The sequence below is a fragment of the Labrus bergylta genome, chromosome 3 (genome assembly GCF_963930695.1).
Source record: "Labrus bergylta chromosome 3, fLabBer1.1, whole genome shotgun sequence".
Classification (NCBI taxonomy): Eukaryota; Metazoa; Chordata; class Actinopteri; order Labriformes; family Labridae; genus Labrus; species Labrus bergylta.
The window spans coordinates 5,127,399-5,265,520 of record NC_089197.1 but is presented as its reverse complement, the minus strand read 5'-3'; the positions used below and the strand labels follow the sequence as shown (position 1 = coordinate 5,265,520).

The 138,122-nt window shown below is 40.9% G+C and overlaps 3 protein-coding genes and 1 long non-coding RNA gene across 7 annotated transcripts; 1 reads left to right on the top strand and 3 right to left on the bottom strand.

Moving 5' to 3' along the window:
• Nucleotides 1-22,712: 22,712 nt before the first annotated feature.
• LOC114921299 (uncharacterized) lies at nt 22,713-25,707 on the bottom strand. Its single transcript, XR_010665942.1, has 3 exons — nt 25,569-25,707; nt 23,950-24,218; nt 22,713-23,738 (listed from the first exon to the last, which is right to left on the bottom strand). It is a non-coding gene; the product is annotated as an uncharacterized lncRNA (long non-coding RNA).
• Nucleotides 25,708-29,535: 3,828 nt separating this feature from the next.
• On the top strand, nt 29,536-33,957 carry LOC109998897 (high choriolytic enzyme 1). Its single transcript, XM_020653820.3, has 7 exons — nt 29,536-29,695; nt 29,870-30,025; nt 30,596-30,716; nt 31,978-32,156; nt 32,310-32,391; nt 33,556-33,680; nt 33,830-33,957. Coding segments are annotated over exons 1-7 (756 nt in total). The 5' UTR covers nt 29,536-29,604; the 3' UTR covers nt 33,832-33,957.
• A 1,332-nt stretch (nt 33,958-35,289) lies between these two features.
• On the bottom strand, nt 35,290-37,974 carry fadd (Fas (tnfrsf6)-associated via death domain). Its single transcript, XM_020653824.3, has 2 exons — nt 37,597-37,974; nt 35,290-35,836 (listed from the first exon to the last, which is right to left on the bottom strand). Exons 1-2 carry the CDS (start codon nt 37,895-37,897, stop codon nt 35,559-35,561), a joined length of 579 nt encoding a protein of 192 aa, XP_020509480.2. The 5' UTR covers nt 37,898-37,974; the 3' UTR covers nt 35,290-35,558.
• A 1,181-nt stretch (nt 37,975-39,155) lies between these two features.
• Nucleotides 39,156-123,123, bottom strand: ano1a (anoctamin 1, calcium activated chloride channel a). Of its 4 annotated transcripts, none has more exons than XR_010665940.1 (26): nt 120,742-121,156; nt 109,856-110,010; nt 94,057-94,401; nt 88,844-88,942; nt 87,862-88,013; nt 83,796-83,850; nt 81,421-81,472; nt 78,903-78,958; nt 78,532-78,573; nt 73,678-73,742; nt 72,572-72,706; nt 72,024-72,184; nt 70,458-70,543; nt 65,267-65,335; nt 63,594-63,668; nt 60,810-61,011; nt 58,347-58,458; nt 56,663-56,720; nt 56,084-56,184; nt 54,232-54,374; nt 49,109-49,261; nt 47,538-47,590; nt 47,155-47,339; nt 46,325-46,430; nt 40,251-44,828; nt 39,156-40,211 (listed from the first exon to the last, which is right to left on the bottom strand). XR_010665940.1 is itself a non-coding variant. In XM_065952517.1 (25 exons), exons 2-25 carry the CDS (start codon nt 109,952-109,954, stop codon nt 44,586-44,588), a joined length of 2,847 nt encoding a protein of 948 aa, XP_065808589.1. In that variant the 5' UTR covers nt 109,955-110,010; nt 123,004-123,123; the 3' UTR covers nt 39,156-44,585. The 4 variants fall into 4 exon arrangements, 2 of the variants coding, with proteins under 2 accessions (XP_065808589.1, XP_020509479.1); XR_010665941.1 differs by having other exon boundaries at nt 39,156-40,366; nt 40,562-44,828; XM_065952517.1 differs by lacking the exon at nt 120,742-121,156 and adding an exon at nt 123,004-123,123 and having other exon boundaries at nt 39,156-44,828.
• Nucleotides 123,124-138,122: the final 14,999 nt, after the last annotated feature.

Genomic DNA, 138,122 nt, shown 5'->3' with positions numbered 1-138,122 from the left:
ACATATTACATTATTATTGGAAAGTACTAACGCAGAATTAATATCCAAAGTTTATTTATAAATTTCGACATTTATGTTGAGTATAGCATTCATCATAACGTCAGATAATCATATTTAAAGTCTGTGGTTAACCACCGAGGTGAACCTTTAGCTTCACACAAACTCATTCTTTTCAACATCTTAACAACTAAAATTTCTAACTCTTCGGAATTACTTTTTTCCCCCAATTAAATAATGCTGGCTAGAGATGTTAACTTTAGCATCTTTGGCATGAATGGGAGATCGGCTAAACCACTGAGCGTAAATAATGGGCTACACTGAGGCCAATTGTACAGTTAGCCGGCTGGTTTACAAGCTAACGCTAAACAAGCTAGCCCCGCAAAAATAGACAGACACCGGACAGAGTATTCAATAAATATATAACACTACTATATCACTCACCGAAAAAACTGCAGAATCGACTTCTTGGATGGTCTGTTACTACAATTAACCGCACAGCAAGACATATTCGTTGTTAGATATTTGCTAAACAAACACTCCAAACGAAGAAAAAAAGATGAAGAAAGCTAACGGTTCAAGGTCGGGAACGTGCTGAAGCCGAATTAAGCTAGTGTTGAGTACATAGCTCCTGCTCCTGACGCGACCATGGACGCGTCAGACAGATGCGGCGCGCAGAGCTGTCAATCAAACTGTCACAATCCTAATATGGGCATAGTCGTTTTCCTTAATAAAAAACAATCCGATGAGTTATAAAAAAATTCACCCCCCCCACAGTGTGAGGAGAAGGGGCCGTCAACTTCTCAGATACATCTCGTTTTTTGAACCAGGCTGTAAACATGTTGATTCCTGTGGTAAAAACGGGCTTTTTTGGCTGTGGGCTTATGGCACTTCCGGCGCTTCTGCAGCCAGCCTCAAGCGGAACCTCGAGGAACTGCAGTTTTTTGTACTTCCGCATAGGCTTCATTTTTCGAGACCGGAGGTTGCCCCTTGGCTTCCCCCCAAGGCAAAAGGCTTAAAACCCGCCTCAGCTCCAGCTCTCATCCTGTGGGTGACATCACTCAGGCCATCCGGGGGAGACCTCCCTCACAGCAAGCTGTTGAAGAGAAGCAACTGAAGTCCACCCCAGAAGAACCAACAAATGCAGATGTTGTTGAGGCTCAGGTTTCTTCCTCTGTCTCTGCAGCTCTCTGGGCACCTCGACGGACCAGTCACCAATAATCCACACTGTGTCTATAGGAGAAATACAAAGGTGTTCAATTAATGCCTCAGACAAGACAAAATGTACAGTTAACTACATGTGACAGCTCAGGCTGTTTTTTTGTTATGAGCCACATCTGCAGGAATAATATTGAACAAGGTTGCAACTCCTAATAATAGATGCCAGTCTTAAACACTATTTTTTCTAATACTTCTTGTTTTTGGTGTGAAGCTGACACTGTCCACAGACTCCATGACTTCACGGGGTTCAATAGAAAACAAATATCTTATAAGAAATACTAAATAATTATTTTTCAGTTGTCATGTTCACCTCATCGCTGTTGACATCAGTAAATATAAAACACAGACATTCCTCTTTTTGTCAGAACAGTAACATGAACTGTATGCTTTGTAATATTGATTTCTTCTGGATGTCTCATATTTATTTACAGTTTATGGATAAAACTTTGTTAATGTATTGCTCTGCTAACACTGACACAACAAGTCTAACTGCTCTGACAAATAACTAATAACCATAGTTGTATATTTAACAAAGTGTAGTTTTAAGACTTTAATTAAATATTTGGGTTGAATATAATTAGTTTTAACTGTGTTGTAGAAAAGTGAAATGTTAACTTACTGTTTGTAGAGTTTTCTCAGGATGAGCAGGAATAGTTGATGATAGCAGCCTAGCTGTCAGCTATGCTGTCAAGTGGACTGCTGACGTCGAGCTGAATGGGCGGAGTTAAGTCCCGCCGGTCCCGCCTTACTGCTGTTGCTAGGTTGATCCGAAGTTAGGTTGAGACTGCAAATCCAATATGGATGCGGCCGTCGATTGGACTCATTTTCTGCCTATGTAACAGACGGGTCAGGGTTCATCCAGTAATATTTACAGTCTATGAGTGAGACGCTGAGCGAATGGTTTTCATGTTTTTTTTTCTTTAGTAATTTGATTTAATTTAATGTAGTTTATTGGTTGTCGTTTCACTTTAAGTTAATTGTTAGTGTGTGTTTGTGTTTGTGTTTTTTCTTTTTCTCTCCTGCCGGTGTCTCTCCGGTCGGCGTCTTCAGACGCCATGGTAAATGGAGTCACCTTCGGCCACCTCACGAGAAAGCATGGCATTAAAATCAATGCCAGCTTTCCGTGCAGCGTGGAGGAGATTGGGCTTGCTGTGGGAGAGAGGTCGAGCGAGGTCGGCCGCTCGGATGAACAGCGCCGTGGTCATCTTCCTGGATCAGGTGGAGAAGGTGAACCGAGTCGTTGAGACGGGCATCACGGTGAACCAAATGTTTATACAGGTGGCTCCACTGACACAGCCTTCCACCAGAGTCATCCTGTCCAATGTCCCTCCGTTCATAACCGACAAGTTTCTTAGCAGAGAGCTCTCCAGACATGGGAAGGTGGTGTCCCCCATAAAAAAGATTCTGTCTGGATGTAGATCTGCTGAAACACGTGGTGTCTCACCGGAGACAACTGTTTATGATACTTAACCTCAACCTCCGCTTCCATGTTAAAGTAGATGATTATGACTACGTGATATTTGCCACCTCGTCGGCTATGAAATGTTTTGGTTGTGGTGAGGAGGGACACACCGTGAAGGCCTGTCCGAGACAAGGGGATCCGGCTCCGCCTGGCCGTGGGGTGACGCCCGGCCCTGTGGCGGGGCTTTCCGCTGCTCCGCCGGTTGCAGGAGGGTATGTCAGAGGAGGAAGATGAAACACAGGCAGAGGAGGCAGGTGGTGGAACAATAAACTTACATGGGGGGAACAGGTGGAAGAGGCTGAGATGGAGGAGGAGGAAGAGGAGGCAGTGAAGGTCAAATCTGCTTCTAAACGCAGAAGGAAAACTAGGAGCACAAAGTATGAGGCAAAGTGGGGGAGGAGGAGGACAGACAGACAGTAAGGGGACAGGGACAGACAGAGGAAAGTGAAAGTGATGACTGTGTCTCTGATAGCAGTGATATATCTGGATTTAAAATAAGTAACAGTCAACAGAAAAAACTTTACTCTGCAGAAATGATTCAGTCGTTTTTAGCAAAAACCAAAAATGCTAAAGGTGTTAAAATTGAAGAGCATTTCCCAGTTTTAAGTTTGTTTTATACCTCGGCCAGACTCCACATGAGCCAAAAGGAGGAGTCTGGCCTCACTAACAAGGAGGTTTTTAGACTTGTTTTTAAACTTGCTTAAAGTTAAAAAACAACTGAACAATGATGACGGGAAGAGCTCCAATGTGTGTTTTAATTAATTTATTGATTTTTATTTTTGTTCTTAATTTCTCACTTATGGATAATTTTAGAGTGGGAAGTTTGAATATAAATGGAGCCAGAGAGTAAAAAAAAAGAGCAGCTATATATGAAACGGCCAAAATGAAACATATTGATGTTTTTTATTTACAGGAGACACATAGTGATAGCACCAATGAGGCAGACTGGAGGAGAGAGTGGGAGGGGGAAGTCATTTTAAGTCACAACTCTTAGTGGAGGAGTTGGCTTTCTCCTCTCCAAGTCTTTCACTCCGGTTTCACTGGAGGTCGAGCATTTTATCGAGGGGAGGTTGCTTTTAATTAAAGCACGGTTCGACCTTTTTACTGCAGTTTTTATCAATGTGTATGCTCCAACAATCGGTGCAGAGAGGAAGCTGTTTTTACAAAAAGTTAACCAGGTTTTAAATGGCTGTGCCTCGAAGGATTTTTTATTCTTGGGTGGGGATTTTAACTGTACAGAAAATGCATCTTTAGATCGCAACCATGCAGAGCCACATCCAGTTTCCTAACATGTTCTAAGCCAGCTGGTCTATTCTCATGGCCTGGTGGACGTGTGGAGAAGGATGCATGCAGACTGCCGACAGTACACATGGTCCCACCTCAGAGAGAGTAGGATCTCCTCAGCTAGACTAGACCGTATTTATTGTTTTAAGCATCATTTTAATATTTTTAAAATGTGCAGTATCGTTCCTGCTGGTTTTACTGACCATTCTTTACTTTTCTTTTTCTTTCAAATAGATAACTTTGGCCCATATGGTATTTTTTTTCGAGGCTGCGTAAACATAGTGAAATGAAAATGACAGATATGACAAAGGAGACACCAGACACAGTGTTGCTGAAGTTTGTGTAATGTTTTTATTCAAAATATTTTACCTAAAAGTGCTTATTGGCATTTTAATTCAGTCTTAACATTTGATAAACATTTTAAAGAGGTTCTTATTTATTTCTGGGATGTTTTTAGACAGAGGAAGGGTGAGTTTAACAGTCTTAGGCAGTGGTGGGACCATGGTAAGACTGAGATTAAACTTTTATGTCAACAGCACACCCTCAATGTCACCAGAGACATCACCAGATCTATGAAAGACCTGGAGACTGATATAGTGGAACTAGAAAGATTGAGCGAGTCCACAGCAGATGTTAAAGTACAGGGTGCACTGGTCAGGTCCCGGGTTCAAGCCATCACGGCGATGGATGCTTCCTCTAGTTTCTTCTTCGGCCTGGAGAAGAGGAGTGGGCAGAGGAGGGTAATCCACTCACTTTTAGCAGACACAGGGCAAACATTGACAGAGCCATGCCAGATAAGAAGGCGAGCTGTGAGTTTCTACTCAGCACTCTACTCAAGCGAGTATGAGGAGGAGGAAGCTCTGATGGAGGAGTTCTGTAATGGACTGCCTCAGGTCTCTGAGGAGACCAACACACAGCTCAACGGGCCGTTACAGATGCAGGAACTGAAGGCCGCTCTGCAGGGCATGCAAGGGCTGCGGGCTCCCGGCATAGACGGCCTGAGTGTGGAATTTTACAAAGCCTTCTGGGACATCTTTGCCAAAGATATTTTTAATGAAAGTCTGGCCACTGGCTCAATGCCCATGTCCTGCAGGAGAGCCGTAATCACCTTGCTCCCAAAAAAAGGTAACCTGCAGGACATTAAAAACTGGCGCCCTGTGTATTTGCTGTGTGTGGATTACAAGCTTCTGTCCAAACTCTTTGCCTCCAGGCTGGGGAAGGCTATGGAGCAGGTCATCCACCGGGACTAGACCTACTGTGTGCCTGGCAGGTCCATGGTGGACAATGTCTACCTCATTCGTGATGTTTTGGACGTCTCCAGCTCATCGGGTTGTTACACTGGTCTGATTTCTCTAGACCAGGAAAAGGCATTTGACCGCGTTGAACACAACTTCCTCTGGAAAGTTATGGAGAAGTTTGGGTTCAGCGCTGGTTTCATAGCCAAGATCAAAGCGTTGTACAGTGGGGTTGAGAGTGTGCTGAAGTTTAACGGCGGCCTGTGTGCCCCTTTCAGGGTGTGTAGAGGCGTCAGGCAGGGCTGTGCTCTGTCCGGCATGCTTTACACACTCTCCCTGGAACCCCTCCTTAACAATATACGCTACCACTCACAGGGCTTGGTTTTACCTGGTTTTAATAGCAACATTGTCTTAAGTGCTTATGCCGATGACATTGTTGTTTTTATTAAAGACCAGAGGGATGCAGATATTTTAACCAACATTATAAAACACTTTAGCGTAACATCGGCAGCGAGGGTGAATTGGATAAAAAGCGAAGCCCTCGCTGTCTGTGAGTGGCGTGATGGTCTCCCAGTTCTTCCCCAGAGCTTGGCCTGGAAAAAAGATGGCTTTAAGTACCTGGGGGTTTTCCTCGGGAAAGAACACATAGTCCAGAAGAACTGGGAGGGCGTCACAGAAAAAATTGAGGGGAAACTTTCCAAGTGGAAATGGCTGCTCCCTCAAATGTCTTTTAAAGGTAGAGTATTGGTTTTAAACAACCTTGTAGCATCCCAACTGTGGCATCGTTTAACCTGTGTAGACCCCCCTTCAGGCTTGCTTGCCCAGCTACAAAGGAAAATGGTAGATTTTTTTTGGGATGGTCTACACTGGGTGCCACAAGGGGTGCTGTTTTTAACCAGGGAGGAGGGGGGACAGGGCCTCGTCCACCTGGCCAGCCGGACAGCCACCTTCCGACTACAGTTCTTGCAAAAATATCTGACAGGTCCGGCTGATCTAGTGTGGAGAGATGTGGCCAGCTGCATTTTCAGACGTGCAGATTTCCTGGGGCTGGATGCGGCTCTGTTTTTAATTGATTCTAAACTTTTAAAATGAAGTGGGCTGCCTCCGTTTTATCAGGGTGTTTTTAAGTCTTGGGCCCTTTTTAACTGTAAAACGTGCCCAAAGTCTGACTCTCTGTACTGGTTGTTGAGAGAGCCATTGATTCACAGGGCCAAGCTGGACATCAGCAGCAGCGTCACCCCCGGCCTGACGGTGGCGCTGCTTCAAACAAAGACCCTGTGCCTGCAGCAGCTGGTGGATGCAGTGGGGCCGGCGCTGGGTGATGCCCGGGCCCTGGGCTCTGTTCTGGGCCTGCACTCTGTCCGGGTGGCGGGGAGGCTCCTGGAGCTATGGCGCCAGAAGCTTTCTGGGAAAGAGAGGAGCCTCCTCATGGACTATGGGAAAAGAAAGGCCAGACCGGACCCTGCAGACCCCTGACGTCTTCCTGAGCCCGGGCCTGGGGGAGCTCACCGGCCCCCTGCTGGCTATAGCACACCCAAAAAAGCTGACAATACACAAAGCTGACAAAAAAACGTGGTACATGAACTGTGTGAAGATGATCCACAAGGCCGGACTTTGCAACCGCCCCCCCACTGTGTGGTCAAACAGGCTGGGTGCAAATGGAGCCAGCCCACAGTGGAGGATTTTATATAAACCTCCCCTCAAAAAACAGACTGCCGACCTCCAGTGGAGGATTTTACATGGTGCTATTGCCTCCAATGTTTTTATTTCTGTTCTTAATCCTGCTGTTATTAACAACTGTCCTTTTTGTTGCCTTCCAGAGACTGAATGTTTTTATAGAGTGTAAGAGGCTCACAAGCTTCTTCTCTGTTTTAACATTGGTTTTTAGTTTTTTTGATGTGGTTTTTACTGAGAGAGTTTTTATTATGGGAGCTGCCTACAAAATAGTGGCAGCTCCTTAACTACCTTTCAGGTGAGGCAAAAATGGCCATCAGCAGGAAAAACAGTGGAAAACAGAGAAGGGCAGGAGGCCAAGGCAGTGTGGCTGGTAAACATTAGGGCAAGACTCTGGCTAGATTTTAGATTTTATAAACACATGGACTTGGACGCTTTTAAACAGCGCTGGTGTTTTAATGACATAGTTTGTTCAGTTGTTGATGAAGAGTTGGTTTTTGCACAAGTTTTTATAAGATAAACTATTTTGTTTTTAAACATACTCTAATGCATTAGCACTTTGTTGAATAGTTGAACTGTAAAAACTAAATTTATGTAAATAAAGTGTTTTGCAAAAATAAAAAAAAATCTCTCTCTCTCTCTCCCTCTCTCTGTCCCTCTCTCTCTGTCTCTCTCTCTTCTAGCTTGAAGGCTTCGATGATATTATTCATAATTATGTATGAAACAAACGTTATTCTACCTGTTGAAATCCATTTATCCACTAATCTGGAGTCAGAAAACAAAACCCAATACTTACGGTGCTCAGCTCACGTTTCCGTCGGGCTGAATCTCTGACAGATCTTTGTTTACTTCTGCCACCGGGAGCCGGGCTAGCTGCCCTTTTGTGTTGTATAACACATCAAATCAAACATTGACTTATTCTACAACCTTTATCAGACAATGTTAAGTGTTAATTTACAAAAAGATTTAACCTGCAATATGCTCTTTAAGTTTATAATGTGATGTGAAAAACAGAAAAATAATGCAAGTGATAGAGAGTAAAAATGAGAACCATGGACAGAGTCAGAAATGAAATAAAATGTGAGGCACAAATAAATATTTGAAATAATCTACATAAAAATGTACCTAATAAACAGAGATGATTCGTTTTTCATATTGATTATAATTTTTATTTCAATTTTTTTTTCAAATTTAATTTCCAAATTTGTAAATGTGGGAGGAAACCGAAGCGCTCGGAGTAAACCCACACCACCCAGGACTCCATGTGGGCTCACATGTCGTCCTGTGTGGCCCTGGTGGGACCTGAAGTCCTTCCTCATATCCAGGTTAGACCCTCTGAGCTAGGAGCCAATGAGAGGCTGATAACACAGAGAATAACCTGAACATGAGGTCTGACGTCAGGCCCCAGGAGACATTTCTCACAGCTGTCATAGCAGGAGCTGAAAGGCACGCTGCTACACAAAATGAAGGCTGTGAGAAAGGTCTGTCCCCCCCCCCCCCACACCTGAGGACCAGCGATGGTAACATGTCTTTAGCCACGTTTAAAGAGGCTAGTGAAAGAATTCCACTTGGATTTGAAGAATCCTTTGATGCCCCTGCTCTCTTTGGGTAAAAGGCGCTTTTTCAGAGTCTCAGTCACAAACTCGATGACTGAGGGAGTCTGTGACAGCAGGCTCCTCCAAAGCCACCCTTCACCAAGCTTCTGGCAAAGGTCTTTGTGCACCTTCTCACATATCTTCCTGATCTTCTGGTGTTGTAAATCAATTTCAATTCCAGAGGCTCTTACCTCTACCAAGATCATTTTTTTCAAAGTTTCTATAGTGGCTTTGTAGGCTTCATGGGACGCACTAATGGGCACGTCTTTCATTACTGTGTGTACCAGCTCTGACACCAGGATGTCACAGGCTACTTCATCCCACTTCCGGAGTGTAGGGACTACTTCTTCTTCATACTCAGCTTCATCTTCACACACAGCTTCCTCTGCTTCAAATTCTGGTGTGAAACTCTTTATTTCTGATTCCAGATGATCTGTATCCTCTGGCAGGGAGTCCACAACTTTCTCGATCTCCCTCAAAGCGTGGCTTACATTATCCCGCCTTCTCAGGTGCTGTTGTGCCTGCTGTTTCAGCCAGGTCCACATCCTCTTAATGAAAGAGTCCACCTCAGGCTGAATCTCTTCCTTCATTTCCTCATCTGTGCCTACAAAGACTTCTTCTCCTGCTGATTTCAGGTGCTCGCACAAAACATCACTCAGATCCTCAGCAAAGCTGCTGTGATGGCCGCTGGAAATGTCGCTGGCAATCCTCTCGTACAGGCATACCTCATCTGTACCCGAGTTTCTGTCTACATCTTCAGCCTCATAGATCATCTCTTCCACCAGGACTTCTGCCTTTACAATGAGCAGCTGCATTGAAGCTTTGTTTGTATTTCGTTGGCAGATTTTAAGTTTGCCCTTTAAAGTCGTCCTCATGTTCAGGATTGCTTCCCGAGCATATGTGCGGACATAGAGAGCCTTAATTTTGCTTGCGAGCCTCTTCCATATTGAAGTTTTGGGTGACTCCATCTCTGATTTGATCTCCCCATCAGGTGTAACATCCAGGTCCTGTTCAACTTCACTATTTACCATTTCCACAATCTCAAGTGCGAGTTTTTCAGATTCTCTGGAAGATCTGGATAGGTGCAAGCATAATTCTTCTTTAGACATGTTACCATTCACACATTGTGAAATATTGCTGGACACCTCCTCAAGGATCGACTGTACTGCATTGACAGATGAAATGGATTTGTTTTTTACAGAAAGAAGATACTCTCGTCTCTCTCCTTGTAGAGGAGTAACGGGGACCGGAGATGTTTTAATGACCTCTTCCTCTTGATCAGTTGGAGTCTGTTCCATGTCCTCGTCCTCATCAACCAGTATTGGTTCAACCTCCTCGTCCTCATCAACCAGTATTGGTTCATCCTCGACGTCCTCATCAACCAGTATTGGTTCAACCTCCTCGTCCTCATCAACCAGTATTGGTTCATCCTCGACGTCCTCATCAACCAGTATTGGTTCAACCTCCTCGTCCTCATCAACCAGTATTGGTTCATCCTCGACGTCCTCATCAACCAGTATTGGTTCAACCTCCTCATCCTCATCAACCAGTATTGGTTCATCCTCGACGTCCTCATCAATCAGAGTCAGTTCAACATCCTCATCCTCATCAACCAGAGTGGGTTCATCCTCCTCATCCTCATAAATTGGAAACAGTCTAATCCCAGTCTGTCTAAACTCCTCATCCTCATCAGTCAGAATGGGTTCAAACTCCTCATCCTCATCAGTCAGAGTGCATTCAAACTCCTCATCCTCATAAACCTGAGTCAGTCTAAACTCCTCAACCTCATCAGTCAGAGTGGGTTCAAACTCCTCATCCTCATCAATCGGAGTCAGTTCAACATCCTCATCCTCATCATCCAGTATTGGTTCATCCTCCTCATCCTCATCAATCGGAGTCAGTTCAACCTCCTCGTCCTCATCAACCAGTGTTGGTTCATCCTCGACGTCCTCATCAATCGAAGTCAGTTCAACCTCCTCATCCTCATCAGTCGGAGTGGGTTCAACCTCCTCGTCCTCATCAGTCGGAGTGGGTTCAACCTCCTCATCCTCATCAGTCGGAGTGGGTTCAACCTCCTCATCCTCATCAGTCGGAGTGGGTTCAACCTCCTCATCCTCATCAGTCGGAGTGGGTTCAACCTCCTCGTCCTCATTAATCGGAGTCGGTTCAACCTCCTCGTCCTGATCAATCAGAGGTATTTTTACTTCCTCCTCCTGCTCAGTATGCGTCTCTAAATTTGAAGGAGATTCAACTTGCTCTGCTGTGTTTTCAGCAGAACAGGACTTTGCCAAACATTTTTTCAGCATTTTTCCAACATGTTTTGCAATATTTCGCACTCTGGCAGAGAAGGTCTTGCATCCCTCAAATTTCTCTCCAATGCTGACACTCTCTTTGGACCCTTTGGAGAACTCAAAGTTAACTCTTTCGGTCAACTCTGTGACCATGAGCCCTGTCACCTGCTCTGCACTGGGGCAACAGATGTCACCCTGTACTCCCATCGTCTCAGCCAAAATCTGTGCAATGGTGACACCCAAGTCACCCAGACACTCATGCACCTGCTCTTCAGAAAGAACCAGGCTGTTCTGGGACCCTTTGGATCCAGAGGGTGATTTTGTTGGTCTGTCACTCTCCTCTGGTGATTTGGTTTTATAAATCTCATGGATGTATTTAGATATAGTATCGATTATATCTAAACACATAGCCATGAGAAGCTTTTTGGTCCGATTATCAAAAGATCCGGCCTTCACATTGGTCCATTGTACCTTTGTCATCTGTTCGAGGCACGATTGGATAATGGGGCGCAGAGAGTCTTTGTAGACCACTGAAAAGCTTTGTTCCATCTTGTCCATGCTGCTTGTGGAAGTCATCTTATCTGATGTTTGTGTTCGCTTTGTGTCTCCTGACAGTAAATGTGCTGAAGTGAAGATTCTCCTCCTGTTAGCTTTGTCCTGTTTGAGAGTGTTTGGGGGGTTCTATATATGAACTCTGTCTCAGAATGTTGGGCTTTGATCTATGACATCACATTCCGGATCAAAGGAGAGTCACCTGCCACTCAAATTTGACATTGTTTATTTTCAAAAACTTTATTTGAAACAGTAGCCTCACATTGATTCTGTCAAGTTCAAACAATAACACAACGTAATACATGAGAGCTGATCCAAATATAATAGAGAACAAACCAAATTACGTATTTTTGTAGGCCAACCTGGAAGCAGCATCGCCATGGGGTTTATTGAATATTCGTCTATGGATTTTTGCATTGGATTCTGAAAAACTAAAAAAGACTATAGCTTCCACACATGGGGTGTGCACTAGAGGTCTGCAACCCGACCCGAGGCCCGACCGAACCCGTGGTCGGGCCTCGGGCTAGGGCCGGGTAGGGCTTTGTTTACAATTACATAATTCGGGCTTGCGTCGGGCCGGGCTCTGTGTGTGTATTTCTTTCTATTTGAAGTGCTGACTGACCCAAGTCCCCCCCACCCCTCCTCACTCCTGAGCCTTCAATCCACGAACGTTATAAAACAGTGACGCGCGCATACACACACACACACACGCACACGCACACGCACACGCACACGCACACGCACACGCACACGCACACGCACACAGACACACGCACACACGCAGACACGCAGACACGCACACACACACACACACACACACACACACACACACACAGACACACACACACACACACACACACACACACACACAGACACACACACACAGACACACACACACACACAGACGCACACACGCACACACGCACACACGCACACACGCACACACGCACACACGCACACACGCACACACGCACACACACACACACACACACACACACACACACAGACACACAGACACACAGACACACACACAGACACACACACAGACACACACACACACAGACACACACGCACACACACACGCACACACACACGCACACACACACACACACACACACACACACAGACACATGCGCAGACAGACACACACGCAGACAGACAGACACACACACACACACACACAGACACACACACACACACACGATTGCGAAAGGTGAGCTTATTAAAATCCCAAACGAGAATGGGAAGGCTGATCTGTGGGAGTACTTTGATTTGATTGTGGAGAGCGAAACAAGAGAGGAAATGTACATTCTCGCCGTTGCAAGATCATTTTAAAATATGATAGCAAGAAGATCTGGTCATCCTCCCTCCTTCGGCATGTACAAGGCAGTGGCTGCAGTGGAGGCCGTTTTGGTGCTGCTAGTCAATCAAGACAATTGCCAGTGACAGCCTTCACTAAACCAGTACTGCCAGACAACAAAGTGCCAGCTGAGGTGAAATCTGGAGTTTTGGATAAGTGTGTCAACTACTGTTGTCAGGGTATCAGGTCTCTGTTGCAGCCACTAAAAGAGAAGATGCTGTCAGGGAAATATCAGAGGTCATGTCCAAAATAAATGTAGGAAGGACCACTGATATGTGGACCGACGATTACCGTAAGGTCAGTTACATGTGCATCACGTGCCATTATGTAACGCCTACATTCCAGCTTAGGAGCCACGTACTGACCACCGCGATGTTTCCCCCCGATGAAGCCAAAACGGGTGAAAATATGAGGAGAGAGCTACAGCAGCAGCTGGTGTCAGTACTGGGATTTGATGCTACTGTCTTCAATAAAGTGGTTTGGGTCACTGATCAGGGGGCAAACATCAAATCTGCGCTCAGGCCATATCGCCGTCTCGATGGTCAAGATCACGTTTATAACACTGTGCTTAAACACGCCCTGGACAACACCGAGCTCAGCGAAGTCACCCCAGAGATAGGAGAGACTTTGCGGGCAGTTAAGGCCCTTGTGAAATATACAGAAAAGCTGATGGTTTGCTCTTACTCACATTGTTCCCTTTTTTCTAGATCCTTGCTTGTGTTGATCTTACTCTCTGATGTTTTTTTTTTGTTGACGTTGGTCAGAAGAATATCCTTTAGTGTTTCCCCGCTTTATTGCAGTGACCTCCACTCTACCATCTCTCCTCTCAGACCTCCACCAGCTGCTTTGTTTTCGTTTACACTACACTCATCCATACGTTACCTCATGACTGATTTATGAGACTGACATCATTAAGAGTGTTTGAAGGGGCGCTGGTAGCGCAGTGTTTAGTGCGAGCGCCCCATGTACAGAGGCTGTAGTCCTCCAAGTGGACGGCCCAGGTTCAAATCCCACCTGTGGCTCCTTTCCCGCATCTCATTCCCTACTCTCTCTCTCTGATTTCTGACTCTACCTACTGTCATCTCTACATTAAAGTTACAAAAAGCCCCAAAAATAAACCTTTAAAAAAAAAAAAAAAACATTATTTTAAGTTTAGTTCCTAATGAATTCACTTCCTCCTTCCTTCACGTGTCCTACCTTCCTTTGTCACTGACTTTGAGCTCCATCGTGACAGCGGTATAAAATCATCCATCAGAGATTCACCACATCGACAGTCTCTGACTTATTTAAATGAGTACAGACCTTAAAGAAATATGAGAAAGGTTTCCTCTAAACAGAATAACCGCCAGGGGACAGAAGCAGGAGGAGAGAAAACAGGAAGCAGAGCGGGTTCAGAGCAAACCGTCATATCAATCCTGATTTACACACGGCGTCCTCTACCGTCTAAACGGCGCCCTAGCTTGACCCGTTTGATGGAGTGCATATTGTGTACGCAACAAGGAGGCCGGTGGATTTGATTCTCACCTTCTCCACTTAATGACATCTGAAGTAAGCTGATTCAACTCCTCGCCGCGTGCACAGGAGACGGACGCCGCTGAGAGATGCAGTGGACAGGAGGAGTGTGCACGCCGCGGTTAGACGGTTTGTTGATGTGAAACACGAGAGTCTACCTGTCGGAATGTAAAAAGGTAAATGTAGAAATGGTCCAATATGATGATGAAGACGTGCAAAATGACAGTAGGAAACCTCCCTAATGGGGCCCCATCTGACAACACTCTCATTGCCCTGCTTAGCATCTCATCTCTCATACTGTGAAAACCAGAAACACGGGTAGATATAAGAGTGGTTGGAGGGGCCCTTAGTTAATTTTTGGCCCCCAACAGAATCTTCACTGGACGGGACGCACTATTTTAGCTAGCTAACGTTACATGTCATTTATTAGCAATTAACAACGCCTGGCGTGACCCATCACACCGACCAGGTGACTGCATGGAGCCGCGTTCTCCTCTGAATTGGGGGGTAGGGTCAGCAGTGAGAAGAGTGGTAGTGCTGCTGCAGACTTTCATTGTAACCTTTGCTTGTTCCTGTCTGATCCAGGCTGCTCAAAGGAACAGCGTTCCACTGGGACTTAATGCTGACTGGATTCATCAACATCCTCATGTCCTGTCTGGGGTTACCATAGATGCACGCTGCCTTCCCACATTCCTCCCTACACGCCCGGCAGCTGGCCAAGGTGGAACAGCACGTCGAGAACGGACACGTCTACACGACGTGAGTCGAGTTCAAACACACCGAGCACTGAAAGAAAAAACTCTCCAGCCCTCAGATCAGATGACACGACTCCAAAACTATTCTGGAAGCTCAACTTCAAACTAAAGAAAATACATTTAGTTTACACTGTCTCAACCCAATTTACACTTTCTCTCAGGCTTTTTTCTTCTTCTTAATAATATATATATATATATATATATATATTTTAAATAAAGTAGATGTTTAAAGTATCCTGAATAAAAAGTGTTAGTGTTGATATAAAAATCGATGGTCACAATCCTGAGAAGTGAAATAATGTTTTAAGATAAAATAATCCTTTATTTATCCCACAACGGGGAAATTTACATTGTTACAGCAGCAAACAAAAAGTGAACACAGTACAATTTAAATTAAAAAATAAAAAAATGTACAAAAAAAAATACAAAAACATTTTCATCACATTAATGATAATATGATATTATAGATCGGTTTCTTCTACCACATTAAACTGCCTAAAGGAGATCACATTTTAAACGTCGGGAGGTTTGAACACTCCACACCATGGGAGAGCGGAGGTGCATCCCAATTACCAAGTACCTTCTCTATCTGTCGGTAGGCAGTACCTACTATCTGTGCTGTATACTGTTTAGTACCTACTGTTCAGTAGGCGCACACAGGAGGCAGATATTTGTTCCTAATTCGTCTGATTCATTCAGTAAGGAAGTGACGTCTTTTTTAGCTTTATTCAAGAGGAGTAATGAGCACATACAGTCAGTTTAAAAAAAACAATATCACAATGTAAAAGACAGACTAAATAACTAAATAACATACAGTACATAAAGAACAAATGTTAAAGAACAGTAATATACAGAATATAAAATAAACCAATAAAGACACATTTAAATAGTGAACTCATTATTTAAATAAATAGAGGGGGAAAGGTTTTATAATAATGCAGACATTTGTTATATTTTTTGTTGTTAACTAAAATAGTGATTTCAGTCGGGACTTTAAATTAAGATTAAATTAATCCGCGCTCGTTTGTTTTGATTTGGAGGCGGACGTGAAGTGACGATTTAGGTTTAATTTCGCACAGCATTGTGGGTAAAATACAATTCATTTCCTGAAAGGATGCATCTGATCCATACTGCATGAAACCAGGAAGTTAGTATCCATACTGAAATGTTCAGTATACTGAGGTGGACCCAAAAAATGACCACTGAATGACCACGAGAGTTCAGTCTACTGAAACTCCTACTGAAAAGTACTGCATACTGAACTGTGGATATTCAGAAAGGGCCCGGGCCCTCTGCTCCTCTGCTCCCAGTCTGTGTAACGCTCTCCCCGAGCAGCAGAGGGCGCCACAGCCTGCGGACGCTTTTAAAAAGGGCTCTAAAAACCTTTTTAACACAGCCTTCTGCTTGTGCTTTTAGTTTCCTTAGTTGCTTCATTTTTTTATTTATTTCTATCTCATGTTTTTCTGTAGCACTGTATGTATTATTATTGTTATTGTTATTGTTATTATTATTATTATTATTGTTATTATTATTATTATTATTATTATTGTTATTATTATTATTGTTATTATTATTATTATTATTATTATTGTTATTATTATTATTATTATTGTTATTATTATTATTGTTATTATTATTATTATTATTATTATTATTATTATTATTATTATTATTTGTTTGTTCACTTCATGCTCAATGTGACTCTCGGCGTTTGAATCTCCTGATCACAAGCAGTGCTAGATGTTAGGAGAACTTTTATTTCAGGTACTAAACACTAATAATCCTGTAAAGTTATAACCATGACACTTTGCTGTTGTTGGAAGTCGAGTATATTATAATTTGAAATGTTATCTAAGTTGAGATTTCTATTGAAAACATGAACAATGAATGAGAAGAGGTCTGTATCAACAACAAGAGCATGCTGGTGATCAAACAGATCAGTATGGAAACAGGGAATGCTAACGCTAACACTAGCTAAGTAGGAGGTGAGGTTTTGAATGGTAACTGTATTTGATCTGTCTAGACCTCGTATCCTCCCACACGCTACATCCGCCGTGTGCCTCATAGGAAGGTCCACTACTCCACGGGTCTGCAGATGATCCAGCTGATCGTCCTGTGTGCGTTTGGGATGTATCCTCTGCCCTACATGAAGATGGTCTTCCCTCTGTTGATGATCCTGCTCGTACCTATCAGGTGAGATTGTCAGAGGGGGAACCAACCTGAATGTTACAACGATGAAGGAACTGAAATGAGTAAAGTGGTCTGAACTTTCCCAGAGGAGCCGAGTGTTAGTATGAACATGTCCTCAGTAAGAGGCATGATGTGTAGATGATGTGTTCCTGCTCCTCCTGCACCTGAGAACATCTCTGAAAACATCTCTCTGAACCAAAGGGAGCCTTCCCCCTCTCTGACCGACACGTCTGGATTTCATGTGAAAAAACTCAGATTTTTACACAACGATCATTTTACTCTTTAGGAAAGTTTATTTATGTCGCACATTTCAACAACAAGGCAATTCAAAGTAAGACATCAAAAAGCATCAAGACAGAGGAAAGAAAAGAAACATTAAAATAGAACATTTAAAAATCACTGAAATTATTAAATCTGAAAATATGTTCCAATAAAAATAATTCAAATGAAATTGGTTGAAATAAATAAAGTAAAAATATAAAAAAAAGAGTTAAAAGTTACAGTGCAGAGTTAAAGTTTAAAATGGTTATTAAAGCTGTTTAATGAAAGGCAGCTGTAAACAGGTGAGTCTTCAACCTCCATTTAAAAGAGCTGAGAGTTTCAGCAGACCTGCAGTTTTCTGGGAGTTTGTTCCAGATATAGGGAGCATAGAAACTGAACGCCGCTTTACACCTTGTGTGGATATATTCAGACATCATCTTCTAGCGTCTGTGAAAACAATCTCAGTCTAGTCTGTGGAGTTCTAGAAAGACTTTTAAACTGTTGAATGGTCTAATGGTCTAAACCCAAAGTGCTCAGGTCTTACTGTGAAGAAGGATTACCTGTACAGTATCGCCTTCATCACATGTTTTCTCTCTCTCCCTCTCTCTTTATCTCAGGACCAGCCTGCTTCCCAGAATGATTCCTTGTTGTTTTTTGCATGCTGTAGGTCTGGTTGAAGTCCTCTCTGAATAGATATGTGTGTGCATGCTGTAGGTCTGGTTGAAGTCCTCTCTGTATAGATAGTTGTTCATGCTGTAGGTCTGGTTGAAGTCCTCTCTGAATAGATATATGTGTACATGCTGTAGGTCTGGTTGAAGTCCTCTCTGTATAGATATATGTGCATGCTGTAGGTCTGGTTGAAGTCCTCTCTGTATAGATAGTTGTTCATGCTGTAGGTCTGGTTGAAGTCCTCTCTGAATAGATATATGTGTACATGCTGTAGGTCTGGTTGAAGTCCTCTCTGTATAGATATGTGTACATGCTGTAGGTCTGGTTGAAGTCCTCTCTGATATATGTGTGCATGCTGTAGGTCTGGTTGAAAGGAAAACTATTGAGTTGAGTTTTCTGTACTGCTCAGAAGAGAAAATAATATTTAAATAAAACACTATACTATAAAATGCAGATTGTTTGACAAATGCTCATCTTCTCTCTCTAGATGTAATCAGAAACATTTAAATCCATCCCCTGCAGTCCCTGGGCCACCTGTGACCCCTTCTGCTCCCTAAACTGTTTGGTATTGTTTGTTCTGTTACACTGGTTATTTGTATTTATTTTATTTTGTATTTACTTATAAGAAATATTAGTGTTATGACCGTTTTATAAATGTTTGTCACTAAGTATTTTTTTATTATTTAAATAAAGACATTCTGTTAAATATAAAGCTGTAAGCCAGTTTTCTTAAGTGGATGAATATTGTCTTTGGTGGTCAAACTGTCTGCAATATAAGGGGTGTAGTGGAAAAATACTATCTGTCTGTTGCCTTCGTTTCACCTTAAAAGATTAGGATGTCCGTGCGTCATTTAGCAATTAAAAACAGTTTCTCTGTATGGCCTTGGTCTGTATCTCCAACAGGAACACTCCTCAGGATCAGGGTACAGCATGACCCTAAATCAGTGCCCTCCTGACAATGGAGTTTCTGTTGGTGTTCCTCCGTACCAGGTGCCTTATAGAAAGAAGCTTGCATAGATAAATCACCAGGCAAACTAGCAGAAGGCGTAGTCACTAGGGCAAGCTGAAACCATGACGATGTATCACTCATGTATATGCAAAATACCTACAAACTCATGTCTATGTAATATACCTACACCCTGTGAAAGTATAAATATGCTCTGCAACCGGGACTGCCCCGGGAATCTTTGATGCACTTGTGACTGATGTTACTTTTGTAGCTGAATCCCCCTTTTGCAAAATAACTTTTTATTATATGCAATAAAATACACAAAGACAAAAGACTTTGACTTGAGATCTTTCATTACCAACAGAAAAATCCACAACAGGGGCAACTGCTGAAATCTTGCCTAGGGCACCAAAATGGTTAGGGCCGGCTCTGCGTGTTTGTACCTTTAAGGTGACCAAAAAAAAGTGTTTAAATATGCTTTAATGACATGAGTGTGAGGTGAAAAACTTCTCTAAATCGTCCAGAAGACAATAAAATCCATTCATTAAATAAAACAATATTATTAAAAACGTCTAGAAAATGGCTGAGAACAGTCAACATATTGTCTGTGTGTTTGTCTCTCTCCTGTCTCTGTCCTGATGGTCAGGTTAGGCTCTGTCTTGAATTCCTGGTCGTGCTGATCTATAATCTCACTCCTAGAAGTAAAGCATGCATTGCTCAGGCAGAAGGGAGGGCAAATGGGCCTCCAGGAACAGTATTCATTAATTGGAATATAAAAGCATGCAATTCATGACTTGTGTGTTAGGTTGTTATAAAATAAAATAAAGATAAACTTTATTGATCCCCTGTGGGGGAAATTTGCATTACAGCAGCTCCAGAAAACAGGGGATGGGAATATAATTATTAAAAATAAAAATAGAAGTTAAAATCAAATCAAACAATATTTACATTAGTTAAATAAAAAAATACAATAATGGAAAATTACACAGTAACTACACAGGAAAGGGTTATTGTTATTTAAAAAAACACACAGTGTGTAGCATGAGGTGGTGATGTTGTTAAAGAGTCTGATTAAACAGTCTGACGGCAGATGGGATGAACGACCTGCAGTAGCGCTCTGTCTTGCAGGGTGGGTGTCTCAGTCTGCTGCTGAAGGAGCTGCTCAGACCCCCCACAGTGTCATGCAGGGGGTGAGAGGGGTTGTCCATGAGGGATGTCAGCTTCACTAACATCCTCCTCTCACCCACCTCCTCTACAGAGTCCAGAGGACAGTTCAAGACAGAACTGGCCCTCCCTCCTGTCTCTCTCTGTGCTCCCTCCTCCCCAACAGACCACTGCATAGAAAAGTGCAGACGCCACCACAGTGTCATAAAAAGTCCTGAACAGAGTCCTGCACACTCCAAAGGACCTCAGTCGCCTCAGCAGGTGCAGTCGACATTGGCCCTTCTTACAGGACGTCTGTGTTGTGTGACCAGCACAACATAAAATGTTCATATCCTAAGTTCAAGAGTTATGTCATGCATGCCAAATATTTAAAAAAATGTGCATTTCAGATGCGAAAACAACTGATCAATAAAACACAGGAGGTAAGTTGCTCTTTGTAAATAATAATAAGACATAAGGGATGTTAAAAGCTATCAGTAGGACATTATTTTCCAAATGTGTTGTAGGGATATTGACTATAGTCTATCAACTTTCTATGACAACAGAGGTTTTAATCTTAATATTATTATTTTTTTTACATTTTACGCTCAGGACAGAGCTTTACAGGACACTAGGCTCCTCGGTTTTTATCCTTCTGTAAGGTGGCTCATGGGATGGCAGTGTAAACTTTGTACATCTGTGTTATCATCAACGGGGGGACTTCTCAAACACTATCAACTGAAACACAGACTTTTAGGTCATGGACATTTTCTGCCCTGCATTCATTTGGACTGTCCATGTTCTTTTTGAACTTGGGGTGGTTTACGTACACACTTGTATAAAGCTCACAAATCAGAGGAAACTGAAAATCAGAAAGATGTGAAAGCTTTCAAATGTAAAATTTGTGACTCATGTTTTTCAAATACCAAGGATTTTCAACACATTAACTCTCATCTGAAAAGTTTAGAAACAATAGAGTGTGTGTTTGATGGTTGTGATTTCAAAACTAACATATATGGGACAAGTTCCTTATCCGTAGCCCATTACTTAAATAGTACATGTAATTCAAATGTGTAAAAAGAAAATCTATGTATTCACACTGCCTGCAGACGGTGTCCTTGTGTGTAAGAATGCTAACTGAGGTGCTCTTGAGTGTAAATGATTGATAAGGATAAAAGTTTTTGTTTTTGCCACTTAAAAGTTCAGATTGTTGTAAGTCTGACAACATTGTGGATAGCATTCCTAGAGAGAGATATATCTTTTGTTAAAAAGTAAACTGTTAACATTTCTTGGTGATACATACCACTTGGCTGACTACTGTATTGTGTGTTTCACCCAACATAAGCCGCAAGACAGTTAGAAATAATTGTCAGTGTTAAATGACAGTTGGTGATGGTTAAAGGATAAAAAGCACAATTGAACTCCCATTGGCCGTAGTGAGTGGTGGAGTTTGCTCCAGTTCTTTTAGAAACGTGGCCAAATTCTGAGATATTTGCAAAAAGTTCTTGTTTAAATGCACTGTTTTGGTTATTACTTGCACTATACTGTGTCAGTGATGTTTCTGCTGTGTTTTCACACGTGCATGCAGGTCTGAAATAAGCAGTTTTCATTTGAATACCTCAAATCTGATGCAGGAAAGTATTTTATGTGGAAAAAATGACTTACTGCTGGGGAAACTGTATTAAAATAAAACATTCATGTTTATTGAGATCTTGGTCATGCTTATTATTTTTTAGGTTTAAGTTTGACATCTTTAAGTAATATGCTCTTATAGAATGTAGTATTTTAAGTTTTTAAAAAACAAGTGCGCACAAGACATTTTTTAAATGAATACAATTTATTTTTTCAAGTAAATAACCGGGAAGTATTTAGTTATATCCTCCTAATGGTTTCACTTATATCTACTCATTTTCTTCAGTGCTTTCTGCTCATATTTTCTATACGTTTTATAGAGTATTTCAATTAAATTTACAAAAAATGTTTTTGTAATTTTACTAAATCAATTCATGCATTCATGATTGAAAATATTAAGTAAATCTACTCATTCATGGTTTCTTTTACTTGATTTCAAAGCTTTGAAATTTACTCAATATTTTTGTGAATGTCAATTGAAGTAACATGAAATAAATAAAAAATCTGAAACATTATATTCCTGCATATAGAGTTGTTTTCTGCAGCTGTAATTTGTTTTACAGTTAAGTTATTAAGATAAGATTGTCCCTCTTCTAACCTTTACACTCAAATGTTTTTACGGTGTCCGTTGTACAAAGACTAGAATATAAGTACCTATACACTGTAAAAAATTATCAAGGTGGTTCAACATAAAAACACGAGTTAACTCAACTTCAAGATAAACTTTGTTTCATTTCAATGTTAAGTTGTAGAAGTCGTTTGATTTATGAAAATATATTTTTTGAACTTGATACTCCGAGTTAAAACGACTAACTATCATACATAATCCATTCAAGAAGACTTGCTTTCTCTTGTCAAAGCAACATAGGATTTTTATTTCAACTCACAAAGTTAAGTTAATTAATAATAATTTAAAGTTAAAACAACTAACTATGACACTTAATCTGTACAGGAAAACTAGCTTTCTGTTGTCAAATCAATTGCATACTATTTTAACTCACATCTCCAAGTTAAGGTAACTTAACCATATTCATACCAATTGCCTTTTTCAGTTCTGTTAACTTGTGTTTTTAAAGCAACAATTGAACTTACGTTTTCAAACTAAGTAGACTAAAGTTTTAAATTTGTATCCCTTATCTTGACTTATAACTACAAGTTTACCAGTTTCACAATAAACATACAACTCATCTCTTCAGAAACATTCATTTCAACACTTGCCTCCGCTTACAGCCTTTTAAATCCTACCAATACACTTATTGCAGATGACATATTAAAACAAGGCTAAAAGCCACAGTAAAGCATTTCTCTAAAGAGAAACAGATGTGTGTGGAAGTGAGACCACATTAAGAAATTTAAAACAAAATAGTCACCGAAGCTGCCCTAAAAAAAAAAGGAGCAAAATTCTTGACAGGAACTCTTTCCAGATGAGAAACCGATGTTTCCGTTTGTACCTCAGGATTCTGTTTTTTAACCCGTGTACTCGGGCAGAGGCTTGTTCTGCTTCGATCTTCATCACCACTCTCTGTAGAAACTCAAAGGAATACTTCACGTCTTCTGTAAAATGATTGTGCGCATCATAAAATCAAACATTTTCCGAAAAAGATCCCAAAGCTTTGTTAAGTTGTCATATAACATTTTAATAACAGACAATTCTATACACAAAGTAAGCTTTACACATGCTGTAATTCCAGGTCTATTTACAGAGAAAAATTGAGAATTGATAATTTTGTATTTACAAAAAATTGATGAGAGAACTGATTGTAAACAAATATTCTCAAGTAATTAAAATAATTTACAAATTCTTTTTACGGAGAAAAAGATTTTAAAAACAGACTAAAATACTGTCTGAAATATAGATTAAAAACCCTGGATCTAAAAAGTCTCCAAGGGAACTGCTTCTCCTCTTCATCTATAGTGACCACTAAAGGTCACAAGGGGGCGCCAGATGACCATCACCTATAGAAACAAAACAACACATTTTCACTTTCACTGATCTCCAGAGTTTTGTTAGTGTAATCACTCATTTCATGTTTAGTAATTAGTAACTGCTGTTGTACCGGTTTCATCCTTACAAACCCAGTTATGACTTCGTTATCGTGTATATACTCTATACTTAGTCAAAGCTTGTCTAGCTCACAGCTCAAAAAGCATCTTACAGTGTGCTTACATGTACAGGTGGTTCTGCCAGCTGTGAATTGGCTCCTCACAGTGATGGCCTCTCTGCTGGCATTGTTGCTGCCAACCCTGGCAACATTTTGAATTGCAGCAGATGGTTCTGCAGGACCAGTCGGTGCTCCAGCTTCATCACCCAGAAAGTTATGAAGGATGCATGTTGCTTCGATGACTGTCTCGGCTACCTGTGGTGACACACCAAGCACCCTCCGGTAAATCCTCCACTGGGTTGCTAGAATGCCGAAGACACACTCTACCATTCTCCTGGCGTGAGAGAGACGGTAATTAAAGACACGCTTTTCCCCCACAGTGTTCCCAGGGTAGGAGTGGAGGAGGAGACTTCTCCTCAACGGGAATGCCTCGTCCGCCAGAAACACATGAGGAATGGGCCCCAGGTGCTCTGCTCCAGGTAGAGGGGCACCAATGTCAACCACCCTGAAGCGATACCGGGCATCCACCACAGCCAACAGCACAATGGAGAATGTCCCCTTATGATTGTAATAGAGGGAGCCGCTACGTGGAGGTGCCTCAATTACCACATGCTTTCCGTCCAGTGCACCAACGCAATTAGGGAAAGCCCACGTGGTCTTTAAGTCCTCCGCAATCTTCCTGCACTCTGCCTCAGTAGGAAAAGCCATGAACTCACAAGTATTTTTTTGACATGTGTTGCGATTATTTATGCATGATTTAATGATTTAAGTGCGGCTCTTCAAAGTGTGGGGGATGGGGGTTGCATCAACCCGGTCGGGATGTCACTAAGAGGGGGCTGTGTTCCCTAAAAAGGTAATGTTTTAAACAGCTGTTTTAAGACTAATAACAAGTGACGGTAGTTAATTGGCATCCAACTAGCCAGGTGGTTAAAAACAAAAGTTACAGTTTTTTTGTCCATCTACTGCAAAGGAACAGATGTATGTAGTTTATAAGATGTGTTATTATTTTAAAATGAGTTACATCCAAAGCATCCTGCATTTCGTTGTATTTATTGACATACTGTATGTGGTATATTAAATGTGTTAAAACAGTCCCTACATGACTGCCTGGCCTTGTCACAGTGGGTGTTACCCACAGTGGGTGTTTGTGAAAGTGTGTTGAATGTCCCACACTGATAAGAGCAGAGGAGAGTTTTTTTTCTCTCAGACAGAGTGACAGATGTTTCAAACTCAGAGTCGATGACAGCACACCAACACGATCTTAGAGTGTGAAAATGCTTCTGTGACACGCAGAACCATCGTAGTGCAGCAACTGGGAGGAAAATGCAATTTAATATTCTGTCATTTCTATCTTGGTCCTTTTTTTGTTAAATCATAAATCAGCTTCAGAGTCATGATAAAACTTCTGTTAAGAAAACTTTAGAGCTCTTGTGATTAAGTTTGATCAGCATGGGTCGTTTGATAAAACTTGTGTAACCTCCTCTTTGGCAGGTTTTTATCTAACACTGAGGACACTGAGGTCATGTTCTGTTTCTTTTCTTTCTTTTTTTAATCTTGGCATTTGGCCATCCTAGGAGGTGACACAATATAATAAATAATAATAATAGTAAATATAAAACATACAGAAAACAAGGTACTCTACATGATGTTTCCAATATATTGACAATCTTTGTATTTTACTTACTTTTTTTTCCAGTTAACACCTTGCATTAAAATCCATCAGAGTAATCTGATAAAAGTGGATAGAACTTAAGAATACGTGTTAACACTTTGCATTAACAATGCGTCGTCTTTGAGCACTTGAATTCTGATCTCACTTGCCAGCCTCGCATGTATATAAGTGCCTTTCCGTTTAAGACTGAATGAATTATTGTGTACACCCAGCAGGAGGCAGCATTGCTCCCCCAGTTGATGGGTTGGTCCTTAACACTGCACAGGATGCATGAGTGTCTCCAATACTAAGTCAGTCTGGATAGATGGGTGCCAGATCACCTCTGAATGTGGTCTGAGCTGTCTGGTCTCAATCCGTCCACAGTATGCATTAAGCTCTTTGCATTATTGCTATTAACTTTTTATCAGATCACCCAATCTGGATGTTAATGTAATGTATAAACGGGTATTAATTGGTGTTCAACAATCACCAGCATAAAACTTCCTAAAGCGTTGCATAGTGAACACACACTGTTACCCATATTCTCTCTCTCTCTCTCTCTCTCTCTCTCTCACACACACACACACACACACACATATACAGTGGTGACAGATGCCGTGTTTCACACATGTTGCAACTTTCCATTTACAGTGATAAAGGCGGCTGTTTGCACATTTTGATATAACGTTGTTTGCTTGTTCTTGGACGATATAAAAAGTCTCACTGGGATGCAGTAAGATGATCATTCTCTCTTCAGGCTCTCAGGTAAGAACTCTGTCCTACTCTGGCACTAAGCACTTCATCCCTAACAAACACGTCATTGTTTGAGGTGATATATCAAGCCCTAGTTTGGCATGTCTCATCGACATTTTGCATGTGTCGATATAAACACTCGTATTTCTCTCTTCTTGATGCAGGTCTGTTGCAGCCATGTTGGTGTTTTCTCTTTTGGCTCTGCTGCTGGTGTCCTCGTCCTGGGCTGAGGTAAAATCTCCAGAATTAGGCTCGTTTCCACTTTAAAAAAGTAGTTTCAAAGCTTGATTAAACAGCACGACGCAAGAGGTCATCTCGCAAGAAGTGCATACAGCTTTAAGGCATTAGTTCACACACAAGCCTTCAGTTATAAAAAGAAGCCAGTTAGCCCCTCTCAGTGCGTTTTGATGCAACCTTAGGCTGTATCGTTATCGGTGTCACAGTTGTCAGCCGCTTTACCGGGTGCAGAAAGTCAACGAGCCCAAGTTATGTCTCAGGTTTGCATAGAAATAAATAAATGAATACGTCACATGCCAAAAAGTTGTCTCTTTCCTTGCAAATCTTCAAGTTAGCTTGGAGGTTGGGACCAATTTAGCCCTTTAGTCACAGCCCATAGATATCTTGGCAAAAGTTGAATACACATGCAAACAGTTTGCAAACAACGGGATGAAGACAATTGCAGAGTCATATTTGAGCATAATCAGATAAAATGACTGAACCTTCTCTGCTGACATGTCTCGGCTTCACACCCTCTGCTTGTAAACAAATGCACGTTATCTAAGAGGCCTAACAGCACTGTGTTTCTTATGACAGTGCTGTTGCACTCAGAGACCTTTACTGGGTGCCAGAGCGCACAAAACCAAATTTCCATTATTGTTGCTTTAATCACATTTTTATTGTTACTACAATGAAAGCATTTGTAATAAACACAACCCAGAACTCTTAATTTTAAGAGTTCTGTAAGAGTTTAATTTTAACGCAATAAATTTGATCAATCCAGCCGAGGTTTCTCAATAAAAGGGCCGAGCTGATCGATATCTCATGTGGCTAATACACTGACTTTACATAAACAAATACCTTACAAATATAACTTTAAAAATCAACTATCCCTTTTAATCTTTGAAATCTCAAATGTATGTCAGAATGAGAAGATATCAAAAGCTTTGCTTGGAATGAAGCTTGAAACTTTTAATTGATTGGAGTTTGAGCTGTAGAGAGCCCCAGAGAACATTTAGGAAATGTTAATTACATCCTCAAAACAGCTATGAAGGGAATACAATTAGATTTTTTTTCATACCACTTTCTGCTGCCTCTAGATACTCATTAGTACATCACATCACTCCCATACTTAAATCCTTTCACTGGCCCCCAGTTAAAATGATAATTTTCATGTACAGATCCCTACATGGTCAGGCCCCATTATGTGGCTGTCATCATTCAACCCTGTCAGGCAATCCAAAACCCCTTCGGTCAAACACACCACAGTTTCTTTCTGTTCCTCATACACATCTGAAAACCTGTGGCGATAGAGCTTATCAGGCCGTAGCTCCTAAAACTCATACTCTTGCAATCTACTGAATCTGTAGATGATTTAAAAATCACTTAAAGACTAACCTGTTTGGTAATTATGCCTCAACTTGTTGATACTCTGCTTACTTTACTGTTTCTGTGAACTGTGTTTTGAATGTTTCATGATTTCTCTTGGGATGTTAAATCTTTTAATTTAATTATTTATTTCAAAGTTGGTTAAACACAAGTTCAATTCAGTTTAACTGTCAAGTCTAAAGTAAAGAAACCCCTCAGGAAGCCGCCAGCATTGAGCACAATTTATTTAACACTGCTAATAACAGATCCACAGAGTCTGCAGGTAAACAATGTCTTATTGGTTTGCAGAGTGTGGTTAGCATTAGCACTGCAGCCTTCAATCTTCCCTGCAAGTTAACGTAGGGTGACCATGAGTCCCGATTGGACGGGAACCATCCCGTTTTCAAGCTCCATGTCCCGAGTCCCCACAAATATTTATAAAACATTAATATGTCCCGGTACCCAGTATGTCGATGACAACTAACTTAAACAAGCTGCTGAGGAGGGCACCTTTGCCTACCACCTCGTGTGAGCAGTGCAGGTCACCGATCCAGTAATACATAAAGGAACATGTTGTGTTATATATCAACATTTTTTCTAATTAAGTTGTGGTTGATCTTGGGAGACATGATTGTTTAATCTTCTGAGGTACTCTCCATGGTGTTGAAAGATTTACTGATAAAACGTCCAACTGTTCCATGAGCTCATATGTGGGTTTGTGGTAAAATTAAAGTGTCCTTATTTTGAGTTTGACAATAATGGTCACCCTAGGTTAACATGCAGATGCCTATGCTAAATGTGGTAAAACATTTATTTGGTCAATATGCCAGTTTACCTTGACAGCCCACATACGACTTTATCTCCATTTTCTAGATCAAAATACCGACAATCCCTGAAGCTCCCACGAGATCTGTCCACTGTGCTTGTTCACAGAAGAGCATTGTGGCTGTCTGGTGTTAGCCATTGCCCTGAACTAAAGTCCAGACTAGTACTAGGCTTCAGTTTGGACATAGCATTTGACCGGCTTGAAGTCATGAAAATATTGATGATTAGTTTATAAGACTAGTAATTCTGGTGCCGACTGGCAAGGGTTCATTTTAACCCTCTAAACCACAAATCGCGCACATCCCTACTTTTATCTGTGTCTGGTTATGTAACGGACTGTGATCTAAACAAATGCCTTTACAACAAATGACTAGATTCATTGTTTCTGTATTTTAGTTTTTATCAGCCTGTAACCAAAGTTTGGTTGTAGGTGCCAGACAAGAGGTTTTACAGCATGTGGAAAAAAATCATTTTTTTTCAACACAGTATAATTATTCAACAGTTGACTCTTACACCAAAGCACAATGATATTTTTTTGTCAGAAAACAGAACTTAAATATGTTCAGGAGAAGCTAGATGCACTTGGTTTGCAGGAGGCGCCAAAATGGACACAAACTGAAAGTTCCTTGCAGGTTTTTAAAACTGAGCTTGAAGTCATCCAGTGCTTGTTTATATTCTGTTCATAACATTTTGCTGTTTTTTTTCCCCATGTCACTGTGGACGAATACAGGAAGGTAAGACCAAAATGTTATATCCCCTCTTTATACAACATGAAATATAATCTCTCAGTTAAGATAAAAACAATATAGCCTATGTATTTCCCAAAAGAATTAAGCGTCTCTGTTTACTGAGAATGACTGACTGACTGTATGCGAGAACATTAAACTCAAAGTGTGCACTTCACTCAATGTGTTTCACAGATGTTGCCACCATTGAGGAGGACACATCCAGGGAGCTTTCTGTTGGTGAACTGCTCGAGAGAGCCAACAGAGACCGCCGTGAGTCGAGCTCTCCTAACTTTATCAAGATTATTCATCCACTAACCAATCCTGAGCTGTCGGGGTCAAACCTGATCGTATGATGATGTCTTTGCACCAACAATAATTCCTAAACGACACACAGTTCTATTATAGCTGTTGTTTGAACTCAGCCCACCTGTGCTGGTGTTGCAGATCCTGGTCCTGATGAGCCCACCCTGATCGGAGGAGACATCGCCATCAAGCCTGGCGCTGACAGAAACGCCGACCCCTGCACCTCCAGAGGCTGCCTGTGGCAGAAGTACACCGATGGGAAGGTTTACATCCCTTACTACATCGCCAACCACTACTGTAAGCATTCAGTTTCATTTTTGTGTCTGTTTTATCTGAATAGAGACATTTCGCTCAGGTTTGTTTTCAATGTGTTGATTGGATTTCTAAATATTTAGATATAATTCACAGTTTAATTAACTCAACATCACTCAGCCTGCAGAACAGACAACACTTCAACCTTAACTGCAGGGACTTTTAGAGAGGCATTTTTACCTCAGGGTCTAAATAAATAAAGTGGAGGTTGTCAATTCATTATTAAAGCTCCTGTGAGGAACTTTCAGGTGGTCTTGATTTTGGAGCCATCTCTGGATAAATGAGAAGATTCATATCTTTCCAGATCTTGTATTTTCACTCTCGGGTTCCTACATTATCCACTGTTCTCTCTACATAAGCCCAAAAAGTATCTTTAAAAAGAAAGAAAGAGTTTAATGCTGAACTGCAGGTCAAGCATTATTAAAATAAACAACTCTTGTTCTGACTCAAAGTATAAAACTGCAGTGCATAGTGTAATTCCACCGTGAGCTAAGGTTACAATGCTGTTTGAAAAAGCAGCACTGCTACTGATTCTCTCTCTTTTTTTTATTCCAGCCTCCAGAGAGATTTCCATCATCAAGCGTGGACTGGAGTCCTTCTCTGCAGTTTCCTGCATTCGCCTCAGACCCTACCAGAATGGAGATTATGAGTGGCTGAGCATCGAGTCCAGGGACGGGTAAGGCTCTGGCCGAGGGTTCACAACTCACAGGAAAGATTTGAGCAAAGTTTCATGGATTACTCAGTCATTTTTATGCCTTTACCTGAGAGACGACAGTGGACAGAGTCGGCAATCAGGGAGAGGGAGAGAGCAGGGGAACATGCCACAGGCTTGACTTGAACCGGGCCGCTCGCCTGAGGTCAACAAGCCACCAGGCCACCGAGACTTGTCAGCACACATTGTACTGGGGGGTGGGGGTGGGGGGTTGATTTTCTGAAAACTCATCTGTTTTGATTTTTTAAGGATAAGAGTTGTTAACAGTGAGACGCATTAGCTGACCTGATTGACAGTTTGTCAAGAAGCTTAAAACCCAGCTCAGCTCCAGCTCTCAGGGCACACTCACACTAGGCAATCCATACCGTGCCTAAGCGCGCTCCACCCCTAAATTCCAGTTTGTTTGACTGGTGTGAGTGCTCCGACCCATGCCTCAGGCTTGGAAGATGTGTGTTTCAACACGGTACAGTTAATGCACGAACACAAGCATGGTTACACAGCATGGACCGCCTTCATTATCGTGAAATCCAGGAGTGTTATGACTCTATCTGACAAAAATCAGTAAAGTAGCTGTCATATTCTCTGTGATGTTCTCCGATGTGCGGACGCAGACTCAGCAGCACGCCCCTTTTATTTTTATTATTATATTTTTTGAGCCCTGTCTTGTAAACTAAGCACGCTTCATAACTACATAAAGCCGTGCTATGTGTTGTTCTACGACATTATGTAACCGTGGTAGCAGATAAAGTTACCGTGCTCAGGCCCGGTTAGTTCTGCAGCAGTGTGAGTGCAGGCCAGCAGGGGAGTGCTTGAGCACGGTATGGGACAACTTATCCTTGTGTGAGCGCATTCTTAGTCTGACGTAAAATTGACTGTAAATTAGGTTGAGACAGCATTTCCAACCTGGCGAGCGTCATCGACGGGCTTCTAAAGCCCCCTGCAGTAACAGATGGGTGACGTCACTCAGGCTTCGTCCATTAATATTTACAATCTTTGGTACAGAAAAGGTGAAAACAAGTGAGGATTTTGACTTCAATTTAATTTCATGATGAAAACTGTGATGAACTCAGTATTGTGATGTATAGTATCTTGAGTAGAGTCTATCGTTACATTATTATCTCTTATGCTTTAATTAAATAAATAACTAATAAAATCTAAGGGATGGAAAACGAAACTTCTCTTTTTAATAGTGATATCTAATATATTCTTCTTGATGTGTGAACAGCTGCTACTCCTACGTGGGCCGTCAGGGTGGCGGTCAGACTGTGTCTCTGAGCCGTCAGGGCTGTCTGTACCACAGCACCGTCCAGCACGAGCTGCTCCACGCCCTCGGCTTCAACCACGAGCAGACCAGATCTGACAGAGACAGCCACATCAAGGTGTACTGGGAGAACATCATCGATGGTTCGACACGCTCACTAAGTTGTTACATGAATGTAGAGGTTGTAAAAAAAACAGTATGAGTGCTGCTGGCTCTTTTCTTTTCTCTGTCTTTTCTTCTCACTTGGCTCTGAACTGAACACTTGGTGGTTTGTGCATTTTCTCTTATCTCTGCAGGCATGGCGTACAACTTCGACAAGATCAACACTCTGAACCAGGGAACTCCTTATGACTACAACTCTGTCATGCAGTATGAGAAGTATGGATGTTTTTATTTTTGTATTTTTACTCATATTTCCCCTCCTAAATCATTCAGTGTTTCTGTAGAAGTATCTGATGACCATCACAGAAGAGTACATCTTCTACTTCTACTACTAGCAGGCCGAACTCCAGGCTCAGATGTAGACTGTGAACAGGAAGTGGACTGAGCCTTTTTGTTTTGAATAGTAAAGTCAGTAGAAGCCACCACAAAGTCTGTATGGAAGACTTCCACAGAATGAGCCTACTTCTCTGTAGATTTCAAACATTAGACAAACTATTGTTTCAACTTGTTTTTGTGGTCTTAAATGTTTGTTTGTTACCATGGATACCTGTTGACCAAAACAAGAAAAAGGAATGTATGTTTACGCTGTAATCTAAATAGTGTAACTACTTGATAAAAAAATAATAATCAGGATGGCTAGAATTTTTTAACTCAAGGCTTTGGACAGTATAAAACACAACAATGAGTGATATCAGGATGACTAAGTGCCCCTCTTATTTACAGTCTAATAGATCAGCAAAATCAGAGCTAACAAATTCATTATCTGACCTTTAGAAGAGTTTTTATGTGACTCTTGTGAAGTATCATTACTAACCTAAATCCACTTTTAAACGCTTATTTTTTTAGCTTTTTTTTATGCCTTTATTTAGAGATAGGTAGGATATACAGAGTCAGAGACCAGGCCTTGAGGACCACAGCCTCTGTACATTGGGCATGCAAACTAACCACCAGGCTACCGGCGCCCCCTAAATCGACTTTCAATCCTGATCCATCAGCGGTGGTAGAAGCTCAGTCTGTAGGGACTTGGGTTGGGAACTGGAGGGTTGCTTGTTCAAGTCCCGATGCCGAAGTTGGTCTGGTATCTGGAGAAGTGCCAGGTCACTTCCTGAGTACTGCCGAGGCACTGAACCCTGCACGCTCCCTCTGTAGCAGTGTGTAGCAGCCCCACTCTGACATCTCTCCATAAGTGCATGTCCACAAGTCCTGTTTGTGCATGTGTGTATTTCGAGCCTTTAAGTGTGAAAAACATGTCTCTTAATATCAGTGAATTTCCCTCAGGGATTAATAAAGTATATAAAAATAAATAAATCAGGGATAGTTTCCATCCCGGTTATCAAACTTAAACTCATCTCTGTGCATTGTGGTGTCTGATTCACTCAGGTACGCCTTCTCCAAGAACAACCGTCCCACCATGCTGCCCATTCCAAACAACAATGTGGCCTTCGGCACAGCCACCCAGATGAGCCAGAACGACATTGACAGGCTGAACAGGCTGTACAAGTGCTGTATGTATTGTTGGGGATGTCATGCCACTCTGTTGTCATTGCCATAGTAGTCATAGATAAACATTCAAAGACATATTTGCAGAGAAAAAAGACTGTGAATGTTGTCCCTCTGTCCCTCTGTCTCTTCAATGATTTTTCTCTTTCTGCAGAAACAGCACGTGACCTTTGACCTGCCTGCCTGATGATGTCATCGTCGGCTGATGACGGAGACGATGAGTTTTTTCGGGTGGATGGCAGTTTGTGTTGTCCTTTCAAAATAAAGCTGCAAACTTCAAAAGCTGCCTGCCTGTTTTATGACGGACGTAATGAGAAACATCATTTTTAATTCGTTAGGTTGATTTTCACATCACAAAAAACAACCATGAATGGAAATAACTTTGATTACTTGATTAAACTTGAAAAATAAGAAAGATTTTTTGATTTTCTGGCTGAAAGTTAGATGTGAGGATTAATACCTTTTAAAAAAATAAAAATGCTCTGTAAAAAAAGAACTCAGAATCAGCAGCCAATTAGCTGTATTTGGAAGTGAAGCCAGCCGCTCTGTCCAAAGCTCAGTATTGATGTATTTGTCCAAGAAAAATATAATATTTGCTGTTGTTTATGCCTGATATAGTAAACATTAAATACATTTCACTCTCCACCACATAGCAAATACCTGATTTCCCAGAAATAATCACTGCAATACATACTTTCATGTTTCCACTGATTGAATAAAAACCTCCGGACCTTTGAGTTGTGGTATTGTAAGGAGCACCTGAAGTCCCAAAAAGTAACTTGTTCGCTCAAGTAGTTAACACTCAGCATTTTTTGGATTTCAGGGGATCCGTAGTGTTGCATACAGAAATACAGAAACACTACTCAGCATCAAAACACATTCATGTACCACTTCACTTGAAAACTTGAACCACAGCAGTGAAGTAATGGCTCTGATGACATTAAAGGGAGATGCCAGCTAACTCCGCCCCTAAAACCGTCTCGCTTCAGACGGGGTCGTTTGCACCAGTTTGGAAAAAACAACCTCAATAACAACGTCAGAGTAAGAGTTTAGAGAAAATCCTCAGTGCTTCACTTTTCTGTTAGAAATCCACTTTTTGTTTCAGCACAACTTCCAGACGCGACACACACGTCCTCCAGGGGGCGACTTTAACATCGGGAAGGTTGCTGCTGTAACCGGGGGGATAAATATTAAATCATGAAAAGAATAGAAGTTATTTGTTCTTTTTGAAAGAGGTGTTTTATTTCTAATCACAAAAAAAACAGCCTGTCAGTGGTCTTGACCGGTCTCAGTTTAAAATCTGGAGTTCGCCCAGTCTGAGACCGAGACAAGAATGCTTTCGATTCAGAGTGGAGGACGAGACCTTCAGAAAGCGGTCTGGAGACCAACACTGCTGCTCAGCTGTTCTGATCTAAAGTGTGAGTCGATTTCATTTTGCCTTGTAAAATCAGTTATATTGTGAATTTTGAAATCACTGCACCCATTTTTGAGATTAATTTAAGCAACAAATGATGACTTGAATAAAAAAGTATGAACCCAGAAGCCCATTTTACAAATCAATATTAAAGAGGTCAAAGGTGAGGTGTTGATAAAATATCACAAACCTGTCTGTAATGCTTGTTCCACTTGAAAAAGGCTCTTTGGTTTCTTTTTCATTTTTAATCAACAGAATTCAAGTTCATTCCCTTATTTTTCATCTTCAAACAAAAACATCAAAACATTTTTTTAGATCAGTTCATTCAACACTCGCTCTCACTGTCATACTTGTGCAGCTCTACAATCAGGAAGTTGATTTATCCACAACATTTTTTTGGCATTATTTGAAAGATCTGAATACAACTCTGTTGTAGCTGAATTATTAAAATCCCAGCTCACATCATCCTTCACTGACATGTCAGTTTGAGTTTCTCCTCGATTTTATCGGCAGTTAGGTTCAACCCGCAGGCTCTCAGAGCTTTTATAAGATCGTCTGTTCGGGCCTTGGCTCCTTGACTCTTCCTCCATTCCTTCAGCATCTCCACCGTCGTCTCCTCCAGGTCTGTGGGATGCCTCAGGGAGATGGAATCCAACTTTGTTTCTTTCAGTCCCAGTTTGCGGCCCAGTTTGCGCCAACCTCTTCCCAGACTCTCTGAGATAAACTCCGTGGCAATGCCCAGTTTTTCTGCAGGAAGAGGAGGAGAAAATGTGGGTTCAGAAAATGTAAGAATAATCAGATAACCAATTACAGTTAATACAACATTTCTTTATTAGAAACACAACTATTCAAACAGCCTCATAAGGCCAGGAGAGACATTTATAAGGCTCAATAATGTTTCTTCTGCTTGTTGTTTATAATCCAGCTGTTCTCTTTGACTTGTCTGTCCCCGAGTTATGCAGCATCATATGTTTAAGGTTCCTAACCAAACAAATCTGTCCTCGAACATTTACGCCTTTTTCCAAAGTAATAATGTTGCTTGTTGTGTATTTAATCCACACAGTTCTGTTCCAGTTAGACAACTCCAGGTTCCTGTAGTGCATCATTTCAGCATGGAAAAACACCCGCTTTATTAAATACCATCACTCCTCAGGTTGGCTGTTCCCAGAGAGAACATGCCACGACATGTTCAGAGATGCTGGTTTCTCAAAATACAGTTCAGTGTGTGCTAATTAAAAGTCATCAAGACTCAGGAAAACAGGATTCTCAGGAAGGACTGATGGACTGTGACATCTCTTCATGAGGCGTTCAGCTGCAGCTGTTAAAAAAAAAACTGTACGATATCCTGGGGGACTCCAAAAGGAGCTTAATGTAGTTTTAGAAAATAACGTTCATGATGTCATAATGATGTCATCTGTCTCAAGCTGACAATTTGAGTTGCATGATGGGAAAAATATGACAAAACCTATGGACTACAAATAGCACTCAGCATATCTGATATTGGTTGTTTGAGTGACCCTTAACTTTTTCTTAAAAGTCTTTTTGGGGAGAATTTTGTCTTGAGCCCCAACTTCATCAAAGCCCACCCTTTAAAGACGGCGAAATCCAGTACACTTCTGATTAAACTATAAATTTCTCTCTCTCTCTCTCTCTCTCTCTCTCTCTCTCTCTCTCTCTCTCTCTCTCTCTCTCTCTCTCTCTATATATATATATATGGTATTGGTACAGGAGATGCCTTTCATAACTAAAAATTTTGTTTTTTAATGACTTAAAATTGCATATTTTGCCCATTATTCTGAAAATAAATACAAAAAGTTGTTAAAATTACAAGTGTAGTCGTTAAGTAAGAGTTATGCTGAAATTATTTTTTATTTTTTTTATTTTATTATTATTGTATTTTTTCTCCCTTTATTTAACTGATGTACATGTGTTTGAGTTTTAACTTCTTGTTATTTTTGATAATTATATTCCTGTTTCTTGAGCTGTTGTGACAAAAAAAAATTCCCCCATGGGGGATCAATAAAGTTTATCTTTATCTTTAATTTAGCACATAACCGCGTTAATGTAGCGTTGCTTTCTAAAATATAACACACTGACATCTCCTGTGTCAATTAAATGTTGTATGTCCATTCAGTCCCACAGATAACATAGCCTTTCAAGTCAATAAACAATTAAATATTATAGAAATACAGAGGGACAGCAGGGGTCCCACAGTTCTTTGGGGGTCCCGAGCAAAAAGTAATCTGTTAAAAAGTATCTATTGGTCAGTCTGTGTTCACACTACTGGACACATTCACTGTAGGCAGGTATCATGTGAAGGCTGCAATTTGTGGTGTTTTTATTAATAAATTATGAGCTTAGGCTTATTCCTTATTTAAATAACATATATAGTGTTTGATTTTGTTTTACAGTGGTGGTTGCGTTGCTTCTGAAACACTGATCTAAATAAGCAGCGCCGCCTGGTGGCCTAACAGCGCTACATGCTCATATATATTAACACTTCATACCTCTCTCCGGCTCAGGCGGCTGGTTCTCGCTGTTTTCACGCTCACAGTCAAAGTTTTGGAGTTTCTCGGAGAGGTCGGGTCGTTGAATAGTCCGGAGAAGCCCGCAGACATGCTCCGTGTTGTCTGCTCCCAGTTTGTTTCTCTGAGTCAGAAACTGAAACAGTTTCAACCCGCTGTCGATCTTCTCCAGGTCTCTCTTCCCGATATCATCCTTACACAAATACTTGATTTGTTCCAGCTCCGAGGCCGACAGGCTGTTAGAAATGTCGAGTAAAACGGCGTTAAACTGCAAAGAGCTCATTTCTTCAGACACAGAGAGGAACCTGCACCGACACGACGATCCGCCCCGACAGACCAGTCCAGGAAATACTTTTTACTTTCACTTCCGTGTGTTTGTCTCAGTTTGCTGACAGGTCTATGTGAGATTCCTGAGGAGGTAGTGGCCAACATTCTGACTCGGGGCTTATTGCGAGGAGCTGGTGAAGTGAATCCGCAATTTAAACTAAAACTAATGAGAACCCTTTTTTTGTGTGTTGCCTGAACCAAAGTCAATGATCTGACATCTGGGACTGTGCTCAGTAGGGGAGACCGGGGTAACAAGAGCCACAAGATTTTACCTAAAAAATAAAAGTTTAGGCAATTTATTTTGTCTATGTGTTGGTACTTTTTTCTTAAAGTGTTGAGATTGTTAATTTATTTTTTTATTTTTATTTTTTTAAGTGGTTAACTTAAAATTCTTGGCCCTGTGCATCGCCATTATTTATTATTGCTTTCACGCTTGCTGAAAATTCCTTAAAACTTCCTAAAGTTTTTGGGGCAAGCTGCATGTGTGAACACAAACAGCCACATTTTTCACTCTGAATTTAACCAGACCTTTTCTTTCCAGTCCCCGAGTACATTTTCAGTATGAAATCTGGGCGCCGTGAAAATTCACTGCGAGCAAGCTTAGGGTCATACATATCCTGTGATTGGCCCTTGACCATAGACTGTATGCACATGACCAAAGTGAACTTAGCATAGATATAAAGACAAAACATTCTTTTCAGGGGTGCATTTGAGAACAGCTTCAGAAGGTTACAGAAGCACTTAGTGGACATGCATCAAAACATTTTATTTACCCCATTTTCCTCCGATAATTAATGAGTTCTTGTTATTTGGCGGCTGGTCAGCGGGGCACAATTTCTCTGGTTCATTGCTTTTAAATATCCTTTCAATGCTTTTCTATGACCGTGCTACTTTGAATCAGCTCGGTTTCAAAAGTGCTTAATAAGGTTTCCTCACCTTACCTGTACTTAAAAGTCAGCGTGTCCTCATAACTGACCTGCTGCTAAAAACTGAACAGATGTCTCAGAGCGTCTTCAAGGCAGAATTACTCATGCCAGATTTGTTTTTCTTTGTTTGTGTCATGCAATCTCTGCATGTGTTCAAGCTTCCAGCACAAACAAAAAGAACCAGCAGATTATCAAAAGGTGTGATTTGACAACAACAAACACCAACCTCATGTATCTTGCACTTCAGTTGTTTAAATGTACAAATGTTCAATGAATGCATCAACATCGGGCAGTCCATCTCTAGTTTATTTGCAGTAGATTCAAACCAAAACAAAAATAGACTCAAAATATCAGACAGACAAATCGCTTATACATGCATATACACACACACACACATTGTGAAATGTGCTAAGACATACATTAAAAATTAGCATGTCACAACTTGTATTGTTTTATTGATTGCTGCAGATGCAACATGGAATCAGACGGCAGGAGAAGGACATCTCATCAAGACGATCAAGTGACGGTCTTCATCATGTGACATCAGGTTATAAGAGGCAAAAGATCTTCTAGCTAAAACAGGCTCTTGAAGCCCCGCGGCAGCTTGTAATCTATCACTGAAAACCAACACTAACCCTACTAACATACACATCAGTAACAGAATTAAAGAAAAAACTAAATGTGCAGTTTTTGCGAGAAAAAAAAAAAAAGAAGAAAAAATTATGGGTTATGTCATTTCCCAGAAAGAAGTACCTCTTTTGTGTAAAATGTCTTTAGAGGCTGTCACTCAAAGGTTTTATTTTCCAGGCATCCTTAAAGATACAGCAAAATAGGTCCATAGTAATAGTTTCTTATACATTAAATAAGGATTTAAAATCAAAGCAATCATAGAGTGTTATTGATAGATCCCCTGAATATAAAACCCGTTCAACACACCAGACTAACACTTGTAATGCCTTGTAATAAAAGAACAAAAACACACATATATATATATATATATATATATATGCCAGAACAACCCCCCTCCCCACCGGATTGTTGATGGGTGGCTTGCCTCCCCCCACCCCCTTGCTCCCTATCCCTCTTCCTGCATCTTATCCCATCTCTCCTCCTATCCCCTTCCAAGCCCGGCGCAGTCTAGGCCTGTGAAGGCTGTTTCGTCATGAGCCGGGGATCCAGCCGAAGATTTCTGCCTTTTAATGAGGCAGTTTTTTTCTTACCACTGTAACTTTTGCTGCTTTGCTAAAGTGCTCATGATGGATAGGCCAGGTCTTTGTAACATAACAATGAGTAAGGTCTTTTTACCTGCTCTTTTGTAACATAACAATGAGTAAGGTCTTTTACCTGCTCTTTTGTAACATAACAATGAGTGAGGTCTTTTACCTGCTTTTTGTAACATAACAATAAGTAAGGTATTTTACCTGCTCTTTTGTAACATAACAATAAGTAAGGTATTTTACCTGTTCTTTTGTAACATAACAATGAGTATGGTCTTTTACCTGCTCTTTTGTAACATAACAATGAGTGAGGTCTTTTACCTGCTCTTTTGTAACATAACAATGAGTAAGGTATTTTACCTGCTCTTTTGTAACATAACAATAAGTAAGGTATTTTACCTGTTCTTTTGTAACATAACAATGAGTAAGGTCTTTTACCTGCTCTTTTGTAACATAACAATGAGTAAGGTCTTTTACCTGCTCTTTGTAAAGTGTCTCGAGATAATGAGTTGACGCTATACAAATAAAAATTGATTGATTGATTGATATACAACTTGATCTCAAGTGATAAAACGTCACTGAAACTTTAAATGTAAGGATACATTCCATCAGTCTGGGTGCGGGGCTTCAACGCGGGGTCGTTTGATGTATTTACAGCAAGGGCGTAGGATGGGACACGTCGACGAGCGTAGACTGTACACATGACTCCACACCTCAGTCCACAGTACATTTACATTCCTCAAAGTGATACCCAGTGACTCCCACAAGTGTTTTTGCAGTTTCATACATAAAATACAAAAAAAACAAAGTATTTGTCAGTCTTTGTGCTTGAGTATAGCTTCAGAATTCAGCCTGGTAATCCTGGTAATCAAATATAAGGCAATATAATATTAACACAGTGCGGCCTTTCCGTTTTGGCGCCCTTTGTACGAAAAACTGCAGAAAAGGAAATCTCAAATGAGCCGTTGTTGGTTTCACAAAGGTGAGGGTTTGAATTTCTCTGTGAGCTGGAAAATAGCAAGGCAGGTAAACAGAGTCAGTATTGTGTCTCCTCTCCCATCAACTCCCACCTTTGTGTCCTTGAGCAACATTTTGTACCGCTTGCATGAGACAGACATCGTGTTTAAAATACTTACACCGAAACTAAATGCATCCTCACCTTAAAACAGCGTATTCAATTAAGTCGAACCGTCTAAGCTAACTAGATAGCTTGCATTGCGAATTGCTGCATGATTAAAAATATTTTTACTTTTAACAATGAAGCTGAGTAACAACATGACCAAGTGTTTAAAGCTCCCCTGAGGTTTGGGTTGATTTTGGCGCCCCCTGTAGACAAAGTGGTACATTGTATAAAGTTTTAGTTTTTGTCCTGTATTTGGGTAAATAGTGTTAAAAGACAAAAAATCTCCCCCTGCCTTCTTGAACAGTCAACTGTATCCCTCAATCTCCTCGTCTGACACCTACCAAGCCGCGGCAGTTTCATCAATGTCAAATTACTATAACGAAATACTCAACCATTTTGCTGATGGTCTTGTTTACTTTCGTTGCTCATTAAGAGGCGACAGAAATCCTTTTGGTCTGTTTCATAACCCCTTTAAAAGCTCCTCACAGGAGCTTGAAACAGTGAACCTCCAGGCTGTATAAGCCAATGTTGGCAATAGGTTGTGAAAAAGTGACTAAAGAAAAAAATCTGTCACGAATCACTGGGATTTGGTCAAATGAAAACCCAGCCGCAGGGTGATAACACAGCTTAATTATCCCCAACACACTGAGAGTTTGAAAAGCCTGAGTCTCTTTGGAGTCTTTCTTGCCGTCATTGAAACCTGCATGATCTGATTTTTGTCAACAGAGGGGGGGCAGCCGATGAACTGAAACCACAAAACAGCCATATCGTCATGTTTTTAGTTCAAATGATGAAAACATCCACTTGGATAGAAACATAACCATTAGTTTGGAATCATGTTTATGAGGCTGTAGTCCTCCAAGCGGGCAGACTGGCTTTGAGTCCCACCCGTGGCTCCTTTTCCTGCATGTCATTCCCCACTCTCTCTCTCTCTCTCTCCCGGTTTTCTGACTCTATCCACTGTCCTATCTCTCCAATAAAAGACACAAGAAGCCCAAAATAAATCTTTAGAAAAAAATAAATAAATATATATATTTAGAGAGAGAAGTTGTACGTGTGGGTGTGGTGGGTGGTGAGAGCCGGCATAGAGTGGGGTGACTCTGGGATCTTGGAGCTCACTGTCCTGTGTCCCTGAGGTGTCATTGGGACTAACCAGTAAAGGGAGTTTCCCACTAGACACTAGGTTCCTGCTGTCCATCAGCCTACACGGTTGGGTAGTGGGGGCCACATGAGGCCGTGTAGTAGGGAAGGTAGTTTTAGCATTTTCACTACCTGGAGCTCACATCACAGCCTGGGTGATGTTGAAGGGCCATAGGGTACAGGTAGGTTATGAAACTCATCAGTAGGGCATAGTAGCATAATTAGGATGAGGGATGGCTTCACTGAGCACCTATCCTTTCATTAGGGTGCCTTGTGTTTATTTAAAATATTAAATATAAAGTTCTGTGATTTTAACTCAATAATGAAACACTTCCACAACTCTGTTATTTTTGAGATTTGTTGATTTTCTATAGAGACTAATGGTCTGCCACGGCTGTTTGTCAACAGGCAAGGCAGGCAACTGCTTGGGGCCCCAGACCCGTAGGGGGCCCCTGAGGGCTCACAAACTTAAACCAAAGCAGTGGCTCCAAATTTGCAAATTTTGCAATGACAGTAGGAAACCTCCCTTTTACTGAAGTAAAATAAACAGTAATTAGCTTTCTATAGAAAAGAGCGTCGGCTGGCAGAAATAATGATCATGAACGTTGGTTGGAGGGCCCCCCAATACATTTTTGCCTAGGGCCCCACCAGACTCTAGAATCGCCACTGCTCAGGGCCGTCACACGTCTCTTCCTGCTAGCGAAAGCTTTGCACTGTGATGCATGATGGTACTGTGTATATTGCTTTGTTGGTGGCCGTCAGATGCACTGAATCCACTATGTAGGGTTTAATAATGCTTTCTCATACTTTTTACAGCAATACAACATAGTGTTTCCATATATTGAGCACTATATAGTGAGTATAGTGTGTGATTTTGGGACACAGCATGAGTGTACTTAAAACTTCTCAACAGTGAACAGCAGACAAATTAAGTTAAAAAGGAGATCGAAGAGTCATGAGAAAGATAGAGTAGAATATTAAATACTGGACTGAATAAGCAGAAACAGGGAAAATTAATTAGTTTATGTTCCCGTTAGTTTGATGTATATCTATTTTGTGTTTTCAGTTTGTCATTTGTTTGCTGCCCCCAAGTGGCTCAAAAATCAGCTGTAATAAACAACTCTGAAAGTTTTAACAGATATAAGGGTGAAGTGGATTTAAAGTATCTACAGTTCAGCATCTCTGTTCGGGGCAGGTGGAGCATGACATCATGTTGTGTTTACACTGTAAATCTCACCAATTTAAGCTTTACAAATTCCAGTTCATTGGAAGGAATAAAAAAATGTGACTTGTGCTTCCAGGAGTAGTAACGGCACTGAGCGCTGTTAGGCAGTTTGTTCGTACTCAAAGCGTAACAAATGTAACAATGAGCAATACTGTGCTCAAACGAGAGAATCGTACAAATCAACAGGTCGCTTGACACAGACGGTTTTCCAAAACCTTGATTTTGATCCCAGCAACCGGACCACATGTGCCTGACCATGTTGCATTATTTTTTTAAAAGTACATCGATAAATTCCTACATTTGTATATAATTGTGCAAAGCCAAACAACAAAAGTCCAATCTGGGTTTTTCACACACTGATGGCAGGAGGGATGATCTCTGTGTGTGCATGTCTCTGCAGTGAGATACCTCCAGGACAGTCTTCTCAGCAGGAGCATCGGGACGGATTGACAGAAGACATCCTGGATTCATGTTTCATGGGGAAAGAGCTGCAGGGATGAACTCACTGCTTGAAACAAAATGATTCCCATGAAGGTTTGGCACTGCTTTGTCAGACGTCCTGAATGAAGATCTCGTCAACACGGTAATTCCCTCGAGCTAAATGAAACTAAATGGCTTGTTCCTTTTCGAATACATCCAATAAATAATGTGTAATGATCGTAAATCTTTTGAATATCGTCTAAATATCTGCTGGCGTTTTTGGTTAATGGCTGACTATGCAACGTGCGGCTCGCTGTAAAATGTAACATCTTGACACTGTAAAAGGTTTAAAAAGAGGAAAACAAGCAGTCTCTATGGTGAAGGAGTCAACATGTCAAAGTTTAGATTTTGAGCGTCGGGTTCCCAAAACCGCGTAAAAGCAGCAAAGCGTTGCTGATTATTTAGTTAACTCTCTAAACCTTAAACACCTATATTAAATCAGCCGGTTGACATATTTACACTTTGTATACATGTGTCGCGTCTGCTTGTTGCTTTTTGTGCTTGTTTTCTCAGAGTACCAGCAGCCCGGCGGTTTAAGAGTAGTTTGCGTACGACACGGGCCGTGAGCGGGGCTGCGGCGGGCTCTGATAGGCCGACGACGGGGAGGTGTAGCTGTCCTGGTTGTGGTTGTCCCGCGCTGCCAGCCTCTTGCCCTGCTCCTCTTTCATGAAGAGCTCCACCATGAGGATCTTCTCCTTGTGCATCTGGAGGCTGATGTCCTTGGGGATGTCCGGGATGAGCCAGTCCACAAAGTCGCTCATGAGCATCACCACGTTCTGCGCAGCACACAGGGAACAACAACAACAACACATTCACTGACACAATCAAGAAAGACTACAACACATATGTGTGATCATTAAGGGTCAGCAGATCAAAATTGTTCAGTTTAACAAATATCTTGATGTCTTCATGGATAGTAAATTGAAGTGGAAAAAGAACACTGATGTTGTTTTCAAGAAGGCACAGTCAAGACTCTACTTCTTAAGGAAGCTTCAAATATTTGACATTAGTAAGAACCTTCTATACATTTTTTTTTTTTTTTTTAAATCAGGGAATTTTGGCGAAGTGTCCTCTTTTATGCTCTGCTGTGTTTGTGGGGCAGCATCTTTGTGGATGCTGCTCGCTTACAAAACAGCGACAAAAACGTCTCCTCCTTACTTTAACTCTCTCATCCAGGTCTACACTCCCTCCCCCCCTCTACGCTCTGCCAATGAAAGGTGTCTGATCCAACATTCACAACAGGGTCCTAAGTCTCTGACTAGACTCTTCTCCTCTGTCGCCCCCCGGTGGTGGAATGAACTTCCAAACTCCATTCGATCTGCAGAGTCCCTCTGCACCTTTAAGAAAAAGTTAAAGACCCAGCTCTTTCATGAATACCTACTAACTTAATGATGATGGTCTCCATATTATTGATGATGATGATGGTAATGATGATGTTTTTTGTTTGATAACGATGACTTATAAGATGGTTTCTATACTGATTAGAGCTCTCAAGAACTGCCCTCAATGTTGTGCTTTGCCTCTGGTCACTTCCTGTCAGCACCTGTGTGTCCAATCAGACTCAAAGCTGATCGTTTGCTCTTACTCACATTGTTCCCTTTTTTCTAGATCCTTGCTTGTGTTGTTCTTACTCTCTGATGTACGTCGCTTTGGATAAAAGCATCTGCTAAGTGAATTGTAGAATGATGAAAAAAATAATGAATAAGCTGATCAAACAGGCTGACTCTGTGACTGGTATTACTGCAGACTCATTTGAGGTTTCCTTCGATAAGAGAATGAGGACTAAACTAAAAACTGATCTTTGAAGGCAATCCTTTACACAGTGTTTTTAATGGACTCTGAAGCTCCTTCAGTGAGCGACTAGTGATGCCTCAGTGTTCCACTGAACGACTTAGGAGGTCCTTTTTTCCAGCAGCAGTCAGATATTATATATATATATATATATATATATATACACACACACACACACACACACACACACACACACACACACATATATATACACATATGTATATATAATATATATATTTTAATGAACGTTCTTAGTTGTGTCTCTGACTCATGGCTTTAAATGATGTCTCAAATGGTTCAGTTGTGTTTTTATTTATTATAGGTGTTTTTGGACCTCAGATTTTGCTCAGAGTCCATGAATACTTTTAATATGAAAGTTGTGTCGGCACATCTTTTTGCTCACCTTATGTAAAATAGAAATGACAGATAGGATGACACGCCTATTTGAAAACACACAGAACATATCACATTTGTTACAAACCTGAAAGACGATGACAAACGTGAGGCGTGCAGCCAGAATGGCCCAAAACTCCTTGGAGAGTTCGTACTGTGTGCTGGATCCAGGAGGCTCTCTGTAGTCCTTATATCTGCAGACAGAAGGAGAAACACAGTCAACACACATGATTCATTTAGAAATATTGTATGACTAAAGAAACCTTAAAAACAATCAGTTTAAAAAAAGGAGAAGGAGAAAAATATAAAACATTACACAAGCAGAAAAAGAAACGATGTTGAAATGTTCAGTAAATATGATCAATATGAAAATTAACAACAAAAACTACAAAAAATAATTCTTCTTTGTTTCCTTTTTTAGTCTATTGATTGAAGTCGTCAATAAGTATTTAGAAAAGCGCTATATAAACCTAATTTATTATTATTATTATAATAAGCTCACTATGTCGGCTTTTTCTGCAGGTTTACAATGACATTAAATAAATTAAAATAAAATAAATAAATAGAAATATATTTAAAAAATGACAAAATCATATTAATGAAAATCCATATTTACTTTCTATGTTTAAATACATAGTAATATAATTTATAATGGATTTTTTGTTGACATTTCTTTTATATTGCACTCCAAGGTATACCGACATTATATACAGACCATAACACTTATCTAATAAATAATACAAATGGTTTAAATATCAATGACACTATATCGAAGTATATGCAATTAAATAATTACAAATTAAAGAGATATAACTTTTTTTTTAAGTATTTTACTGAAGAGGTCTGTTTTAAATATTTAAATGAATGTCTCCGCTCATAGCAGACTCCAGACTGAAAAAAAATAAAGTGACACCTTACCTGCATATGTCTACCTTGTAGCCCAGGTGCATCGGCATGAGCGGGTCTGTGCCTGGCTGGAAGTCGCTGACGTTGAAGTAGGACAGCGTGTGGTTGACGAAGCCGTGCATGGTGCCGTCAGGACTGTACACGTACTGATAGACGAGCCGGGGGATGAAGTCAGAGGTGAAGGAGATGACGAAGGCCTGAGGGCAGAGAAAGGCTCATTTCATAATGAGGTTAAACCACGACTTCTTCATGGTTTCTTAACTCACAGAATAAAACAACTCCACAAGGTGAGACTAAACCTTCATAGTGATTTCCATCAGTCAGCTATGTGTGGGAGCATTTCTCTGACAGGCCCCGGCATGTTCAGAAAGAACATTTGTACTATGAGGACTTACATTAACGATGACTGCTACTTTGCTGAGGCCTCTCAAGAGGTTGTACCAGATACCTGCAAGCAGAGGAACCATCATTAAGGAAAACACACTGACATCAACATGTGAATACCAAATAAGGGCAGTAAGTTCCCCGAACAGCCACAAGATGGCACACACCGTCTGCAGGAAAGGCAGAAAGACTTCCCTGCATATCTGCTTGATCCCAATATCCACACTCACAGACTCACACACTTTGAGGTCCATTCCCAGGAAGTGTGTGTTCAGTGCTGTCCCACTGACACTTCATGAGGTGCATGGGGCTCTCATTCAGATATTTTAATGCTAAACTACACATTGTACTCTCCTGTGGGATTTACACAGAGTTCATTGTGGCGTTAAGGGCGTGATTGTCCTGCCCGCCCCACTGAACGAAACAAGCATGGACCTGATGGTAAACACCTCAAATAATTTGTCTGTAAGTGACAACATGTAGTTCATCTCTTCTGGACTGTAGCTCACCAGGAAGTTCACAGACTGTACAAATATAAATGCACACAGATGTCCCATCCCCCTCAAATATGAAACAGTAAGATAGGCCTATCAGCCGTCAATAATAAGGGTGATGCTCCTACCATGTTTGCCAGAGTGACACAAACCAATCACAGCAATGAAACAGCAAACCTCCATCAACAGGTTGGGTCAGTTACACTGTACGCTAGCTAAGCTAAAGTGAGGAGTTTGGTGCTTTTATTTGACCTGTTTTTTTTCTGAATTATTATGGAAAATTGTGTCATTTTGTTAGCACCATCAATTAAAGCTTAGATTCACTCATTTTAATCAGAATCAGAATCTGTGTTTATTACATTATAAGTACATTTACACATACTATGATTTGATGTTTTGGTGCAAAACAGTTAACAAGGAAATATAAAAACAGCAGAGCTCCTGCTGACAGCTTAAATAGGAATAAGGTACAAATATAAAGTCTATTAGAAAACGTATTATAGAATATGAAATATAAAAACATAAAACGTACAAAATAAGCGATGGAGGAACTGTGCAGGTATGTTGAAGACTGCGTGCAGTGTAAGCAGAAAACATTAATTCCAGTGTGCGTTAATGTGACGCATAGATTCAGCCTTCAGATTACTGTAATGTTCTCTGACTGTGGGGCTGAGTCTGTGTTATGTCGGGGGGGGAGAGGGGAGACATTATTGATGAGGCTGACAGCAGAGGGGAAGGAACTGTTCCTGTGGCGTGGCTGTATCAAAACAAAATCTAAATTACTTTATGTGTGCATGCACCGGTTTGGGTCACAGATGACATTCCCCCATCTACAATTTATTTGCAAAAAACAGCTTTCAAAGTTTATACGAGAACAATTCTTGTTAGGAAGAGACGATAGAGAGAGTAAATATTAAAAATGCACGGGCACGCAGTGAGGTGAAGACCTTCGAACAATAAAAAGATCAAAGCTAATTGCTTCGTCGTCTCATAATGAAGACGCTGCAGATTTAAATATGGAGGGGGAAAAAACAGAGCATGAAGGTTATTGTTTTGTTTCGTTTTTCTGCGGGGATTCAAACTCCTACCAATGTCTCTGGCTTTAGCTGCTATCGGCCTTCGCAGCTCCATCACAAACTTCTTGGCGTCCAGGCGGATCTCGATGATGTTATTCAGAAGTGCGAAGAGCGGCGCCAAAGGGAAGGAGGCCACGAAAAGAGTCACCATCCCAAACTGGATGACTAAAGAAAGAGAGAAACAAGACAAATGATCAGAAGTTACAAGATGAACAAACTATACTTCAAAAGCTGAAACTGACGTTAGACATTATTGTAAAGAAATCTATTCTTGATGGACATTTGACAAAAGCTACACATATTCTGTTAATATGAAAAATACTGTATGAAAGAAATATATGAGATAAGATGAATTTCAAGAATTAGACAAGAACAAAATCTTCTCCTCAGGACTTCTATATCAGCAACCTGATGCTTTCGTATCGGTATAACACATATGGGTTAGTTCTTATCAAGCAGCAACCTCGGCTGAAAAGTGAAGCCGATGTGGAAGTGCCAAAAACAATTAAGTTCCTCAAGTGTCCTCTTGAGGCTGTGTGTAAAAGCCAAAGAACCCCCATTATAGGTCAAATGTTAAAATGCCCATTTTTACAGCCTGGTGCAACAAGTGTTTTACTCTGAATAGCTCATGTCTTTGTTGGTAAAAATCTTATTGAGGAGGATTTTTTTTATATATATATTTGATTTTATTGAGGGTAGGAGTTATGCAGGATTTTGGGTGGACTCACAGGAAGGCGTGTTGGAGCAGTTTGCCAGTAGGCTCAGGGCCCGCCTCCTTTATATTCTGTATAGCAGTTCCAACATTCATCTTTAAAACATTCATCTAGAAACCAATGCTTGACATCACTGATACTACGTCCATATTTTATGCAGTCTATGGTACCTAAAGATTAAAACCACAGAAGGTAGGTGCTAATATTTAGCTTCTTTTTAATCTCATTTTTCCTTTTCCTACAGTATAAAGACCAAAGTCAAATTAACCAGACTTCTTCTGCTGAGTATTAAAACAATAAGTCCTCCAGAGTCTGAACTGCCTGCCTAAGTAACAGTTTGTTCTCTTAAGAACGATGTGCCATAGAGGGATAGCAGACCGCTATGTGTAGTTGGCCAGTCATTAAGTATTAACCACAGCTGTATAATAACTGAAGTTTAAGTCAGTTTTTATTTGGGTGTGATTTTACTGTTGAGGTTGTGTTTGTTGTCTTTCTGCGAGCTCCTGCTGCAAAACAAAACTCCCCTTGTGGGACAATAAAGATAATCTAAATCTGAGTGTCTTCTTTGTGACTTTAGGATTTATAATCCTGAGTCTTCTTCAATAAAGCATGAGATTTAATTTCTAAATGATGCTCTCTTTCAGAGTAAAATGAAGAAAGCAGGGTGAATATAACATTAGCATTCATGTGGAGTTGTGCAAGGAATCTCTAATCAAAATTTACTTTGCCTACATGGATTTACGAGGTCGTTCCGGCTCTCTGGTGAAGAAGTTAACAAGAAACAAAGTAATTAATACAGAGCTAGTGATTATGGATTCATTATCTCTGCGCATGAATACCCTCTGTTAGCAGTGAAGAGTTCACATTTAATTGTGTTTCGTAATCCTATAATTAGGTCCAACAAAGTATAATTGTTCCTACATGCAGAGTTGTAAGAGGCTCTTCTCTGTACGTGAACATGCACTTTGATGATTTAGAGTCTTGTCCTCATGTTATTTCTTAGTATTCAGCATTAAGCTTGTCAAGGTATACCTTGATTCCAAACTTCAACACAATACCAGTAAAAATCCAACGATACCAGGACCTGTTTAGATACCACGGCAACAAAGGATATAGCCTACGTGATATAGCAATCTGATTTGTTTTTTTTATTTTGTGAAGTTTAGTTTTTGCTGAAAAGTTTTCTATTAATAAATGTAGCTTATAAGTTGACTTTGGATGCGCGGCTGCCTTTTGTTTTTATTTGATAGCGTGTTAAACCCGCTCAGCAATTGCTTACCAAATTGACTTTGTTTGAAGCCATTACAGATAGTTATAATGCTTTGCATCAATATGTGAGGAGTGTCCATTTGAAAATTACACGTCCCCCTTTGATCAATTTTTAAAATAAAGGACTATGAGTGCGGCGTTAAAGTTCATTTTCCACCACTGATCACACATGTTCATCACTGATGGAAGTAATGAGAAAGGGAATGAATCAATACTCATTACTTTTAAAGGTAAAAGAATCAATAACACATGAGAAATGGAACTCTCTGATGCTTGCGACCTGCTTTACTTTCAGCTGTGTTACACCGAATAGACACATATTGAATAAGACATTACTTCTTTACAGGGAACAGCTTTTGACACCATCAACCATTCCAAGCTTCTCTCCCGCCTTGAAACCACTTTCAACATCACCGGCACTGCACTCTCCTGGCACAAATCTCTCTGACAGATACAAGTTCATCAGCATAAACAATCGTAAATCCCACACTGCTCCCCTCTCCCGAGGTGTTCACCAAGGTTCAGTTCTCGGACTCCTCGTCTTCAACCTGTATATGCTTCCCCCCTTGGGCACATAATCCGCCGTCATTGTGGTGGAATTTCTGTACCTGTTTAGATTTAAATGTAAAGACATCATTTTGTCTATTCACTGTTCTCTGATGTCAGTCGGACCTGATAGAGTTCAGCTGTGACTAGAGAAGCAAGGACAGCTGAGTGTGTCAAGGGTCCCTCATATCTGCATGTTTGGTAGACTTAGTGACTCGTCCAAATTGTCCTAGCCATCACAGACTAGATTAGGTGGGTCAATATGACCCTGGCATCAATAACGTCTTTTGTATATAGGCAGAGCCTGTGGAAGTGTTTGGCAGAATTGGCATGGCAAGACACCCCACCTGACGTGTTTTGTTACTAAATCTCTCCTCTGGAGCATTCTTGTATGTATAAACTTTCTTCAACATAAGCCTTATGAGTCTCCTGAATCTTTCTTGTGTGAAGTCAAGTTCTTAGTAATTTCCTCAACAAACATGGACTTCATCTTCACTGCTTTGCTGATGACATTCAGCTCCACATCGACACCAAAGCCCTCACTGAGTGTTCTCATCCTTCTCTTAGATTATTTCTTCTTTGTATTGTTTACATTGTTTTTGATGTTAGTTATAATTATTTTTTCAGCTTCTTTGAGCATTCATAAAAGCGCTATATTGGTTTAATGTAATATTTGTATTATAATTATTATTTACACAAACAAACACATGTACATCATAATATCGATCATATTGTGCATTGATGCAAAAAGTCCTTTTTTAGAAGGCTTTCAGGGGGAAAACATTTTCAATTTTGACCTGTGAAAATATCTGAATTACTTAAACAGGATTAAATAAATGTATTTCTCACACAGGTCAGAAAACTACATTCTAATGTTTTTTCTTGTATGAGCTTTGAACATGTTAAACACAACATGACAACGTTCATTAAGCGGATATTTGTGATTGTGTGTGTGCACTGGCTGCTCATGCAGTACGTGTTGTTTGAGTCTATAGGGATATAGCTTCAATTTTGGGAACGAACACAGTGCTGTGTAATGGATTTTGTTTGGCTTAGTTTTAAGCTACAGACTACAACCCCAACATTGCAAAGGTTAAATTTGTGATTTTCTAAACCCGATACTTGTATTCAGACACAGTGAGATTAAACAGAGAGAAGTTGAAGCAGCCTCTGATATACAATGAAAGATTTTACGGCTCATTTCTTTATGAAAGTCAGCGAAAAAAAAAAAGTTTGTTAAGTTGAAGGCTGAATTGCCTTCTTATTTATACAGTAGAACTCAATGGCACCTTAAACGCAACCTTCTTACACTTGCCGACATTGATTATTTTATACTGTGTCGATAAACCCCCCCGTTTATCGAACGAATCACAGACCAGCTGTGATCTATTGCACCACTAGTGAGATTTTATCTGTCTTTCTCTGTTTACAAGCTCCACTGATGTTGAACAGCTCACCAAATGATAAACAGCAAAGTGTACAGTGTGCATCAAGACTACAGTGAAAGACATGGACGCTCATTGTGGGGGAGGCACTTCAGATAACGGAGTCTTAGTGACAGACCAGCAGAGACCTTTATACTCCACTGGACGCTGCTGAAAATACACAACACTCAAACAACAGACAGCTACTGTAGAGCTTACACTCTTTCTTAAGGCCAAATATTGATCAGGGAGAAAGAGGAATGAGAGTGTTGAGCTTGAAGGAGCTTTAATCCTCTCTCAGCGGTATTGTGATGTTTGGTAACAGGATAATAAGCCTCCTCGAGTCGCACTATAAAGATCTCTTTCCCTCAACTGGGACGTGCAGATCAACTGCTTAATAATGCACACATCCCAATAGCGCAATTACCGGGACGCAATAACCATAAGCTCTGAGCCGCCGTTTTATAAGCCAGACATTTTAATCTATTTATCTTTATTAAGCACACATACATGCACAGGAACTTGCGGTACACATGAAATATGATATTGCCTATGTTTCCACATGACTGGTTGACATTCGGCTTCTGGGGAATGTGATTTCAGGAAATTAAAGGTCAAAACATCGTCCCTGAACGAGGAGATTAATTTTCATTTCAGCTGTTTTTATCAGATGAATATTTTTGCTAATTCCTTGCATGACGCTAACATCGCACTTAAGGGAGCTGACATTTGCAGGTTCAAGCGAAGGTCTGACATTAAGCAAAGAAACAGAGGCAGAGTAAAGCGGATGACTATGAGGAAGCCGAGCGATGTGGTTGTTTCAGTGGTTGGAGCCATTATGGGTGTTACTTGTGACCTAAACATGACTCATTCTGCAAAGATTCAGGTGATAAAAAGGCACAGAGCACGATCATTTCTTAAGGATATATGTCTTTAGAGTGGATGACATCACATCACATCACATACGAGGAAGTTAACCTTTTCTATCCATTACTGAGGAAGAGCTACAGCAACAAGGATGAAACTATAAACTGCTCCTGGGGAGAGTCACAACCTTTCTCTGTTTGCATTTTTAGACACACAATAAAATAACTTGAACCAAGTTAGTAACCTGCCCAGACTAGAATAACACCAGAGCAGCTGTGTACATGTTGTGTATTTGTGTCTTTGTGTTCATACTCACTCATCTCCATGTACTCTGGGCTGAGGCCAACAAAAGGACCCAGGATGTGGTCTTTCTCGTGGCGCTGCAGCGCTTTGTTCTGCTCCTCCTCTTCTTTTGAGTCCATATCTGACTTCCTTCTCCGCATCAGTTTCTTCAGCTTCCTGCAAACCAAAAGACAAACGGTAAATGGATTTGAGCTTGTATAGCACTTTTCTAGTCTTCTGACTGCTCAAAGTGCTTTTACACTGCAGGTCACACCTACACATCCACACTGATGGTAGAGGCTGCTACTAATCCCATTCATGCCATTGACGAAGCAGCGGGAGCAACGTGGGGTAAAGTGTATTTTCCAAGGACACATCAGACATGTAGCTGCAGGAGCTGGGGGTCCAACCCCCTCGAATTAGTGGTTGAGAGACTAGAGAGGTCTACCAGCTGAGCCACAGCCGCCACAGAGAAGAAAAAAGCACTCAGGACCAAAGCCGGTTTTGCGTTGCATACCTAAAGAGTCATACCTAAAAAGACTTGTTAGTAATCAGCTACCTAAGTGCTAAACTTTAAGCTTACTTAATGTGGTTTTGTTAAGTGTTCTCTGACTGGAGTTCTCTCTATAATTGTTTCATAAGTGTCTGATAAGCAGTGGTGCTATGACTCACTGTTTGGAGGACTGGGTGCCAACAAAGCCTGGCCTACACTGAAAGATATTTAAAATCTTATCAGATGTTGAGAGTGTGAGAGACCCCACAGAGTGATACATTTTACAGTTTTTAACAACTGGTTTGCATTATACCCATTCTTTGAGACGGTGTAAAGGAAAACAAATTGTACAAATTAAGTATTTGGTGCAATAAAAACTTAGCTCATGCATCCATGTGCAAAAAATAATTTGTGAGGACCAACCAGTTGTTCATGAACGGCTCCGACCGGGTTTATTTTGCCCAAAATGATTTAGCACACCTCAGTTTTGATACAAATAAAACAGATAATATTGTTTTCTTGAAGTAGGCTGAAACACATTTGTTACTGTTGATATGTTTTGCAGAGCTATTAACTTTATTTCGAGCTCAATCTGTTTAATATTTTAGTTGGGTGACGGCTTGACGACTTTTGCCTTTACTGCTAATTACCCATTTCCTAATTCATACAAAAAGGGTGCTCTCTCTTTCTTTGAACTAATCTCTTTATGAACACACACATTCTCACAGAAGTTCTGCCTTTCTTGAAGATGATTTTGATTACTCGTTTTTGCTCAAACTGATTTGAAAAAGATGTTGAATCATTTTAAAACCATTTTGGGCGATGGAGGGCAAGTGCTGTGTTCAATCTGCCCTCACTGATTTTAACAGGGTGATAAAAATGATATAAAAACCCTACACCTTGACTGAAGCCAGTGATTTAATGCCAGTAGGGTAACTTACTTTATAAAATAAAAACACTGCTTTGGATATCTGTCAATTATTTTAAAGACAGTTATGAATGCTTGTGTTTTAAAAAAAGATGGAAACCAAACAAAAAGCAGAACCAACCTAGAAACTCCTATCAGAGTGTAATGTGACGATGAAATTACAGGCTGACAGAGTTCATCAGTCTGGTTCTCAGGTAAGAGCGTCTGAAAACCGGCCGGGGCGAGCTGAGTGGGCGTGCATTATTTGTCTATACTGCAGGGTTTCCTGAGGCCTGTGCTTGTATTGTGATCTTTGGTGAACTGTTTAGCTCGTGCGTGTGTCTGTGTGTGTCTGTGTGTGTGTGTGTGTGTGTGTGTGTGTGTGTGTGTGTGTGTGTGTGTGTGTGTGTGTGTGTGTGTGTGTGGGGCTCCTCTGCGTGTTACTGTCATGAAAAGCAAGTCTCACAGCACATGCTCTGCACTCACGGTATGCCGATCTCAAACAGGTTGTTCTGGATGAGCTGCTTGCCCAGCATGGTGATGCACAACTGGATGCACAGCTCCATGAGGCAGCCTGCGTGGGCACACTGCAGGGAGGGAGAGGGAGCAAAGTCAAATAAAGCAGAAGGGGGAAAAAAATAAATAAAAAGTATGAATGAAACTACCCAATTTAGCCAAAGTCTCAAAGGCTAAGTATAAATGTATCACACACATTTTTAAGACTGAAATCTGATTGGTCATCTCCCAGGTTTAAATAGATGCGTGTTCACACATAATCTTTCCCCCACATACTCTAAGTGTCTGTTTGTTCTGTTCGTGAGTGACATCAGCAGCTACAGTTTCACCCCAATGACCCTGACATGAGCTGTTTTTCATTAAAGAAACAAGAGAACGCTAAACCATCCATTTCTACACATCAATGATCAATAAATACAATCAATACAATCTGACCCCTGATCAGTGGGAAACTATTGGAACATGGACTCTGGCGGTTTTGTGACCTTTGGTGACATTTAGAAAGTATTACAGGATGAATCTTAAATGACTGTGTGAAGTGTGAATTACCTCCTCCATTCTGTACGACCCAACGACGTACAAGTAGTTTCCAGGGCGCCCGACAAGTCTGTCAATCAAACACAACATGGCAGTAGGCAGGGAGATCAGGAGAGCAGATGGTACACAGGAGGATAACGTCTCTTTACACTGAACACAGTGTTTTGGATCAAATTGTGACAGATAAAATATGAGGTATTCTTGTTGAAATGATTTTATCAAAAATATTTTCTGTAACATATTAAACATTTTAAATACCTAAAATGCCAAACACAACAGATGTGTGTTCTTTTGATCAATGCAATGTTGAATGTTTTGGACTTGTTCATAATATCAATGGCGTTGATGTTTTTGGAAGACGGTTTTTTGTATTAATATGCTTAAATAATTGCATGCCAATTGCTTGTAATTTCCCTGAGTTTTGATGCTTTATATGAATGTTTTCCACCTTGAGGTGCAGTAGCGCCGAGATAGAAAAGTGGCATCTGGCATACCACTTGGGGAGCAGCGTCATGTGCTGTAAGCATAGACTGAAAATATTAATGGAAGAAGCCTGAGTGACGTCAGCCATCTGTTCCGGAGGCTCATCAGCAGCAGCCGCCAAGCTGGAAATCCTGTCTCAGCCTAACTTTCAGTCAACCTAACGTCAGGCTGAGAGCTGGAGCTGAGGCGGGTTTTAAACCTCTTGATAAACTGGTACATCACGCCCACCTGTCAATCATGTCAGCTACGTGCCTAACTATAGATAACACATATCTCAAAATCAAAACGGAGCAGTTACATTTTCTTTTTACCCATGTACAGTTTGTGCCCATGATGACAATAACTAATCAGACCTATTTTGACTGCAGGATTTTGCACTACCTCATTGGCTTCACTTTTCAAGGTCAGAGGTTGCCGCTTGGCTGTAAGTCAGCAGTTTGTGGCCTAGCTCAGTTACTAAATGTTGTTACCTGCCTCTTTAAATTAACTCTTTAAGATCTAACAATAAAAAAAAATGTCAGGTCAATACATGAAGCCTAACGTCTATGCCAAGCGTTACATTTGGACAGCTGATTGCATGGGATCTAAAGCTTTCTGCGATTGTTTTTATTGTTAACTGGGATTAGCTTTGCTACGAGTTTACTGGTGTAACAATGTAATGTCTGAAATGTGTTTACTGTCATCACCAAACAAACGTCATTACACATGAAAAACTGATGAGAGAAACGTATATACATTCCTTTAATAACACCACTATGTTGCACATATGTTGTCAAGACAAAAAATGTATATATTTATGTCAGTGTCACTGTAAAGTAAGACCATTGGTATTAATTTACAAATGCATCATGGTTGTGGAAGATGGGCGGTACCGGTGCGACAGACGAGTGGTACATGGCGCTGGCCTCCTAGTGGACACAGCACTGAAGCTGCTCCATTAAACTAAAGGCACACTCTGTGTCGCTGTTCCCCAAGCAGCCATCACTCGTTTCATATTAGTTTGACCTGTCATCTGTAAATCTATATATGATTCTGGCCTCACATTTCAAAAACCATCACTGAAAGAAGACCTCTGTTCAGGTCCCCTGCCCCTTCCATGATGTGTGTATAACCACCCTTCTTCATCAGAACTTACAAGTTTTTCAATCGATAATGACAGTAAAAGTTTGATGAATATATTTGAAAATAAAAACGAGCAGTAAGGAGGGCTTACCTGCCCCTGAAGAAGGCCAGATAGACGATGGGAGTGAAGGCATTCACAAACTTTAAGATGAAAGTTTTGAAGATGAGGCGCTCTTCAAAGCTCTTGTCTGTCTTTGGAACCTCTGAAAAAAAAAAAGCAGACATGTCACTTCAGTATCTCACACACACATGGATTCATTCATTAGTTATTCTATTTTAAAAAGCAGGAGATGTAAAAGTATGACAATGACAACAATTTCAGAGAAGTTTGAGTACTTCGTTTTAAAATAGGCATTTAAATGAAACCACTTAAAGAAAGAATGTGCAACTTTTTGATCCAGTAGATGTCGCCCTTGAGCACCAGCATTAAACCAAAACAAACTGCTGTTTGGTGACACCTCCTCCATACTGAAGCCTCCGCTCTCCTCCAGCGACACACCTCCAACCCCTCTACACTCGCATTCACAGGAGTTATGAACACACCATAATTAAGCACCATTAAGCACAAGCAGGGGACAAAATTGACTGCATTGTTGTGTTAGCAGGCTAATGTTAGCACACTTTGGTTAACTCATAGCTTTGACACGGAATGACCGTGATCTAAAAATGCTTAGGTGACATCAAAATAAGCAGTGCGTAGGCTATTCTCTTTTTCTCTAGTCCTTAACTAAACAGCTTTTATGCAAAAGGCCGTCTCGTCCATTTAAACATGATGTGAACAGGAGACTCCAGCTTCTCACTCAATGTAGACAGTCATGACTCAGAGAGACATTTACAGAGTATATACTTGATGTTTGCTGTATTTATGTGTGAAATGTTGCACATTCTTCCTTTAAATAAGAGTCTGTTCAACTTTAAAATATCGAACAGTGTGCTTTAATAGTGGCATAATAAATCGTTTTTAAGTGTGCAAACAAACCAGACAGTAAAACAGCAATCTAAAGTTCTTCAGATGATAAGTGGAGCTGGGTGATGTCTTAAATCTTGACAAGGTTTAATGACACAGAATGAGCAGGAGGCACACTAACTTCCTCTGACGGTGTAGAATATCTGATGTTTTTACATCGCAGAAGACAAAGAATACCATTAAAATGTGCCTAAAGGTAAAACAAAGGACTCATGCAGGCTGATACTGAAGTTAAGTGTGGTGCTGAGCTGAAGAAAAAGAGAACAATACACGGATACAGATGGGGGGCCATTTGAAATCTCAAGTTATGATGGTAGAGGACTCTGTGGCTGTAAGCCATCAGCCTATTACATCATCAATCCGCCAAACCCATCGACCTTAATTAAAAGGCAAACCATTGAGTGAACTGAAATTAGTCAAGGTCTGATTTATTGCTTATATATTCCACTTTCATTTGTAAGCCGAAGTATATGTAAAGATTATTTTAATAATGACTCAATTAGGCTTCAAATAATCCTTTCTTAAGCATTAAACTTCTCTTGACCTTAATAGCATATAAAGAGTACTACATCAGGTCTGATGCACTTTTTACACAAACATGTTAAAGATCCATGATTAAAATTTCAAATGTGTTTTTATCTTCCACTTCCTCATTGAAACATTGTGAACCTGTAAACATACAACTCTACAGAAGATGTATCCTCCTCCACTATCAAGTAATTTGATGTCCCTGATTGGCTTCCAAACTGCAGAAGTTAAATTAGTTTATTTTACATGCAGATGTCTTTTTAAAGACATTAGTTAAAGGTCACATATTCTCCTCCTCTTCAACCAGTGTAAATAAGTCTCAGAGCTCCTCAAAACATGTGTGTGAAGTTTCTTGTTCTAAATCCACTCTGATCCTGTATTTGATCATGTCTATAAACCCCTCTATTTCAACCCTGATCAGAAAAGGCTGTTTCTGTGTCTGTACCTTTAAATATGTAAATGAGCAGTGTCTGACCACGCCCCCTCTCTGGAAGGGCTTGGTGTACTCGGGCTTTCTCGCTCCATGTCCTATTGTTTACGGTGAGAAGGCAGACTCAGAGGACAGAACAAACACCTAGCTGTGGGAGTGTCACCCACCTGGGGGAGGGGCTACTGCCCTTTGTGATGTCATGAAGGGAAAATCTCCAAACGGCCTGTTTGAGCACACATTTTCTGAAAAGTGGAGCAGGCAAAAGACGGAGAGGATGGACTTTTCTCATAATTGGGGGTTTGTAGACAGACTAGGGATACATGTTTGAGAAACATGGTGAAGTGCATTTTGCATAATATGTGACCTTATGTTACATTAATGCTGATGGGATCTGGAATTGAATTATGATGGATCAAATCCTGTCCTTTACCCTCTCAACACTGACAGTTTTCTTATTGGATGATATTATTCAGCTTCCGAAACCACATTCAGGTCTTGCACCTTTAGATTCTGCATTTATACAAAACCTGTAAATAAAGATTACTGCAGAATACATGAGCAATATAGGCTACCATTGTACCCTGGTAAGGGAACCCTGAAAACAGGGTTAACACAGACATGAGCCTCACCCAATGTGGTGAGCCAGCGGGCAATGGCGCCGTAGATTTCGTCTAAGATAATGATGACGATGAGGTTGATGATGGCGGCGGTGGTTTTGACGGTGGCTCTGACGTTGGCGCGAGCTGCAGGATAGCCGCTCATGTGCAGTGCTGCCTTGATGCTTATGCGGTACAGGATGACTCCGAAGACTATGACAAACGTGACGGCAATCTGAGAAGAAGAAAAGAGGGACATCACTCAATCTGACAATCTGCTGTTAATCTGACGGACAAAAAGGCAAATATTTCAAGAGACGCTGCTGGCTTCAAACACTGAAAATGCACTGCATGCACTTAAACCTGAAAAAATAGAAAAAAAAGAAGCAAAAGATTCCAGTCTAGTAAAGAGCTGAATGTCTGGATATCTGTTTATTTACTTGACATATGTATGCAGGTGTTTTACACAACGATTAGACAGCTGTTCTGACCTGCACCTTCACTCACCTGCAGGGGCGTGTCCAGAGGAGGAGGCAAGGGCTGGCATGGGCCCCCCTTGAAATCTTATGGGCCACCACAGGTGCCACCCCAAAATCCTTGACTTTGAATGGCTACTTTCCTTGCCAGAGGTGGGACTTATGTTGAAATCCCCCATTCAATACTACAAATTGTGAGTTTAGACGTATTGTTTTTAATCCTTGAAGAGTTAAGAATTAAGAAATTCAGCAAGTCTCACAGATGACTGGAGTAGATCCTGAAGTATGTACTAATTCATGAATAGACTTTGAAATTTCAAATTCAGAATCAAAAATCGTTTCAACAAAGAGGACGGGTTGATTGTAATACAGAACAGCAGCTGTCATGATAGTGTTGCAGATGTGATCTTTAAATTCAAAGACTTTCTTAAAAAGAGATGTATTTTCCGTGTGTTTGCAACAAAACTTGACGACTCAGCTTAAAACAAATTTATCTTGTTTTTGTTGTTTTATAAATAGGGCTTGGATTTAATGGATTCCATCTTGATTGCAACCAATGTCTAATTTATTTTAAAATCTTGTTTATTTTGAAAACCTTAATTAGGGTCGGCTTTCCACATTTGCAAGTCAGTGAAATTATGAAAACATCCATTAGTAGCATCTGTTGGCTGAAGCACTGCGGTATGTTGGAAGGAGGGCGGCCTCATTAACATTCAAACTGTATCTACAAACATGCTGATCAACCACAGAAATAACAAGTGCAGCCTCATATGACTTCATCCCTCAACTTTTTACAAAGCTGCTTGTATAAAAGTTGAACTGGAGGATACGACTGGTGCTTTTTTTTTTTCCTGTGACTAATTAGCTGTAACCACAGACTTGGATGTAGAAATAGTCTCAGTGATATCAACAATCAGTTTCTGAAAGGCTTTTTGGAGCAACCAATTGATGACAGTCTTCATATCGGAAATTCTATCTCAAGATAACATCTGATCAATCTAGCAGCAGGTGAAGAGGTGGAGCTGAGGTAGGCCTTAAGCATCCTGACAAAACAGCTACAACCAACCAGCTGGCAGTGAAATCAGGCCCTCCTTAATGTATGCAGATATATACAAAATTGAAGGCCTACATATCAACAAAATGGGTGAGCTACAACAAAACTACCCCGATTGAGTTTTAACCAATCAAGAAAGAGCTAAAATGTGAAGTGTACCGTGCTGTAAACATGCTGTTAAAATGGGCAGGTTATCGTGGGTGTTAATGGGGATTCCTTTGCTTTTGCTACCAGCCTCAAGTGGACACACCAAGAATTGCAGTTTTTTGCACTTCCGTGTTTTATTAATTTTTGAAACACCTGAGGTTGATCTTTGGCTGTAACCTTTGACTGTATAAAAAGATGGAAGACACGGCAGCTCTCCAAAAGTGAAGACAAAATATGTGGAGCTCGTCCTACCGATTGGTTACAGTAAAGGTCATAAGCTCCGCCTCCACCATGTTTATAGATAAGACAATGGTCAAAGTGTTCACTTTTCTGAGAAGTTTAAATTAGTTGTTAGATGTTATAAAAATAAGTTATTGACAGCTTGGTTGACAAATGTACGGCCTGTGTCTGAGGGCAGACTTGATAGGAAACATAACAAACACAAGAGTCATTACATTTCATAACCAGGAGTGTCTGCTTCACACTGACACAAGAATCTGTTCTGGTGTGGACTGTAACCACCTGATTTATCAGTATAGGACCTTTTGTTCTTTACAGATAAAACAGGTTGGGAAGTCAAAACCGTAGCTACACCAGCTGGTCGGTCCCTACCGTGCAGACTCTGGCTCCAAATCTGCATCACGTGGGGCAATTTGGCTTCAATTTGAACAGTGAGAAGAGGTGGAGATTTGTCTTGATTTTAATAATATCCGTTAGCTGTTTCAGACAAACAATGATAGCTGAAACAAAGTGCTGCTAATGTCCTTAGTCCTTTTAAGATAATTTCAAGTTTAACAGGTAGACACATCTCAGTAGACCCTGATTTAACATTTCTATATCATGGCTTTCATCACCAAAGAAGAACAAAACGATAGCAGGCCATTATTGGTGAGTCAGCTAACAAGAGAATCTACTCGTGTCACTCACACTGTATCTGAAACCTTACAATCTGTGTTTCATTTTCTCACATTCACTGTTGCTTTTTCATAGAAAACGTTTGAAAAAATAAAATCCTGCTCTCCCTGTGTGTAGTGTTTGTCTGAATCTAAAGTGAACTCAGGGGAATTCAAATTTACACGTCATCCCTCCAAATGTCAAAAAATACAAAAGCTGATGATGTAAGACGGCAGGGAGACTCACCATTAAGCACATCGTGAAAAAAACGACCAGGTAAGCCGGCATTCTGTCCATGCATGTCAGCTTCTCCTTCTCCGCCTGAAACACACAGACACACACACATATACACACACACACACACACACACACACACACACAAAAACACAGGGTTATGTGAAGGTCATAAGGTGCAACAATATCAGAAACATGAACGCCGCCTTGTGTATTTTGGACCTGTGAGTGTGTTGGTGTGTGTGTCACGGCCTCATGTTTATCTGTCCGTAGAAGCTTCTAATGCTCTGGGCACACAGATGCACACAGCACACACACCAAAAACATAGACACAGACACACACACACACACACACACACACACACACACACACACAGACGCACTCTATGTGGCCGCATTGGAGCACAGCTAATTCCGCCCAGAGCCATCATGTCACATTCAAGTCTACTGAGAATTGGGTCAGAGAGCCAGGGCGACTGTATGTGTGTGTGTGTGTGTGTGTGTGTGTGTGTGTGTGTGTGTGTGTGTCCTTCCTCTTCTGTATTTAATAAGGAGTGAGAGGTGACCTTGGTACTAAAACAATAGCAGAAGGGGAATCATCTTGTACACATGCTTGACTCAGAGGTCTTGTCTGCAGGCGTCAGAACACGTCAGTTCTTTTTTACATCAAGACATGTCTCTACATTCTCCTGCAGTTCTTACAATGAGAAGTATACTATGTGAGGTAACGCTGAACTACACCACCCAAGATGCAATGCAAGATTGACGACAATACAGCTGTGGCACAATTTGTCAAACCTTAAATGGACTTGTAAGACGATGTTTCACTTTGCTCTGTGCAATATTGTAATGATGGTTAATATGTGTAATAGTGTCGTCAGGCAGGCACAGGGAGGATTGTCTGACCTGTCTCACATGCAAAGTGACAAGTTACTCAAGGTGCAATATGCTAGATGTTGTTTGTGCTTCTCTGCTTAAATTTGGATTGATTTTATTGTTTTTTATTGTTTTTTATTTGTTGATAAATCTGTGCAGGCTGCAGAATGTGAGCAGCACTTCCATACTGAGACAAACTTCCCCAAAGAGACAGTAAAGTGTGTCGTATCCCATCACATCGTATCGTATTGTGCCTCTGTGGTAGAGTCCGTCTCTCAACCGTAAGGCCGGGGTTAGATCCCCAGCAGACACATGTCTGACGTGTCCTTGGGCAAGACAGTTGCTCTCGCTGCCTTGGCGGCAGTGCATGAATGGGATTAGTATGAATGGGATTAGTATGAATGGGATTAGTTAATACTGATGGACACTTAACATAGCAGTGTGTGAATGTCATCAGTGTGTGAACGTGTAGGTGTGACCTGCAGTGTGAAAGTGTTTTGAGCAATACTAGAAGAATGTTAACCCTCCAGCTTCAGTTTAATTTACTACTCTCTTAAATCACTAAGGACAAAAATGTCCACTTCCAAAAAACTGCTATAAAAGTAGAACAGATTGATATTTTTTTCTATTTTTTTTTGCATACATCTCTTAAACAACTTCAGCCCTGCTCAAAACTACCAAATATTGAATAAATATCAGGAATTTAACCCCGGTTCCCCGTTTGTACTTTTTAAGACCTTCATCTGCATTTGCATGTAAGAAGTTCTAACACACTGCCAAAACATTTTACTGATGAAATCCATTTTTACCTTTTCAGAATTCTCCTGGCGCATCGTCTTTTCCATGACTTTGATCTCGTACTCAGCTCGGTTGTGGTCCTAAAAGAGAAAACATACTTAGGTATTGGAGTGAGATGTTGAAATTAATAGTTTGAATGAAGTTTGTTAAAGTTGGACTTCTTTGCCCTGTACATGAAAAGAGAGAAATGCATCAGCCCACCATGAAAGGATTAAGTAAAGCACATAAAACCAAAGACAAACACTGATGTTGGTAATTTCACACCATCCAGAGACGACTTTTAACTCCTATAAACTTAAAAAACAGCATTATATATCCCCCATATATTGGTATATTACAAGGATAACCGCTAAGCTAACAGCTAGCGCCTGTCTTAGTTTGAGTCTGTTGTGTAAACACAGAGTCTGATATCCATCTGACTGGGTAAAAAGACAACACAGCATGTTGTGCAACATTTCAAACTGATCCATAGATAAGTGTTTTATCTTCCTGAATGCAGCTGTTGTTTGACAAACGTGCAAACTCTGCACACTGTCCAACGTGGAAAAATTCATTCATGTTTCGGCACCAGGCCTTCATTAGTTTTCTAAGGCCGAGTGCTGAAGCATTGCCGATGAATGCTTTTCTGCACGTTAAAAATGTGTGCAGAGGTTTGCGTGCACTTTTTTTGACACATAACTCTCCTGTGCACCTGTCGCATGAGACAGATGTGAGAAGGACTATTTTCCTATATTGGACCTTTCGGTAAACAACCCTCCATGTGGCTGTTGTTGAGGGATAGAGATGAACATTTAAAATCCGTGTTATATCTGTGTGTTTGTGTACTCGTGTAGAAGTTCTAGAAATGCAGTCGACGAGCGCCCCGGGCCAGGAGCAAGGGGGAACACACTCTGTTGATGTTCAAACTCAGAAACAAGAGGATGATTGCGAGTATCTGTCCGAGCTGAAGAAGTGCGTGCACAGCATTGAGGAAGAGTGCGTTTGGGTGGAGAGACTCGAAGCCTCCGAGCACAGAGCCGTCAGTCAGCTGCAGGAGGAGGCTCTGGGTCACCCGGCCAAGAGGGAACAAATGGAAGCAGAAGGACAGAAAAGAGCTTGAAGAGTTGCAGTCCAGGGTCTTCAAAGGCTGAATTAAAGCAGTTATATTACACCGAGAAGCTCATGAGGGCAGAGAGCACTAAAGTCAGCAAGAGGAACCAGCTCAAGGAGCTCCAGGCCCAGGCTGAAGAAATCAGTAAAAAGGCCCAGAGAGAAGCTAAGCAGAGAGAGCAGCCAGGAGCAGCCAGGCCCAGCGCAGCAGCACCATGATGGCAGACGAGGAAGAGAGAGCCAGATCCACTTTGAACCAGGCCTTTCAGCGCATTAACGAGGCCACCGGAATCACCAGTTTACAGGACTTGAAGAGAATCTCACAGAAAGGCAGAAGGCAACACCTGATGAATGAGAAGGAGGAGAATGAGAAGGTGCTGCAGCAACTGAAGGAAGAGAGGGAGATCCTAAACCAAAGCTTTCAGGACATGAAGGAAAGAACAGCGGCTAAGCTCTGCAGGGACAAACAGATGCTGGACGTTTGCAAGCAGCGTCTGCAGGCTCAGCAGCGTCTGCAGGCCCAGCAGCGTCTGCAGGCCCAGCAGCGTCTGCAGGCCCAGCAGCGTCTGCAGGCCCAGCAGCGTCTGCAGGCCCAGCAGCGTCTGCAGGCCCAGCAGCGTCTGCAGGCCCAGCAGCGTCTGCAGGCTCAGCAGCGCTGTTTTGAAGCCAGCAAAGAGCGCCCCAATCAGCTTGATAAAACCATTGTTTTCATCCGGGTGTGGTCGGAGAGACTCGCTGACAGACTTAAACTACCTGAGGACAGACGGGTTACGGTGTCTCTGGAGTATTTTCTGGAGGTGCTGGGTGTGTGCGAGCTGAAGCTGGAGGTCCTGCGCGAGAAGCTTCAGGGGAAAAAATACCTGCCTGCTATCAAGAAAGACACGGAAGAGGTCGGCTTCTCTGTCAAGGCCGAGGAGCGGCAGATCATCGACTCCAAGAAGAGGCTTGGGAAGAAAAAGAAGGGCAGGGTCTGAAGTAGATCCGAAGGCCCACCCCCCACCTCCCCCGGAGTAAAGACATGCAGCGTATGCAGTGGAAACAGCATCATGAGATGACAAAGCTGAGGGTTAGACGCTGTGGTTTTGCCTGAAGGTCCAGTTAATGTACAGCGAGACAGACAGAGACTCCTGAGTGGAGATCGAACCAGTGAAAAAGAAGACATTTAATCTGGACTGCATTACAGACCAATTCTGCAACAACTGTGTTGTATACCCTCATCTGATCACAGAATGATTCAAAACATGCATAAAATATTATGTACAAAATCAACAATGTTTTTTATCCTTAGAGAGCAACAAAACATGTTTTTCAGGGCAAAGGCAAGTGTGTGAACATTTACGTTCACACACACACGCAGCAGCTTGTCTACGCATACGCATGGTTGACAAAACGAGTATATTTGAGCCCTAAGAGTGTGATGATTCTGTTTAGGTTATCTCTCTTTCTCCCCCTCCTCTCTCTGTTCTCTTTCTCCTGCAGGTATGTGAGTGGCTGGCTTCTCCTCTCAGCAGCAGACGAGGCTCCACTCAGCTCATCCTCCTGACAATATCATCCGTGACCCCCAAACCGCAGTACAAACTGAACTGTGTTACACCCCTAATAACTATAGTTTATGAATAAGTATTCTTTTTATACATATCTATCTATCTATCTATCTATCTATCTATATTATTATTTAAGCTTCAGATCCTCATCAGGTTTTACAATTAGGATGTAAAATCTGCAGCGTATATAAAATGAACGTTTAGTTAATCAGAACATACAGGTTGCAAAATTTGGGTCAGCCACTTTGCACGTTTAATCCCTCCCGGTCTGTAAACAAGGACGGGAGGTTTTTGCAGGAGCATATTTTCAGGCTTTAAAAAACGTATTGGTTTGACATGCCGCTGTCTTCTCGCCAACATGTCCATGTGGGCCCCATAAGGGCTGAGCTGAGAGAGCCTGGACTGGAGCTCAGTGAACCATGTGCAGCTCTTATGTTGCACCAGGTATACTGCATGGTTTCTTTATCAATGTGTGGATGTAAGACAGGCGGGGAGAAAAGCTGGTCCTCTTTGATCCAGCTTTTTCAGAGATAATACTCATCCAGCATTTGTCAATTTTAAAACGAGCGTTAAAACCATTTAAAAGCTCCTATCCTGCAAAGAACTCAAAACATCCTCAAGATAAATATAACAACCAGTATTTTTTCTTCATTGTCGCCTGACAGCACAGGTATGCCAACTACTCAGATAGAGATTTTTGTAATAGAGCGAGACATTTCACAGCAGTTAACGGCTGAACTAGAAACCTGCTTCGCTTTCTTTAAAGGAACTGAAACATTGCAGACAGTGTGCATGAATTCGCCTGCAAAAAATGACACAATATTGGTTGGCGAGATCTTGCTTGAATTGTATCTGAAGATTAAAAAATCTGATATTGTGAAAACCCCTGTGTGTCGGGCATGATTGTTTCTGTCACAGGGGAAATGTTACAGAAGAAGAAGACAAGGACAAAAGTGACATGAGCCAACCAACTTCTCGTCAGCTCTGCTGCTGTCAGTCGGCAACAAACAACAGCTAAAGCAACGTGTTGAGAGAATAACAGCATCCGAGGATGAGTGTCAGAGGAAGAGGAGAGCTGCAGGGAAATGAAACAAGACAAACAATGCAACACAGAGTTAAAGAAGTATTGAAGTGAGAAGACCTGAGGCAGATTGTTAGAAACCTTGAGGGAGAAAGGTTAGCTGTCAGCGGCTGCATGACGGGTCAGAAACTATCAAAGAAACTGAAGTTTTAATGACAAGACGGCGAGAAATAAAAACAAGATGGATGCAAACCTTGTGTTCCTCCTGTAAAAACACAACACACACAGAAACACACAAGGAGAAGATGTCAGTCAGAGGTTTTCACAAACACATCCATGTCACCTACTGTAGAGATCCAAACAGTAAAATGACAGTAAAAAAACTTCAATCTGCAGAGATACGGCTGGAAAGGAAGATGTAATGCAGATGTCTGAGGCTGTGGTGTTTGTGTGGGAACATTTCGCTGAGGGCTGACTCACTACAGAGCTACAGAGGAGGAATTCTCATCTGCATATCCTGACCTGTGGGCCTTCTTACTTTGTGACTGTGCTTTTTAAGGAGTCCATGTTTTCTGTATCAAATAGTGTGAAATGAGATTTTAGAAAGCCTGAGGTAGAGCATATTCATGAAGAAACTTTGATAGAGTAAGGAAGTGGGAGGGGACATCAAAAAGTGGTTTCCCCCCAAACTCCAAGTCCAATTTGAATGTTTTCTACCAAAAAAAAATCATAAATGTTAAACGAGCGCACGTCCCTCACACATATTTTATCTTACATATTTTACTTTGGTTCCCTTAAATGTACATTTTGTCTTTCTTTTTCTAAGTCTGAAAAATTCTCAGCGTGACAGAAACTTGTCATGTATTCTGATTTTAAAGTCTGAATGATGTCCCTTCTGTTAACTTTTAAGGAGGAGGAGTTTTTATGTCCTGCATTCGGCCAGTAGGGGGAGCTCTAAATGTTATGACTTCACTTTAGGCTAGGTGTTGCGCTGTCCATTCTTTATACAATCTCTATGTTTGTAAGAAAGTTGTTTATCATTTGCAAAAAATGGGGAGCTTAATGGTTCACAAGAACAAGAATGAGCTTTTTCAGTAAGATTTTTATGAAGAGTTTTATATAAAGTAGAATCACAACATTTTAGATGAGAGGTATTGTTTTGGTGATTTGAGACATGTTGGGATGTAAACATATTTACTTTCTTGTCAAGAGTGAAATGAGCGGATCATTGGCATAAATCTGAAGGCTGAATGTGAAGCTACAGCCAGCTAACAATTAGCATAAAAATCACACTGAGACATGAGAATGGGGGTAACGGATAAAACCAAACCATTAGCACCAGACGAGTGATTAAGATGATGTATTTATTTTGATTAATTTGTGCATCAAGAAGAACATATTCTACCCATGTAACTTTTTTGTAAAGTAGATATAATACAATTTTTAATGCGTTTAGAGGTGCTGATCTGGGTATTTTTGTTAGCTTCTGAAGAGCACAAAGGTAGCTACATGCATTTAAAGGAATTATATTTGTGGGGGGTATCTCACCTCTTCCTCCTCTCCGAAGCCCGTCAGGTCCCAGACATAGTTGAGTCTCATTTGTCGTCTCTTCCAGTGCTCCATGAAGAGAACGGCTGCAGAAACAATCAGAAACAGCAAACTAAGTGCAAGCTTATAATTCGTCTGTACATACTTTTTCCCATAAAGTCACTATAAAAACTATACACGGGCATGGAGCGGGGACATGACATCTTTCATAAGATGAGCATGAGGTTACAACAGGTTGTTTTTTGAATTAAGTGGTCAAACTGAAACACTGGCTTATGCAGGGGTGGCATGAAGTTTATGTGTTATAATACTACAAATTAATTTCATCTATTGAACCTTTCTGTCTCCATTGATCAAATCCAATTCTAATCAACAAAAAAGAATGGCAACACAAAAATCTTCTTAGTGTAATTCTGAAAGGACTCAACACAATTTTGGCTGTTGCAACTCAGCCAAAATTATTTGAACACTCTGAGGGTTTTTTGGCACCTGGGCGGCCAAATCAGATTTTTAATTGGGGCCATTACCACCCCTGGCAACCCCTCTGGACACGCCCCTTGGTGACACATACTGTGTGTGTTCATAATCCACGTCTAGAGAGGATTTGGTAATGTTCTTTTTTTTTGGCCTAGGCATGTGCAGACGTGTCAGCAGGGTGGATACCAGAGAGGGACTTTCTTTTTTTTAATAGGTTTATTATGCCTTTATTGTAGAGACAGGACAGAGGATAGAGTCAGAAATTGGGAAGAGAGAGTGTGGGGAATGACATGCGGGAAAGGAGCCACAGGTAGGATTTGAAACTGGGGCCGCCCACTTGGAGGACCACAGCCTCTGTACATGGGGCGCGTACACTAACCACTAGGCTGACGCGCCCCCCAGAGAGGAACTTGTTTAAGTCTCTGATAACGAAGGCTTATTTTGTCAATGTTAAACATCAGTGACATCTGTCGCAAACTGATCTCGCCATATGCTTAGCTTGATGATTGAAGTGTTGCAGATACATTGACACGTATCAAACACAAAATGAATCGTGCATTGAGTGATAAACACAACTCCGGGTGGATAAATGTTTTCTTTTCAATATTGCATCCTTTTCCTTCACACAAATGTCAACCCCTTTGCTAACTCTAAATGAAGGATACCTTGGGTGCAAAGCTTATGTAAGTCTGCCACCTCATGCCGCCAGTAGGTGAATCCCAGATGGCTGTGGAGCTGTGACTCCGTCAGACACCAGCTTCTCTCTAACACATAACACCTCCCTGGTCTGAGGCCCTGCTGCTGCTAACAGATGGCAGCATGGTTTGGCAGGACATCAGAGGGGGTCTGGTCCTGTGTTTACTCAGGAGTTATCATCGTGGGTTAAGACAGTAACTTTTATGTACGCCTGGGGTGAGGTTTCCTTGTTTACTGCACAATCTCTACTGAACTGATTTAATAGTGCTGTCTGTTAAACTGGAACATTTCCAGCGATGTGTAGTTACACAGGCTGTATTTATCATGCTGTACTCGTCGATCCGACTCTTTGTTTTGCTGTTTTTGCATGATTGTGTGTGAATGTGTTCTCACCCCAGAGTGCCATGAAGATGGAGAAGAAGACGGTGGCGGGGTTATCGAACAGGTGGCTGGCTCGGGCCGTACCACATGCTGTCACCAGCTTCCAGTAGCTGCAGGCTTGGTCGCACAGCGGACACATGGTGATGTTATTCCTGGGATCACAAATCTCCATACTGGCAAAAAATGGGGAGAGATGAAAGAGAGAAATTATTCAAATGGTTGAAAGATGGCAGAGTGGTGATCCACAAAGGGAAGAACAAGAACCAGGTTACAATTTATAATGAAAGAAATGTCAGTAAATACCTAGATCAGTTTTATTCATGAAACGTGTTTTTACTGAGGAGGAATATAGATTATCAGAGATGTAATTTGTCCGTTGACAGAATTTCCCAATATTCAGATTGCATTTGTCTATTACATTGACCTTCAATTGCACACGGCTTAATTGAGGCGCCAGACTGATTAAAATCTGGATTTTAAAAAGTGTTTGTTTTATTTTTGCAGATCCACAAAAAAAACCCACAAAAACATATATATTTGGGTGTGTGTGTGGTTTGTACCTGGGAATGTTGTCATCGACAGTGGCACAGCCGTAGAGGAAAACAATGACTCCGACAATGGCGGCGGGGATCAGCATCTGAGTGTACACTCCTAACCAGGCGAAATATAATCCAACCTTCTCCCCAAAATACTTTCTGTGGGAGGAGAAAAATCATTAAGGCTTAAAATGTGTAAAACAATAAGCCACTGCAAAATTTAAAATGATACCGTTTGGGCGTCAGTCTTGGATTTGTTTTCAGTACATGCTTCCACTTTTTGTAAATTTTTCCCCCAACTCAGCATGAAACCAAACAGCACAATCTGCCCACATAACTGTTGTGTTTTTACCTTTAATAAACAACTTCTTCAAGCTCGCCTGTCGTAAAAACAACCACAACAAACTGTGTTGAAATCACTTAATTAGATGAGAACTTTGAGTCCCTCGGTGAGCCTGAGTCAGCTTACGCTTGGCTTGCAGCCTATAAAGCTGAGGAGTGTTTTTTTTTAGTGTTTTTTTAATATAAACCTTTATAAACCTTATTTAATTGTATTTAGTTTTAATACCCGTTTCTACCCCTGGGTCTGTTTGTTGTGGATAACTCAGGTCCAGGAAAATACCTTGAGAACAATCAACACTGAATGAATCCAAACCTAAATCAAGTTAAGCCCCTAGAACCAGCATCAGCTCAGCTCACAGCCCCTCCTGAGGAACAATAGAGAAACACTGATTTGAAAAGTGCTTTTATCAACGAGGTGCGCTTGTTCTGTAGAGGAGGAGACCCCTCACCTAGTGAATGAATCTGAATCTAAATACAAGCTAGCTAAGCTACTGGCATGAATCTTACAGGAGTCTGCAGAGGAATCTCCTTGAATCTGTCTGTGGTGTCTGTTAGTGACGTGCTAAATCAGTGATCAAGAGGGTTCGATAAGAAAACTCAATCAGATTCAGCTCACACTCCCGGTCTCTGCACAGGAACAGCATGCGCATCAAGCGGAGCATCAATTAGTCCGTGAGAGTCCTCGGCTGTACTTGTTGCCATGCAGGCGGGTGAAGGCAGATAATGCTGCTGAAATGTGTCTGTAATCAACTGACGGGGTGTGACGAGAGCAGAGCGATGGATCTGACCTGATGAGTCCGATAGGCTGGTACTTGTAGAAGACGCTGTAGCTGGCCCACTCGTCGTACAGCAGCTGTGAGGGGAACACAAGAGTCAACCTTCATTAATATACAATGTGACTCACTCTTTATCAGTGACTATCCATACCGTCCACTCCCTCTCTGTGTGTGGAGGTTTATTGACATTACGCACGACGGAGCATCACAGCCTGTTCTCTAATGCACTGCTGATAAAAGTATGATAATATAAACCCACTGATTCTGCATATTCACAGTTAACTGTTCTTTCTGCAGGAGCACAACTGAGCTTGTGGTGTATAGTGAGAAAAACGTTTCCACACATCCAAAGAAGGTGCTGGTGACAAAAAAAAAGAAAATCAATGCAATTAAGGACAGCGCTGCAGGCCTGACAACATATCAGGATTTATTTAACTTAAGTGAATTCCAGGAGGGATTCCTGTCAGCTCATCAATGTGTAACACATCATTGCTGTGGACAGACAATCATCATATCAAATGGGAGTAACTGTATGTGTCCCTTCTCCCACTCCTACAGCATTGTCCTAAACATGCACACATAATGCTGCTGATTTAGGAAAGGTGACACATCCTGAGATCACATGAGATCTTGACGTCCGGTGCAACAAACGGTTTAGAGGAAAACTGCTCACGATCAGTTTCTGTGTGTGAATCAGTTCCTTTGGGGATAAAATGTTCTTTGATTTCATTGATTGGAGTTCCCTCCAAACACTTTCTATTCTGAACGTCTTGAGGCAACGCTTGTCCAGAGGGCAGGAATTCAAATTTCTTTTTTTTTTTTTATGCATGTTGGAAAACATGAACATAGGAATAAAAAAAAAAGGAAATCATCCTGGGTTACCAGGGAGATTTTCATTGTGTATCAATAAACAATGTCTCCACAGTTTGAATCTGGTTCACCGTGAATAAGTGGGAGTATGTTTTCACCACTCACACTGTGTGTGTCCTAACAGCACGGGCGCATCAGATACCACGTCGCATCGTGCAATGGACGCTCGCTGTCCACTCTGCACCCGTTAAATATTTCATTTTTTGTGAATTTCAGTTTCACTTTCCGCAAACGGTATGACATCTAATGCTTTTTGTTTTGAAGGTGGACAAACTGAAGTGTGGTGCTTTGTATTGATGATGTACTGATGAATCATGGATGTGGAAGTCTCCACTCTCCAAGTTTCCACTATCTTTTAGTTTCCCACGTTATCTTGTAGTTCTCCTGTGATGAATGACAAGCTGATCACAGCTGCGCACGCTCCAGAAACTGACCACGTGGGGTGGGGCGCGCGCACTTGGAGGGCGCTAAACTGTGGAAATAGTATTTTCTAGATTTAGACAATGTGTAAGAGTTTTTCTGCAATTTTTTGACAATTTAAAAAAAGAACGACACTGTAAAACAAGTGCTAGTGCCTTGTAGAGCCCCCTCCTCTCACGTTCAGTGTCCGTCCATGAGCAGCAGAGAGGAAAATAGAAACGGGTATCAGGGTAGAATCGCTGCACCAGGCAGTTAGGACTCCCCAATAGGAAGCAAGTCAATCAAGCTGATTTTGTCACTGATGCTCGTTCGCGTCGCAGACTGTTGGAAGAACACTACTGGTGTGTTTTATGCTAATAATAGAAATGTTAATGTTTAGAACAAATATTTATAGAACATGGACTAGGTCTCATTGATGTCACTTATTGGTCTTTTGAAGCCAAATAATGATGTTTGCAAATGGAAAAGCCGTTTCCGACTAACTGTTGGTAACCTAGAAACAGACGCGGAGGTAGGCGGACCTTAAGCACCCTAACAGCTCCTAATTATGGTGTTAATGTGACCTCTGGGGCTTTTGCAGCCAGCCTCAAGTTGACACTTGAGGAACTGCATTTTTTTTTTTTTTTTGCACTTTTGAATTGGATCCGTTTTTTCAGCACCACAGCTTGACTCTTGATTTAAATCAATCTAAATTTGCACACACTAGATAACATTGAAAAAGTATTGAAGGAGGTGAACGCTGACAAACTAGTTTGAAAGCTTTTAATCTGTCACTTTTGTGTGATGGAGGTGTGGTTAAAGCTTTATCACGGGGCTGCCTGAGGCTGTGGTGGAGGGGGCCCAAGGTGATATCTTTCTATGGGGCCCAGAAATCTTGACAATGCTCACGACTCATCTGTTATTGTGATATAAAAAATTAATCAGAGTATTAATGTCATTAACACACGGATATTTCACTCCAATTTAATGCCGACTACCTGGAATTTTTCCTCCAATTCCCCTACTAAATGTTCTGTGTGAAGTCGGGGGGAGCTGATGTGAGAAAGTGATCTCTGTGAAATTAAAGAAACTGCTTCCTTTTGTTTTTCTGTGACCAGTTTGTTCTTGTCTGCTCTTTAGCTGGGACCACAAATATGCTGATAAACACGTAGTGCTGTTATACTCCGATTGGAAAGGCAAAAATAGTGTCATGTATTGCCTTTGGAGAACTCCTCCCTTTTATCTGCTCAGAGCATGTCCATGCTGAATGAAGGCATCAGATGAGATATTTGGAAAGACTAAAGGCAGTAAATCAAAACCACACAAACAGAATTTCCTCATTGGAAATAACACCCTAGTTTTTTACTAGTGAATCAACTCGGGTTTATTTTAATTAAGTTATTTAACCAACCACAACCAACAAGCTGCCTACAGCCTACAGTGCATCTGAAGATACAATACATCACCCTTATGGTCCTCGGTTGAGTAACCTGTATGTATATAATGCATAGATTGATTGTTGTGTGAGTTACTGCAAAATGCCAACATACTGCAAAATACTGCGGCTCTCTCTGTAACCCCGACAGGGAAATGTATTTCAAAATGCCTCATTTACTGTTTTTGTAAAGATTACGTCAGGTTTATGTGTAACATCCGCCTGTAAGTTCAAGGACATTATATTATTCATTCTACACATACACTTAATAATATATGATGGTATCTAGAAGGAGTGTATCAGTGTGCTCTCAGAAGCATGTCGTGTGTGTCGGTGTGTTAGTATGTTCCTCAGTGGGATGTCGTGCCTCGTGGTCAAACATATTTATATGCATATCACATCTGTGTGATACGGTCATTACCACTCATCATCAATCAGCTCACTGGCTTTGTGCTCTGGTAGTTCCCCCCCCAAACCAGGCAACGACACCATAAACCAGGGTGAAACAAATCACAAACACAATCACACCCTCTGTGTGCAACGGGGCTGAGCGGCACACCGGAGAACAAGCAGTGACGGTTTTAAATCACAGGAGGCAGCCCCCGGAGGAGTGTTCAGACGGCCGGTAACAGCAGGAAAAAAAAGCCCGAGGGAAAACCAACACCTCATTTAAAAATCTATCACAGCCAAGGAGAATGAGTGTAATGCGAAATATGTACGTGTGCTGCTGTGGAGGCTCCGAGCTACAGCTATACAGAGAACAACAGAGGGGGGGATTATCAGGCTGTTGCCTTAGTGACACACAGCCTACAGTATAATTATGGAGAGTGTTAGCAGGGGAGGACATGACTTCAGACTCAGCTTGAGCTCTTATGTTCCTTCACATCGTCTGCTTCTTTTTATTCTCGTACAGTTGGAACTCAAATTCTCAGAAACTTTAAAAGCAGCTGTCGTGTTAGCCCCGCTCGTCTGTCATGCTTTTCTTACTCGTTATTACAAAACCATCCCTCACAGTGCGACGAATTAAGTGTTTGACTCACGTGTGAATGTGGTGTTACTGTGCTTTGTTAAGAAGGAAGCTGTGAAACCCAATTAAACAAATGGAAAATAAAATCTCTGCTTTAATAGTTCATCTGTGTGAGAGAGAGAATCTTACTTCCTTAATGTGTTAATCTCAATGGAGGAGGGCGGTTACTGAGGAGTGAAATAACATGTATAAGTTGTAATGTAAGAATCATTGGGTTATTTGTTTCTAATTGGAAGACGGTGCCTTATTACAACAACTTCATTTATTTCCAGATGAGCCTCTCAAATATGCCTTTACTATTAAATTCAGCGGGATACATTCAGGGTTATGTGTCTTTGTCTTGTCCGAGGACACATCGGACATGTTGCTGCAGGAGCGGAGCCGGAGATCGAACCCTCGACCTTCTGATTGAACGACGACTCTACCAACTGAGCCACAGCCGTGCCTTATATATAGTTGTGCTCAGGGCGCTGAACTACATTGGTTTTGTTTTGAAAGCACAAAAAGCATTGTCTTTGGACACAGGCCCTTAATTGGTTGGTTGTTTTTATTATCATTGTTTGCTCTTAGTTGAAAAAACTGAGTGCTTGCTTCTTAAAGGGGCTACATGTAACTTTCAAAAATACTGCGTTTGTAATGACACCGCATGGCCGTTAGGCGAACTGCACCAGTAACCTGTTGCTCGCTCTCCCTCGCATGCTCGTCATACGTGCTCGTACGTACACAAACGAGCATCATCATCGGCCGCGATACACTGGATATTCACTGACATAATGTTTACAGAGGAGGTAAGTGTTCATACACGTGAAAGTCTGTGGAGGAGTCTGTGTGTCTGTATTCATTCTCTGCAGGCACTGGCTGAGAGCGGGAGTGTGTGATGAGTTTGTTCTGTTGATCTCTGTAAGCGGAGCGGAGTGAGGAGGACGTTGAGAACGTGCATAAGATGTCACTTCCTGGAGCTTTCGCGGAAAATACGACCCGGGGAAACAGGCAACACAGACAGACAGTGAACATCTACTTTTTCACATCAGTTAACCGTTCGCTTATTGATGGGAGATAAAAAACTATTTATACATGTAAAACGTTACATATAGCCCCTTTAACTGAAAGTGTGACATCTCACAGGTGGACTCACCTTCCTGTCGTTAGTTTCTTCACTCACTCCCTCGATGTCTCCCTGTGACACACACACACACACACACACACACACACACACACACACACGTTTAAAAACCCTGCAAGACAAACTGAACACACTTCGTTCATCGTACTTATAATGAAAAATGCCTTTACTGTAAACACAAATGTATCAAACACTATTTGATTCATGCTAGTCACATATGAATTCATTTCACATAAATCACAGAGTGAAAGTAGCAGGTGCTCTGCGGATATTCACATTAGAGACTAATTGAAATGTAATAATTCACTCTAAGTAAACAAACAGTAATTAATCAGCTGTTCTCAGACCGGAGAACCTCCATGAGGTGTGATGCAGATACTCACATCATGCAGAGGATAAGCAGATGTGTAGTCCCTGTTAGCGAGCAGACTGGTGATCCCTGAAAGAGGATTATTCAACATATTATGATGCAGGCAGAGAAAAGCACACAAACACACACACATGCATGCACACTAAGTCTCACACAGCGATGTAAAACTCAGAAGACGAGCTCGGGATTAAAAACACATCCAGAGCTTTAAACCCAAGAAATGACTGATGAGTATTTCCTATTTAAAGATCAGACAAAGAAGACATATCATGGGTTTTTAATTGTTTGTTATTGCACATCGCGACAAACCTCAAAGGCTAACTTGGGTTTCTCATTATAAGGCCTGGATATTTTTTTTGTCATTGTTTTCTTTCCTTTCAATGATGAGTGGATCACGCCCACCAAAGTCATTTACGAGATCTGTTAACATGAAGTCATGACTGAAACAAAGTCTTACACAGTTAAACAGGCTGTGGACATCAACATGTAAACCACTTTGTTTGTTGGTTAAACTAAGTGCACCTCAAAAAAATCCTACTGTGCAAAGAAAATGTGAATTTTTTCTCCTTATGTACAATCACACCCAAGACCAGAGTGCTCCGTGACCAAGACCATAAATATCAATTAAAAATCATCGACTTGTGTGCAGTGGGCGTGTCACTCATTTAGAGCGTAACACTGGGAAGGTTTGCGGATGTAACCGGGGGATGAAAATCAAATTATGAATGAATTGAAGTTATTCATTATTTTAGAAATGGGCGTTTTCCTTCGAATCAAAGTAATGACGTGGAAAAAAACAGACCGCCAGCGATGGTCTTGACCGGTCTTAATTTAAAAAGCCCAGTTCAAGATAAGACAGAGTCAAAATGCTTTCGATTTCGACCTTCAAAAAGTGGACTCCAGACCGGATGTTGGGACCAAGACTGATTTCCAGAACTACAACACTAGCTTAGAGACAACAATATGAACCACTAAGGGTTGGGGGTGTGGCTAAAGAAGAACAAAGAAAACAGAAGAGTCAGCACACTCAGTCCTTTAAAGTGTGTATTGTCTGGGTAGAGCGGCAGCGTGCAGATCAACGACGGACGAGTTACAGTGCAGAGCCTTCATCAGTCCATCAATATGTACTTTAAAGGACCATGAGTGTGCTGACTGCTGGGGTGAAGAATTTGCCCACAAGAATTTCTTGATTGACGATTATAGAGAACAAACCATATGACGTATTTTTGTAGGCCAACCCGGAAGTAGCATCACCATGGGGTCTAACGAGAATCCTCCTCTGGGATGTTTTCATTGGATTTTGGATAACTGCAGAAAATAATCTCTGTGGCAAACACACATTTCTGTGGCAAACATCTCTTCAGCTTGAGTTAACCACAGACCTTATTTCAGGCGTCTAACCACAAACCCATTCAAAATCCCCGTTGACTTTTAGACGTTAGACCTCATGGTGCTCAAATGCTAACTTACTTCCGGGTTTTAGGACTCATTCCTGTGGCGCTCTATAACATGTTGTCAAAATGACGTCCAGGATTTGAACTCTTGGCAAAGCTCTGTTTGGTCGAGGGCTGGCAGGAAAAAAGTCTGGATAAAGTTGGGGTGAAAATGTCTGACGTTTGCGTTCACACATGCATCCGACCTTGAACATTGCTTTTTTAGTCTTCTGACCACTTGTACACTGCAGGTCACACGTACCCACTCACACCCATCCACACACTGATGGTAGAGGTTGCTATCTAAAGTGACCATCAGAAGTAACTAATCCCATTCATACACATTCATACACCACCAACAAAGCAGCAGGAGCAACTTGGTGTCTTGCCCAAGGACACATCGCACATGTGGCTGCAGGAGCTGGGGATCAAACCCTCGACCTTCAAGTTGAGAGACGACTGACTCTACCAACCCACAGTTGCCCAGTGTGTGAAAACACTCATGGTGATCACTTCATCAAAAACAGCAGGGGGTGTGTAAATTAACTGTTTCAAAATATTCCAAAAAGGTGATAACATTTCAACATCACCTGATATCCTTCTGTTAGTCAGCATGCAACAAGGAGTGCAGAAGTTTACCGTCCTTTTCACTTTTATTCTGTGCAGCTTTATGTAACAAACTGTTTCTGTGCATACTTTCACTGCTAAACAAACACTGCCTTGGTTTCTCTCTACGTGTCCTCTCGCTTTATTTGCTCTTCAATCTGCCCTTTTCCTTTTTCTTTTTTGTTCTATTGATGTTGTATTTTCTGCCTCAAAAAAAAAACACCCTGAACATATTTCCTATATATATTCTTCATCTGACAATTACATAACTCTCAAGAGACTGTCGAACTCAGCCAAGGCCGATAATCTCACCGGTTATCAGCCACTTTCAGCCAACACTTCACTGGGACGATGACAGAGAAGTACAAGTAGCTAAGGTTTGACACATGGCAGAGATAATCACACCTCTTCTCTGGGGAAAATTAAGATGAAGAAAAGCTCCTTTGTAGATTGATTTATCCCTCGTAAAGGGCAAAGAGGCAGAGGTCTTACCCATGGCGTACTTTGCTTTGGTGCACCTTGTCCTCTTCAGTACCTCATACACCTGGAGACACAACAAATCATTAAAACCTCATTAAACCAAGCACAGTCAGTCTTAAAAAGTAAGATTTTTGTGGAGGATGAGAAGCTGGATATTTACTTGCATAATCCCAGAGGTCAATTTATTAGAGTGCAGGCGAACTGCAGTACACCTGTTCTCGGAGAGGCTGTTTATCAGCTCAGAGTACAACATGCAGCCCTTCACACAGTTTTATTGACCAGAGCCGGAGCTCAACAAGGAGCCCACCAATAATGAGAAGAAAATCCCTTTAGCCAGTAATTAGTTAGGTGTTAAAAAGGCCTGTGTGGGTGTATGTGTGTCATTGAATGCAGCAGCACATGTATGGTTCAGAGTCATGTTTTGTGCTCCTGTCAAATACAAGCACACAACACGTCTGTGTGTGGTTCAATCTATGCAGACGACACATTTTTCTTCACAATACCAAAAAAAAAACATACATTTAATATATCGCTCGCCCTATATTTTATTTTCTCTGCACTTTACTCAAACATATACCCTTGACTATGTATTAGTATGTCATTTAGTTTCTAATCTCTCTGTGCGATTGGCTGCAGGTGACTCTATAGCGCCATTGGCTGACTGCGAGGAGGCTGTTCAGGGGAGATTATTGGTTCTAGCCTCAGAGCTCGCACTTATATCGTCTGGCTTCTCCCAGCTCCTGCAGGCTCTCCTCTCTTCATCAACCGTCATCGACTGCCAGCTAACATACTGATGTGATAAAACCGATCTACTGGATTTGACAGGCGTGTTGAGGGTGGCGATATGTTTTTTTCCTCCTTTTCAGACTCTATTTTAACAATAGTAAACAATTGTAACAATGTAAAGCTCATTGTCTCAAGTGGTTTTAGCTGTGCCCAACTACATTTTGCTCGTCAAGTGGTGCACAATCTCGGCGTCTGCAGGCTGACATTTTATTTACATTTCCAATATCAGTCTTTATTCTTTGATAGGCGAATTCCGGACAATTTCATTTTGCAACTTAACACAGAGATCACACGCAGGACACTGTATGAAATAAGTTGATGGCAGACTTAAATAATATTACACCAAAGCATTGAAACAACGTGATGTACGATCAGTGCCTCTCCAAATTAAGAGAGTGAACATTTCCGCATGAGGCACAAAATCATAACCAGATTAATAATTAAAACCTCCAGACACTGTTCATGTTCTGTGTGTTCACTATTAAATAAGGGTATGGCTTTTAAGAAACCTGCCACCTTTACGCCTGACCACACCTCATTTTAAGACAAACACACCCCTTGGCGGTAACGGGGATGCAAGTTAATTTGCTAATTAAACCGTTTTGGAACTAGGTGTTAAAATCACAACCTGCGTCAAGTTGAAATTAGGAAAGACGCTGGCAGCCGGACGTCGGATAGGGCCCTCGTCTATTCCTCAACCAAGAGATAGGCTGGTTTGCCTTTTTCTAATTCTGATTTGAGGAGTACATCAGTGATCCTCAATCGTCTTTTTTATTATAATCCAAAAGACTGACTTAAACATTAAAGTGTGCTACTCAACCTCTAATGTTTTAGGTTCTGGGGAGCATGAAGGAGGGGTCATTGTGTTCACTAAAACAGCACGGTCTCCAAAAATTTGACTTGTCTTCATCACATAGACCATAAGGATTAATGTTTCTGAATAAGGAGTGTATATAGGTTGTGCAATTGCATCATGGTGTTCTTATCTTTTATAATCTTTTTCTTATCTTTGTCATCTTCTCTTATTAATTCTGTGTTTTTTACATTATCCCCCTAGCATACATAGCATAGCATCGCATCATATGTTATCCTATAGCTTAGCATCACATGGCAATGTACTAAAGACTGTAAATCATAAACAGATGTCCCACCTTAGTTAAATAATGGAGGTCAATGTGAAAGTGCATTTTACCTTTATTATATATATAACAACTATAAGGAAAGAGTCCACAGGATGCAGGAAGAAGTCTGATTGTAGGGTTCTGGATGTGAATAAAGTCCCTACTTCTTTCTACTTCTCAGTTAATTTATTACCTCAGTAAAATATCCTTAATGAGTTCATGGGCTTAATTGTGACTTTAAGGTCTTCTTCAATACAGCATGATCTTATTTTGTAATTAATGGTCCCACTTGGAGTACAAAATAATTAAGAGGATAGGCTTCAGGACATGGCTACCTGTGTTGACTAGCTGCCACCATGATCACAAGTCAACCAGGAGAGAGACTTAGAAACGCTTCAACACCATGAACACCGTGTTGTCCAAAAATGCTTTGGCTACAAATGAACAAATGAATTACTATTATTCATGAGCAATACTTACTATTGAGCTCCTGGTCTTGCTATCAAAGAATTTGTCCAGGTCAGACAGGTCGAATCTGGAAACATAGAACAGGTGGGGTTTTAGTTTTGTATCCAAAGACGTCAGATGGAAGGTGACACACAGTAAACAGAGGTTTAAGCTGCCTCAGACAAGACGTTAAATAAAAACACATTTATCAGACAGAACCATGTTTACATCAGACCTGAACATTTCCTGTGCTTAATCTGAACTCAAACAGGACCAAAAGCACAAAAACAAAGGAGTCACATGATGAATGTATATGCAGATGCTGTGTTATTACGATGCACTACAGTGACTCTAGGACACACAACACCGTCCTCTGGATGTTTTCCAGCCTCTGTCTATGCTCTGGATCTCGTCATTAGTGTTTAATGATCATTCTTCACCTTTTATACGTTGTAAATATATGTGCCGTTATAAATAAAATGTGCCTCAAACTTTTTTGAAACAACATTGGCCAACAGGGGAACAGCTGTTTTGTTCGTCTGTCCTTTCTAATCTTTTCACTATCAATATTTTGCACGATATGTCGACATGAAAGTGGCTTCATTCTTCCAACAAACCTCTTTTGCTACCAAGCAGGTATAAAAGGGAGCAAGACTTTTGAAGGTATGAAGAAATAATAGCAAAGGTAACACCTATTTTGTGAAGAATTAAAAAGAAAAAAAAAAAAGTCACATCACTCAGGTTTTATATAATTATATAATTCCTAGAGGGAAAGCACTTGGCAGTGTGTGTGCTCTGAAAGCATGTCATCAAAGTGACTGAGTGGGCAGCTCCTGTGTCCGGGCAGTAAGTACAGTACTTGAGCTGCTGGTCAGTCTTGTTGATCTTTGCTGAGATAGTCTCTGAAGCTGTTTTCACAAAATGCACTCTTGAAAATTCACAAACAAGTTCAGGAAAAACCTGCCCATAAAATCTTCCTTATTTGTTTTTTTTTTCCCTCACAGTGTGAAGTATCAAGAGGTAAGACATGACATTATAAAGACGCTGCGGGAATCCAAGATGACAGGTGAAGCCACAGAGTCCGACGCTAGTTTAGATTAGATTAGAAAACTTTATTGATGCCCAGCGGGGAAACTCATTTGTCACCTGGTCAGTTCACACACACAACAAACAATATCGACAGTACACAACAAAAAAATAAACAACAAACACCACTGAAACCATTTGAATAGTCATGTACAGCCATGAGTCAGACACACAACTAAAAATGTTCATTAAAATATGGGACTGCTGCAGAAACAAAGGACCTCCTGAGTTTAAAGCAGAGTCTGGTGCACGCAAGAAGATGGAAGCAGCCAATCAATGTACTCATGATATGAACGTCATAATCCCCGCCAACTGGCTTGTGGGGATTTTATTTACTGAATATTTCTTGCTGGATTCACACATCAGCTCACCCCATCTCTATGCGGACATTTTACCAGGGTGCTTGCAGGTAATAGTCTGATGAACCTTAGAGGCTTTATATGTGGTTTTTCACACTTAAATATAATACAAATCAAGTATATCCTCTGAAAATAACTCTGTGAGTCATGACTGTCTACAATGGGTGTAACACCAAGTCCCACTATCTGTGTTTTCCGAGTTGTCTGAGTCCTGTCTTCAGTTTGTTTACATCGCCAGGACGGCCGGCTGACTCCTCCCCTCGTGTATAAAAATTGTTTAATTGAGGGACTAGAGAAAAGAAGAATAACATACTGTACTCACTGCTTAACTGTGTTTCTAGATCACGCTCATTTCAGGTAAATTTACATGCAGTGTGAAGATACCAGCATAATAAAGATCGCTAGCATTAGCATGCTAACACAACAATGTGCCGCGAGTTGTTTTGGTTTCATGCTGTTGCTCAATGGCGACATCTACTGGATGAAAAAAAAAAATCACACATAAAGCCTTTAAAGCTTCTATGAGGCCCTTTTTTTAAATTGTGTTGATTTTAGCGCCCCCTGTGGACAAAGATGATCTTCCATGTGTGTGTGTTCCTTCTTTCATTTTAATGTCTTAAATACAACTCACTATACATCTTTGGCATTGCAAATGTTTAAAAGGCTGTTTCTTTACTGTGCTGTTATTCACCACGTCTGACAATCTACCTTGTTTTTGTAGGTCACATAGAGAAACCAGTACTACTTCTAGTTAGTACCATCTCCTTACAGGGACTTTAATATTTCTTAATGCCTTAATGTAAAAACATAAGCAACAATTTCTGACAAAGCCAGATCCAGTAGTGTTTATTTGAAGGACACTTTAATCTACAGCTAGGCTTTACCTCGTGAATCTGGCTTGCAGTGTTTTCAAAATAGACAAAGATTAAGAGACGGAGAAGATGTGGAGGGAGATCTCCGGCTCGCTGTTAGTCAGAGCTGTAAATATAGTCGCCCACTGCCCACTCTCTCCTCCATACATCCCAGCAGGCTGACGTTTGAGCTCAGACTTTCTTCTTCTTCTCTGATCACTGCTTTTCAAAATGCTTTAACTTGTAGAACCGAGAAGTTAAGCAGAGAAGTCCGGCCTTCTGTCTCGTTTTTAATCAGTCTATATTTTAAAATCCCTCCATCACAGTGTGGAGAGAGTGTAAATGATTTTTTTGTGATTCAGGCAAGCCGTGTTTGTTTCCTCCTGGGAGAGAGAGCGGAGGGATGGAGGCTTTGGCTGCATGCAGCAGGAGAGCGTCACGCTTCAGCTTTCCTGCCATGCTCGAGTCAAACTGTTTGATGGTCTTGTTGTGCGATTTTTATTCTAATTTACACCTCAGTGGTTGTTACTTCATCGTGCTGTTCTAATCATAGAAATCCCTGTGTGGCTTAAGCTGCCCTTTTTCCAAATCCACTTTGGCTCAGAGATTAAACATGAAGATATGAGGATGATGGCCCTGATAACGAAATGCTTACACCTTACCCTCTGATCCCTTGCTGTATTTGGATTAGTTTTTGTGTCCACAGATGAAAGTCCGATAGTCTCTCTGCTTTTAGCTCATATTTGCTCTCCACCAACTTCTGCAGAAAATACAATGTTCACCAGCCAGTCTCTACCTCTGTCTGTCTTTTTGTTGCTGCTGTCGAGGCAAAATTAGAACCCTGAGGCTATCATCTATCAACTATTAAACCACTGGGGAACCAGCCAATTTTTTTGTGCTTCAAGCTTAAATAAAGATAATTGATATTAGACAAATATGGTCATCACTTCCTCTCCTTTGTGCCAGCAGATTAGCAACTCAATTCCTAAATGTATGACTGTATTATAGTGTGTATTCCTTCAAGGGACAAGATGACAATTTGCTGCAACAGACCTTCCCCTCCATGAACTGTACAACTCCAGGTCACATAGGCACACAGGAAAGATTGGAGGAGAGTAAATCAGCTTCCATAGTTGCTATTTAGCCTTTTTCCTTGCTCCATTGCTACTACCAAAACATCTCTACAATTCACTTAGCAGACGCTTTTATCCAAAGTGACGTACATCAGAGAGTAAGAACAACACAAGCAAGGATCTAGAAAAAAAGGGAACAATGTCAGTAAGAGCAAACGATCAGCTTTGAGTCTGATTGGACACACAGGTGCTGACAGGAAGTGACCAGAGGCAAAGCACAACATTCTTGAGAGCTCTAATCAGTATAGAAACCATCTTATAAGTCGTCGTTATCAAACAAAAACCATCGTCACAACCATCATCATCATCAATAATATGGAGACCATCATCATTAAGTTAGTAGGCATTCATGAAAGAGCTGGGTCTTTAGCTTTTTCTTAAAGGTGCAGAGGGACTCATCTCAGGTAGCACAGTTCATGAAAGGTGTTGGAAGTTGCCACTCCAGGCAGGCGATCATATGCCTTAAAGGGACATAACATTCTCAGGGGTGAGCATGCCCCATCCTATGTTTGGGCTAAGCCCTTGATATCTACCAGACTTGTGTTGTTCAACAGAACTAATTGAGGTTTCATTGGGTTACTTCATTGGTATCCACATAAACACACTGTCAGCAGATTTCAGAAGGTGAACATCCTCTTTACCACTGACAGTCAACAGAGGTTTTACTTACAGATGTTGCTTCTCTCTGGAGAAAGGGTGAGAGAGAGATTTGACATTTGTGGGCTTGTTGCCGTCTACTTTGGGGTGAAGAGGAGCTGTGACTTTGCGAATGAACAGACGGATCTTCTCCACCACGTTACCGCCTTGTTTCACTTCATAGACCTGCAGGGATTTAAAAAGATGACGATCAGATTGGGATGTCTCCTCTAGCACTACTGTTCAAATGATCAACTTCTCCTAAACAGTAAGAACTCTTAAATATTATTTCCACATATTTTATTATAGAGCGTATGTTCTCCAAGTCTTTCGATCAATGACTAAGAAATGACAATATCCTCATGTGCTGAAAGGTTTGGATATTGGCAGCATGTAAGGCTATGCACTATATTCTTGAAAAACAGCATAAAGTTAAAACAAACCTTCTTTTGAAACAAGGGATTTATAATGGCTAAAAATTGGCCAAGGTTTAAATCAGAGATAGTGGATAGTGGCCCGTCTAGACCACTGCAGGGCACCTTTAATGCTCAAAGCAATGGACCTGAAACCAGTTGCATTTGTGTAAAATATACCTGAAGGTATAGTTAATCTCACCCATAAATGGACTGTACTTGCCAAGACTTGGACTACTTCCGAGTAGCTGAGGATTGAATTACATATTTGTCCCACAGTGGGGGTTTCTGTTTAGACTCCAAGACTAGGGTTAACTACCATATTGATTAAAATGGCAGGGTCCGTTGTGCATTATGGTACTTGACAAATGTTCAATGATTATTCATGCATTAAGCAGTCCTATTGGATTTCTATCAAATCTCACTCCAACGACAGGAGCTGTCTCTACTATATGGTCTCAATGGGGAGATACAAACGCAAGCATAGAAGAACAGGAAACAGATTTATTACATTTTTCAGCAAATGCAGTCTGCCTCTGCACAAATAGAAGTCACAGTGAATCTGTGTATGACAAAAGGACATTTCACTGATGGGTTGAGTACCTTTTTTGTTGGCATCTTGAGCTTCATAAACTCAGCCTCTCGACACAGAACGTTCCAGGGAGCGTGGATCTTCAAGAAGCCGATTCCAGGGATCTTACCCTGAAATCAAACCAAGGTTATGATGTCAAATAGTGTCTCTGCATACAAGTTGGGATAGTTCTTGACTTTTCAATTCATGAACAGATGCTTGAAACACTACATGTTTGGTTAACAGATGATTACAAGTATTTCAGCTTACACAGCTTGGTGTTGGTTTAGTGCCGAGTTTAAAGCTCCACCGTCGAGTTAAGACCCGTGAAAATCCTCTGCAGCACAAACTCAACTCTTTATTGCTGCATTAGATTGTTTCTGCAGCCTCAGCTGTTATGTAAACCACTCAAACACCGCCAGACTCACTTCACACCTTACAGCTCATCACACTGACCCGTCTGGATACAAAAATACATAACAACCAACTCCAGCTGACTTACTGTGTATCAAACAACATCATATTAAAATGGTTTCTTCTGTCTTTAATCCAACAGCTGATTAAAAATACACTGTGATGAAATGAGGTTGTCGCAGCAGGAGCATGCAATTAGAAAAAACTTTGGAAAGCATGAGCAAGGGGAGAAAGTATTTTATGCACGCCTTCCACAACAGGAAATTAAACTCTGCTTTGCAATCATGTGTGAAAGTATGGTGGTAATTCTAGTAAGATGTATGACACATAAACCCTTTATGGAGTGATTGCTTTAACTGAATTGCTTATTTCTTTTGTATTACTGATAATTAAATGGTAAATGGTTGAGACTGTATATACAGTTAGCTTTTCCAGTCTTCTAACCACTCAAATAGCTTTGACACTTCATGTCACATTCAACTTTTCACACACACATTCATACAGTGATAGCAGAGGATGCATCAGTCATAAATAATCCCTTTTATAAACATAACACGCTGCTGGTTATGCAACTCGAGAAGTTTTGGTGGCTTCCCCAAGGACACTTCAAAATTTGAACTAAAGGAGCCAGGATCAAACCGTCAGCCTCCCGATTGAGAACAACCGACTCTACCAGTTCTTCGCTAATGTGCCAGATGTAAACACAGCTCCATCGGGGCGATGGACAGCCAAGGTGTTTTGTTGTGCTCTATGTGCAGAGGCGGTAGTCCTCGTCGCAGCAACCATTGGGTTCAAATCTGACCTCAGCCCTTTGCTGCATGTCATCCCCTCCCAGCTTTTTCTGTCTCTCTTCAGCTGTACTACTAACCCTAACCATAACCCTCCAAAAAAGAAAAAAACACAGCTCCATTGTGTTTGCTTCCTTTGGCAGGTGATGGTGGTGATTTGTTATAAAACCATGGATGTAATCACAGTGACGTCACCCATAGGTTTCTGATGAGGCTTAATGAAGCCCAATGATTGGCCATCGCCAAAGGGAATCTCAATCTTTGATCAATCAGGCAAATAGTACGCCTCCTATCAAACTGCTATGATGTGCCCACGTGTCAGTCAAATCAGCCGCGCCTACAATTATGCAAATGCATGAATAACTCATAGGCTCTTTATACCAGGCTGTAAACAAGTTTGATTTCTGCTGTAAAAAATGACATGAGACCTAATGGTGATTCCTTGTCTTGTCCTTGTCTAGCCACCTTAATTCTTTATTTGGAATAATACATGTCATTCCATACACAATTAGCCACTAAGAACTTTTCCCCCACATTTAAAGTCATTTAGAGTGACATTTAATGACAAGCTGAGTTTGACATATTAAACTATGATTTGCTAAAAGCCTTTGCAGAACATGTTTGGAACCCAGCTGTGATCAGGCAAAGGTTTGCTCATGCAATTTCTAACACATGATTCACTGGGTGAAGAGTCAATTCATTTTCATTTGTTATTTCTCAACACCAGGGACTAAGAAGTGACAAAAAAGCTCTGGCTTTACTTTAATAACCACACATGTTTTCTTCATGGATTCACTCACATAGCAAATACTAGGCAGTGACACAAGAGCTTCCAGGAATAAACTTGAGCAAACATCCATGTTTAGATGATCTAATAAAAGAAAAATAAACAGGCTGATGTCGAAGTAATCCTCTGGAGTCAGTTCAAAGATGTGGATTAACTTAAAAAAAACAATTACCTGACTATCAACAGAAGGGTGGATGGATGGATGGATAGATTTTTCATGTAGTGCCACTGACTAGCCAGGAAAAGTTTTTACTTCTCCTGTCAAATACTGTAAGATCTCAACATCTACCCACATCAACTGGCATTCATTTGGTCCAAACATTGATGGTGCCCACATGAAGCCAGCTTCCAACTTTGGTGAGAATCTGACTTGAGCTCCAAAGCAACAGTCCAATTGAAATATTTGAAAGGTTCTTGGATTTATTGCTGGGAAATATGGTCCACACGTTGATGGCACCCAGGTCAAAACTGTCTAAAATACTCAGGACATTCTTCTTCTTCTTTTTTAAGATTGATCTGGATCAGAAAGTGGATTGGGTTGGAAATGAGGGAGAGAGAGAGAGAGAGAGAGAGAGTGTGGAATGACATGCCGCAAAGACGCCTCAGGTTGGATTTGAACCCGGGCTGCCCACCTTGAGAACTAACGCCTCTGTACATGGGGCAGGAAACTAACCACTCATTCTAACCTGACACAGAGGCACTGTTTGTCAATAGGCAAGGCAGGCAACTGCTTGGGGCCCCAGGCCAGTAGGGCCCCCCAAGGGCTGACAAACTTTAAACCAAAGCAGTAGCTCAAAATGTGCAAATTTTGCAATGACAGTAGGATACCTTCCTAAAGGGGGCCCCATCTGACAGCCCTCCCTCTCCTTTGAAAACCAACCTTTGTCAATAATAGTCACCGAACGAAAATGGAGAGTAATTATCCGTCTGGGAGTAAAAAGCGTCAGGACACTTGCAGACATAATGGTGATGAACGCAGGTTGGAGGGGCCCCCGATGAATATTTGCCTAGGGCCCCCAATAGACTCTAGAATCGCCACTGACCTGACATTTGTGTACACACGGATTATTTTACCTTTGTTGTAAGGCAGGGCCGACACTGTAGGATTAAATGTCGTGGTGGTATGTGATCTCACACTGTACGACAGAATCGGAGCCCTGAGGTTTGGGTATCGGCTTGTGGCTATCTGCTCTGACTGATGCCGTCGTAAAATCAATATTTCCGACCTGCCAGATTTTCATCCGACCAGTTTGGAGCAGCAGATCGCCTCTTAAACTGTACAGCAAAAGATGTGTGGTCAGGCTTAAAATCAGTCCGACTTTAGAGTTAGTTGTGCAACTCAATTATCAGGTTTAAATCATCCTGAAGTCGCAAAGTAGCTGCCTGCTTTTAAATGTCACTCCAGCTAAAGTTCAGTCTTGAAGACCTTATCCTGCATTCAAGTTTTACTGTCCATTCTCTATGTTGCATTCACTCCTCCACACATGCTCGGTGATTGTCCTGTCAACAGCTGTTCTCCTCACCTGGTCGTGTCTATCCAATAGCACTGCTGCACTCCCTCATTGTTAGCCTATAATAATACTGCTGTCTTTTTTAATATAGCTTTCACTTCCTCAAGGTCTCTCTGCCATCGTTACGGGCGACCCTCCACCTCGCCATCACCTCTACGGCTTTGCAATCTCATCAGCTTCACCATTTCATCAGCCGCGGACGACAATATCATTCATCCCCCTGTCCATGACCCCAGTTTTCACACTTTCATCCCCTTTTTCATCTCATCAGCTTTAAACAACACCATCAGCCAACATCTCCACCACCAGTGTCTGGTCTCAGGGGAAATAGTCAGGGTAGAAACCCCTGATTCACTCCATCTCCCTTTAGAGTTCAACTGCTGAAGACAATAATTCAATATCACATTATCTATATATTATCTTATAAATATTTATCTATATTTAATTTACTTGTCTCTTGTGATTGAACTGATTTTCATGTAAAAATGTCTAATCAACATGCTTTAACATACATATAGACTATGCCCAGCAATCAATGCTCCTCCTTGCTTTACCTACAAATTATTTTAATAAAAATAAAAGAACAGAGTCGGTAACAAGAGTCTGAAAATAACGTGGAGAAATTGTTTGATTTTGTGCCGAGAATAAAAACCCAACTCTCATAGCAGTTATGTGATGACTGGATGGCTAGTAAAGAAGACAAGGATGCCTCTAACTCCCTCCCCCACAAATAGGACTTCCTAGGGGGAAACAGTCATAGGCAGTCGTGCTGGCTGGTGTATTATTTACCACAGGGGGCTGAAATTTCTGACAGATGGACAGAGATGCACATTTGAGTTGGTTAGCTTAATGCTAACACATATTTGCCATTAACAGGCTAAATAGATTGGGATAGAGAATGGGGTAACTTTAATTTAAGAAACAATCTTTTCTGTAACAGTGTTCAGTAAAATAGATTATCTATTTGAGAGTTAAAAAATACTAAGTTCGTTTCTTAGCATCTCTACAGACTGTAACGCAGTCTTGTCATTGGTCAAAAGTCTGTGGCCCTAGTGCTGAATGAATTTAGCCTAAATGATCAGCAAATCAAGAGGACGTGCCATGAAATCTGTCAATCATTTACACTAAAGAAGTGAATGGAAGAGGATGCCACAGTGCCTGAGCTGCAGGAATTAGCCCATTTAGAGATGTTGCATGTTTTTCTTGTATGTGTTCACTTAATAAAAGGGAGGGCTTTGCCCAGCTAGCCCATTTATATCAGCCATCAGGGTCCTTCCTGAAGTTCACAAAAAAAATAAAAACTAGACGGTCCAATGACACCAAAACAACCATACAACCCTCCACTATATAGACTCCACACTGCTCTACCCCAGGGAGGCTGAGACACCTTAATGACTGCAGCTTTTCAGCGTCCTTTGGGTGAGGCGTCATTGAGTGTTTAAACTCTGCCTCTCCCTCCAAGGACGTGTTGGGCCGGTTCAGGAGTTACTGAAAGTCTACAACCACAAAGCTGACACTTCACAAAATGAACCACTTGGTGCTTGAAGTTTTTCTTGGAAGTCTAATTTCTTCTATATTCAACAAAATTTAAAACTGATGCAATGGAAACATTTGCCACTGTTACCAATGTAAACAGCTTTAAATAGGACAGACGGCCCCACAGGCCTAGAAACAGGAAGTGTTGCAAAATACTCACATTGCGCTCTAAAACGTACACCTACAAACCTCCCCCCTCCCCTTCTTACCCCTTCATCTTTTTCCAGCTCCAGTCCCGTCTCCAGGAGGTTTTCCTCAAAGTCTTCCCTCCTGAAGCGCTTGTCATCATCAGAATTATCAGTCCGATGATCCTGGGCAGCGATCTCGGGGTCCTCCTTTGGCTGCAGCGGGGCTCTGCTACTTCTCATGCTCAGGCTGCGCCGAAACCGTCTGACAAAGTTGTTTTCTCCAAACTTGGCCGACCGTCGCCGGATGCTATTTGGCTTCTGGATGTCGTACGCCAGCACGTAATCCACCCGCCGCTGGCCGTCAGAGAAGTACGGGCCGAGCCGATGCAGAGGCGAGCCATCATTGGCATAAAGATTTTTCAGTGGCTGGAAAAAACAAACAAAGTGACAAAATATGTTAGAGTAGCCTATGTGTGTAGAAACATGTTATACTCCGTAAAGGTCACATATCCTCCTCCTCTTCTTCAGTGTAAATAAGTCTCAGAGCTCCTCAAAACATGTGTGTGAAGTTTCTTGTTCTAAATCCACTCTGATCCTGTATGTGATCATGTCTATAAACCCCTCTATTTCAGCCCTGATCAGAACAGGCTGTTTCTGTGTCTGTACCTTTAAATATGTAAATGAGCTGTGTCTGACCACGCCCCCTCTCTGGAAGGGCTTGGGTGTATTCGGGCTTTCTCGCTCCATGTCCTATTGTATACGGTGAGAGGCAGACTCAGAGGGCAGAACAAACACCTAGCTGTGGGAGTGTCACCCACCTGGGGGAGGGGCTACTGTTGTTTGAGCACACATTTTCTGAATAGTAGAGCAGGCAAAAGACGGAGAAGATGGACTTTCCTCATAATTTGGGGATCTAGAGACAGCTAGGGATGCATATCAGTGTCAGAATACACATGGTGAAGTATATTGTGCATTATATGTAACCTTTAAAAGTTTGGTCTTGACCTTAACAGAACACAGTCAACTCAACAAGCTCTTCAGATTTTAGTTGGTAGGTGGTGCGATGGGTCAGGTTATTCAGAGTTTTGCTTTTTGCTGTGACATAAAATCACTTTTGGCCAGCAGTGACTTTAAAATGTCATCCAATCCGGCATTAAACAAGAACATTACCTTCTCAGACACAATGACAAGCACGGAAACTAGAACTCTCCACAATGCTGTTCTGCTGTCATTCTATTTCCAAATAGTTTCATTCTATTTGAAACACAAGCTGTTTCAAACTTGGTAATTGTGGGGTCAATTTCATCAGTGCATAATTCAGGAATATCATTGATCATCATATATATCAGCTCATGAAAGGACCTTTTATTCTTTTTGTGAACGTCCACAATCAATCATTTTAAGTATAAGTACAATATGTTCAGAAAAGGTCTGCTGTTAGTATGACACATACAGTACAGAGTAAAGCAGATGAATAAACCAGGTTAAAACCAGTTCATGGATTTCAGAAAACATGGCCTCTGCTACAAGTAACTGGTCCTAACACTATTGTATTACTTTTATAACATGTATCTATCTGATTTAATTACTGTCAAAAGACCGTCCTGACACCATCACATCCCGACCTTCTTGAAGTGTTTACACAGCTACAGTGTCCTTTATGTGCAGGAGCAAATATGCTTTGAAATAGAGGAAGGCTTTAATGTCCCAGAGGAAGATTTGTTTTTACAGTCTCTATAAGTCCAACACAATAACATACAGATATATACAATACATGAAATGAGTTTATAATCACCCTTTCTTTAGCCTGCAGAGCTCCATACTAACCCACAAGAGACTCTCTTTGAAAAAATGGAAAAAACATGTTTTATCCAAATCATCGTTAGAAATGCTTAATATGTCTGCGGTGTAAAAGCGCAATAGAAGTCCATTTACCATTAACATCAGTTACCTGTGTACACCTGTGTTAATAAGGCCTCAGCTTATTTAAGTGGCTTCCTAACTTCTCTCTCTCTCTCAGGCCTCCACCATCTAGTTTGGTTTTGTTTGCACTTCACAAACCTGCACTCATCCATACATTTCATTTATGACTGATTTATCAGACTTACATCACTATTAATCTCTTACCTTAAGTTTAAAATTAATTTACTTACTCTAAACCTTATTTCATGTGTGATATCCTTCTTTGTGAATTACTCTGAGCTACCCAAAAACAACATTTAGTGTCATGGCTATGTTTAAGTCTATGAGAGCCAAGTCAAGCCAAGTCAAGGTTAAGAGAAGTTTCTGGTTACATGTCTAAAGATTTACAGAAAATCTCTGAAATCTTTGCAACAGTAATGTTGAAATTTCAAGTTGATGAATCAAACATTCAGCTTTATCAAGTCTCTGTGGACGTGGTGGATCATATTTTGATTGACAGTGACCAAAAACATTCCAACTGTGCCCAGACTCTCAGTCTAATAATGCCAAATCGTGGTTGGAGGACTGAGTTACATTTCATCACTTCACACCAGAGAGAATGGAAAAAAGACAACTCAGATATAGAAAATCTAAATTTAGAAACAGGAAATGTGAAATTACTTAAACTTTTGAAGAGTTTATGTAGCTGCTTGTAAAAACAGGGTCTTCAATACATTTAATCAGAGTTCTTTTGATTCCTAAACTGAAGCACAGGTGAAACACAGCATCAGTCCTGTGGCTTGCACCATGTACTAGTGGTATGAACTAAAGGATTTGCAACAGATCACAAATCTCTCAGTTCAGATTGGATCATGGATTTTTGTCACAGATTGTATTGCATTTGAATTAGCAAAGACTCCTCGTCTAGCCATGACTCAAACTGTGCCTTTTAATTTGAAAGTGCTTTTAAAAATCGAGTACAAGAGACTGTAAAAAAAAACAGTTTTTTTTATCCTTCAAAAAATGTTATCCTTCAGGGACTGGGATGGAAGTCTTTCGTAACATACACTATTCATTGACATGTGTATGTGTCCATGAAGGGGGGTAATGAGGATGCATTCAGGGGCTTAACTTCAGTTTTTGGACCATCCACATCACTCTGTAACAAAGTTTGTTTGGCTAAGTTTACAGCTGCAGAGTCTGTCACATTACAATGTTAAGTTTCTGATGATGACATATGCAGCCAAGAGCTGATGCAGGCCTTTGCAGATATTGTGCAATATATGTTGTTTTGTATATGTGCCTTTCTGTTTACATGTGGATGTGTTTTTCTATGTTCTTTTTCATTCATTGATTCTAGGAAGCAGCTGAATCTTTGGCAGCACCTTGAGTCCAAGACAAAATTCCCTAAGGGGAAAATAAAGTGTATCGTATCCTATTGTACATACGTGCATGATAACTGCAGACACGACAGAGTGAATTAAAAACAGCGTTGACATGACCAATGTCTGCATGAAAGTTTGAGAAAATCATTAGTATAAATATATTTGAAAAGAGTGAATTGAATTCCTGTTTGTACAGTAAATCTCCATGGACACACCAAACACTCTTAACCGCTGCCTCCTCTTCTCTGATACTCTTCACATGAATTTAGCAGCAGTACATTTATTTTACACCCTGGCCCATACCATGGGGGGGTTCATCCAAACGGATCACGGATCAACTGTGTTCTGTTTCACCCCAAACATGTACCTAAGAGCGGGCACCGCAGGGCACAGGGTATGCTTCGATGGAACTAATACCAATGGTATGTAGTCAGAAGTAATGGAAGTCTAGAAAATCTGAAAAGACAGCCATTATAAAAAGAAGGACAGACTTTTTAATCTCCTCAAAGACATTCAAAGTGATGCACCATTTATTCACAGGGATTACACCAGTGACAGAATTGGTTGTGTAAAGATTTTTTTAAAAAGGCGTAGAAGAAGTGTTCAAACTCTGGATTACTCACAGAGCAGGGTTGTCAAAATTTGAAAACCAAGAATTTCCTCACTGAATAAAAAAAAGAGAACATGGCAGGAAGCTGGGGAGAAATCTTGCTCTGGAGAAAAATGAAAACACAAGGAAAGATGGAGAATGGTGTGCAGAGTGAGAGCGGGGCGAAAGGAGATAACATAGTCGACGGTTAAAACAGAGATCATCCTATTCACTCTCTGAAGTTCCTGACAGTTCAGTGGACTAAAGCACTCGTGGACAACATACACTTTCACACATACGATGTTAGAACATCTACTGACCCATGAGACTTTGTGTCAAGACAACATAGAGTCCATCGTACACAACATCTCGTCCAACAGGGAGCAGCATGAAACAAACATGTGCTTCTACAGCTGAACTATGTTGTTTACTAAATCATGAAATATTCAATTCACAGCGAGTAGCGACTACAGAGTGATATGCATCTTACACTGTCTATTTATGTTGTGCAATTCCCCAAAGAAATTCCCCAATGCATTACACGAAAAGCTGCGATGTCCCTATACCAATAAGGATGTAAAGACCTGCAGTGGATTGATGCAGTATGTAGTATCCCTCCACAAACGTCACCTCAGATTTCAATACACATCTTGTTGCACTAAGAGAAGAAGAAGAAGAAGGAGGAGGATTTCATGGTGTAGAACACAAGCCCTTAATGACCTTTGACCTTCTCAAGTAAAGGAAGCACCTGATGATGCATCTCTTATTGTTACCAAATTCCCTTCAAGAGAATAACCAACAAAGTGATTTCCTGTCAACATGAACTGACAGAGCTTGGTGTCTCTTGACCAGGACAGTGCCATATCTTTTCTTTTTTATTCTCACCTACATCATTTTGAATTGTTTTTCATCTTAAAATGTTTGTCTGTATAACATGACAAACCCTGCTCCTAATTTCCAGGTGTATGTGGTTAAGCTCTTAGACTGTAGCAGTTCTGTCTGGGCAGAGAGAGTCAAATGGAGAGAGAACTGTGGATCCACACATTTCTTTAAAGCGTTAGTAATCGACGTGTGTCGCAGTTATTATGTTCTCCCAGTGACTCACACAACACTGCACAGTATGGTGCCCTGCAGGTGAAGCCACTTAAAGTGAACATTGGCTGCAGGTCTGCTCCATTAACAACCCACATACTTAGAGCCACAGGGTTAAATAAAACCAGGAGATCCTGAAGATAACAGAAATACATAAACTGAACTGACGACTCGCTATGTCTGTCTCGAGCATCTTCCAACATTTTTCTGTGACCCTGCATGCACAGCAGTAATTCCCATTCATGCCTCCCTCCAATTTTGTTACTTTTTAGTACTTCCACGGCCCTACAACCTCATTATAAACTATTAAAATACACTACACCATTCATTTTTCATGTTAGCCATGACGAAACCAAAGTTGCCCAATGATCTATGAATCACACAATCAAGAGCTACAGAACATTGAAGCCCCTCTGCCCCCATGCCCTGGCCACCTACAACACGATGTAAGGGGCGTGTGCACAGCTTTACTCAGTGCAAGAGGAAAGGCGTTACCAAAGCTGGTTGAAGGTGCCAGCTGGCAAATCATTTCAGGACAGGACAGCGTTCCACAAACAAATACAAAGACAAATAGGACTGCAAATTCAAGTCGAGCCAAACTGAACATTTCCAGATAATAACCCCAGGTCACATGTGAAGTAGCCACACATTCTACAGGGTGAATTATGATATAGGATACGGTGGCAGAATGATGTGACCAACCATGTCAGCTCCAAACAGCACAATAGCAGCGTCAAGGCACAGAAGGGCACACCATCGATATCAGCCTTCATAACAAAAAGACAGACAATTGTAGTAGTAATCATTTTTTTCGGTCACAAGAAAAAAAACAAAAACATTTTGACTGAAAAGGTGTAGGCTGAAGCTTTAGCTTATTGCACCTACCCTTGTTACAAATCTTATTATTTAAGACACTAGTTTGGTTACAAAAAGACAGAACATATCAGACCAAAATTTGTTCCAAGAATTTCTTTCAAAACAAAACAAATGAAACAAACAAAAAACAAAACAGAAGTCACACTCACAAAAAATAATCAAACCGACCTTTTATATTTGTTAAACACCATTTTTTTTAAACCTGGAAAGTGAACTACACATTCTTAATTCCATGTCATAAGTATTCCACAAGTTAACCCCTTTTGAAGGTCTTAATGGAAAAAAAACAACAATGGCTATGTTGAAGAATGCCCTGTTTTCATTTTGTGACTAGAGTCATTTATTTGATTGATGCAAGCTCTTGCAACCCTTGGACCAAACCCTTACCCCTATCCCTACAGTCCCATACTATGAATCCTAAATGTTGGCAGGTACTACTTCAATCAGCCTTCTTCCATTTCTAAACCTGGACAGGGCCTCCCTCTCCATCTTTTAATGGGTTGGTCCAGTTATTTGTTCCTTTGTGTTTTATAGGTAAGATCAGTTTTATAACTTAGTGTCATAGTTTGCCCCTTTTCCCTCTGTTCAACTCCCCCTTGTGTTTGCTGTTGGCATGCTCAGCACCTGCTCGTCCACTAACCACATCCTGGTTGCATCAGCCTGCTCACATGTCTGCCACCAAGTCATGAACCTGCACTGTTTAAATACCACCGTTCTTCAGTCATTTATCACCAGATCTTTCAGTCCAATGCGTTTCAAGGCCAGCCTATCCACTCTTGTGTGTATAGATCATTTCCTTGTGTGTTGTTAGCTGGCAACGTTTTGTCCTACTCTTCAGGATCAACCTCTACCAACAGGCTGTCGTATTCAAGACACACTAGGATCATCCTGTCAGCCTCTCTTTGCCTGCCCAAACTGTCATCACCCCACTCAACCTCCACTTCAGGATATTAACCTATAACTACCCTTCATTAAACAAACTTCACTGACTTACTGAGTCCGTGTTCTGTAAAAGAAAATACTGCCATTGCTATAACATTTAGAGGTAATACGAATCATTTTGACCTTCATTCAAGATCACATTCGCTTTGCTCTCACTCGTTGTTTCAGGTAAACATTGCCCTACCTTTCTATTTTTGTGCAGGCTGTAAACAAATGTAGATTTACATATAAACAGGTACAACATTGTGCAACAAGGTAGTTCCTCTATGGCCTCTTCCAGAGCTGATTCTCTTAGATCCAGCCATGTGTCTGTATTTTAGAGCGGTCAAAAACAACAAACAAACAAAAAACATAGAAATGAATATCTATGTCTATAGTGACAAAATTATAGGATTTAAAAAAAAAAGTAAAATCTATTGGCTACAAAAATATCCCATCCGCTTCAGATGTTGATGATGGTTCAGAGAAATGTTTTATAAGTGATTGGGGGAAGTCAACAGCTCATTAAAACTTGTGGACCAATGGGTAGATAGCTTTTGTTTTGCTTCTGTTACTCGAGGTGACATGTTTTGGCCCTGGTTCATTATTTTCATCCATCAGTGCTCTGCTTCATTCTGTCTCTGTTTACTGAATGTAGAGTTTCAGCTGTTATGTGAGGAACAGATTCACATTTACTGCACAAGACAGTTACATGATTAAGAAAATAATTTACAACTACAGCCTGATAAAATGAAACATGGGAGACTGGATAATATTTAATATTCTCATTTCTGTTAAAGCACCGCACACACTGCAGCACAAGCACTGATGTTGAGTTTTCATTTTCCAGATTTATTCTCTGATGTGATCTGGTGTAATTCTAAAAAAAAAATATATCCTGCCGTTGACCTTGTCCAGTCTTATTCATCTGATTACAGCTGAGTGTTTTGTTCTGCCATATTCATAGGCCAGCTAACCCCTTGTTGTGTGTGTGTGTGTGTGCGTGTGTGCGTGCGTGCGTGCGTGCGTGCGTGCGTGCGTGCGTGCGTGCGTGCGTGCGTGCGTGCGTGCGTGTGGGTGGGTGTGTGTGTGCTGGCAGAGGTTATAGCGACACACTCCTGCAGGCCATCAGAACAAACCATGAGCACACAGCAGTCAAACACACAGATCTTCAGCTGACCCCGTCTAGCTGTTTATTTCACTGGAGCAGATAAATCACTGCTTTGATTACATTAGATGAACATTAATGATGCTTAAGGGAAATTATTCTAAGAAATGTACCAAAAACAAAATAGAGAATAAACAACTTTGGAAGTAAACAAAAACATCCTTTAATGTATTTGCTTCTTAACGCGTACGACTAAAATTTCCACATAAAATGAAACACCAACACCAGTTTTTGAGTGTTTCCTTCAGAAGGCTTCTCTTGCTACAGTAAGTGGGCTGTTACTCAGCTTAATTTGAACACGACTTGTCTTTGCTTTCAGCATTTTAAGCATGAAAAAGTCAACTGATTGAAGGCTTTTAGTGTTGTTTTCTCAACAGAGTGCCTAATTATTTTGTCCTTTTTAGAAATGATGTTCCCCAAAGAACACAGTCATCAGGCCTGAACTCCAAGTTCTCCTACATCTCCTTTTCCTTAATAAAATAATCTTTAGGAGGCAACAGGCTAATTTCACACAAGAGTGTGCAGAATCAGTGGAGCCCCAGAAGAGGGGATGCACTAAGGCTGTGCTCAAATAATCGACATGGTAATATATCGTCTTGTGCTCATGTGTCGATGCAGTTACAGAATGGACACGGCTGCAAAGCTGTGATGACAGTTTGGAAAGACAACTGACCTATGATGCAGTTCACAATAACACCATAGCCATACTGTAGCTCTGGCATTCAAATATAACATTTATTCAGTTTCACATCCTTCACTGGTCGAAGCAGACGTAAGTATTGAAGGTTGTTTTGTGGACTTCTCCGGGTTTGAAATGATGAACATATAAATGTGAGAAAACGTGACTTCTGGCCACATATCAATGTCTGCAGCCACTGCAACATTTGTAAATTGTTGAGATTCCTGTTGAGTTTAAACGCCTTTATGTTACCCCCAAATTTACACATACTCCATGCGCGCCGCATCGGTCACTGCCACACTACGCCGTAGTTTGCTGCCACTTTAGTCAGTCGTTGTGTTTCTACAGCGAGCCACAATCGCCACTACACCCTGCTCCAGGACTAATTAACTTCTACCTTTGTCGGACTTAGGAGTTTTGGTCCGGTGGAAAAGTGACATCATGACCTCTATTGATTTCTTTCTTCCTAGATGGCCGACTGTTAAGACTTCTCCAAGCCATAAACATCAATTCAAATGATGTTGTTCACTCACTGAAGCTGATAACCTGATCACTCAGCCTTTGATTATTTGTGCCATTATCTCTGATCTGTTATCAGGAATAAATCAAACTGGCTACTGTCTGTCAGATCTGTGGATTGGTTCAGCTCCCGTGCTGCTCAGGCGCTCCTGATAAAAGTGGCCACTGAGAGTTTGTGTAAAGTGTACAGTGACTGAGAAAACCAGAGTGAAGACAGAGCAGACTGTATGGGAATGACAGCATTAAAAGCAGCTGATAACAAACAGCCATGTTTACATGGTGATAGAAAAGCAATAACAGGGCAATGCAGTTCAAGTTGACACAGGCTGCGGTCAATAAAAGTCGTAAACTCAGGCCAGACGCTGCTAAATTACCTTCATGGTTGCAGATCAACAGTGAATCACAAAGCTAATATTGACACAGCGCTGAAATGACAAAGCTCTTCTCCTCTTTACAGCCACTAACCCTCTGTACAGCAGTGTGTGTGTGTGTGTGTGTGTGTGTGTGTGTGTCTAATGGATGACAACATTTTCACTTATTCAATACTTTGATTTGAGTTAAATTGATCAATCTCAGTTTTTTTAAAATAAATACGATATTAAGAAAGGACTCTAAAAACCTTCAGATTTTAAATCATATTTTCATCAAAAGATGTCGTAAGTGAAACAAAGAGAGCACTTTCTAAATTGTACACGTGTTGGCAATGTTTGGATAGGTTACTGAAATGTTGCCAACATATTTGTGCAGCAGTTTGCCTGCAATTTCTGGTTATTAAAAACCAGAAATAAGGTCACAGGGCAAACTTAAAGATTTTTTAAATCTTAACAGATGTTGTAAAAGTGAGCGACCTCACACACGTCATCAAATAAAATAGAAGATTTGTTCCTCCAGTTTGTGGGGAGCAATGGTATGACCAAAACACACTAACAGATTACAAACATGGTGGACGATGGGCTTTTTAGTGAAAGAAGGTTAAAACTGTGGATGAAGACGTGAGCGTGGGTTGTAACATGTCAGCAGCGTGAGCTTCAGGTGAGTTAGTATTGATTTGAGTGGGATCATTTTGTTCCCCCCCTTAAGATGCTGCAGCTCGCCACCCAGCTGTCGCTTCTATTGTTTCATCCTCGCGACAGTTCAGGAGTGACAGTTCAGGATTGTGTGTGCTCGAGATAAAATCATAAATATTTAACATGTTTAACCGTCGGTGTGGTCACAACGTTCTTCAGAGCAGATCAGATCACTCTTAGCACACTACAGGAAAATCTGGCGAAGTAATCTTACAAACCATCAGAATATCGTCTCTCTGCTTACGTCTGTCTGAACGGCATGATTATCTTCTAGTGTGTATTCCACTTTACCAAATGCTGGGTTTCTAGGACTTCCTGTTTTTGTTGCCGTGGTGTCAATACAGGTATTGATATAGTTGTTTTTGCTCGTATCCCAGTTTAAAAAATCTGGTATCGAGGCAGTCTGAGTGAGGCTGCTGGTGTGTGTGTGTATTTACGCCTGTGATTGTACTGTACATCGCCCTAAGCCTCACCCCCACCACTCACACACACAAACATGTTGATCATCTGCAGCCCTCTCTCAACAGGAAGCAGTCATAGCAGCAGAGGTCAGAGGTGGTTTCTCAGAGGGCGCATGAGGATGTGGTCCTGTGTTGCATCGTTCACCAATAGGAACTCTTTTCTCACCGAGCCGCCGGGAAATGAGGTTCTCCTCTCCTCTGGGCTTCCACATGCATACAGCCACCCACACACACGCATGCACACACATACACACACATTTGTGAGCCATAATAAGCTCAGGGCTGAGACAACCCAGCAGATTTCAAGTCAATAATGTTTTCAGCTGCAGCAGTAAGCCGCATGATGCGCATGAGTCTTTGCACTGATGCTTGAAATCACAAATAAAAAAATGTAACTGTGAGATTTTCACTGCTGACACATTTAAGGGCAAATGACACTCTCCTCTCAAACATACAGACTTCCTCTGAGCTGCACTCAAACTACATAAAAAATGCATTATAGTTACTGCCAACCCTGAAGCTTCAGTGTTTAGCCAGCTCTGCATCGGTCTGTAAACCTTTCTGCAAAAGCATCTCCAATATTGATCCTAGTTTGAGCACGTTTCTGCTCGTGGAGCTTATTAGAAACATGCAGAGGCTTTTTAGGTCGGGGACAATCACTTCTATCTGAACCAGTTCGTCTGCCCGCTTTCATCGCTGCAACACCTGTTGGTTTGCCGTTTACCTGGCAAATACAGGGGCGTCCAAAACAGCCATGTGGAGATGCTTTGAAACCGCCTACCTTTCTCTGGTCCAAACAAAAACAAACCATTCTGCTCCTCAATCTAAATTTAGAAGGAGGCTGCTGCGTTGTTGTTCAGAGAAGCCAGCACCGGATCATAGCATTTTTCCTTAACGTCGGATGATATAGTAAGGTCATTTTATGATTTAACTCAGGAGATATCTTGCATATTGGTCCTTTAGTGATCGATTTGTCTAAATCACATTGATTATGTATTTTCATGGTCTTATGTTTCTAAAGATTTTACTCTTCATTTAAATAATAGTGACTCAATAATTTCATCATGTCGAGAACAAACCAGTGCCTCCCCCCGTTGAGGCAATGAAAAACTGCCTGTGATGTTTTAAAGATGTGACAACCAAAGGATGGTGTTACATTTTAGTAAGAATAGAACCGTCTTTTTTCCATACACGAACAAATCTCAATCCTGTTTCACTCTGTCGTTCAAGCATATAACTTCATGGAGGTAATTCTATAGATTTATGTCTCTGCTATTTCTTGTGCTTGCTGATGGGTAGAGTCATTTTCATCCTGATTGGCAATACAGACATTGTTGATTGTATTCTAATGGAAAAGCTGTAAAAAAAAGCGACATCAATCGATAAGCTTCATTTCACAGCTCTGCACTTTGTTCCTGGAGGTGTAATGATCACTGCAGATACAAACAGGTCGATGACAAACTAAAAATTAAGTTTCATTTAGATCTTTATCCTCCCGTATTATCTCGATGTTGTCACGATAATAGAAAAAGCTTTCGTGCTAATAGAGGTGCTGAGTTGAAAGAATATCCTTCAGCTCAGGGGGTTCTTCAAGTGCTGCTCTCTTATCAGTCTTTTTTGAGTCTGCTGCTGGAGCTCGCTGTTCAAGAGCGCTGCAGTATTTAAGCCATGAAAAGATGAAAAAACGAAATAACCTCCTCTTCCCCTGTGTAATTATGAAAAACAGAAATGCAATGTTCTTTATCACTTGTGTTATAACACAGAACCGAAAATAGGATCACTTGCATTTTTCACTGCAATCAATTCTAAACGAGGTAATCAAGACCACACTAACCGAGACCAAAGTGCTCTGAGACCGAGACAAAACCAAAAGATTTAGGGATCAAGACCGAGTTGAGACTAAGACCAAGGCAGGGCGAGACCGAGACAAGACCAAGATCATAAATATCAGTGAAAAGTCATCATCTTGGGTGCAGCAGGCGTGTCACTTGTTTAGACTGTTACACTGTTTAAAGGTTGTGGCCTTAACCAGAGGAATAAAAATCCAATTATGAGTGAATTAGAGTCGTTCTTTCACAACAGGGCGTTTTCCTTCTAGTCATAGTAACTCCCAATTCACACATACTCTGTGCACGCCGCGCTCCGTCAGCGCACTACGTTGTACTTAGCTTCCACTCTAGTCAATCATTGTGTTCACACAGGGCGCGCTGCGGTCCGTCTCCGGCGCGAGCCACCGACGGCACTGCGCTCTGTTTCAAATACACAGTGAGTCTATTTTCGCCGGAGTGCGCTGCAGGCACGCGTCAAGCTGCACAGAATATGACATCCAGTCAATTTCAAAATAAAACACAATATACGGACTCGCGATCGTATTTTTCATCACTTTATCAACATGACGTCAAAACAGGAACCGAATTAACAACAATTCATCCTCAGAAAGACAAAGCAACATGTTGTTTGCATGTTTTTCTCTTTATTCCCGCGTGATCTTGTAGTTCTCCTGTGATGTGTCATGGCTGCGCTCCGCTGCGCTGACGTCCCTGAAACGGATCCAGCGTGAATGGGCGCGAGCCGTCCGACGGAGCAAAACCGCGGCGCTGGATTTAAAATCCAGAGTCTGCACAGTCTGAGGTGAGACTGAGTAAAACTGCTTCCAATTCAGTGACGAGACCGAGACCTTCAAAAGGTGGTTTCAAGATCAGTCTTGAGACCAAAACCGATTTCAAATACTACAACAGTATTATCTCTGTAAACATGGAGTTATTTGTGGTTTGTGCACTATACATTACTATGAGTAGCTCTGTAGATGAACAATGTGTTTATGTGTCCATAAAACAGCCATCTGAAAGGTTGAGCCCGCATGATGCCTTCCCTTTTTGTTTTTCTCACAACACAATACCACTCCTCTCTAAGGTATACAGAATGGATTTAATAGACTTAAACACACAATAGCTGTCAATGGGACTTTAAGAAGTCATTAGTTTGTTATTGTTTGCAATATTGCTGACTAAGCAGGTTCACAGATTGTGTGTAAATGTACTATTAGTGCTTTTGTGTGTGCATACAGCTTTTAATAAATTATTTTCCCTTGCACAGAATGCACATTGGTATTTTTCCCCACACGAGGCGGCTGTGGCTTAGTTGGTTGCGTCGTCTCTCAACCAGAGGTCGGGGTTCGATCCCCAGCTCCTGCAGCCACATGTCCAATGTGTCCCTGGACAAAACACTGAACCCCAACCCCATCAGTGACGCATCATTAGGGGTGTTACTGATCTGCGCTGTAGCCGCTTGTCCGGAGTCACGGGGCCCACCTCAGCCTCACCCATTTGCCTGTTCCTTGATTGACCAAAACTTAGGTTGAGATAGCATTTTCAATATGGCACCCGCCATCAATGGGCTTCAAAAGTGCGCTTCAGAAAGCAATGGGTGATGTCACTGAGAATATGTCCATGTTTTAAACAGTCTATGTTCTGAACCAACTTCTGGATCAAAGCTCGATTTAGCCTTCTAATGGTAACATAGCTGCTAACATTAACACACCTTCACAGATCAAGTCAACGTTGCACTGCATTACATAAACAACAGATTTATTTCTCTTGGCAGTAAACAAACAACACATGTTTTATAGTCGGGGCATCACTACATATTCAGAGCCTAAGAACAGTTACCTTACCCGAACCTCGATAAACAGCAGATGCTTGCACAGCTACTCACACAGAAACTCTCTCACAGGGGCACATATGCCTCGTAGTGAGTGTCAAGGCCTCTGGCCCGGGGCAGCTACCCATGCCTATACACTGAGGTGTACACGGTTACAGTCTGTCAGCATCACCCCCACCATCCCATGACAGCCACTGCCAAACACCTTTAACCCTCACTGCTCTGTTGCATTTTAACCTCATTTTAACCTAAACTGAGAGAAGACAAACCAAAGAGCCAATAAGTCAGTTTGAGGGGACTTGGAAATAAATCCTGTCTGTTGTTTAATTAGCTGCAGCCTGACTGCAGACACAATGCATGCCATCTTTGTGTTAAAGTACATTATAGGGGTTTATTCCAAATGTCAACACCTAAACAACAGCTTACAAAAACAACTATTTGTTATGAACATCTTTCATGGGCTGTGGCTCAGTTGGTAGAGTCGGTCGTCTCAACTGGAAGGTCGGGGGTTCAATCCCCGGCTCCTGCAGCCACATGTCTGATGTGTCCTTCTGCAAGACACTTAACCCCAAATTGTAGCTTCGGCAGCGGCATATGAATGGGATTAGTTACTTCTGATGGCAGCCTTTACCATCAGTGTGTGAATGTGTAGGTGTGACCTGCGAGGAAAAAGCACTAAGACTGGAAAATCTCTATACAAGTTCAAGTCCATTTGCCATTGCTTTTTGTTATTTGTTGGACATGAATCCTGTGTTCTTATGTGCCCTGTTTCATGTGTGACTTCTGAGTGGTTCTTAAGAAAGTAGCAAAAAGAACTACATTACAAATATTTAGAGCATAGAATCATTGAATTATCTATAACTAGTGCTTTTGGCTAATCATGATCACAGAATGTAAAAATATGGACATGGAGTCTCAGTGACTTCACTTGTTGGTTTATGAAGTTACGTAATGAAGCCCTAAAAAGGGAAATCTCATCCTAACTTTAAGTCAATCTAGTAGCTGAGGATGGCCCTATCCTCAATATAACCAAAACTAATGCAAAAATAAATAAATAAAAATAATCCTCTTACCATATTTACCAATAAATATCAACATTCTGGGACCCAATCTGTTTTTACTAGGTTGTTAATATGTTTATTTCTGCTTTAAAAGTTGGCATTTTAATATGGGACCTAATGGAGATTCCTTGAATCAATCAAGTGGACACTTCTGCATTTTCATATAATTTCGCATTGGCTTCATTTTCTACCCTGGCGTTTGCTGATTGCTGATAACCCATTTCACAAGATTTTTGTACTCCTAATAGAACATGTGTCACATATCCTTGATTTCTAAAAACTTGCATTCCCATCTCGTTGATTACTTGATTTTGACAACAACTCATCTTGGCTCATCAGTTAGACGGTGCAAACTTCAATTCAATGCTCCAATGATATTTCACCTTGCCTCTGTAGATTTGTAAATTCCCAGATTATTGACATCATCTTTTTTCTGTTTGCACCACCTTCCAATAAGAAAACACATTACTGTAAAGATAACATGGATGTTTTTGTCTTACTATGGACACGTTGCTTCCAGCATTTTTATTGGTGTAGTCTCCATCCAGGTTTTTCTCTTCTCCAGGGACTGGCAGGTAGTGGTCGTTCCTCATCATCATGGAGTGCTCCTCCTGCTGCGGGCTGCCTTCGAGCTCACAGGCCAGGGGAGGAGAACCTGAGGGGGAGCAGGGAGATGGCATCAGGCATTAGCTGTGTGTTTTATAATCTTCCATATACCAAGCATCTTCATGCGTATCCACATTTTAATTATGGTTGTTAAGAGTGAAGAAGGTCCCAGTAACATCTGCATGAGCAATGCATGCAAACAAGGTACAAAAAAAACAACAACAGCAACACGTTTTGCTTCTCCATCACAGTTACCTGTGCAGGTGAAGGTGATCAACACCAACATTCCTGTCACAAACATTACACTAAACAAACTCAGTAACATCATAAACTATTTTCAAAAAGCCTGATATGGAGAAAATATGTTTTCAAGCAGAGGTGCTCGGGGGATTTTTAGGGCTTTACTAATGTGACTGCTTACGAATGAAATATAGCAACAAAAATACAGTCTTTTGTTAGTATAGTCCTAAGGGAGCACAAATGGAAAAAACATTTCAATAAGAGTTTCATTCAAATAAAGCTATAACGCTCTGTTTTAGGTGTATCTTAAATGTTGAGGGCTGAAGCATCAAAAGTTGAGTTGAGGCATGGGAATGAAGGCAGCGAGAATGATTCCACTTTAAGGTTTTTATTAGCACAGGTTTTTTCCTTAATTTGTTGAGTGTTTTTTCCTGTTTCGGAGACAAAAATTATGAAAATTTATGATTTGCCTCAACAAAATAATGTTCAATAATTCTTAACAGGCTCAGTTAATAGATGTATCAATTAAACAATAAATCAAGTCTGCCTATGCCTCATACACAAACATAATCACTCATTTACTCAAACAATAACTCAAAAGGTGGAACAGGTCTTGTCCTTCGGAGAAAACACTGAGCAATGAACTCGCCTTCCCTTTATGGGAGACCTGATTTAGGGATCTCATTCACCTGTGGCTGATTGCTGCAGCTACCACAGGTGTTTCTTGTTGCTCCTAATTGAGCTCAGGGACTCAAGGCAGACATAACATCTCAACATTGCCGCCCCCAAGGCTGGTAACAGCTTTGAACCCAACTTCATGTCTTCTAATCACCATCATCTCTGAGCTCAGGCAATGGAACTAGCCGTGCAACAGGTCCGAGGTAAGTTCTGGTTTTGACTGACGTCTGCTGAGCTGACCTGGCGCCAACGTCTCTTTCCAGTAAGCTCATCGCTGTGGTACATAACCTGGGGGAGTGAGGCCTCTCGCTGCCCTATGAGGAGCATATTTGGAGTGACAGGGTCAGGGTCTGCAACATCTGATCAAGCTCTGATCTGAAAACTAGGAAGGTCTTGTCAGCTAGGTGGGTGAATCGAAACTTTCTTTGAGTAGATATTGATAGCGGGTCGTTGTCAGGCTTTGTTTGGACTGAGCACTTGAGTTTCATTCTCTGAGCATCAACAGGAGTCTGACGCTTCAGCGTGGCCACAGAGCCCGGGCATCCACGACATAAATTATTATTATCATTATTTCCAATATGGTGACCGCCATCGTTCGGCTTCAAAACATCTCTTCAGAAACTAATGATTGGCCTCACAGTGACTATGGCCATCTCTAAGAATGAAGACGCTTTGGTATTTATAGCATCATATGTTGAAAATATGGCCACTGATCAAGACCAATGACAACAGGACAGGTCATAGAAACCTGGGATTAATTGTTTTTAAACTGCACTCACACCTTTCTAAACTCCAAAAAAAAAAAAACAATAGCACTGTGCTACCAGATCAACAAAAAAACATCCTATATTATATTTAAGGTTATTCTAATGAATACATTAGGGAGATGGCACTTCAAATGGACTGCCTTAACATTCTTGTGTCTTGATCATTGCCATATAAGTGTGATAGTATTGGTTGCATCTGGATCAAAGGGGCAGCTTTGGTAAAAATCCATTTCGCAGCTCTTTCTTTGCTGCCATGGTCTTTTCTTCTGTCACTGTATTAACATATTTTTATTAGAGCTTCTCAGAAATACTAAAATTTCAATGACATTAAGGGCCAAAAGTTTTATACACATCACAGTGTCTCAGCTCCATGTCAGCGGCGTTATATGTTTGGGTTATATCTGTTAACGGCTCTCTGAATTTCAATTTCCAGAAAACCCTGAGAGTGTTGCAGGTCAAGTGGTTTGTAGCACTGGTTCTAGAAAGCTATGCAAAACAGGCTAAATGGAAGTGGCCACAAATGAGACACTCAAGTGTATGCTTCTGCTTCTGTATCCAGGTTAGTATTTTATGTAGGTCTACATTTCAGTCCTCGTCTTTGCTAACTTGCCTGTTCGGTTGGAGCTGCTGGTTTGTGAGGATATATTGCAAACCCATTAAGTGAAAGTGGATTGATAAAGATCAGACCAAAGGCATTTGTGAAATGTGTTGTGTATTGTAGTCAATGCACTCAGCAAATAGTTGCCATATATTCACTTATTAAATAGATACTTTGATCAAATGTTCAGCCTATTGTTGGTCTGATTAATTACTCAACCTAAAATACCCTAAATGAATTAGGGTATCCCATGTTGTTGCTCCAAACACAAAATGACCTTTGCTTCTGTTTTCCAGACAACAGCCTTTTGTAATGGTGCATGCCATGACCGTCCTTCCTCAGAATTGAAGGCGGAAGTACAGTGTGCTGATGTTGCACCCTAACCAGGAAAACAGATAAAACATGTTTTATGTTTGCCTTAACATAGTCATAGTTTTTTTCTATCAGGTCAGTTGTGTTAGTAGGCAAACTCTTGAGCAAACAACATGAATTGTCATTTAGTTATGTGAACTTTTGCACTGAAAAAGTCCATTCCTGGTTTTATCGTATTATATTCATCTTTCATTTCATGACAAAAGCACTTAGGGCTGCAGGTTAATGATGCTCTGAAAAGGCTAATTGGCACAGTTACAGGAAATCCCCAACTTTAGCACAAAATCTGTACTTAGAATACAAACTTTGACTTGCATTGTAACCACGCGGTTGATCTTTTTTCCGCCACCATATTGCTGTATTTAAAACTCTGAAAACCTATCTTTGGCTGTTTATCCTCATTCACCTCATTGAATAGTGTATGTAACCCTGATTATGTCCAATGGGTGCACATAATTATCATTGTCTTAAAACTGAAAAATACCGGGAGTGACTCGGCGCTGCACAGCTCCTCAGAAATCTCACAGATCAAGAGCAAACATCCGGGTAAAAAAACAAATCTTTTCACATATCATTTATAGACCCTCTAACAATCATATTTTAGTTAAAGGAAATAAACTTGACAATAAAATATATATCTACGATTCCTCAGAATACATGCTCAACCGCTCGGTTGAGTTGCCAGTCTACGCAAACGGCCTGGCTCAAGTCATTAATTTCTTATTTTGTTCACCTTTTCTAACCATATGGAAGCGATTAGTGATCAAAATTCAAATGATAAAGCTAATTTGAAAATTCAAATGCATTAACAGAAATGCAGTTTAATTTTTAGAATATGAGTGTATTATTTGACTCAAAAATAAAATGATTAATTTATCTAATTTGATTTTAGTTTTCAACTTCAAAAGTGCACATTCGTTGACTAAATTAAAATGAGGAAGAAAATTACATTTGCTTTATCATTTTCAAAAAATGCCCCGCTACATCTGTATCATAATTCAAATGAAAAGGCTAATTTTAAAATGAAAATACAGTAACAGAAACACATTTTAATTTTCAGAATATAGGTGCATTATTTGACCTATATTTAAAATGAATATTCAGTCATTCAATTTGCATTATACTTTCAACATATGATGCTATAAATACCAAAGCATCTTCATTCGTAGAGATGGCCAGAGTCACTGTGAGGCCAATCATTAGTTTCTGAAGAGATGTTTTGAAGCCGAACGATGGCGGATGCCCGGGCTCTGTGGCCCCGCCACCCATCGTACTGCGCGTTCTACCCGCTCGCCTCATAGACTGTAAATATTACGTTCACCTGCCTGGGAGCTGGAGTCTGACGTCACTTTCCTGCGCTGTCCACTTTGCCATTTCGTTTTCGAGTTGGTTTGAATTATGATCACTTTTTAGCACGGCAAGATTGAAAACGAAAAGCCAAAGACCTTTTAGTTTTCATTTGAATGATGTCATACAATATGCAAACATAGAGAGTAAAAGTATAATGCAAACTGGATGACTGAATATTCATTTTAAATATAGGTCAAATAATGCACCTATATTCTGAAAATTAAAACGAGTTTCTGTTACTGTATTTTCGTTTTAAAATTAGCTTTTTCATTTGAATTATGGTACAGATGTAGCGGGGCATTTTTTGAAAATGAAAAAGCAAAGAATGTGCACTTTTGAAGTTGAAAACTAAAATTCAAATTAGATAAATTAATCATCATTGTATTTTTGAGTCAAATAATCACTAATACACTCATATTCTAAAAATTTAAAAGCATGTCTGTTAATGCATTTGAATTTTCAAATTAGCTTTATCATTTGAATTTTGATCACTAATCGCTTCCATACTAACCAAGGCTACTCATTCAATTTATTAAATAAATTACAGGTTATTTTAACAAGTGCTTCTCTCTGTGATGTTTATATATGAAAAAACTAAACATTTTGTTGCAGAAATGGAAGAAATCCATTCATGCCCAAAGTAACCCTAAACAGGCAAGTCAACCAGCTGGTTGGCCTGCATATCTGCTTCCTGATTGGGCAATCTGAAAAATATAACCTGAAATGTTGCTTAATGAAGATGTAGGAACACAATTTTACCAACAAATATTTTTTTGCAAATGGATTTCTTAGTGTGGAAGTCAAAGGGTTAAAGTAATGTAAAATTATGAGATCGATATATTGTTCACTTTGTGTAGTTACAGGTAGTCGAAGGCAACACAACCCTGCCCAGGGCTTCATATCATCTGCCAAATGTTTTGGCAGAGAGTCTAGACAGGCGGCACCCAGCATGGGACCTGGATTTACTTTCACAACATGAAATGTTTTCAGTGTAAATCAACATTTATCGCCAGGACTGGTCCATCTGTCTGAAATTTGGCTATGTACAAAGAAGGCTGTCATTTCTTTATTTGCATCTACCTTCATTTGCAAAGTGAATGTGTCAGCATGGCTTATCATATATAATTTCTTAATCAGCCAATTTAACAGACAAATCCATTTAGCACATGATATCGCTATGCAAAAAAACTGGAACAGTCATTTGCTTCTGATTCAAGATAAGCTTTAACTTGGTACAAGGTTTGCCAACAATGAATCTCTCTCCCTTTACATATTAAGGGAATATATTGCAATATCAGCTATTTCTAAAGTCTTTCAGCCATAGTCTACATGTGCTTTCACAGACAGGGGAGTGGTTGGAAATATCTTTGAATAGTTCCTACTTGACTTTCGAATAGTATTTAGTCTTTAAATTCCCATCCCTACACAGTAAGTGGCAGTTTGTAGTTTCACAGCAGAGGACCGCACAGTGTGTCAGACTGCATTGCCTTCAGCAGGAGAACAGCCACAAATCATATGAGTGACATTTACAGAGTTCAGAGCAGGTGAGTCAGACTGAAGAGGTCACAAGAGTGTAAGGTCGAAACATATGGACGCTTTTTTTTGTAATATTTTTTATCATTATGATCTCTTTTTTTAAATTACAAAGTTAATAGTAATACCTCAAAGACTTTCTTGTGCCATTTGAGTCAACCCATTAGTGATTGGGTTTCGGCCCCATGATGAAAGCCCTTTGTCTTTTTAGTGTACCTTAACGCTTGGCAGTATGAGCTGGGTGTCAGGTTGACATTTCCAGGGAAGAAATAACTAAAAGCATCCATCACCCAGGAACAATTGGTTTCGTAGGAAGGGTAGACACTGTGCACTGTTTACTCTAGAACACTTGGTAAGCATGACTGAACATCTAAACTTTATTCTTTAGATTCTAAAGAAAACAAGATTGATGACTGCAGGCGACCTCACTCTAAAAGCAAAAGCAAATCTAAGGCCGTGTTCACACTTGACTTCTTTTTTCAACTGTCAGCGCCTTTTTTTACATACAAGCCTATGGAAAAATGAAAAAGGGTGATGCCTTTTTTATAAAGCGTACGCCTTTTCAAAAAGCGCTGCGCCCGACGCCTTGTTCAGTTGAATTATTTCAACTTTTCAGAAAAGCGATGGGTGACGTCAAGCGCCTTTCTGACAGCTGACCAATCAGTGCGTTCTCAGTCAGCAGCACTGAGAGCACAGCCGGACAGCTGGAGTATGAAGACAAAGGAATTTCCGCGGTAATTTAACAGATTCACTTGCGAGATAATACGATGTTCGTGGCATAGAACTCAATACAAACCTTATAAACACATAAACAGACACACAAACGGTCGTTTTTTCTGAACCGTCAAAACGGAGGGTATTATTCTGAAAATGAACCGGATGTTTTAATGTCGTATCGGTGTCTGACTTCCCGTCCCGTTTGTTCTTTTCTGTGCTAAATTGATGCATTGTGCTCTGGCGCGGTTGCATCGCAGACTAGATCCCGTTGTTATGGTTACAGAACACTTGCTCAAACACAGCGCTCAAAAGCAGTGCTGAAAGCAGCACTGAAAGCAGCGCTTTCTTCTGAAAAAAGAAGTCAAGTGTGAACACGGCCTAAGGCAAACAAATTGGATGTTGGAGGAAGATGTCCAAAAACACACCTGCAATAACAACCCGAGCCGTTGGTCCTACAAAAAATAGATGATGCTGAGTCTCTGAGTTACTATTCTAGTTTTTGTCATCATACCGATTAAAATGGTTTCTTGGGAAAACAAAAATTGTTGTTCCCAGTGGATAAATTGTCTTTGTGTAATGTATGTGTTCACTTGGACTAACAAGAGAAGCATTGCTACCTTTGCTACTTTTAACTCTGTGTAGTTTTGTATGATCTTTCAGCTTGTTTTGGTACTTTTCTGTTTTAGTTCACTGCTTTCATACTTCTTGTTTCCAGCAGGAAATGACCCAGTCTCTGCATTTATACCAGTTATTGCAATTATCTCAATCCATAATTTATATGCACTACAAATAGAGGTGGGCGATATGGGAAACATATCATATCACGATTGTTTTGGGCAAGATCACGATTTTATCACGATTTTTTTCATACTGATCTTTAGACAAATTTGTAAGTTACTGACCAGTTCAACCAAACTTATTTCCCTGTATAATGTTTTTAAATGCACAAAAACTGCGCTGACAAGTTTAATCTATTTGAAAAACATCTTTGTAGGAGGTCTGGAGGTCTCACCCAGAACATCTTTAGCAACAGAAATGTCTTTCCCTCAATTTGATCAATATTTATGAACAATTTGAAGGTTTTCCTCACCACTTTGAAATTATGATTTAGTTATGTGTCCTCTTTTTATGTTCATCAGGAACATTTTCACGCAGTGATGCATTCATTTAAAAACATGTAGACTTCGAGTTCTTGTGTTTCTGTTCTGTTTTAGCCTGCAGAGTTCCTCCAGCTGGAGCTTCATACAGGCTCTGCAGCCTTTGTTGTTGTTTTTATGACATCATTAGACTAACTTTAGTTTAGTTTATATATAATCAAACATAATACAGAATGTGTTCATTCTGTGACACATGATCAAAGTAAGTTTTACTGACAGAAGAGTTTAATTCATAGAGGGGGCGGGACATTGTTGATTGACAAACAGACAGACAGTCACCATGGTTACTCACTCTCACCTGCCTGCTGCTTTGAAACGTTGTTTAGTGTAATCCCTATAAATTCAGTTATCACAACAGGTGAGCTTCAGGAGGAGAGGCTTGATAGTAACTTTTAAAAAACCAAGAGAGAGCAGAAAACACCGACAGCAACATTTTAAACACCGGGGTTATATGTCAGGGCGGCTGATCCCCAGTTGAGCAACATGTCCGATGTGTCGATATATGGCGATCACAACCATCAGGGTGTGAAAGGGTGTGAATGGGTGGGTGTGACATGTGGTGTAAAAGCGCTTTGAGTAGTCGGAAGACTAGAAAAGCGCTATATAAGCTCAAGTCCATTTACCATATCTCTCATCACTGACTGTCTGAGCTCCTCTCTGTCTGACTCTCTGCAGACTGTTAACATCTCTCCGGCTCGTTAAAAGGTTTCTTGTGTCGCTATCTGAGATGTAAATTTAACTATGCAAACTATGCAGATAAGTTAACTGTTGCTCACGCCGTGTCGGTTTGAGAAATTCTGAGAACATTTGCAAATAACCGGGATGGAATTGTTTTTGCGGACTTTACTTTTAAATTTTGTTTTCATTTTCACAGCTGCGGAGCAAAAAAGGAGGGGGTGAGACGCGTCTGTGTAAGAGCATAAACTGCAGCATGAGAGAATAAACACATTAGCCCGGTTCTACGATCTCTCTGCTTTGGCAGATCGTCAGCATGTTAAAATCCTTCACGATCTAAGATCGTTATATCGCCCACCACTAACTACAAAAATAAAACTGTTTACCAGGAAATTAATTCTTATCTGTCATTCTTAAACAGTTCCCACAGCAAGTGATGATATGATAATGCTGCAACCATGGATATTTTGTGGCTGGTAAACAGTCAGTATGTTTGCATGCACAGTTAAGCCGAGCGACAGTTACAGCTTTAGTAGGACTGTCCTTGTCCCAGTATACAAGCACCGAGGGAAAATCATTTTATTGACCTAAGTATTTCTGACTCTGCCACGGTAGGTGGCGATCGAGCGGAAACCTGCGGTCTTGAAAAATGAAGCCAAACATCACATCCTAAACAATCAACATAGAAGTTAGAAAGCAGCAAACTGGTTGTTTGTGGAACATTGTAAACATGGACATCTTTTCATCTCTGTGCATTTTACACTACATTCTACTTTTGCCACAAATAAGATGCACAAAATCCCTCGTGCTTATATATGATATCCGAAGGCAGGCGAAAAATGTCACAGCTGCTTTGTTACATATTTATGCTGTTTGACTTCCGGGTCAAAGCGCGGCCCGAGAAATTTGGAGCGTGCTCAGAATGTCTAGGCCAGTCTGGGTGCCATTGAGGTGCACACATGCAAGAATAAACAATTTAGATGGGTTAGCCTGACTCGAGAAACTCAACTATGTACAATTTCAGTTGACATTAACATACATAGTGAAGAGGTGCAAATACACACCTGCAAACACTGCCATAGTCATGAGTAGAGCAGAAGAAGAACAATACTGAGTCTTTCAGATTACTACTTTAAGTTGATTTTTCAACACATCTATTCCATAAACATAAAATCTAATGAAATGCAGGGGCCAGGGGTCCAACATCCATCAAAGCTGCCAGTGTGTTATTATATACACTCACACACAATCTCATTTATGTTCTCATCATTGATCAAAGAATGGACGGCAGAATACTTCACCTCAAGTGAAGCCAGAAGATTTATAGCTCAGACCTGCAGCAGTAGAACTTTAAAATCAAAATGCACGTTTTGTTACATTTTTCTCAAAGCATGTTTTGATATAATAGTTATAATCACACTGACTTGTTGTTTCTTTAAAAAAAAAATATATATATATATATATATATATATATATATATATTTATATATATATTTATATTATTTGATGCTATAAAAAGCCAATACTGACATCTCTGATGACGAAGGTGCCTCCTGTGGCGCTATGGGCTTTGGGAGAGCAGAGTACAGCAGAAACTACAAGAGGAAACATAACAAACACCAACACAAGAGTCATTGAACTTCCAGCACAGTGAGTGTTTGCTTCAAACCCACACAAGAATCTGTTCTGCTGTGGACTGTACCCAAGTGAGGGATGTTTGCGGTTTAATCGGTAAGTTAAATGTGTCTCTAGCCAGTCAATCCATACTGCACAGACTCTGATTTCAAATTAACATTATGTCAGCACCTGCAGGTGTTTTGGCTTCACCACTGTACGAAGCAGGAGGTCACGGCACGCTGTCCATTTGTATATGCAGTCTATTGGGCTAAATAATGTTCTGCTGCCCCCTAGAAACAGTTTATTACAAAATCTTGAAAAAAATAATTAAGTCAAAGCTGTGACCGGAATCTGGATTGCATTTAAATAGTTTCTATTTTTTATTTGTGTTATCTATTTAGACATGATAACTTAACTTTTGCAAGTGATTAAGAGCTAAAACTAAGATTCACACTCCCTATGATTTTAAGTCACTGCTGGTTCCTTTGCATCTACAAATGACTCACACTGAACTATGTCCATAAAACTCGAACTAGTATTTAAAGGTGAGTAAACTCTTCCATCAATATGCTGTAAATATTGGGATGAAGACAGAGAGCCGAGTCTGAACACAGCAACTACAGTGACTTCATGTACAAATTGTCAGGTCAGGTTGAACCCAGTAAAGTTAAAGTGAAACAGATTTTGTTTGTGGCTACCATACTACCTCTTGTGATGTTGGGATCACAAATGGGCAGCAGGAAATTACCAATATATCTATAGCAGTCCAACCTCTAAGAATCTACCGACTCTGTGAACTCCAGGTAGCCTACACTGATCTGATGCTCCCTGCATACACACACACACACACACCTGTGGTGCGCACGTGTGCGTTACTATAAATCCAATCCCGTTTACACAACCAGAGGATTTTAAATAAATCCCTGAAGAAGAGAAAATTAAGTGTAAACGCACACAGAGCATTATGTTCAGTCCACGTCTCACTGAGCGCGCTCAAACCATCACTACCACCATCACATACCTGCGTTTCAGACCACATTTGAAATACATTTCTGCAGCAATAAAGAGCTTCTTACCGGGCTCCTCTGCGCTATCGTACTGCTTTACGCTCCCAACCGGTTTATCTCCATCAGCTTGACTCTCCATTGGGGTTTTTTTTTTTTTTTTTTAAAGGCGCACGGGGTTCCTTCACAGACCCAAAACAGATCTACAGAGCCCTCAGCATCTATCCCTCAGCGTGCTTCGTGGCTTCACAGCCGCCTGCGCTGTTGCATGGAAACGCCGGACAAGAGCTACCACTCACACATGACGAGAGATGATGTCGAATTTATCCAAAAATAATATTTTTTTGTCCAAATGAAGAGACTGTATGCGCGACAGAGTACTTAGATCAGAGTATTTCAGAAAATGTTTCAGGTCTGAACAAATGCTGCCAACGTGACATTATCTGTCAGAATGAGACTGTTGTAATGCTAAAACATGTCTCCTCCGTGTGTGAGGACGCTCTCTGTCTAAATGAGATTACCCACTCACACACAGCAGAGTGATAACGCGCAGGGGAAACTCGGTGAAAATCGTGCCAAAACGGTCGAGAAATATGTTGCATTCAATTCCCTCAGGAAAACACGGAAATGTTGTTTTCCTGTCTTATCCAACAATTTTCTGTGACGAACTCAAACAATTCGCTTTCTTTTCCACTAAATGTAGCTACACATGCATACTATATGCTAATCACTCAATTGTAATGATGTTGAACTAATGATACAAAAAACCCCAGGCACAGTTATTTTGGCTGATAAAATGACACACTAGAAAGTTATTAAAATAAATAACCACTATTATCATCAGACTATTTCTGCAAACCATCTTAACACAAACTGATGTCTCTAAAACTCCAACACCGGATGAAACTTTTTATTCGAAACAACAATTAAGACGAAACAACTCAATTGAAACCTAAGAGTGTTTAACAGGTTTTAAAGCTATGCAGTATATTTCTCTTTCTTTCCCATACTTGTCATTCCCATATCAACGTTGCTTCCTCATTTCACTTTATTTCACAGAGACAGAAAACAGGAACATGTCATTTCTGGCTGTCTGGTTAAACTCTTTTTGTTGTGCAGCAAAATTGTTCAGAGATGTTCCATCTGCACATTTATCAAGGACTTCTTTCTCTGAAAATCAGATATCTAGCTCTGGTCATTCAACGTGATAGTAAATGAGAGAAATAACCTGAGGAGGGTGTTTTTTTTTCTACAGAATATAAACAGCTGACATGCTATGCAGCCTAATACAACCCGGCATCAGAGATCAGAATAAAGCTGGTAAGCAGTGCGCGCTGCTGGTGTGAGATAAACGGGCATTCGGGAAACATAGTCTTCTAGTAGCTTTAATTAACTTGTAGGCAATGTTATTTCCTATGGGACTTGAATGCAGCACTGTTCTCCAGCTCGAGCATCACTGCGCCAGCTGGTGCCGCCCACTCGCGCTGGGGTCTTCCAGTAGGCGCGAGGTGATCAGAGCGCACGAGCGAATGTTGTAGTGGTCTCGCGTAAAGAAGAAGAACCATATCAGAGAAATCTACAATAAGGGGGACACAGGACGCGTGACCAGCAGCTGGAACATGATGTTTTATCTATTGGACACATCACTTTCGCTACATGAAATGTTACATATGAAGCAGATATCGAGATTCAGACTCATACTGTCTTTGGGGGACATATTGCATGTGGAGAAAACAAAAAACAAAATATCTGCAGTAAAAGTTCCATGAAACCGATCACGGAAATATAGAAACGTTTTCCTCAGTCATCGGTGCAATTCCCTTTCTTATCCTGGACGCGCGCTCCTCTCTGAGTGAGACCCGGAGCTCACGGGGAAACTCATGGGGGGCAATAAGACATTCACCAAACAGCTTTCCTCCCGGACACCGGAGATCGTAGGTGCCACGGAACATAAGAAGCAGCATCAGTGTTTCCCACGCAGCATTCACATTCACATATTCTTCAGAGTAGACATCATTGTCTCATCATATTCAAACACTCGGGGAAGCCTCTTAGTCAAAAGAATATGCCCCAGGACACGTCAGTCAGACTTACGCGAGTGTTTAAAGGGAATCCCAATATTTCACTTCGTCTAAAGCACTGCCCAATCAATTCAGCATAACCAAACTAAACAATAAAAAAAAAAGAAACTTAAGACATCACATGTAGCTCAATGGGGAAGAAAATGCACCCAGCAGCAATTTACGCGCACAGCAAATGAATCCGAGACGCGTAAAAGAAATGCAGAATTAATTTATAGGAAAACAATGTGTAGAAAATGAAATCAATATTCACCTTTTCTCCTGGATTAAAAGAGGCAGAGAGAGAGTCCGTTTGCTTCGACGAAAAGAAGGAATGGGTGCAGGTATTGGACAGGTAACACTTCCCACTCACCTGTGTGCAGACAGGGCGGAGGAGGAAGTGCTTGTGGGCTCCTCAGGTAGAGTCTCTCCTCCCACACAGCAGCGCAGGGAGAACATGAAGTCATTGGTGGATTATGCAACGTGACAACTGAAGGCATGGGACTGCTGATAGGCCAGGAGCCTTAAGGGAACATATGCAAAAATAAATCTATAGATCATGTCTTTTATTTCAGTAGGTGATCTAATATCTTTGCTTTTTATTGTTTTTTTTCCCGCCCATTTTTTAAGGACCATGGTTACAGGATTTCAGCCAGGCTTACAGGGAGTCTGCTCAGGTGAGGCTGACATTCCCAGACGTGTGTGGACTTGCAGTAGACAGGAGGGATGTTTTGCAGTTCCCAAACACACGCCCCCACATCTGAACTAAGAAAGAAAAGTGGTGCAGGAAAAACAAAGAAATAGTGTATAGAGTTACTTTTTTAGATGTGTAAAAACAAAAATCCAACACACAAGACAGGACAGGCTGTAATATGCATCATCAAACCCATCGAACAACTTAAAATGCCTTCAGCATTTCTTTTTGCATATTCAAAGTGAGGCTGTTTGTCTGTGCTGTCATCTGAGGACAAGATGTTGGGCTGTCAGACAACTTCCTGTCCTTTACTGGATATAATGTAGAACTGAAGCGATGGCAGAGAGCAGACATCGGATGATTGATCATGGCAAAAGTTTTGATGGGTTCTCTTTAACCCGGCCGCAGGGGAAAGAATTAACTCCTCACTTGACCTCTGAGGCGTGTTTGTCTGGAAGGAGTTGTCTGTGTTCCTCAGAGAGGGGAACAACACAGGATCAGTATTATTATTATTGTGGTATTTGGACTATGATTATCACAGTATATTATTAGTAGTTAGTGGGTGAAACAGGAGTTTAGAGCAGGATCTGTTGCAGTACTGGTAAATTATTTTCATTGTTGTGTTAAGCCTTTTTCACACATGCACTCCTGAAAATTTCCAAACATGTACAGACAAAGCAACGTGTAATACAACACATTCACAGTATCAACAAATGAGTTTTAAAGATTATAATCGTGAGCAGAAAACATGATGAAGCAGCAGCTTCACTTCGTGCACAAATGTTTTCACCGGTCTGTCACATGTCGCTTGATAAACATCAACACCTATACAGGAATTTCCCTGAAAATAGTTCCTGCTGCATTCGCACATCAGCTCTCCGCAACTTCCCAGTGAAATTTTGTCAGCGGCAACCTTAGAAGTTGAAAACGAAGCCAATAATGCAGAAGTGCAACAACTCTGCAGTTCCTCTGGTGGTCACTTGAGGCTGGCTGCAAAAGCCAGTCAGATGCACACAAATTCTACAATTCCTGTTTTTACAGCAGAAATAAACAAGTCTATATTCTGGTTCTAGTTCTGATAAGTTCATGTCTTTATCTGCACACACTGTACAGGGGTGACTTTTCTTAGCCTTAATGTTACCAAAATGGATCAGGTCTAAGACTTAAACATAATATGCTCCGTGGCAGATCTGATTGACAGCTGGGTGCTTTGTAGTTGTTTGTGTGGAGGCTTAAGGCCCGCCTCCTCTCTTTTCCTTTTACTAGGTTAACTAATATTAGTTTGTCAGAGCATTTACAACATGGCCACTGCCACCAATGGGCGTCAAAAATCTGCTTCAGAAACCAATGGGTGACGTCACTGAGACTGCGTCGATGTTAAATAAAGTCTATGGTTTACACGCAGAGCATACCCTCTAAAATTTAAGGACATTTTCAGGAGTTTTGAGTAAGTGTGGAAATCATCCCTCAAAACATCAGAATTATTAAAACCAGTGATAAGTGACAGCAAAATAATGACCCAGGCTTTTATACCCACGACAGCTCAATTTTTAGACAGTTTCAGCTTTGATATTTTGAATGTCATCTCAACTTTTGAGCTGATGAATAAAACGTTTTCTCTGCTAATGAAAGTCTAACAAGGAGGAAGGCGAACATGACGGATCTAAAAAAAAAAAAAGCAGAGTAGGAAGGCAGAATTCAAATGGAAAAAATACAAATACAACTTTATATTAATATTTATACAGACAGACTTTACATCTATCGCTAAAACTAAAAGGGACCTTTTCTCTGTGATTAATCATGAGAGTGACACTCAGCAGCCGTCCCTCTAACTCTGCTCTCCACAAAGTTTTTTACATAGATGAAAATGAAGATAAGACCGTATGTAGCTCGCTTTGAATAAATGCTTATGTGGCACCTGTGCCTCCGCAGATGCTTCCTCTAGATAATTTGACACATTTTCACCCCCCTACATTATGCAACCGTGACATAAAAATTGTCTGAAGCCTTGAGCCTACTACCTGCTGCCTACAAGCTTTTTAAAGATGTTTTCACTGCATACCATTCGATGACCTGCAGATAGTGAACAGCTCTTATCAGTTAGACCGTTTTCCAAAGGCCATGAAGACCACAGTTACTTAACCTCAAATCTTATCTGGAGGCCTCAGGGATACGTATGAATAACTACAGGACAATATCAGACCTGCATTTTTGCACATTTAAAATGTTGATTAAAAGAGAACGGATGTTTTCCTTGTGCAAAAGAAATGTTTTTCTTCTTTCCAGAGTGTTCAGTGTACCGCAGCTGCACATTTTTTAACTTAAACCACATTCATGTTAATGTGTGGGCTGCACTGACACAGCTGACTGCAATGTGTGTGCGACTGCCTGGAGAACTGCTGTGTGATGCATTGCTTCATTTGACCAAGATAGGGACTACTTGGCGGCAATTATAAATCATTAATCTGAGTTCTAAGCAATCAAACTCTTTTCAATCTGCAGGCCGCCTCTTGCACAGGTGATAGATATTATATATATCTATGCAAATGAAGCTCTTCATAACAGCGTCATCAAACAGCTCCTGACATTTTCCTGCACAAGTGAATGATGAGGCTGCTGCCCACCAGTGTTAGAATCTCATTTTAATTGGTCACATTTCAGTTGGCAACTTTTTCCTGATAAACTTCACTACATGTAATTTTTTTTGTGCTCACACATTACTCTCATTTACTCATTTATTGCCCCTCTGACAAGTGCGAAAGATGACCTCTTAAGCAAAGCCTATAGGAAGTGTAACCAACAAAGAGATGGATGGGGCCTAACGATCTCGCCCCACCATTCAGCGACCATGCGTTACACTCTGCATGCAAAGGGACAGGGACATATGTTTCCCGCCTTCAAAGGGCACCCTGTAAACACCAAGTGCATTCAGGTTAAGGCTGTTTATTTGTTGCATCCTGAATAAAAGTGCTGCAAAATAAAAATACATTTCACAGAAGGCTAGAATAACTCCCACATCCATATTTAACAACTTAGGATAACATAATTAGCACTTTCACACCATGAATGATGTCAGTCTGGGACACCTCTTGAGGAGCGTTATTTGATGTTGTAGCTCAAAGACCTCCTTATGTATCGTATACTGGTTTCAGTAAAATCCCTAATTTCATCCTCTGCCTGAAACGTTTAACTTCAGCTGCTGTCTCTTTAAGGCCCTGCCCCCACATGACCACTTCACTCTGATTGACCAGCTCTGTTTACAGTCAATTTGAGTGAGCTCCCGGGTTGTTGGCTTGTCCTTAAAAGAGCTGCCGGGGTGAGTATGTTCTACAGCTTTGCTCCATGCTTTGCTCCTATACATCAGGTTCTGGACAAGTCTCGCAAAGTTCTTGCATCATCTTGTTTAGAGCAGCAGGAAACCACGGCCAGGGATTATGCAGTTTGTGCATCTTGTGTTTCAAAAAACAGTTGCAGAGACATCCAACATCGTAACATCGATGTAGTGTATGTATTTAACCCTATAATGCCTGACCCAAGAAATAATAGACAGAATATTCTAATATTTTCAATCTGAAGTCTTAATATGGATCAGCATAACATATCTCCTTTAAAGGAGCAATATGAAACACGTCTTCTGAATTAAATCATAAAATGATCTTTCCATAAAACCGTTAAATAGTGGCAAATAAGACTGATAGGCACTGGTATTGTCTTTGCGTGTTTGCACTGGTATTCTTAGAACCTGATGTATTTATATACTTAATTATTTTACAAAATAATAATTATCATTCTATGTTTGATGTGAATGATGTTTTTTGTGGCTGCAGCATGGGTGAAGAGCCCAAGACAATAAAGTTAATCTTGATCTTGATCAGGCATTAAGGAAACATGCTAACAACACAGCAGCCAGTATGTCCTCCTTCTAACTCTAGTTTCCGGTCCTGAATGGTCTGGATTTGTTTGGACCAGAGAAGGTTTGCGGTTTTGAGGCACCCACACACAGCCGTTTTTTTGCCGCCCCTCGGTTTGACAGGCAAACGCAACCGACAGGTGTTCAAGTAGCAAGTGAACAGATTCTACCCGACCTACATTTTTCTAAAAGCTCCACGAGCAGAAACGTTTGCTAAATGGAGAGAGGTTAGAACGCAGAAAGGTTTAAAGACCGATACAGAGCTGGCTAACTGATGAAACTTGTTTTGTAACCTGTTTGCTCTGCTGGCTTCTTCACACACACACACACACACACACACACACACACACACACACAAAGTGGCAAATCAAAACCAGGGAGTGCCGGTTTGCTAAATGTTTCCCAAATGGATGTCAGAGTGGACAGTGGTGGGGGGCTGAAATTCTAGCCTTCCCTGTGCTGCAGGTAAGAGCAGGGTGCAGTCTGAGGGAAGGAATTCATTTGCATCAGCTTAGTTCACCCATTGTGTTTCAAACTAACGCAGAGACTTTCATAGCCCTGGGTGTTGTTTTACACGCCACACCCAAAACCTTGCGAAAACTCACCAGATGGTTGCCATCACTGAAATAAGAGACTTTTTTTTTTTTTGAGCTATGAGTGGCTGCCACATATCTCTTTATGTTTTCTCTGCGTAGCTCTGAACGACTTATTTTAAAATGCAGTTTATTCAAATTAAGAATGCATCATAGTGTTACCAAAGAGAGCATTAACAGAAATAAAAAGAGAAGCAAGAAAAAGCTGAAGTAAACTTTTCAAAGATCGTATCATCATCGTCTACTTCTGTGTGCGGCTGTCACTGGTTCAGCCATTAGCATGCTGAGATCAGGTCACATCTCTTTACAGCTCTCTTCACCCACACGAGGACTCTCAGGCTTACCTGTGAGTGTATGCATCGTCCCACACATGCATTTTTGCTCTTGTCACTACAGGTACGTAAAGTAAATCCCACCCTATGAGTCAGAGCTCTTTACATGTGAACTAATGCTGATACATCCAAGAGTCTCTGCTGGAACTTATAGGCAAGAGTTGAAGAATTCAAAGAACTTCAGGTGGAAGAAAGAAAACCTGTGTTGAAGATCACGTCACAGTTTCCACAGAAAATGTCACTGATGCCAAAAATATGACACGTTCTTCCATTGAATTGAAGTTTATTTCAATCAGAAGAGACAAATCAATGACGAAAAGATTATTTATTGAACAAATTATTTATAAATATGATGATCTGGCTTGACAGCAGGTCTTTAGCGCTTGGTAGCAGCTGGATAGATCCCCCTGTGGAGTCAAGACACTCAGTATGTTTACATGCAGTTAAACAAATCAATCTATGTTAGTCTGACTAAAACTGGATTTTTTAAAATCATTGTAACAGAAATTGTACAACGTCAAATTTCTCGAATTCCGACAAACATAATGCAGTTGGGAGTTGATACACCTGTATATATGTATACGCCTCACATGGACCCCATAACTGGACCAGGAGGGTGCATGCTCCACAGCCCCTGTGATGAGCTTTGAACTGGAAGTTAAACAGCATATATGCATAACATAGCAGAAGATTCTCTGTCGCCTGCCTTTGGACATCACAGACCCGAGCGATAGTGTGCATGGCATTTGTACCAAAAACAAAGTGTAGAGTATACACAAAATATTCAGCGCTGTAAAGTCGTTCATGTTTTCAGTGTTTGATTTATACAAAAGAAGAAATGATAACAAGTAATTCAATATTGTTTTTTTATCTAGATGAAACCTCTCTAGTTTGTGTTGTTTCACACTTTTAAGAAAAATTTGGACACTTTTTTAAAAATCTGGATTATCTCGATCCCAGCAGAGTGTTTGAATCAGACTTGATTATAAGAAAAAAGGAAATGTAACTTTTTAATAGATCAAACAAGACAACATTTTTACAATGCTGCTCAAGTACTCATCGTGTGATGAGTACTGTACATCACACGACAGTTATTAACATCTTGCATCTTTTTGTTATCAGTTACTGGAGAAGTTTCCTTTTTTTATTCTATTTTTAAATGTTGCTGTTGATTCAGAAACACGAGTCCTTCATGTTGTTTCAGGTCGATCGTACCTCTGAAAGAATTTATAAACGTTTTCAGATAAAGTGAAGCATGTTGATTTATGTTAATTTAACCCGTCTGTGATTTTAAACTTCTCTAAATGAAGAATTCTAAACATAAAAATGACATTTTTGGGTCTTGTTATACCGTTACAAAAAGGCATACTTGTCACAATGACTTTGAATCCCAACTGATGTTTCCTTCATTACAGAGATGTGAGGTACATGAGGTAATACAAAAAAAGGATTGTATTCCCATATCATATTATCACAAAATAGCTGTTAATATCAAACATGAATTATTCAATTCAATTTATATTTCCGGATATTTCCATCTTCTTCAATTGTGGTTCCCCTGTGGATAAAGTATAGCATGAAGTCCATTTAGAGCACTGGTGGTTCAGACTGAGTAATCTATGAAAGACTGTAACTGGATGAAGTCTATCCAATCCAGATTTCTTTTCAAAACTGTCACAAAACCAAGATGGATTAGCAAATCCTTGTTAGCAAAGAAGGGGATTTTTGAAAAAGAAGTGCAACAACAAAGGGACTGTGAAAGGAGTGAATTCTTTGAGCGTACATTTTTACCCCAACGTTGTTCTTATTTTTGGCTTGATTTTCTTAAAAGTAGCTAAATTACGTGGAGGAAATGGTCCCATCTGCTACAATATATAGCCTAGCTTCTGTGTGCGTTTTCTCAATAGAAAGGCTGAGCTGACTGACATCTCCTGTGGCTAATGTACTTCCTATTGACAAGTACCTCATTCAACCCCACTTCAAAAATACTGAACGATCCCTTTAAATGAACCTGTTCCTGAAAAGCAACAAGTTGTGGTTGTGAGAATAATCGTGTTGGTCTCTTAGAAGTAAAGTTACCTTTAGTGATATAAAACCTCTCAGGACTGAGGTTAGGTCAGGAGGATTGGAAGAGTCTGACGACCACAGTTTGTTTGTTGTTTCCTCTCACCGCTCAGCATCAGTTTATTTTAAACCTGACTGTAAATTGTCCCAGTACTACTGTGTGTTAGGATGCATGTTATCGCAAGTTTCTCTTTTTAAATTCTGAACAGAGACCTTCACTGTCGTCCCTCTTCTCTGTAAACAATCATTGTTGGTTTCTATTACCGACCATCATTCCTTTACTGAGTAGTTCACAATATAACTTTTCTTGAGCAAAGGCTTTGCAGGACGCCGTTTTGGGCGGTTCTCCTGGTTCTGAGATAATCAAACACAGCCTCTCTGAACCGTTGAAAAAATGTTGCCATGTCAGTCCTCAAGGCACACCACACAAAGCAGGAATTCAGATATTTCTCAAATCTTTGTTGTGAGCCAGTGAACTTTTTTATTGCTAGAGATGTACCAGTGCTCCACAGCTGAAAAAAGGTTGTTGGTTGGTCGCTCAGCTCTCCTGGTTCAGAGCTGAACCAAGGCTGGCCTAACAAGCAGGTCAACAAATGGATCCTGAAACCAAACTTTGGGGGAAAAAAAGGCTTTACAAATGTTGTCATTAAATCTGCAAATATTAAAGTACTGTAGCATCTTGCAGAGTTTGATTGGTAAATCCACATCTATGCATGTAAGGATGTTTTTGTGGAAATGTAACTTGTAAGTGGACTTGAACCTGTAAAGCATTTTTCCAGGGTGATCTTTGCAAAAGCTGAGGATCAAACCCCACAACCTTCCAGCTGAGAGATAACCGACTCTACCACTAAGCCACAGCCGCTCTTCAATGCACTATACACACATGCACATGGACACATTTGTAGAGTTGTTTGTCTGTCAGACTGAATGTGTGAGTTTCTCAACATCCCTCCCCCTCCCTCACCTCTGTGCACTCACATTGTCTCACCACAGAGCAGATTGTGGTCAGGACCTAAGGAGGAAATGTGAAGAGGAATACTAGGACCACAGACACTGCAGTATTGTGCTTCTTCTGAGCTAAACGCTGTGTGTGTGCTGTGATGCTGAAAGCATATTTGGAGTCTCAAAGGTGACTTTTGGTAAATGGGTTTTCCTTTATGACTTTTTATGACCTCAGTGCTCAATGATCTCAGCTGACAAACTCTTCAACACAAGGTCATTGTCTGTGCTGGTTGTTAGCATAGCGAAAAGACACCTGGACACAGATGAAGTGTGTGTAGTATTCTCAGCATGAAACTAAACCTACAGCATAGCAAACAATTCCTCTATGTCGTTTTTTTACTGCACTCTGTAGACGGTTAGGATTTTTTTTTCTCAGCTGGAAAAAACATCTAGATTCCTTCAGAAGATCCTAGCTTGTATCTGAGGTTGAATGAACAAGTGAATAAGGAGAATTTTAAGAGACAACGACCATGTGCTGAGACAGTTTTATCTCACAGAAAAATACAATATAAAAAAACATCTTAGCCAAAGATTACCTGCAGTGACAACATGCTTTAATTTTATCCTGCTAACAATTTAAACATTTACATCACTTTTACAAAATGAGACCAGAGTGCCCCGAGACAGAGTCATGACTGAGACCAAGACAGAACAAGACAGAGTCATGACCAAGACCAAGACCAAGGCAGGACAAGACCGAGTCAAGACCAAGGCAGGACAAGACCAAGGCAGGACAAGACCAAGGACAAGACCGAGAAAAGACCAAGGCAGGACAAGACCGAGTCAAGACCAAGGCAGGACAAGACAGAGTCATGACCGAGACCAAGACCAAGGCAGGACAAGACCGAGTCAAGACCAAGGCAGAACAAGACAGAGTCATGACCGAGACCAAGACCAAGGCAGGACAAGACCGAGTCAAGACCAAGGCAGGACAAGACCAAGGCAGGACAAGACCAAGGACAAGACCGAGAAAAGACCAAGGCAGGACAAGACCGAGTCAAGACCAAGGCAGGACAAGACAGAGTCATGACCGAGACCAAGACCAAGGCAGGACAAGACCGAGTCAAGACCAAGGCAGAACAAGACAGAGTCATGACCGAGACCAAGACCAAGGCAGGACAAGACCGAGTCAAGACCAAGGCAGGACAAGACCAAGGCAGGACAAGACCAAGGACAAGACCGAGAAAAGACCAAGGCAGGACAAGACCGAGTCAAGACCAAGGCAGGACAAGACAGAGTCATGACCGAGACCAAGACCAAGGCAGGACAAGACCGAGTCAAGACCAAGGCAGGACAAGACCAAGGCAGGACAAGACCAAGGCAGGACAAGACCAAGGACAAGACCGAGAAAAGACCAAGGCAGGACAAGACCGAGTCAAGACCAAGGCAGGACAAGACCAAGGCAGGACAAGACCGAATCAAGACCAAGACCAAGGCAGGACAAGACCGAGTCAAGACCAAGGCAGGACAAGACCGAATCAAGACCAAGACCAAGGCAGGACAAGACCGAGTCAAGACCAAGACCAAGGCAGGACAAAACCGAGACCAGACCAAGACCATAAATATCACTGAAAAATAATCACTCATATTTATAGAGAGAGGCGTTTTCCTTCTAATCAACCAAAAATAGCCTTTCAGTGGTCCTATTGACCGGTCTTGACTTAAAATCCGGAGTCCGCTCAGTCTGAGACCAAGACAAGAGCGAGTAAAAATGCTTTCGATTTCGAGATGAGACCTTCAAAAAGTGGTCTTGAGGACTACAACATTAGTGTCAGACAGAGTTTTCTGGATCAGTTTTGCATTTCTTGACCTGCAGATTTCAGGCTGCCACTGTTGTGCAAACATAATTTACAGAAATGCTGAAACACTCCATGAACACGAGCTACAGTGGAAATGAGGAACCTCTGAGAAAATCACGATGGATGTTTATTCATCTGTTAATGCAGACACACCGAGCCATCTGCTTCTCACAGCAATGCTGCAAATGAACAGCTGCAGATGAAACTGCTTTCAGCACATTCATATTTTGGTTTACCTCCTAATATCTGGAAAAAAGTATTTTGAGAAACACTTTCATAAACACGCTCCTGAAGCCCACCAGTTTGTCTTCATATTGCTTGTTTTTGGACCACTAAGTAGTAAAGTTCCTTCATAAGAATCAATGTATTAAACCCTCACATACAAGAAGTTGAAACCTTAAAATGTTTCATACTTTGCTTCAAAAACAACTTAAATGATTAATAATATATTACATTATTATTGTTATTGTTGAACACTCAAGTAATGATTAACATAACATAATTGTTAACAAAACCATTTCTGTGAAGGTGTTTCAACTTTGATGGGAGCCTAAAAAAAGAATAATTATGACTTTACAGAGCACTTTAAAGTACAGCAGTGAACAGTTCAAAGTGAACAATTTGAAAGGTCAAGCTTGTGGAAAAAGAAGGCTGTCACAGGCTGAAGATAGACATGAACGCTCTCAGTCGCTAAAAGGTGAAGCCAATCATCCAATGACAGGCAGAAGAAACCAGAGGACCCACACTGAAAGATGCTAACCTTGCATCTATATAATTTCCTGTAGTGACACTAACATGAAAACTATCTTGTAGGAGCCAATTTAGTGTGTGTCTATTTATGTATTGTATTTCAATGGCTTTTGTTTACATGTTTATTTATGTACTCAATTTGGACACTAGGTGGTGATAGTTGATTATTTGGGTTAATTGGACAGGTGGTTGGTTGAGTGTTTATATGTCACAGGTGAACAGGAAACGAGGGCATAGGTGGTGGGAACATACGGTTCTTATCGTAACACAACATAACGCGAGTAGGCTATTTAACATAAGAAAAGAACGACAACAAACAGTATAATCTTGGAAATAACAACTCATCATATCATCATCACGGTTTGTCTTCTTCATATGTGACAATAAACTGGAACATCAGAAAGTTTTTACGCGTTAAGAACTTTCCATACACCTATGCAAGTCACTAAAGGCAATATAGGAAATTTGGACATTAGATAGTCACTACATATCTTACAGCTCATATTGTTCTCCTGTATGTTTGCACTCTAATCACCTCTTGGCGTGGAATGGGCTTTTTTAATGATGCAAGATATGTAGGGATTATATAGGCTGCCATGTGTGGTGTAAGACTTGGGTGAAGTGGGGAAAGACGGGATCAGACTGTTTACAGGGAACTTTTCTTGTAGACAGGCTGAGCTTACTGTCTCCTCCAGCATTTATTTACCTGTGCATGCTTCTGTTAGACTCAGGCTAGATGTCACCTGAGGATAAGGGCAGGTTATCAGCACGTTTTCAGAGCAGGGAAACTAATGTTGCACACCTGTCACTTTGTTCCCTTAGATCCTCACAATTCAACCTCATTGGCTTTAGTTTAGTTTAGTTTAATTGTTTATTTGAATCAGGGACAGTGTACAAAAAAAACATTAGTCTCAGAAGAGAAGAGATGCTTTGTACCAGATTTAGCTAGCTAGCTAATTTCCATCTGTTGTCCCTGGGCAGATTATGGCAACAGCAAAATACAAATCAACCAGTCACACACGCACACTCACATTTCATAAGACAGAAGAAAGACATAGAAATATTTACAGATATTAAAACATTATGTACAAGTTTCCCTGATGACACATTAATGCTGACAAGACTGGTTACTTAAAATCCATTTTTTGACTTCCCAGGTGAAAGTGCAGAAGTTTGTGCAAAGTTTAAGACTAGCTGGAAGACTATTCCATTCTTTAATGGCTTTAAAAGAAAAAACAGATCGTGCTAAAGCGGAGCCACATTTAGGAATACTGCAATCTCCGTTAGAGGCAGACCTTGAAGATCTGCTGATCAGCTCAGAGCAAAGTTTCACAAAGCTTTTCAATGGTGGGGGAGAAGCATCATGGATTATTTTGTACACTAAGCGGACATCGGTATAAAAAATGTAATTGTCAAAGCTTAGAATTTTATATTTATCAAGAATATCACAATGATGATACTGTTGGTTATTCTTCTTCTCCTGACACTCGTATATCTGCGCTTGTTGTGTCCGTTCTAAGAAGATCACATGAAAGTGTGAGGGCTATGCTTTAAGGCTGCATTACAAATGTGTGTTCAAAAGGGGGACAATCATGGTGACAAACTTACACAGGTTACCTAGGTGTAAGGTCCTATACGGACTAAGCTACTGCTGCATGTGTTTGCATGATGGCTGCCTTCCCCCTGTGTACAGATTAACATGAGGCATGATGCATACAGTATGTTGCACATGAGCAGTAGGGGCATTTTAGAGGCAGCATGAGACAACAATGGTAGAACGTTTTGAAGATAAGTTGATAAAGCAGGTCAACAAATATCCACATGTGCACAGTGTCTCTTTGCGTGTGAACATAGCTGAGGGCAGATAAGTTCCATTTCAGAAGTTGATGTAAAACCTGGAAACTAAACGGAGAGAAGTCCAGGACCATTGCGGTTGTCACAGAGGAATATGTAGTTGAAACAAAGTGGGGACGGTGTCGGCGGTGGGTTCTTCAGTCACCTGAGCTGTTCTGATGTTCCTATTGGTTATTGATGTCAATATTAATATCAAATTGGATCTCAGAATTAACAAAATCACCTCCTCAATTTCCCCTCTGTCTGTTATTTACATCCTGCACATCTTGTAGTTGTGCACCGCCTGAGCCCTGTGGTGCACACTCTAGAGGTATCCTCCAGTAACACACACAGAGCCCAATCCCCCAGCATATCCACTTCAAACTCTGTATTATCACCTACAAAACCCTCCACAACCTGGCTCCCCTACTCCATATGAGTGGAATGTATTACTATTATTATTATTAGCATTAGCCAAGCCGTTTGTCTACACGAATGCAAGGTTAAAAAGCGAGTATATCTCCAGCCTAATAAATCTAAAAAAAAAAAAATCTGGAACTGAAAGAGTAAGAAACGTGATCATCCTCTATCAAAGTTACATAATTTAAAAAAAAAAACCTCAAAACTTCTGTTTGTAGACTAGAAGAGGAAGTAGAAAAGCGTGGAACAGGTCTGTACTGAACCGTGTAAAACTCATATGAATACATTCTGGCTCCAGTCTTCCTTATTTTTTATCACTGATACCAAACTACAGTGACTCTGCAGGAAATGTCATGAACATGAGCTGTCATTAGGCCAAGACAGTTTCCCCCTTTGGTTTACTGTGCATTGTTGAGAAAAGCACAACATTGTTCTTGGGATAGATCCTCTTCATTATTCTGATGCACATGAATCATGTAGAATCACATAAAAGTTTGTTTTATGTTTGAAACATAAAACACTCCTTTTTAAAAGAATGTCTTACTTTTGTTCTTCTTTTGTCTTAACTCTGCTTTATTTTTTAATTTCCTGCTCCGACTGATCTGTGGCCGTCCGCTGACAGATGACAGCTTACACTAATATTAGTCCTTGTTTCCAAATTTAGCATCAGTGTGAACAGGACCGAGGTCAAGCGGCCCTCCTCACACCAGTGTCCCCAGCAAAAATAACTCCATTAACTGTTTCCCATGCACCATCCTTTCCACTTCCTGTTATCCCCCCACTCCTCCAAACTCTCTCTCTTTCTCTCTCTCTCTCACACACACACACACACACACACACACACACACACACACACACACACACACACACACACACACACACACACACACACACACACACACACACACACACACGCATAAACACACTTCCTGTCATGACAAGGCTGAAATTAAAACAGGCTGTTAGTTTGGACCCCTCCGCAGCCGACAAAGATTAGGGGCATTTTCTCACAGTCTTATAAAGATAGACAGAAGAGTGATGGGATACGGATAACAGAGTGTGTGTGTGTGTGTGTGTGTGTGTGTTTTCAAATACATCAATGAAAATGATGGGGATCAAGATATCGTGACTTTAAAGGCACACTCTTGCAGCTGTTTTCCTATGTCATCCCGACAAATAACTTACGGCCTTAAGGCACAGTTTCTGTTAGCAGATGAAACACACACTTAATCCTGTGTGTGTGTGTGTGTGTGTGTGTGTGTGTGTGTGTGTGTGTGTGTGAGCATGTCGGGACCTGACACTAATGCAATCACGAGCACAGTTTTGACCTTTCTAACAGTGGTAGTGTGTAAGTAGTAAATTTACTCAAATACATTTAAGTTTACAAATTGAAGTCACTTCTGTAGTATTTCTGTAGTATTTCTATCCATCCAGTATCTACACAGCGTTTCCCATTCCGGTAACAGGGAGGTGGAGCCGATCCCAGCTGTCACTGGGCGAAAGGCGGGGTTACACCCTGGACTGTTCACCAGTCAATCACAGAGCTGACATACAGAGACAGACAACCAGCCACACTCACATCCACAGTTTAGAGTGTTTAATTCAAGGAAGAACGTGCGACTTTTTGATCCAGTAGATGTCGCCCTTGTGCACCAGCATGAAACCAAAACAAACTGCTGTTTGGCGACACATCCGCTATTCTGAAGCCTCCGCTCTCCTCCAGCGACACACCTCCAACCCCTCCCCACTCGCATTCACATGAAGGACTTATCAAATAGAACGCACCATAATTAAACACCATTCAGCACAAGTGGCAGACAAAATTGTCCTTTGCTTGAGCTGCAAACACCTGTGGTCTGCATTGTTGTGTTAGCAGGCTAATGTTAGCACACTTTGGTTAGCTCTTAGCTTCATATTGCACACAGATTGACACAGAATGACCGAGCTCTAAAGACACTTATGTGACATCCAAATAAGCAGTGAGTATGTTCTTCTT

What these genes read in the sequence shown, in the direction of transcription:
- fadd (XM_020653824.3), bottom strand. Translation starts at nt 37,897, where the DNA reads ATGAGCTCTTTGCAGTTTAACGCCGTTTTACTCGACATTTCTAACAGC. An exon ending in GCCGCCTGAGCCGGAGAGAG is followed by an intron (nt 35,837 to 37,596) that starts GTATGAAGTGTT and finishes CTCTTCCTGCAG; the next exon opens with AAAAACTGGGCATTGCCACG.
- ano1a (XM_020653823.3), bottom strand. Translation starts at nt 120,811, where the DNA reads ATGGAGAGTCAAGCTGATGGAGATAAACCGGTTGGGAGCGTAAAGCAG. An exon ending in CTGGAAGCAACGTGTCCATA is followed by an intron (nt 94,402 to 109,855) that starts GTAAGACAAAAA and finishes TGTTTTTTCCAG; the next exon opens with CCACTGAAAAATCTTTATGC. An exon ending in CAGCCTATCGGACTCATCAG is followed by an intron (nt 72,707 to 73,677) that starts GTCAGATCCATC and finishes CTCCTCCCACAG; the next exon opens with AAAGTATTTTGGGGAGAAGG.
- LOC109998897 (XM_020653820.3), top strand. Translation starts at nt 29,605, where the DNA reads ATGTGTTTCACAGATGTTGCCACCATTGAGGAGGACACATCCAGGGAG. An exon ending in CTACATCGCCAACCACTACT is followed by an intron (nt 30,026 to 30,595) that starts GTAAGCATTCAG and finishes TTTTTATTCCAG; the next exon opens with CCTCCAGAGAGATTTCCATC. An exon ending in TCTGTCATGCAGTATGAGAA is followed by an intron (nt 32,392 to 33,555) that starts GTATGGATGTTT and finishes TGATTCACTCAG; the next exon opens with GTACGCCTTCTCCAAGAACA.